The sequence below is a fragment of the Mixophyes fleayi genome, chromosome 4 (genome assembly GCF_038048845.1).
Source record: "Mixophyes fleayi isolate aMixFle1 chromosome 4, aMixFle1.hap1, whole genome shotgun sequence".
In the NCBI taxonomy this organism is placed as follows: Eukaryota; Metazoa; Chordata; class Amphibia; order Anura; family Limnodynastidae; genus Mixophyes; species Mixophyes fleayi.
In genome coordinates, this window is record NC_134405.1 from 135,436,575 (window position 1) to 135,580,753 (window position 144,179).

General features: G+C 41.9%; 4 protein-coding genes across 7 annotated transcripts; 2 read left to right on the forward strand and 2 right to left on the reverse strand.

Moving 5' to 3' along the window:
- Positions 1-325: 325 nt before the first annotated feature.
- On the forward strand, positions 326-13,275 carry IDH3A (isocitrate dehydrogenase (NAD(+)) 3 catalytic subunit alpha). Of its 2 annotated transcripts, none has more exons than XM_075208400.1 (11): positions 326-422; positions 2,258-2,320; positions 3,210-3,293; positions 5,803-5,917; positions 6,004-6,191; positions 7,943-8,076; positions 8,728-8,830; positions 8,973-9,037; positions 10,808-10,892; positions 11,821-11,973; positions 12,150-13,275. In XM_075208400.1, the coding sequence occupies exons 1-11, from the start codon at positions 390-392 to the stop codon at positions 12,231-12,233; spliced, it is 1,107 nt and encodes a 368-aa protein (XP_075064501.1). In that variant the 5' UTR covers positions 326-389; the 3' UTR covers positions 12,234-13,275. The 2 variants fall into 2 exon arrangements, with proteins under 2 accessions (XP_075064501.1, XP_075064502.1); XM_075208401.1 differs by lacking the exon at positions 326-422 and adding an exon at positions 895-1,025.
- A 7-nt stretch (positions 13,276-13,282) lies between these two features.
- ACSBG1 (acyl-CoA synthetase bubblegum family member 1) lies at positions 13,283-84,249 on the reverse strand. Of its 3 annotated transcripts, none has more exons than XM_075208399.1 (15): positions 84,077-84,249; positions 75,078-75,172; positions 59,417-59,634; positions 39,784-39,872; positions 26,842-26,962; positions 25,879-25,959; positions 25,233-25,382; positions 23,226-23,402; positions 21,012-21,193; positions 19,934-20,167; positions 17,071-17,288; positions 15,809-15,948; positions 14,542-14,788; positions 14,282-14,384; positions 13,283-13,367 (listed from the first exon to the last, which is right to left on the reverse strand). In XM_075208399.1, the coding sequence occupies exons 2-14, from the start codon at positions 75,130-75,132 to the stop codon at positions 14,308-14,310; spliced, it is 1,989 nt and encodes a 662-aa protein (XP_075064500.1). In that variant the 5' UTR covers positions 75,133-75,172; positions 84,077-84,249; the 3' UTR covers positions 13,283-13,367; positions 14,282-14,307. The 3 variants fall into 3 exon arrangements, with proteins under 3 accessions (XP_075064500.1, XP_075064498.1, XP_075064497.1); XM_075208397.1 differs by lacking the exon at positions 13,283-13,367 and adding an exon at positions 83,385-83,450 and having other exon boundaries at positions 13,765-14,384; positions 84,077-84,248; XM_075208396.1 differs by lacking the exon at positions 13,283-13,367 and having other exon boundaries at positions 13,765-14,384; positions 84,077-84,248.
- Positions 84,250-91,211: 6,962 nt separating this feature from the next.
- On the forward strand, positions 91,212-119,198 carry LOC142149969 (uncharacterized). The gene is made up of 5 exons (XM_075205245.1): positions 91,212-91,454; positions 103,696-103,828; positions 110,893-111,087; positions 115,606-115,776; positions 118,065-119,198. Exons 1-5 carry the CDS (start codon positions 91,308-91,310, stop codon positions 118,532-118,534), a joined length of 1,116 nt encoding a protein of 371 aa, XP_075061346.1. The 5' UTR covers positions 91,212-91,307; the 3' UTR covers positions 118,535-119,198.
- A 4,026-nt stretch (positions 119,199-123,224) lies between these two features.
- On the reverse strand, positions 123,225-130,305 carry LOC142152106 (uncharacterized). The gene is made up of 2 exons (XM_075208402.1): positions 128,605-130,305; positions 123,225-124,866 (listed from the first exon to the last, which is right to left on the reverse strand). The coding sequence occupies exons 1-2, from the start codon at positions 129,851-129,853 to the stop codon at positions 124,301-124,303; spliced, it is 1,815 nt and encodes a 604-aa protein (XP_075064503.1). The 5' UTR covers positions 129,854-130,305; the 3' UTR covers positions 123,225-124,300.
- Positions 130,306-144,179: the final 13,874 nt, after the last annotated feature.

Genomic DNA, 144,179 nt, shown 5'->3' on the forward strand with positions numbered 1-144,179 from the left:
CACTTGCCACTGATATGAGGGACATGAAATATACATATACATATATATATATATATATATATATATATATATACATACATACATATACATACAACAACACTGGGTAATACATAGGTAGGAGGAATCTGCAACCTTACAATATATGGGACTAGATGTATATTAATATTTTCTAACGATTACAATATGTAGTAACATATATCACACACAAAACACTGTTTAACACCCAGACTGACAAGTCCCGGTTCCGTGACACAAATTTATGAACATACAACCAGCGCCATTACGGTAACTAAGCAACGTACACGTCCGGTGCTACAGAAGGACTTCCGGCACCATGTGGGCGTGTCACAGTGCGTCACCTGCTCGCCCCTCCCTCTCACTGATCCCGCATGAACATGGCTGGCAGCGCCTGGAGGTCACTGGTGAGTGATGTCCAGGTACCGCGGAAATAAATGTGACGGTTGTGGTTATGGCCGTGTGTGTATCATGTAACCGCGTGTAATGGGGGCACGGTGCACCAGAGCCCATGGTGTGCCCAATGTAACTGGATGTGTGCGGCAGTAGAGGAACTAAGGTTATTGGGATAGATCCATAGTGGTGCCCATGGTGCTCTATAAATACATGGTGGTAACATGAGATGACACACACGATGCTGTTGCTGAAGAGGACTTTGTGGCAGTAGCTTTCCTGCAATGCCCGGTACTGAGGTGGGCGGATGCCGAGAGATAAGAGCGTTACATTCTGCAGCAACACTCAGATATACAATGTGCATTGAGCAATCGTTCAGTATGATGCCCCCAGGCTGTGGGGAGGTGCCAGAGGGAACACTGTGCCAGCCTTCTTGTTGGCATTCCAAGGTTTTCAGGAAGCGTCCTATAGCCTTTTTATAGTACAATAGGAACTACAATGTGTGAGAGAAGACCGTCTCCCTACACAGGAATCAGGTGTTTGGAATGTAGCTCAAATCTGGTTTACCCTAAATAAGTTGTGTCAAAGCAAAATACACAGTTTTAAACTCTGGAATGGTAAGTGTCCAAAGCCGGTTACTTAGCATCCTGTGTGAGCCTGAGGACCAGTAAGAAGCTACAATGTTTATGTTTGTAGTCTGTCATTCTCCCTTCCGCTCACACCACCCTCCAAAATGTCACACAGCCTCAATTGCATTAGTCTGTGTGCGCACACCACAATAGGCTGCATGCGAGAAGTTGGTGCTGTGTTACAGAAATTTAGGAGCCCAATAAAAAAAACAACTTTCAGCCTTCTTCACTTTGAATGGGCTCCACCAAAGGAAGGATCAGATCATTGAAAGTACAAGTAACTGGGAATTTAGCTTTAAATATAAATGTGTCCATTCATGAAAGGCCTCATAATCATCACCATAATTGTTAGGCTGGGTACACACTACAGAAAATTTCTCCTGATGCGATATTGTTACCAATGACTGAAAGTCCCAATCAGCATGCTGATTCATGTGTACACACTATATACACATTTTATAAGATTTACCTTCAGATCTGTGCTCTTCATCTCTCAAAGATTGTGACTCTGTAAACTCTACACAATGCAGAATTGGCACAACATTATTTAGGGAGATCTTTAGTCTGTTTATAAAATAAAATCTAACAATACAATGTGTTTTGGAATGATAAAACATGATTGTGGGAGCATACACACTAATGCGATATCGGACCTAACGATCGTTTATCGCGTTTGACACGATAATCGGGTGAACAACCTATAGTGTATACCCAGCCATACTTAAAAAAAATCTGGCATCTTGAAGGAAACAATAGCAGAAACACATCACTTACACTGTGGACAGATTTTCTAGCAATTAGAGCTTATGTGTCTGCCTCTTCATCAGTGAAGGTCTTAAGAGTCATGGATAGTAACAGGCGCAATCAAGTGAGAGTCTCTTGTGCATTGAAAGCCATTTTAGAGATTCATATCTTGGGCAGATAGCTGCAATACCTATTCAATCATGGAGATATAATGTAATCTTGAGATACAATCCCCCATTCATTTTGTGAGGAGTGCTTCTTAGCTGCTGCCCTAACCACCTGTCCAGATTATGTTTAGACTGGACCTCTAATACTGCTTTTGTTTTTATTTATTGTTTTTATTTCTGTTTGTTTCATAATGTCTCTAGTGTGTGTACTTTCTGGTCGATATGTTAAATATAAAATATAATTTAAAGACCTCTATTCCGTGTAAAAGTGTTCATTACTGAATATTTCATTATGATGTACCTGTACAGATCTGTCGCTTGACAGGAGCAGTCAATATTCCTCAAAGTGGAGTCAGACCATTTTCTAATCATGTAAGTACACATGCTAGTAAGGGATCTCATAATCAAGCTGTATTTCAGAACATGGTTTTAATGTGTTCAATACATTATATTTTTTTTATTTGTTAGCTTCTAAAGTTTATCCTTGTTATATTTTGGATAATGTGGCTACATGCACACTTTCACTGTGAAGATTAAAAGGGTTTGTCTAGTCTTGGACTTTCTCCCATGTAGCTTATAGAGAGGGTAGAGGTACACCTTTCCTGTTCCTTGGAATCTATATCATGCTGTGATCTCCCAGCGCAGGACAACTCATTGTAAAGTAAAAAAAAAAGAGTAACTTTGCACCTTGGCTTAACCATGTTGCTTTGGAGAGGAAGGTAAATTTAAAATGTGGGAACAGATTTATAATTGGGGTAGGGAATGTCCTAGATCAACTTTAAAATGTCAGTGTAAAAATAAAGCTATCAAGTATTTGTGTGCTACATGAAAAAACAGACTGTATTTTGCTTATGTGCAAAATAATAAACTAATTTGCACTCCTTACATTGTCACATGGGTTTGCCAAGGTTCAAAGTTACAAATTTTTTTTTTTGCTTTACTTTCCTCAATGAATCAGGCCCATTATGTCTAGTCCTCTTGAATAGAAGCTATGATGGGATCCTCCTATTTGCTGTATGAGGGATATGCAAGGTAGATGGGAGGGGTGTTTCAAAACAGGAATTCTCATTTAATTTAGTTGTTCAAGGCCAGTGTAGTACAGTAACTAGTAGAACTAACAATCATGGCTTTTTGAGGAAGTTGTTTTGAAAAGTAAGATCGCAACATGCAATATTTCCCTTAAGAGTTGGAAGGAGAAACTAATATCTTTGACTGCTGAGGGGCACTGGATCAGTTCTCTAACTATACTTCTTATTTTCAGGTGCAGATGGTCACACTGATACCTGGTGATGGGATAGGGCCAGAGATTTCAACTGCTGTCATGAAGATATTTGAGGCAGCCAAAGTGAGTATTAGAAGTAACAAAATGACACTGCTCTACTCTTTGCCATTAACAGTAGGAAAATGTTTATTAGAAGCGTAATGTATCTCTGTTAACATGATAATTCACTTGTTCCCACTAGTGGGATGTAGTCAGGGATAGTTTTGAAAACTGTTGCATAGGTAGTTGTGTAAAAGTGCTGAAATCCATTGCAACTGTTCAGATTTTAACTGTATTTTCTTCTACTACTGTTTGGAAATGAAAGCTAACATGCAGGTGCTGTAGGTTACAAAGCTATGGGCTACAATACATAGGCTACCAGTGCAACAATGTTCTCATGTATCCTCACTGTGTTGATATTTAAAGTGTACCCGTCAAGCTGTTTTTTGTTTTTGTTAAAAAAAGAAACTAACAGTCTTAGCAACATGAGTAAGAGCCTAATTACAATGTAGTTATAAAACTAAGCCCCCCCCCCCCTTCTCTCATGAATGTCTTAAAAATTACATAATGGGAATTACTTAAATTAGCTGTCAGTGTGGGTAGGAGTTTCCATGACACAGCTCATGTTATCATTCAGGACCAATGTACTGAAAGCAGGCAGATCATGTCACAGAGTGTCTCTTAGGTCAATTATACTGCTCAAACACACGAGATCTAAAAGCGTGTTTAGTTATATGCTATCTGCTTAATATGCAGTTAATCATACTATTTTATATTTTCCAATATACATGTGATATTTCTGGTCTATAATAACCAAAAGTGACAAGGTCTGTTTACCTTTCTTTGTCTATGTATACATGTCTGTGGTTATGCTATAAACACTGCAAATGTAATTGTATTTATACAGTTTACATTCTGTATTTCTTTAGCTCCCTTGTGTGATATACATGTACACTTTTTTAACCTAAAATTAATTTTGGAAATGTTATAATACCTTTGGTAAATTAACATTTTTTTTCATTGGGTATAAAGATCTCCATGTTGCTGGAGGCCCATTGAGTGTGAGGGTAAACTGATATTTCTTTTACTGTACTTTATCATCAATTGCAGTCCAATCACTTTGTTTTTTGTTGGATGCTTGTCTCTTACCATCTGTTCTTTGAAGATACTATAGCCGGATGATGAATGGGAAGAGGCTAGTCTAGGGGGTTCCTAACCTTTTTGGTGTTGTGACACAGCTGCTGACGCAGATTCCACCTAATTAATTGTTCTTGATTCAATTAAAATATTCTACTGAATAAAATCAGAAATAATTTGTATTAAATACGAAGTGAAATATATAATCCATGCAAATGAAACAAATATTGTTCACCTATAATCCCAGTGACATATTTTAAACTTTTCTTTACCATTTTTACTTGTTACCCAAATTTTTGTCACCAACTATGTCCTGTCCTTCAGAATGTTGCACCAATTAGAACTCATTAGCCTGTTTTTTTATTCAAATCTGTCAGTAACCATGTCCTATCAGGAAGTACATGGGTTGAAATGCATGTTTTTTTGTATGGGTCCATTTTTCCAGAAGCCAGTTTGAATGAGTCGCTTGTTACCAAAATAGGGAGAGTTATCCGTACTGTATGTTACCTGTTTTACATTTCCACATATACTCCAAGTGTGATCTGTTACAGGGACGTATTATGAACTTAGTGGGCCTCTGTACAAAAGTAGTGTAGTGCATATGTGACAAAGGGAAAATGGTGGGGTAACATATGCTCCGCCATCGTTCTCTCCTTGTCACGTGCAAATGGCTCTGGTCTTCCACGTCTGCTGTTCCATGTGGGAGGGAACTCTGTGCAGAGTACTGGTGACGCTCTGTACAACCCACCCACATCATAGAGTACTATCCTAAGCTATGTAGCAGTGCGGCACTCTGATCCCTCCTCCTCCAGACAATGTGGTAAGATTCGCTGGCATAGGCGCATTGGGAGAGCAGCTTGAAGCAGGATATACCTCCCACATGTTGTGAAGGATGGAGGCGGGCTGAAAACAGGAGGGTGAGCCATTAGGAAGGAGAACGTATCAGCCTACTGCCTCGATTGGCTATGTATCTTGTCTGTCAGCCTAGAATCCTGTCCTAGGTTGACAGACAGGTAGCTGAGCTAGTTAGGCAGGGTGGGGACTGATCCATGCCATTAGCAGCAGGATTTTTAATATGAGGGCTTGTCCTCGGGCTACAGACCAGGCCCTTTGGCTCTCCTCATGCCCATCAAGGCGCCTCCTACGGGGCCCCCTTGCCTCATGAGCCTGTGTGCACTGCACATCCTGCAGCCATGCTAGCTACACCACTGATCTGTTTGGTATGCACCATAGCTGACATGACTCAATACCATTTCGGATGAGTCCTAACTCTTGTACTGTTTTGAAACTCACTTAATATGTATAGCTTTTAAGTATATTAATATACAAATTTTGCATCTATTTTGTGTATTAATTAAATATTTCCATGTCTAGCAATATTTTGAAAGGCTATATTGAGCAAAAATGTAGTTGAATAAATTCATTGGCGTTATTACTGAGATTGCGGTTATTTCAGGCACCTATCCAATGGGAGGAAAAAAATGTCACAGCCATTAAAGGACCAGGCGGCAAGTGGATGATCCCTCCAGAAGCCAAAGAGTCCATGGATAAGAATAAGATGGGGCTAAAAGGTAAATTCTGCTCCTAAGTGACTCCCTGATGCAAGTAACTTATATAGAGTACACATAAATGATATCATGACTGCTTTATACCTCAGGGCCTTTGAAGACACCAATTGCTGCTGGACATCCATCCATGAACTTATTACTTCGAAAAACGTTTGATCTTTATGCCAACGTGCGGCCATGTGTCTCCATTGATGGTTACAAGACTCCGTACACCGATGTGGACCTGGTTACCATACGGGAGAACACTGAAGGAGAATATAGTGGTATTGAGCATGTGGTGTGTGACATTCTGTTCTTTTCTGTGGGGGATTATTAGTACTGATCATGTAGTGTGTACTCTTGCACTGATGCTTGTATTGATGCGGCTGGCTCCTCTCTTCACTACCATATACATAATGTATGTTTCCACGGCATGAAACTCCTAATTCAGTTTATATAACAATTATGTTTTAACGCATTGCATTTATATACACTTTTCAAATGGTAGGCGGATGTAGAATTCTACACCTTAACTATCAGGCATAGTCGATTCATGCTGGGCAAATGTCAGCACTTTTGCCATGTGCTGCGTAGGTGATGATAGCGCTTTCATTTGTTAGGGTATCCATGTGAATGTTATATATTTTTTTTCTCAACAAGCCTCATTATATAAAACCACTCATATACCGTAAACAGATCCATAGCTGACAAATACCCATTCCTGTAACAAAAATTGGAGGGGGGGGGCGGGTAATGTAAGCAAATAGGTCCCACACAATTCACATAATTGGTTATACAATAAGTGACGTGCCCACAGGAATACATTTTTTTAAAATAGAATGAGATCATCAAAGTATGCCTCATTGTAATTGATAATTAATGGAGGTCAAACAGGGCAATGCCTGGCGGACATTATGGTAGGTGTGTTACCACAGAACAATCAAAAATAAAACAAGTTGTGAGCAAAGTAAATATTCATGCCTTTTGGTGATAAAAATTTCTTTAAAAACTCTTTATTTTATGATTATTTAGGTAAATACTCTCATGATTATGCTCACAGATGTTTTAATGCAATGAGTGTACACACAGATTTGTCCTAAATTGCGTTCTCTTTTATCTGTGTAGTTTATTATAGTTTAGGGAAAGTTATAGTGGCTAGTAGTGAGGATTGAGATTATACCTTTTATTATCTTTTGTATAGACATAAAGGGATGCTGCCAATATAATACATTGAACATCACTTGTTCTATCTGACATTGGATACAAACAAAACATGTGTAGTAAGAGGTAATGTGAGTCTCTTCAGACCCTGCAGCTCCCACTAGTGAATGGGGACATTGGTGACTATGCTATAACCAGTGTATAACCTCTTTATCAGTTTAAGTATGAATTGTTTGCCTCTGTGTTAGTATATCACTGTTTGACACTCCAGGTAAGCCAAGGTGTTATATAGTGCTTATATCTGTCATTACCTTGTTCCCATTCATTGCTAGTGGTTTCTGTCTGCTGCTCAGATTACTTGGATCTAATTTACTTTATCTCTAAGAGTAAGACTGGGTACACACTACAGGTTTTTCACCCGATTATCAGGCCAATCACAGGATAAACAACCCTTTGGCCTGATATCACATTAGTCTGTGATGAGACTAATGATGAAGGATAGTCCTTCCAAAGCACATTGTATCGTTTCATTTGATTTTATAAACGGACTAAAAATCTTGTTCAACGATGGAACAATGTTGTTTCAAGTCTTCAGTTAATGGTTATGAAAGTTATAGAGCACAGATTTGAGGGCAAATTTTGTAAAACATGTGTAGTGTGTAGACATGAAGCTGCATCCTGATCTGGACTTTGTTGTTGCTAAAACTGATAACTATATCCCATCGGGAGAAATTTTCTGTAGTGTGTACCCAGCCTTACTTGAGCTCCCTGACCAATTATTCTCAACTTTATTATGTATATTATTGAACATGTTAAATGCCCTGTTATTGATAATAGGCTATTATTTCTTTAAGATGTGAGAAATACTAAGCTGTGGATATCTTACAGATTGTGGACGGAGTAGTACAGAGCATCAAACTGATTACAGAGCAAGCCAGCCACAGGATTGCAGAGTTTGCCTTTGAGTATGCCAGGAACAACCAGAGAAGCACAGTGACTGCAGTGCATAAAGCTAATATTATGTGAGTTTCTGTTTACAATGGAGGTAAAGAACAAAATGTATTTGCATGTCTGCTGCACATGCCATCCCTCAGCTTGTGCTCTGGGAAGGTATCTTCCATTCATATTTGAATTTGTAAATGAGTGGTGCGGCGCTGCCTTATGAAGTTAAGGTAAATGTCGTTTTTGGAAGCAGCAATATGAACAGTCTCGCACAGGAAAAAGGCACTAACTCCCCATTTTCTGAAGGGAGATATTTTTCATAACTAACTTTATAGTGATTTATTTCTGAGTAGTGGAAGGACAAGCCTGAACTCTCACTATATGTTGTGCAGTGATCACAGCCTATTCTGACCTATGTACACACATAATGAGTGTGCAAGGAATCTGTGCTGTTGACAGGAGCGCTTCTCAGTCACATTGCACAGCACCGTGCCTTTTCTTGTATGCCACATACAGCTAAACAGTTGCAGTAAGTTATACCCACATCAGGTAGAAAATGATTTAGGCTGTTTTGAAATCATAGGTCTCTATGGAAACTGGATATATGAACTGTTTTATAAGTGAGCGCTGTGTTGTGCAGTTTTCTGAAAAGTCCACTTGTGGCAGACTCCATAGAGAGGCACGTTCAGGTGTTCTGCATGGCTAATAACGTGTTTGATCTTTGCTTTCAGGAGGATGTCTGATGGGCTCTTCCTGAAGAAATGCAGAGAGGTTGCTGAAAACTACAAAGACATTAAGTTTAATGAAATGTATCTGGACACAGTGTGCCTCAACGTAAGATAATAAAAGGATTCTAAATCCTTCTGATGACAAACTGATCGGCCCAGTTCATCACTACCACTAAGTGTCCCTCTATTACACTTGGTGTGTGCCATATACAGCAGTTTTCAGTAAGTGTTTTTGTCTTTGTCTACAGATGGTGCAGGATCCCACACAGTTTGATGTGCTCGTTATGCCAAACCTGTACGGTGACATTTTGAGGTTTGTGTTTTTACGTATTTCAGGCCGTTATCCATCTGAACACTTCCTGTTTTGCATAAGTTGGTCCTGACAAGGTTTGGGAGAGTAAATCCAGTGAGATGTCAGTAACAACCGTGTAGGCCCTGGCTGTAGCTCTTTCTCTTTCTTTTTTTAAATAACATCTGACAGCTCTTTTTAAGCAGAATTAAGTGCCCCAGCATTTCTCAGTGCCTGGGGCAGAATACTTGCATTCTTAATGCTAAGGGAGTATACTGCTGACAAAGGGATCTTTTGATGTGTTTGTTCACACGAGCAGCCTGAAATCAATACTATCTGCATAATTTTCTCAAGGTCACTTCCACACTACATATTTCATAGCTGCAATCATATGAACAGGATACGAGGCATAGTAAGGGGATCAATGGATCCCTTGTTGGTGTTTAGCCAGCAGGAAGCGAGAATTCCACTAGCTGTAGCTCCTCAATGATCACTTATTTTGTGATGGGTAACTTTATCAATGTTTATATTATTGTCCTTAGCAACAGCCCCATTTTAGTGCAAACGTGTATTGTTTAATGCCAGTGGAATGGGGAGCAGCACACTGCAATTCATTTTCTTTTCCATTGCTTGCAAAGTAAATGATTTGCTTAATTGTCTAGTGTCATATATTAAATCTTGATATTGCAGTCACTTGGCTACAGTGTTGTGCTTTGTTTTTTTGTTTTTGCTTTAAATTGTTTGTTCAGCAAGTTCTAGTTCCTGGTCTTCCATAACAGCAGATTTAAGATGGGGTTGCCCCATCACACCTAAGGGGACTGTTCAGTAGCAGTTCAATGTTTCATCCCTTCCTCTTTGGTGCTTTGCTTGCCCTCCATTTGGAAGTTTGCACTGCTTCCTTGTGGTGATGCTCCTACCCTAGGTGCTATCTGATTCTTCCCCAATATATAGGTGTAAAGCAGTAATGCCTCAAACCCTTGCTTCTATTGAGAAGTCTTGACTATATCCCAGGCTTGTCATTCCCCTTTCCCACTGTGTTGTTTCTTTTCTATATTGGATATTTTTATCCTGGTTTAGTTACATTTATGTGCCTCCTGATGATGCATTTTTTGCATACAAAGTGGCCATAATGTCCTGTTCCAGATAGATCTGGGGGGAATCAAAGCACATTTTCTATTTGTGGTATTTTTACTTTTAAAGATTTCAGGTTTTGTGACCGCAACCTGCAAGTTAAAGTAGCCTGCCACTCCTTCCGGAGAGGGTTAGCCTTGAGATATTTGGAATAAAGCCTGAGCATTTGTAGATCAGATCGGGATTCATGTTTATCTGTTATATTTTTTTTTTATATATTTGGGCCTTGGGACAGGAACAGTGTTGTAGGGAAAACCTTGTACTTTATCTTCACTTTTAAAGGAGCATTTTAAGTGCATTTATTAACATATCTCAAACCTTCCCAGCAGCATTGGGTACAATGTAGGTGAGTGTTCCAATAGAACACCAGTGTATTTTAAACAATGCTTCTGGAAGCTGCAGACATCGTGTAATTGACACAAAGTGAAAGTGTTGATTATGATATTATACAGGATAATTTGCTTTTCTTATAAACTTTTTTTTTTTTATAAGTGTCAGCATGTTTAAGCTATTTAAAATGTTGCCTATGTGTAGGAGGCAATAAAGTTTAGTATTGGGCTGATATTTAGTGGTCCTACTTGTGCACGCCACCTGGGGACTTTATTAAACGGGGTTTGTGATTACACACTCACTCTCTTCTTGACTATCTTCTTTCCTTTAAAGTGATCTGTGTGCTGGTCTGATTGGAGGTCTGGGGGTCACACCAAGTGGAAATATCGGTGCTAATGGAGTGGCGATCTTTGAGTCGGTAAATAGAATTACATCAGATGCATAATAATGTGAACTTGGAAATATGCATCAATATTTGCTTAACTGCTTTTACATTTTTAGTTGGACTGTACGAATCATGTTTTAATCTAAGGCTGGGTACACACTATACAAAAAGCATGCCAACTCGTGAACACACATTTTTACACGATTTACCTTCAGATCTGGTGACTCTGCACACTCCATAGAGATCTATGGACACTGCCACTCCTGAGTGTATACACACTGCAGAATTGGAATCACATTGTTCCATCGTTTAATGACCTTTTCAGTCCAGTTTAAATATCAAATAAAATGATACCATGTGCTTTGGAACGATAATGGTTCATCGTTCCAGTGTACACACTAATGTAATATCAGGCCGAACGGTCGTTTACCGTTTGATTGGCCCAATAAATGGTTGAAAACACTGTAGTGTGTACCCAGTCTAAATGACTCTTCCTTCTGTGGGAACCATCAGGCTGTTGAAGAAATTCGTGTCTGACCCACATTTTGTGAAGATAAAGGGGAATATGTACCATACCCATCAATTTGCATTATTGCATTTGGTGAACATTTTGTTATCTTAATATCTAAAGAGAATAGTAGGAAGTTTATTAAATGTCATGATCATAATGATTGGTTTCCCATTCTGTGACTTGTTAGTCTATAGATTTGTTTATTTTTTGTCATTCTTATCTGTCTAAAGCTTGGGCTTGCTGAGAGGTGTTTAGTGCACACTAGTAATAATTTGGTCTTATGTTAGTACTTACATGACTACTGTCCTTTTGAAACCAGTAACATTTAAAAACTTTTTGGCTCTCGCCGATTAATCACAAGTATGTTGGTGAGTGAAGCAGACATTTCTACTACTACAATTTGATACACTAGGAATATAAAAAATAAAATCTGTTCTCTTCCATGTTTAGGTTCACGGCACTGCCCCAGATATTGCAGGGAAGGACTTGGCTAACCCCACTGCTTTACTGCTGAGTGCCGTCTTGATGCTGCGGCACATGGGGCTGCAGGAATACGCCCGCAAAATAGAGACAGCGTGCTTTGACACCATAAAATCTGGAAAGGTGAGGGGTGCTGATACTTTTTATGCATAGGATGATGTCTCAATTTTTAGGATGTATGTCATTTAATATTTTAAAATAAGTTTTAGTAAATTTAGTTGACTCTAAATATTTTTTATCTCCCACATTTCTGGATGTTTTCTGCCTAAACTTTCTTTTTTTCTTTTAATGTCTCAAAGGCTCTCACTAAAGACTTGGGAGGAAACTCTAAGTGCTCAGATTTTACAGATGAGATCTGCCGTAGGATACGGGACAGTGACTGATCCACTCACCGGGCTGGCCAGCTGACATCACACGCACATCCTATCATCACAACCTACTCTCGTCACTGGTGGTGAGGCATGGAATGTACAAGTATGCTGATATTTTACCCAGATGGAACGTAAATGAATTTACTGCAGCAAATCTACAAACCAGATGATGATGATAAGAATGAGAGACTTCAGCTAAATCTCGCATTCCTTGGTCATTAAATACAGATTGGGACGTCCTGTCTATTTCGCACTAATGTTGACTGTTTAACTATCATGATCTCTGAATCCTTCATCAATGTTCCTGACAAGCTGTAGGCTTTAGTGGATTCTCTGCAGTAACAGAATACATTTATTTACATAAATTAGCTCTAACACACATAATATAATTGTTAGAAGAAACAAAAAGGCAGCCAAAATGCTATTGTTAGCATAGTCCAGAAATCCATGTGACATTCATTATATTACCGTTGTAACTTTGCTCCACTCAGTTCTTTCTATAATGCCTACCTATTGTACCACTCCATATATAGGCTACATACGGTCTAATTATCTGATAGAACTTTCCGTTATATATATATTTAGAACCCTATTTCCCTTTCTCTATCATCTAATGAAGCATACAAAATACTTTTATTCTGCGTTTGTGGTTCCCACCAGAGGGTGCTGCAGCAAATTATTCCATTGTAAGATAAAGCACAGTCCAAATCAGAACCCGCCTGCCTATATGAATGTCTTGTCTTGCCTTAATCTTTTCATTTCGGAAGCTTTATTTATTATCATTTTGTAAGTGAATTCAATCTGTACTTCCTGTGAACCTTTTGCTGCTCTGTGTTCTTATTGCACTTTATTTTTATGTATATTCATTAAATGTGCAAGGTGTTCCAAAGAGCTGTCTGAATGTAGGCTGACTGCATGTGGTGAGCTGGAGAAGTGCGATTTATACATTTTCTTTACGTTTGCTGAATCTGCTTTGTGGCAATGCATTATCTATAAAATAGTATTGGATTTTGGTATAGATGTCTCGGAAGTGAATAAAATCATTTTCAGTGCAGCCAACATGTCTGAACGTTACTTTACACCAAAAGTTGTATGAAACCTACTTCTGGATTGAAAACGAAACACCAGTGACCACCATTCGGGGTCCTGTATAAACCCAAAAAAAAAGTATTAAAAGACAAATCTCATTCACCAGAGGACTGCTTCATATAATCCTGAATATTGCAAAGTGTTGTGTGTTGATATAATATAATAATAAGAGTACTTTTTTTTAAACACTAGTGTGTTTTTATGGCTTTCAGTATGCTGGAAGATACACTGGGGCATATTCAATTGTCGCCATTTTCCGCGGCGTTAAAACTACTGCCGTTATTACGGTAATAGCTGGAGCTGTGAGCTGAAATTACCGTAATAATGGTGTTTCTGCACAATATTACAATAATAACGGTAATAGTGCGCGGAGCGCATGATTTTCGGCGTTTACGCCGACAATTGAATATGCCTCTATATCATAAACTTTTGAATAATAAGTGTGTGGCTGCAGTTTTAGTTGGAGGTACAGTTTATTAAGAGATGATTTCTGTAGGCATACCCATGTTTGTAAATCTTATATACCCACAGCAGTATCACCCTCTACAGTTGGTTGCTATGGGCCATACCTCCACTTTTCCTTTTTAGAAAGTTTGAGAAATCTACCCCTAAGAATCCAAAGCAGATGTGTCATTTCATGAGACAAGACACAATGCACAAGGGTATTTCTTCCTTATATTATTTACATTTGTTTTGGGAGGAGAGGGGGGGGGGGGGTGGCTGTTAACTGATCTAGTTTACACAATTTTAATGGAGCTCTCTTGTTTTTTAATATTAAATGCCTATAGGTGCACACTTTACTCTGGGAGGGTGTACTTTTGGACATAGTCACAGTCATATTACTTTATCAGAGCTGTGGATGACTCTGATTGTTGATCTGGTTGGTAGACTGGGGGATATAGATGGTGATTCTCTTGCATTACGCTATAGACCCTTAGAGAGTAAACCCTGGAGGGATGGCAGCATTTCACCTTTCAGGGGAAGCAGTGGTTTCCTGCTATACGGAATAAAAAGCCTCCACTTCTTCTCTGTACTTTTCCAAGATGGCGTGTCTCTTTATTTTCATTGTGGGTCCTAAAGTAATTGAGAAATTCATAAGAAAACTAGAGTAATGACATTTCTGCATAATGATATATGCATTTCTGTCATCTGTGTGTCTTAAATAATGTAAAGCCCATTAATATATATGACTCCCTGAGATCTGTATAATCAAAGTGAAAAAAGTTCTCACCCATTTCACCTCCGGATATGGAGAAATCCTTGGGCAGAATTAGCCATTTCTGGATACGCTGAGCATTTGACACTGCTTCGCTGTTGACCTTGTCTACACCTTCCTGGATAGCTTTGTATACAGCCTGGTCCTTATGTCCCACAATCTCGGACACTGTCTTGGCCTTACTGTCAGCATCCTGACAAAATCGTATGGCTTCCTGGGTCAGATTATCCATTGGCTCCAAAGTGTCAAGGTCCACAGTGCTCTGGTGAGAAGAATTGTAAAGTGTACTTTATGCCATCAGTGACTTTTTTTTTTTTTTATAAACAAAGTGTTTTTTTTATTGAGATTTTTAGAGATAGCACATAAAATACATTACAAAACACAACAGACATAAACAAAAATAAGATTAGGGAGTTACAAGGTAACATCCTCTCTAACTATGTACTAAACCATGTTACTATTATCATAGTACAAAAATATATGTGGTCATCTGTTATAAGGCGAGCGTGGGAAGAATTTCCACAGATGGTGTAAATTAAAAGAGCGTCTTCAGATGGATGACCCGTCTCCAATTAGTTATTGTCGGTCTTATAGGTGTTAAAGGATCTAAACTCCAAGTCAAGTTTACCAAAGTCAATATGAAGTTGCACAGGGCTGAATCTAACTCCCCTACTGATGGCTCTCCACATTCATCAAATTATCCTGGTGAGGAGTGAACAATGAATTGACAATCATACCCGTGGTGCCAAACCTTATGATATTTGTGCATGGCCTTTCTGCTTTCATACAAGAACCTCCTATGTCTTCAGACCTCTGAGACTAAATTGCTCCAGCGAACAGCACAGGGTGCCTCTGGTGCCATCCATCCCCTAGCATAAATAACTTTAGCCAGAGAGGCCAAGGTAAATATATATTTGAAGAGCGGCTTATATAGACTCCCTTCCAATTTGATACCAAACAGACCTTGGGGCACAAAGGAGATGTGAGAGGGAAAGTGGAAGAGATACGATCCCATATTCTCCCCAAAAGGAGTGAAGTGGCCACAACCACAATAAATGTCAGAAATTTCCCACGGCGTCACTGCACCTCGGGGCATTCAGAGGAGTTGTGTCGTCCCATCCTCTGCAGCCTAGAGGGGGTTTTATACACTCTATGGACCATATTAAAATGTACCTGCTGGAACCTAAGACAAGAAGTGGCGTCTCTAGTACTCTCTATCACTAAGCTCCACTATTCATCTGAAATTAATGACAATCTTTAGCTGCTAGATGAAGTACAATACCTTGAGAGTGAGAAGCATTGACAGAAATTTCCTTCTATCTCCAATTAGTACTGCGTTGCTCACAATTGGTATATGTCTTTTTACAGAATCTTCTATGGGGATTGGTGGTACATTCTCACCACCAGCAGTAATAATCAGCTCTGTTTGGACAAAACATAATCTATGGTATTGCTAGGCAATTGTTACTCAAACATGCAACATAGAAAGCAAATAGCTATAGATGTAAAGGATTTAACACATTAAATGACACGATGACTCACATAGTTACTGTTACAGCCAGATTCACCACTGTAAACTATTTTATATTTGAGCAGCGTGGAGGTTGGCATTGATGCCTCACAGCGCTGGGGTCATGGGGTCGATGCCAACCAGGTCCTTATCTGTCTGGAGGTTGTATGATCTCCCCATGTTTGCGGGGCTTTCATTTGTGTGCACCTGTTTCAACCATTGGCTACTGATGAAGTTAACTCTGGTATGTGTCATAGGGAATATAGATTGTAAGTTGGGGCCAGGGACTGATGTGAAAGACTACATATTCATCATCAATCATAATCAACATTTATTTATATAGCGCCAGCAGATTCCGTAACGCTTTACATTTGGGAACAAACATTAATAAGACAATACTGGGTAATACATACAGACAGAGAGGTAAGAGAACCCTGCTTACAATCTATAGGACAATGGGAGTTTGAAACACAAGGGCATGTGCTACATCATATTGCACAATGGACCAGCTAGAATGCAAAGGTAAAAGTACTGAGTGGGCTGTGTGTGTGGTAATGTTGGTCAGAGGGTTGTTGTCTTGCGTTAGCTGTGTAGAGGATGGTAATAGGGTAATCTAGGGAATTAAGATGGTGGTTAAGGAATATCATAACCTTGTCTGAAGAGGTGGGTTTTCAGTGAATGCTTGAAGGTTTTGAAGACTAGAGGAAAGTCTTACTGTGCGAGGGAGGGAATTCCACAAAGTAGGTGCAGCCCAGAAAAAATCCTGTAACCGAGAATGGGAGGATGTGATGAGAGTGGAGGAGAGACGCAGATCTTGTGCAGAACGGGGGTGTCGAGTAGGGTGATATTTTGAGACAAGTGAGGAAATGTATGTCGGTGCAATTTTGTTGATTGCCTTGTATGTTAGTAGAAGAATATTCTCTGTAAAGCGCTGTGTAATATGTAGGCACTATATAAATGTTAATAAATACATAAATATCCTTAAGCAAATATTTATTCACGGAAATGTTTCTCCAAGCATTTTGAGACTTTACCTTTGATTCTACCCGTCACCTGCAGAAACCCTTCAGCATCCATCTTCCCAATGTCTCCTGAGTGTAACCAACCATCCTCATCAAAAACGTCTTTTGTTTTGTCTTCCATATTTAAGTATCCCATAAAGACTGTCCTTCCCCAGAAACAGATTTCTCCATTTCCGTCTAGGTCTTTGTTAATAAGCTTCATTTGGCATCCAGGAACAACCTTGCCACAACTGTAATAATAATTCTTTTTCAGTAGTGACCTACTTAAATACACATTGTAACACCTCTAAGCTTTACTGCAGGGTACACCAGGCTAGTGCTATACGCACACACTTCTACGTGTATCCGCCACTTATATCTAGAGTAATGTGCAACTATTGACACTCCTTTAATCCACATTAACACTGCCTCAAGGCAACTGCATACAAACCACACTTTGCTGACTGAGGCTTGCTGCACTAGCTTAGCAGGTACCCGTGGATAGAATTTAATGGTTCCTCGGGGGGAAAAAATAATATAAAATAATCTGTTCTATCTGCCTATGTTAATACTGACAATTTTGGTGCTTCCCAAAGTCTTAATAAAACACTTTGTGATATCAAAACAATCTGAAACAAAAATAGTTAACATTGGACAGCTGCTTGAAGGACTCTGGGGTATATTTACTAAACTGTGGGTTTGAAAAAGTGGAGATGTTGTCTAATGGCAACCAATCAGATTCTAGCTTTCATTTAGTGCATTCTACAAAATGAAAGCTAGAATCTGATTGGTTGCTATAGGCAACATCTCCATATTTTTTTTTCAAACCTGCAGATTAGTAAATATACCCCTCTGAGTGTTATTTATTAACATTGCTCAAAGGTGCAAATCTGCACTAAAACCATGGCAATCAATCAGGAATTGTATCTGTCTAGTGCAAGTTAAAGGATGAAAACTATTGTCTGGTTGCTTGTTATGGTATTTAGTGTAGATTTGTACCATTGAGCAATGTTTGTAAATGAAGCTGTAGCACTAGACGTGGCAATGTGAATCTTATAAAATGTAGTAAAAGCTTTAATGTATAGCAATCTAACATCTAATGCAGTTGACACCTAAGGAATGGCATGAAACAAGCACGCTGAACAAGCATAAGATCTGCTATGAAAATTGACTGTTACACTGAAGGAGACTGAAAAGAAAACTCTACAAGAATAGTTCTTATTCACAAGCCTCCATACAGTCAGAGAAATTGTTCTGCAGAACCCAAATTGCAGATGCAGACAGTAGAAGGCATCAATCTAGGAAACTTGAAAATATTAAAAGAAAAAAATTGAACTCTCAAAAACTAGAGTGCAAGACAAAAAAACATGGATTCCTCATTAGCAGCTGTATTGCTGGAGCATGAACATCTGAATTAAATGAAATCATTGTATGGTAACCCAGATACTTAGACACATATTGTATGTGAAATCCTCAGAATAAGTAGGAACATTAGTGGCCATAATAAGGTGTATGAAACAATGCAGTAACTACATGTTAACTGGTGCAAAAATCCCTGGTCACCATGTTATGAAACAGCAGACAATGATCCCTGTCCCATTGAAAAATATGAGGACTGACTGACGGGTACCTTGAGGCAGTGTGAATGACGACCAACAACATAAAATTGGAGTGTATGACATTTTCTGAAAGAAAGCAAAGGCAAACAATATACATTTGTACTGATACAAACTATGCAGTTATATTTTTAAATTTGGGGAAGTAAAGTTGGTGCAATTGTCCTCTTATTAAAATGGCCCCAGGTTAACACCTACATGAATGGCTGTGGCATGAAGAAGTGCAACAAATATGGAATACTTGCTGGCAATGGAGGCCTGTAGAGAGGTATTAGCACTCTGCCTATACTCTATATGAGCTTAACCTCTCAGACCCCACTGTACAGGGAAAGCAATAGTCAGACTGCAGTTATACCTCCCTTTTCAGTATACCAAAATTCTATTATAGCCACAGCTGGAACTTCAACTCACTGCTTTTAGGTGCAATTACAGTTGGGGCAGTAAAGTTGTGTCCAGCCAACAATGGGAGGAATAAATGGTCATGTATGTTAGCTGCAGCACAATGTGAACCCTGGGATAAGGACTAATAACCCCAAATCAGGAAGCAAATAAGAGAGAAGGTGATAAAGGAACAATCTCACAGTACAATCAGATATATGGACAGGTGGCAGGAAGTAGCTAGTGCAAGGTAAGTCTTCTGGCCTCCTGGGCCTGACTACCTTGACTCTAGTAAAATGCTATGTGTAGAGGAATACAGCAGTGAGGAGGGGAAACGACCACCTTAAATCAGACTGATGAAACATACCTTTAAAAGGAAAAAAATCTGTCTTAATGAAAATCTAGATAAACACACACAGTCCAGAGTAGTCTGTAATGTGGACTTCTGAAACTAGAGGGAGAAGAAAGTTCACCTTCTTCATGCTGTCCAGTGGTAAAGGAACAGACACCCCAGTCCTCTGCACACCTCCTAATAGTTCTGAATTTTGCTTTAACGAAGTGTGTAGAACTAAAATAATTAGTGGTGGTGATTGGCAAGTTGTGCGCATGAGCCAACCAGATCAGGTGTAGTCATTTTTTTGGCACCATTTTTCCCCTACGATGTTTGCTATACTTCTGCACTGAGCTAAGGGCATTCCACCATGCAAATAATGTGCCTGACAATGAGTTGCTTAGTTAATTTCAAATTATGTAAGTAATCTTTGAATAAGGTTCTCAAATATGCGAGGCCTTCTGTTTTCTCAGTACCACCCAATCTAACATTTGTTCACATCTCAATACTGAAAGTAATGTTTGCATTACAATATGATGATGATAATATATGATGATATAAACAGTCTTACCATTGATAGGAATGGGCTTGAGGACCGGACATAACATGAGGCCCTGATGTCTCACTCATGCCATATGCTTCATACAAAGTAATATTAAGACCCAGGAAGAATTCCAGTGTTTCCTTTGAGATAGGAGCCGCACCTGAGAAATGTTTCTGACAGCGAGAAAATCCCAGCATCTTACGCATTTTGGACAGGACCAATAAATCAGCCACAGCTGGGAGAAATAGCTTCAGTTCACCACTAAGAACACATGACAATCCCACTGATTAAAACGTTCAACAAACATTCACTAGTCAGAATTAATGTGCATGTTACTATTCATATGCAAAGTGTTTATACACTGAGTGTGGATCATTTGGAGCATCCGACTGTCATTTTATGAGGCAAAATAATCACAACCATAGTGACGAAGGCATGAAGTGCAGAACTGGGTATGGATCAAGGACATTAAAATGAACTTGACGTATGAAAAATGGTTTGAATTGTATTTTTTTTTTTAGTATATTGTACAAATACAAATGATTTAGGAGGAACACTTTTAGAAAAGTTAAGCAAATTAATTACAACTAATTTAAAATACAAGTTGAATACATCTAAGTCTGGTTTAATAGCTGGCATAAGAGCTCTCCATTAAAATTAGCTAATTTAATAAGACATTTTTGTTTGTTTTATAAATGAACTGAAATATAGTGAGGTTCGATGTCTTTGTTATGATTACATTGAGTTTCAGACATAAACCAGGATCTGATATTTAGGTGGTCACTGAGCCCTCAAAGTCTTTTTTGTGGCCCCCACTACCCTAACAACCTCCATAGACTATGCTATAATATTTAGTAGTAGAATTATCTGTACTGTAAGCACATAACATATATGTGGACTATAACATACATGTGACCCTTCATACTTATTCATCACCGCTCTAGATCTGTAGAAGTGGGATTAGTAAAAAAACTCACTTTTGTTGTTTTCCTGTTCACTTATTATGTAATTGAGAAAGCATGGGGCTATTGTTATATAGAATACACCAGGAGACAAGTCTTATATGTAATGTAAAATGTTCAGTTGTATTATATTTATTTCATACTTCCTTGATGGGCCCAGGTTCCTCTCCAAGCTCACAGACATTGCCCAGGACAGCATCTTTCTCTTGAGTACTCCAGCTTGTGCTGACACCTCTTTAATACTCTCCATAATCTTCTCCCACACTCTTGGCACCCCCATGTGCGATGTGGGCTGTGCCTCCCTCAGTGTGTCCACCAGCGTCCCCTGTTACATCATAGGACACATATTGGCAAAACAGAAAGAACGGGACCAGAAAACACTTTTTGACATATATGAGACCAATATACTTCCAAACAATTTTTATCATTAATGAGATTTAGTATGGAAATAATAAGTTGGTGGAAGCCAGGGGTCTCAAGAGGGCACCATATAGAAAAGAAATAAAGGTTTTGAGGGGTAAAACAGAAAAGGGAATGACACAATTAGTTTATTAAGGGAACAGACCGTGTGGAAGATTCACCCAGTTTAGCAAATTTTCAATAATTTGTCTAGATCTTTCCTATGTACATATCCGTTTTGATAATCCTAGTAACAATGCTGGTATAGGGATGGTTCTAAAGCAAAAAGCTTATATCAAAATCACCCGATACCTTATAAAGACAGGGAACCCATTCACTTATTTTAATTTCTCAAAGAAATCCTCATCCTGAGTCTATTTAAAAAAAAAAAAAAAAGAAAACTAATCACAACAGTAACTTTACAATATAGTCTTAGCCATAAGTCTAACATAGCCCAAGCACTTACCCGAATCTCAAACTTGGAACCTTAGATCTGTCATTAGCACAAGTATATAGTATAAAAATAAGTTCTAACAGTGAATATAGGTCATTTCAAAATTTGAAAGCTGGGGAAGAACCTGATCATACGTGGTAGGTATTTCCCATAGGTGGGTAGTTGCAAGGGAAAAGACTTGTAGATGGGAGTGAGAGATGGTTATCAGGAAGTAGTGCGATCTTAGAGGTAGCTCTAAGATGGAAGGGTGAATCTAAGAAGGCATTGGGCAGAGTATGTCAAGATGAATTTAGAGATGTATGAACAGGGTGTTGGGGGCAAATAACTTAGAACTCTGTAAAATACTAGTATGACCAATTGCAGAGAGGTGTGGGTGATGTGGAACAACAAGAGAGGAAAAATGGGTAAGAGAAATGCCAGACTGGAGGAGAGATACAGCGAATGGATAAGAGTTTTAGTTGTGTTTTAGGTAAGTCTTATTCTAGCAATATTATGAAGATGGAGGTGACAGGACTGAGAGAGGACTGAATGTAAGGAGTGAAGTGGGCCAATTCAAGGATAACACCAAGGGCTTGGGAGACTAAGGAAATTGTGGTGACAGCAGAGAGACAGAATACACAAAATAGTACAGAAGGGGAGAGCTCAGGGGAGGAAATATAGATTTTGGTGTTGTCAGTGTAGGGGTGGTACTAGATGCCTAATTAGCTAATTAGTTCACCAAGAGAACAGGTATAAAGTAAGAACAGCAGAGGGTTAAAAACAGAGCCTTGTGGGATCCCAACAGATAGCGGGAGAGGAGGTAGAGTTAGAGACAGTAAAGGAGTGTTTAGATAGGTAGGAAGTCAACCAGGAGACTGTATCACAAAGGCCAGTGGGTTAAGGGTGTGAAAGTTGGCTCATTGACAAGTCTGCCATATATGGAATCTGAATCCAAATCTTGACAAGGAGGGTAAAACCATATGGACAGCAGACTTGTCATCATTACACTGTATGTCCATTTCACCCCATAGTGGTTGCAGAATCAGTACAATAGTGCAATGCTTGATGAGCTAGAAAGTTTGCATTTTAAAATATGTTTTATTATTTCTACTGCACAAGACAAATATGTTACATATAGATGAGCTGAACATTTGATATTGCACTGAGGAAATCATTTATGTCTCATGTTATAATCAGTAATTTGAGTTACAATGTTATTTCTCTTTATTCATATACCTTAAGGCAGCCTGTCTTGTACTTGCAAAAATCAAACAGATTGAATGGTTATATGGTAATTACAGCATGTTGTAGATCTTTATACATTTACTAGATCTTTTAAAAGTTTTGTTAAAGTTCAGGAATATTACACTTTGCACCCAATATAATGTTAATTGAATCCCAGTAAAAAATGTGTTTGCCATAAGAATTGTTTAAGCATTGAACATATTGCAAGCACAAATGTGTCCTATTTATTCTATCCTTGCTGGATAAAAAGTTTTGTGGAACTTTATATTTTCTTAAATACCTTAAGCGCATCTGGATTTGCAAAGTAGACATGTTCTCCCCACTTGATGCCAGTCCACAGGTCATATATCTGGGCAGCGATGTGGCTAAGTGGCAGGTAACTGACGATAGATTCCTGTTGGATTTCCGCAGGCTGCATATCCCCAGCGCGACTGGCGTGAGCTGCTGTCCAGGTGATCTGTGTGTGAGAGTAAGCGAACTAACCAAAATGGCATTCTAGTATCCAAGCCTATACAAGTGAGAATCTATGAGTACTAACCATTGTGTCAGATAACCGCTAATAAGTGGCAAAATATACTGCGCTTATGTCAGACCCAAAAGCTAATACTCTGAGCAACACATTACAAACTAGTTTAAAGGAAGCACTCATCAGTCAGAAGTTAAATAAGTAAAAAGAGGACACTTACTAATATTTTGAAGGACAACAAACAACCAAACACAAAAGCAGGATTCATCATATATTAGCCAAAACTGACTATGTAGCCCAAATTTCCTTTGTTTAACAGAAAAGTTTAACTAGCAAAAAACATACTAATACAAAAAAAGTTATATAGTTACTTCTTCACATTTGTTGTGACATCACTAGCCATTCCCTGTGTGTAATCCACATCTATACAAAGCATTTCAGCTAACTAGGAGGCTGCAAGCTTGTCACTCAGAGTCAGGCTTTTGCACTGCAGCTGAGTGATGTAAGTTAGAGCAGATTGATGTGCCAGCATGTCTAATATAAACTCTTCTGATATGCTAGATGTGCTATTGAGTTTAGTAATTGAGAGACTTATACATGTATATATTAGTGTCTAGTACTGACTTTACTCATACTTGCCAACTTTTCCTTGTTGGTTTCAGGGAGATCCTGGGGGAGGTGGGTGTGTATCGGCGGGGCTTGATGAATAGCATAATTTTGGTCCCATCCCCTAAGTGATTGTCACAATTTCGGCCAATTACAGCAGGGGGCTAAGATGACGCAATATTTGTGTCATTAAGCCCCGTCCCCCACCACTTATCTATTGCAGGGTTGAGAACCGGGAGATTGCCCTGCTCTCCCGGGAAGTCTCCCAGAAATGCGGGAGTCTCCCAGAGAGTAGGCAACTATACGTTAAAGAAAAGCAGCTAATGAATCTCTAGAGACGGAAGTGTCTTTTACATTTCTGTATCCATTACTGAAGTCATGTTGTCTTACCTGTCAGTATTTGATTAAATCTTGGTCTCCATGAAAATGGCCACCTCCATAGGCATCAATACATGGACATAGGACACAATTTCTGAACTGTGTCATCATGCCACAGATGGTGAAGCCAACCACGTCTTGTGCTGGCTCAGCATCAGGGAGAATGCCAGACTCTTCAGGGAGTGAGGGAGATCACCACTATTTCAAAGAGTCTCCCTGATATTCAGGGAGAGTTGGCAATTATGACTTTGATTACATTTTAGCAAATGTACCAAGTTATTTCTACTAACCAGTACACTCGTGTGTATCAACGAAAGGTTACACTTATTCCTATGTGATATATGTGTTGCATAATAAGATTTTATATTGCTGTAAGCTTGATGATTGTACTGGAAAGACAGACGTTGTGCACTATATCAACAATACTTTGCTCAGTAACACAATGAGGAGTATTTTGAGCACATATTCACCATTTGGGCACAGGATTTTACATACTTCTATGATGGAATTTGGCCTTAAGTGTCTGCATGGAATTTCCTCTATCACTATTTAGTCCTCCCAGAAGTCTCTTATCATTTGTGTTTCGCCTGGACATCTCCATAATATACCTCAACCGACTATAAATCCAGGATAATGTAGAATTTACAACTGGTGTGATTTGCTACTTTGAGTAATGGCAAAGCAAAACTGAATTAGAAGGTTGCATCCCTGGACCTTAACACTTTGGCGAATTGGCCTGTTTGGTTGTAAAATCGATTCACACAAATTTAGTCCACAACTTTGCTCATCTCCACTCGCCTAAGATGATTATTATATATTGATTTAAATTTTACATACATTATCATGGCTGAGCATTACTCCTTTTGGATTCCCAGTGGTTCCAGAGGTGTAGATAAGTACGCAACATTGATTGGGCTTCTGGGAATTTATGATGTCATCTAGGTGGTCATCACTGATATCTTTCCCCAGTTCCATGAACTCCTCCCACTGAAAAGTGACAAAAAGCCGAAACATTCAGTTACATTTAAGATTCAGGGGTATATTTATCAAGCTGCGGGTTTGAAAAAGTAGAGATGTTGCCTATAGCAACCAATCAGACTCTAGTTATCATTTTTTTAGGACAATCTACAAAATGACAGCTAGAATCTGATTGGATGCTATAGGCAACATCTCCACTTTTTCAAACCACCAGTTTAATAAATACACCCCCCAGAGCCCATACACTCTCTTGTACTTGTCGTAATGTTACAGTTTCTCATCTTCCATTCTTTGCATTGTTGAATCAATGGTTTTTCCTATAACATTTTCATGTGAAAAGAAAACAGTTCGTTTATAAAGAGAAAGACTCTGGGTTAAAGGTGTCAGTAAAGATTGACTGTATTTTAATGGCAAGTTTTGTTTACTGAAATTACAGCAGACTCAATCGCTATATATATATGAGCTTGAAATGCTTACTATAAGATACATTACATCCATTACATACCGTGTATAATCCTGAGCGCTTGACCTGTAAACTGCCTTTATACTGCACAACAGCATTGAGATTAGGTAACGTCTCCCATATCTGTCAAAAAATAAGTCAATGTTACTACAATGAGCACACATTAATATGTTTTACTAACAGGCAACCATGATATTCAATTATTATCTTGAAGTCCACAATAGTCTAGTGGTCCTTGTAGATTATCCCCTATGCTTCTAATCCCTTAATGGCCAAATACTGTCTGTAAAGAATAAATTCAGTGTTATGTGTAATACTTCATTTGAGAGATAAAATAATTACAAAACTACATAAACATGGAAATGTACAGCACCGGTGATGGGGTTAACACATGTAAATAGCTGATTTTTCAATGCAAATATAGTGTTACATATGAGCATATTTGTAATTGATAGGATAATAAATTTATTTGGGTTATTTTGTAAACAGATGGCATATCCCTTATGATTCTGGGTATGTACAACTTACAATTCTTTCTTCATACTAGTGACAGATTGAGTTGGCAGTTAGGAGAGAGAGGGAAAAGACAGCTGCAAATGTCTACTGGTCCTCAATAAACACCCTCTTATTTTTAAAGAACTAACGTACTCAGTAAGTGTATTGTCTTACTGCTTCAAACTGTCACTGTATCATGCTGTTACAGTACCCATCACCTAGGCACAATGGAGAGAGCAATTTTGAGTGCTGGATCATAAGAATGCATTCATGAGAATATCAAATTATCAATGACATCACTAAGGCATGGGGAACTTTATCAATGATATCACTGGTTGCTGGTGTAGGCTGAAGTCTCATGAGTATTGGACCAATTCAAAAACTGGCTGCCTCCACTGTGTGTAGATAGTGTATATATATGAAATAATCCAGTTTTGCATGCTTGATGGAAGAAGTTGGGACCTTACGAACTGTAACAAAGAAAAATAAAAATTAATAAAGTCTATTTACCAGCAAGATTTTCTCCAACTGTTTGTGATTTTCAACCACAATAATGTTTGTTCTGCAGTCGTTGGCGACATAATAGCATGCTTCGGGTGAATTGGTTGTATAAATCCCAGTCGTAATCCCCCTAAAGTTTTATGTGAATATAAAAAATGTGTTAGGTAGTCACTACACAGCATAACTTCTTCTATAGGTTTATGAGGACGTTTTCAGCAATAGATACTCACGTCTGCAATAAAATGTAATAAAAACTTTGTGTACATTATTAAGGCAGTACAGAAATGGAAATTGCTCAATCATTTTATACTAATGATGTGCTCAGAGCCCCGTGTTTTTGTTTTGGTTCTGGTTTTGCCGGAATATCCTTTTGCGTTTTGGTTTTGGATCTGGACTTTATTAAAATTTGTGAAAAATATATAAAATCATGTGATTTTTAGTTGTTTTCATTCCTACAATTAATATTTATAGAATTTTAATTCATTTACAGTCTTTTATAGTATATTTTCTAATGATCTCTTCACAAGTGTGAAACTTTTCACCAAATTTTGGCCAAAGGCTGCAGCGAGCTGGCTGGCTAAAGTTAATGATAGAGCATCAGCACAAATACATGGCAGTTTTATATAATATATAATCCCTATGAAACATAGTAGCACAGCAGTGTGCAGAAAGAATGTACATGCGGTCGTTGAATGTCGAAAATGACATTCCTGAGTTTTTCCAACAGATTGACACCGGTAGGTTTCTTTGCCTTTGATTGCCCTGGCATTGAGTGCTTGTGCTACTATGTTGACAGAATGAGGAGGAGAAGGAGGAGGATGAACAACTCAGTTCTGTGTACAAACATGCTACAATCCCTTTGAAACATAGTGGCAGAGCACTGACTGATAGGATGGTCATTTTAGATAAATGAAGGTGGGATACACCTAGAAGAAAATTGTGAAAGACCACGCACACTATATATACATATATATATATATATATATATACACATACACACACAAGTTAACCCGTACATGATACTCATGCATTTTTTTGTCAAATAATGTCAGTATACCAAATTTCAGGTCATTCGGATGAGCCCTTTCTGAGAAAATAATTTTTTCCACAGACACACACACACACACACACACTAACACACGCCGCTACACATGCAGGGGCGGATCTAGAAAATGTTTGTTCCCCGGGGGGATGTTAGGGTGGGGCGATTTAGGCCCCACCCCCTTTCCGACTTCTGAGGCTGCCGGGGGCTGTACAGTATGTGCAGGTCCGCTCGGCAGTGACAGGCAGGGACAGTGTGCTGCCCGGCTGCTCTGATTCTGTTTAAAACACAATCAGAGCAGCCGGGCAGCACACTGTCACTGCCAAACGGACCTGCACATACTGTGCAGCCGTTGGCAGCAAACCCCTGCGATCGCACCCCCCTGGATCCGCCACTGTACACATGTGTGTTCATGAGGTAAAATTACCTCTCGAAAATGAGTTTGACCCCTCAACTCGTCAATAATGTCAGTATACCAAATTTCAGCCCTTTTTGAGGTTTTTCCCCCACACACACTAAGAATTTAGTAGGTCAGGTAACCCGTGCATGATACTCATGCATTCTAGTCAAATCAAGCTACTTAAGGTGTTAAAAACTCCCCACGGTCACCCCCGAAATATAGGTCAGTGTATACCTCTGCCCAGCAGGTGGCGCTGCAGCTTGGTTTTTTTTTTCCACACAGACAGACAGACTAACACACGCCACTAGACATTTATATTATAGATTAATATATATATATATATATATATATATATATATATATATATATATAAGACATTATAATTTTTGGTCTGCAATACACTGGATTTCCGCATGAACACAAGCGGGCAAACACAAGTGGTAATTCAAAAGTTACATATAAACATTACATCATTCTAGGATGGGGCAAATGCATATTGTACAAAGATTAGCGAATGGAACCAGCCAAGAGACGATATGCAACCTGAGTGAGGCAAACAATAATATATAGATGTAATAGTTAAGGGGGGAGAGAGAAAGAAGGAGGAAGGGGGGAAGGGAGAGATGAGACCAAACCTGGAAACCCTGTACACTATATTTTGAACATTAGTCAACAAGCCTCATGGAAAGTGAAGAGGCAGTTAGAATGAGAGGGCATTAGACAGGCAGCTGGATCAGTAGACATTAAACAAATGATGATAGACCAAGGCCATAAAGTTAAATAGAGCAAGATGGAATTATCCATGGGCCCACACACTCTCCCATATGTAAAAAAAGGACATGCATAGTCACAGGACCTTACTGTATATCTATGATAAATATGAAAGATTTTTCAGAGGTGGAGAATATCTCCTTTTGTCCTGTAGTAGCTGCGAGAATTGGAATGCTCGCTATAATTTGTATCCCGCAGACACCCAGTCACTCCCCATGTCTTTTCCTTTTGTTTCTATTGAATATTTGCATTGCTGATTGTAATGAATAACCTTGCTTGCACGTTGTATTCTATGTTGTTTATTTTCCCTTTTGACCTCATGCTGTACATATGCTCTGATTTTGAAGGGATGGATGCTTCGTCTGCAGTGCTCTGTCTGTACAGTGTTTAAGTGTTTACACATGTTAAGTGCTCCTGCGTGGGTATAGTTTTGTTATTTGCTTGTCTTAATAATAAAAAGAAATTACAAGAAAACCAATAAATGATTTTTCTTTTTTTAAAAAAGGACCTGCACTTCAGAGACAGGGGCTGCCAGTTTTGTGGCTAAAGTGTTTGGGCTCCCACAAAAGAGAACCTTTTGGTTGTTGAAGTGGAGAATAGATATAGTAGACATTTAGACAAGTAGATAGTCGAAGGTGGGCTGCACCCAGAAGAAAAATTGTGAGAGAAAGACCACGTACATTATAATTTCAAGTTAGGCAACATGCTTCATGGAAAGTTAAGGGGCAGTAAGAATAAGAGTTCATTAGACGGACAGCGGCATCAGCACACATTTTGAAAAGTAGATGGATGAAGGTGAGGCAGTAAAAACAAGAGGTCCTTAGGCAAATATATGGATTTTTCCATGCATATTTATTGTTATTATATGTAAATTGGACCTTAAAGCATCTTTACTGCAGTCAGATTGTTGTCTATATCCTGGCCATCCTGGCTTCGGATGCACCGTCAATTTTATGTAGTACGGCTTTGTTATGTCTTCAAGTACAACAAAATATGCAAAAATGAACCGATATTTCACTAAAAAAATAATAGGACTATCACAATTTCTATTAGATCTACATTGCATGCATTTATTGGTATTGCTTCGCATTGGAGTCATGCATATGACAGGGACTTTGTATGCTGCATTGAAATCTCGGTGATGTCAGATGATGTCATATACACCAGGTGGATGGTAATATGGTAATAGGATTTGTTACAGCCCTTAACTCTGAGAGAAGGTGTAGCTTTAGAAAGTAAATAAGGAAGCAGGAAAATTATCAACAAAGTGTGAGGTAGGTTCATGAAGGTAAATGACAGCTATAAAAAGAAAATACAGGGAAAAGACGAATAAAGTGGGCTTCAAAGATGAAAATGTAGAGTGGGTGGAGGTGGCAGGACTTTGCAACATTGTATTTCAGTAGAAAAAAGTGACAAGCATCCTGGTAGGTAACTATTCCAATATGCTTTGCTGAAGGAGCTCCTCTGTAAGATCAACCCAGCAGTCAGTAGTAAATAATATTATACATAGTGGAGACAGAAGGATATATACTCCTTGTTGGGTAAGGAGTGTAGCTACCATAAGTAAGGACAGCAAGAGTCTTAGGCCAAGTACACACTGATGGTTTTATCCTGCACAAGGAATCATTGATCTGTATGAAAAATACACCCCCATGCACACAACATCTTCACATAATGCAAGATAAATATACACATGAAAGAAAATTACCTGCATCCACATTAGTACATCGTCATGTGAAGATGTTATGCACAGGATGTACTTTTTTATAAGGGTCAATGGTTATTAATGTCCTGGTGTTACCCCCTGTGTCTCTCCACAATCAACCAGCGAAAAAACCCGACCCGCAGCATAGACAGATTAAAAATACCTGTGTGCACTAGCCCTAATGGTGCATGTGACAGTATATGGAATCCATTCTACACAGAGTAATAAAAACGACTGGCTAAAAGTAAACAGAGATTACAACAATTGTAAAACTACTATAGAAATACATGTAAGGATCGAATTATGTTATTTTCTGGCCTATAGAGAGATAAAACAAGTTGTCCTCCTTTATCTTACCGCACTGCATTCTTGCACAAGTCACAGACACAAGATAACTAGATACACAGCATTCCACATGTTACAGTAATCATCATGTTATTCTGTGGAAACTAACAGTGGGAAAGGTGTCAAGAAAATACATTGATCTCTGTAATCACCTTTTTTTAAATATCTCTTTATTTTTCAGTTTTAACTTAACAATACATAACATATCAAGTTACCAGCACAGTGGTAGTTACATGACTATATGTCAAGAGTGATACATACACATACAACAGAATTGATTGAAATAGTTTCAATATTGAGTAATTAGGTAAACTATTAATTTCAGGCATTTAAATAGGAAATGGCTTAATGAAAACAAGAGTGTGTGTATAAGGGAAACAGAAGGGTAAGTGAGGGTGGATAAAAAACCTGGAGTTGGAGCCACTGATGGTCTAAATGGTGCCATAAGTAATGATAAAGCAATGTCCTACAGAGAAATAACATCTATATATTACTAGTGGGAGCACTTGTATAAAGTGTTAAAACAAAAGGTCTGACTGATATTGGGCTGAAGAAAGTTGGTGGGGGGAGCTTCTCTGCTTATCTATCCAGATCCTCTATTGGGAGGCCCAGGAAAAAGAATTGTGTATTCCTAGTGATGTTATACACTTGTTCCAGAAAAACATTGGGTTTTGGCCATGACCACCATATACGGAGAAAGGTGTCTTGTTATCATATTTTAATAACAGGGCTTGAGGGCTTTTTTTATGACAAGTGTTCATAATCTGTGAAAGAGCAACTAGAAAACATTTTATTGCATTTCGTCAGCATTTTTTAAAAATTCCGTAAACAAGTTACACAAGTTTTCAATTTCTGGTAGAGCATCTAACATTTTTCCAGTAACTACTGTAATGTGATCTACTTTACCATTTCCTTAAGACTTTAACTACACATTTATTTCCAACTACATGCTTTATTTTTGTTTTCTTATTTTCTATTTTAATCATAGTCTATAACTAATGCTGGCCACTCATGAGGACAAGTGACAGGAATTCAAATTAGGCCACAAATGAGTGAGTCGACCCTATGTGCATGGTTGTTGGCTGGCAAGAAACATTGTGCCTCTTGTGATGTGGTCATTCGGCCTACTAAATGAAAGACTGGATCTGACATGATTTGTCTTATTGTTAAAAAATAAAATGAACTCTTGGCATCAACTACTGTAGCACATAGAGAGTGAATGGAAATGCTGCCGCTCTTACAGTGTTTTCAGATATTTTAGAAGAAGCCAAGGTTTTCAGTTCCACATCGCATGCATCAGCCAGCTAGCTCATATGCGCATAAACCCTGGGACTTTTCAAAGGTTATCATGTTGCTGATTGTTGCATTGATGGATGTTAGTATAAAATACTCATTTATCACTTTTAAACATCCAGATTTGGATTGTTAGTTGCATTTTAAGTGAAGTTATCCTGTTTCCTAAGGGTTTTTTGCAGAAGTTGCACACGGCATTCCAAAAAGAAGACAAAAGGAGTAATCTGCTGTGAAAATTGTGTAGGCATCTCCCAGAAGAGTAGGCATCATCCCAGACTGTGGTGGGGGTGGGGCTTAAGTATGCAAATTAGCATAATCAAGCCCCCTCCCCGCTATGCAATGCAGCGATCTTTGGCATAGCAGGGGGTGGAGTGCCCGCTTTTACTCCTGTCACATGACCTTCCCTCCGGGATCTCCTAGAGGTTTTAAAAGTTGGAAAGTATGTGTATAAACTGTGGTCCCTCTGACTTGCATGCACAATTTTCCAGCAATTTGCTCTGACACACATTTTTCACACCACACAGAGACAACTGGAGATACACATATACAAACAAAATGGAAAACCACTCTTGCAGTAGAGAACGCTCTGAGACACAGTTGTTCATGTTTGTTTAGCTCTTTCAATAAGAATTTCACACCCCAGATCACTTTTGCTATTATTAGTACAAGTTTATAAAGAGCCAACATCTTCTGCAGAGTACAATATGAGCAGATGTGGTAAGTGCTCGGGGTCCAGAGCAGTAGGGGGCCATTGACTAGTACAGCCTCATCTGCCTTTTTAATTATGCACAACCATAGACTCAATGTGAATCAAAAGGTAAAGTACTCAAATTTCCTTTACTATAGATCTATTTTCATCCAAGAAAAGTCCTTATACAATGCCCGAATAATATAAATTTTATATATATATATATATATATATATATATATATATATATATATATATATATATACATATATATATATATATATATATACATATATATATATATATATATATACACACACACACACACATATATACAGTATATGCAATGTGCCCCTCATTACTCCGTAACCCCATCATTCTGTGCCCCATATCACTCTGTCCCCCCTGATCACCCTGTCCCCTTCATCTAACATATACAGTAAATATACAGTAAATAATTTGTTGAACACATATGGTCATTGGGACTCACTTTTTTGCTGCAGGGCGGCCAGTGATGTTTCCCACTGTCTGGTGATGCCTGGGAGGAGCTGCTGTGGCTGCGCATGCGCAGCAGCTTAATTTCAGCAATGTTAGAATATACAGCAGCCGTGACGCTGTCGGATAAGTGTCAGCGGTGCTGTACATCAGGACCATGTTTAGCATGTTAATACATGCTCTTGCCCGTCCTCGTTCCAGGCAACTGGAACTCCCCCGCGAGCGCGCCTGATGTGTATATACAGTTATAGCAAACATTGATATTGAAACCAGGGAAAAATGTCTTACATGTTTTACATCCATTCATATATTGTAACACAGGCACACTTCGGGTGATGCACACACGAGCACCTTCTTCCTTTTAAACTTTGCTTTTATTATTAGGATGGCAAAGTAATTTATAACATTAAATTACACACACTTTTCTTTTGACCCTAACACTAAAGTAACAGAGACCAAGTCCTAGACACCAGCCACTGGCTGGCATTGGTCACACACACATAAATGAAAGGTTTAATTAGTTTACACTCCTCCCACAGCCCTAACTTGATAGACAGATGAGATTCCCACCTTTCCTTTAGAAGCGAGTTATTTGCAGGTGCTATGTTTTATTGTGGACACACCCTGTGAGCCTGCAGCTTGCTGTGTAAAGAATGCCTTTTAACCACTTCAAAATATGTACGTTAAATCAGACTCTTTACTATTAATTTCTCACACATATGTCCTTCACCTGTATCTCTGTAACTTGGGTGAACCACTGTACAAATGTGTAACTCAATATGCAGCCCTTCTCTGTTAAATACCTAACTTGTTTCGAAGCCTGAGGCAAACACCTCCATTTGTCAAAATATATGTATGTATAAATATATATATCTGACCTTCACAATGCTACTGTTGTGCTTGATAGATTATATATATATATATATATATATATATATATATATATATATATATATATATATATATATATATATATATATACATATATATATATATATACATATACACACACACACAGATCAGCCAGACCATTAAAACTACCTGCCTAATATTGTGTAGGTCTCCATACTGCTGTCAAAACAGCTCTGACCTGTCGACACAGCCACAAGACCTCTGCAGGTGTCCTTTGGTATCTTGCACCAAGATATTAGCAGCAGATCGTTTAAGTCCTGTAAGTTGCGAGGTGGGGTCTCCATGGCTCGGATTTGTTTTCCAGCACATCCCACAGATGCTCGATCAGATTGAAATCTGGGGAATTTGGAGGCCAAGTCAACACCTTGAACTCTTTGTTATGTTCTTCAAACCATTCCTGAACAATATACTTGAATACCGTAGCCATGAAGGGGCCTGCAACAATGTTTACGTAGAAGGTACATGGCAAAGTTACATCCACATGAATGCCAGGACCCAAGATTTCCCAGCCTCACACTGCCTCCATCGGCTTGCCTTCTTCCTATAGTGCATCCTGGTGCCATCTCTTGCCCAGGTAAACAAAGACACACCCGGCCGCCCACATGATTTTAAAGAAAATGTGATTCATCAAACTAAGCCACTTTCTTCATTGCTCCATGAACCACTTCTGGTGCTCATGTGCCCATTGTAGATGCTTTCGGCGGTGAACGGGGGTCAGCATGGGCACTCTGAATGATCTGCGACTACACAGCAAGGTGAGATGCACTGTGTGTTCTGACACCTTTATATCCTAACAACAAGAGCCCTGCACAGAGCAAATCACTAACCCCCTAACAAATCCATATATTCAATATAGAACTTGAATCCGTTTCTTTATGAAGGGTCGAGTCCCGCTTGTTCCCAGACAAGTGAGATCAACTAATAATCTTAGAAGAGCGAGGAAAATGTGTGTTTTTGAGGCACTCAATGCTTTGAATTAAAACTTCATAATTCTTTTATTGGTATACATTAAAATTAACAAAAACTATTACTTTATTATACAATTCTTGATCATTAGCAAAATATTTAAAATTAGTAATTAGAAAATGACACCATAACAAAAATCCTGCTAGTTCACATCACTGCTGTGTATTTGTTTTTTTCACTGTAATAGTTGACTAACAAAGCTCCTATTTTTTCTCTCCCCACTAATGGTCTCTTTAGTACATCGGTATATTATTGTACTATAATGTACATCATTAAATCTTTTTCATAGACCTTTTAATATGACTTAATGGTACCATCTGAATTCTTGTATTGTTCCATATCAAAGAAAGGAACCCTAAATTACATATCAATTACATTGATATGGAATATGGGATTCTACTTACCATCAGGATTGCGGATTTCATCTGGTTAATAATTAAAATATGTATACCTACCTTTCAAAGGCTGTAGCTAGCACAACACATTTGGATTGAATGGGAAGTACTGATCCTGTGTTACACTGGTTTTCTTTCACTGTCCACTGAAGGTCTGATTCATCAGGGAAATGCAAATTGAACACAGTTCGGACAGAAATTGCACGCAAGTACGCCCGAATTCAAGTACAAGAGGATCTCAAGAAATGTTCCCATTTGAATATGGGTATGCTCTGTGTATACTTAACTTGTTGTATGCAGACAACACACTGCAGGATTAGCACAATGCATATGTGCAATTTAACGTCCCATCAGAAGCTTGAACTTGAATTGCAGAAATTCTGTTTGTCAGCAACTACAGAGCAATTTCATGCAAACCAGACTTATACCCGAAGATGAATCAGGCCCTTGGTGTTCTAAGCAGGAAAACATGCATCGTATTCACAACTAGTGAATGACTTGATTGTTGCGTTTCTACCTTTTTTTGTAAATTAAAGCGCAAGCTGGTGCTTTTTATTAAAGAATTTAGTTAATAGTTTCTAAAAAAATAAAAAATAAAAATAAACAATGAAGAATTTAGACTGAAGAATTAAGCTTTCTATGCATTTTTTAATCAGTAACAGCCTGTTTTAGAGACACATTTTGCACCCAGAATGTACACGGAAATATTCAGTTGCAAAAATTGATGTTTTAGCTGTGTGTTTTGAGTTGATACATGGATCCTAACATACATCCAACACATATCACAGCAGTATTTCTGCTTCAGCAGTATGTCAGGTGTACAAATGTGTGTACTTACAAAGATAGAGTGGAGATGTGGCCTGATGGTATTAGTTATCAGTACGCAAACAGCCAATCAGAAGCAACTATTTAGTGCTACTGTTGTCACCATCATCAGCATGTATCTACATCAGGCCTCAGGTATCCAAACAAAATATGCTCACAACATTTATGTGTACATGCCAGTACTATACACAACTTACACTTGCCCACCCTGTTCTGACTCTCCAGGTTTAAGCTGACGCAAATCTAAAATATGCTCAGTACTAAATATAGATACATTTTGGTACACATGCAGATAACAGAAATTTGTATTTTTATATTTTTATGCCCCACAAATGGGCAACTCTGCAGGGCCTATTTATTAATCTGTTTTCAAGCAAAATCAGACGCATTTTAAAGTAAAGTAATTTATTAATAGGGCATCACGGCAGATGTTGTTGCCTTTTTCTTAGAATTCCAAAGCAATTTTACACTATTTAACTTAGATTTTTGAAACTTGTGCACGATGGCTAACGCCAGTGAAGCCTATGGGGAGAGCATTGCAGTAGAGGGATCTTCGAATCCCTCACCCTATCTTACTGCTCTTCCCTTCGGTCACTATCCCAAAGGTGGTCACTTTGCCATAGTGACCATACAGGACATAGGAGATGGGTCTTCGCAGGAACAGCAGTTTTTTGCAACTTTTTCCTAGTGATGATTTGTAATAAATACGATATTTCAATCCTTACAATTGCTATAAGGATTGAAATGGATCATGTGGCAGATACGATGAATAATAAATATGCCTCTACATGAGTTCCTAAGTGCAGAATTTCCATTTAAATACTTCAATACAACTCTTCTTACGTAAAACATGTTTTTAATTCCTTTTAGTTATATTGCCCTATTAGATTCTTTCAGTTAAAAATTAAAAAATTTAATTAGTTGAGACACAATCATTGTTATAGACCCTAGGTTCCCAAACTGTGCGCAGCCGCGGCGCTTTCACAGGGGTGCCGTGGACAGGAAGAAAAAAAAATAAGGAAAAAGAAAAAAAAATACTCACCAAACGGGCGGCGCCCGGTACCCAGCATCCTCCTCTCTACTTGTGGAATTCCGGGCATGCTGGGTCTCGAACACTGCAGGATTGGTCAGTTTTTCTTTTCTTTTTTTTTCTTTTCTTCTTCCTGTCCATGGCGGGATGCAGAGGGGGCAGAGTGCGGATGTAGAGGGGGCAGAGAGTGTGTGGATGCAGAGGGGGCACAGAGTGTGTGGATGCAGAGGGGGCACAGAGTGTGAGGGGGCACAGAGTGTGTGGATGCAGAGGGGGCACAGAGTGTGTTAGCTGCAAATTATTCTTTGACAGAAATATAATTGAAATATATATATATAAAAATATTATTTTCCCTTGGATTTATGTGTATTATTTTTGCATACAATTTAGTCCTGACCTAAATGCTTATTATGCTTTTTTAACTAATAAAACGGGGTTGCTCAGTAATTATTTTGAAGGGGTGCCTTGAAAAAATTATGGAGACTCTAAGCGTGCCGCGAACTGCAAAAGTTTGGGAACCACTGTTATAGACTATACAGTAGAGCACTAATAAACCATAGAAGAAACCACCCTGTTTACACTGTGTGCCCACTTCAGCACATATACTGCACCTTGAGGACTCTACTCCTTTCATTATCTAACACAGTCTGTGGCTTCCTTTCTTGCTCTCATGCCCATTCCATCATTATAACCTGTCCCGTTACATGCAGCCTGGGTCCCTGCCTTCACTAGTGTTGTCCATACATGCTGGGATTTGATGCCCAATCAGACCATTTTAGATCTACTTGGAAAACAAATGTTAGTGGGTATGTGCCTGGAAAGACTGGCAGTTTCGATCAGCATCCGATTGGAAAATATAAGTTATAGATGGGGTAGATGGTAAATACAGATGGACGATGGCCACATTTGAATGTGCATGTGGTCTTCCTCTGTCTGTACTAATGGTGCACAATCAGTTCAGTTCAAACAGCCAGATCTTGTACCCAGGCCGATAGGTAGCTGGTACGTGTATGGGCACCTTTATGTAATTATAAGAATGATCAGGTCACAACAATATCTGGTATCAGCACACTTCTTAAATACTATGTGATGCTGTTAAGATTATCATAATCTAACTACAGGTTGTTCCTGTACTGTCCACTTCAAAACTGATTACACATGGACATCTAAGGGACTAAGAAATAATACAATAGGTGATTGGACCCTTGTCAACTGCACCTAAAAATGTATAAGTCAGAATGGTTAGGATCAGCTGATGCTGTCAGGCATGGTACAGTGAGAGGGGATTAGAGACTGCTGTACTCATTTCTAGACGTGATCTGGCAGACTTCCACATTAAGCAGGAAATTCTTGATATTCTCAGTATTATGTTCTCCGGTTTAAATAATTGGGTCAGTTGAATTACCTCTCACATACTCCACTAGTTAATTCATATGCACTATGAACATGATTAAAGCATCTTCTAGTTTTATTGTAAGAATGGGGAAGAGAAGGAACAAGTAATAAATTTGCATCTTTATGATCAATTTTGCACTCACAACTAAACATAATTTTGCTTATTTAAAAGGACCACTAAACCTAAACTTACAAAGTATAGTCCCACATTTCCATAGACAGTCCCAGGTTTTATAACTTTTACTCCAATATAAATCAGTCCATGTAATTTGTCAGTATTTACCATATATGCAGTACAATTTGTTTTTATTTTTACATTTGTATGGAGTTCTCCTTTAACAGTTATGGAAGATTTGTATATAACCAAATGCAATAAACAAGGTCCACCTGGACAGTCTTCATAATGACGTGCTTATAAGCACTTGCTCAATTCAAAAGCAAAATGTTGAATTATTTCAATGTTTTGATATCATATGAAAATGCATTTTGCTGTAAATAAAGGACCTACTATTAAAATGCAACTTTGCAGCATCCACTGCCCCACTCCCAGGACATAAAAGATGTGCCTAGTCTTTCTGCTTTCCTAACAACACTCATGGTTATAAATTGTGTCTAAGTCACTGGTGATGAGTGTGTGGGGAGTAGCTTGGGAAATAGGACATAATGGAATGATCTGATGTTGTACTCACCCAGCAAACGCTGTTCCCACTGCTGATATAAACCATTCTGCTGAATTAAAGCCAAGAATTCCAACACTATAAAATCTTTTCAATCCTAGCTGCAGATGAAAAAAAACGACATATTGTAAGTAGCAGTTGTAATGGGGAACTTAGGATCACAATTTTATATTGCTGAGCTCTATACGGACAATGAATGCAATTTATTTTTATATAATTTATATGATTATTTATAATATAATTATACAATTATTGTTCTACGGCTGCAACACTATAAATTGTGTTATTTAAAAAAAATTTTTTTAGTATCAATCTGAAAACTGGAAATGTGCAACATCCTATAGCAACCAATCGGATATAACTGCTTTCCATATATAATCTGAAGAAGGTAGGTAATTGATGATTTGTTGCTGTGGGGTTCTACACACTTGCAGTAAAGAGGACAGTGTGCTCTGCGGAGAGCCAATCTTTACAGAACTAGAACTTTCTCAGTGCCTGGAAGATCACCAACATGCAACAGTTTATATCAGTGATAGACAACCTCATACAGTTTCAGGGGCTGCATGGGCGGCCCTATGAGCTTCAAAAGAGCCGCACATTACCCTTCAACTAAGTAATATGTTAAAACAATAAGCGTAGTGGAGGGCAAGCCGAGGTCGGTACACGTGTAGTATATGCAGGTAGACAGCAACAGCAACAGGAGCAGGAGCTAGATCACAGGCACAGAGCACAAAAATCAGGCACTGGAGACAGGAACTGGCCAGGATTTTATAGGAAGTCAAGGGGTGGAGCTAAGGCATGCTGGCAGATCAGGAGATCACTGGAACTGATCTAGAACACTGAATAAAGACAAGGAACTGTCCAGCAGCCAGAATAGCTCAGTCAGCAGAGCAGCAGTCCACGGAGGCAGAAGCCCTGGGTTCGAATCCTGACAGTACTCCCCTCCTTCCAGTATGTCCTCTGGACGTCTCAGGAGGTAGCTTACCAGGATGTCTCTGGTGAAACAGTCCGGTCAATCTGGAGGCATGGACATTTTCTGCGGGCTCCCATGAATTTTCTTCCGGACCATATCCCCTCCATTTTACCAAATATTGTAATTTATTTCTGTGCATTCTGGAGTCCAGGATCTCTTAAAAAATAAATTATTCTTCTCCTTCCACCATGACTGGTGGTGGTGGGGCAGAAATCCGGCCAGGGAAGGGGTTGTCTCGAAAGGGTTTGAACAGGGAAGTATTGAATACCGGATGTATTTTCATAGAGGTTGGAAGATCTAAGTGTAAGGCAACTTGACCAATTTGGGATAGAATCTTGAAAGGCCCAATAAACTTTTGACCCAATTTTGGTGAGAGTATCCGCTGTTTAAGGTTTTTAGTGGATAGCCAGACCTTGTCTCCAACATGAAAATTGGGTACAGCTCTACGGTGTCTGTTGGCAGCTTGTCTGTAATGTTCCTGGGCTTCTCTCAAATTTTCAATAAGCCTTTTTTGAACTTCTTGTAATGTTCTGATTCTATCAGTCACCGTTGGAATTGATGTGGAAACCTGGAGATTTGGAATAAACGTTGGATGGAGTCCAAAGTTGGCAAAGAAAGGTGTCTGGGAAATTGAACTGTGTTCAGAGTTATTGTAAGAAAATTCAGCAGTGGGAAGAAAATTCATCCAATCATCTTGAAGGTAACTAATAAAAAATCTCAAATATTGTTCAAGTGTCTGATTAGTCCTTTCAGTCTGTCCATTAGACTGTGGGTGGTTAGTGGAGGACAGATTAATTTTTATTCCCAAAGCAGTGCAAAAACCTTTCCAGAGCTTAGAAGTGAACTGAACACCACGATCAGAGACAATGTCATCAGGGATGCCATGAAGCCTAAATATTTCCTGAATTAGAAGCTCTGTAGTCTATTCAGCAGTGGGTACTCCTCTAGCAGGAATAAAATGAGCCATCTTAGTTAGATGTCCACTACCACCAGAATTGTTGTCATCCCTTTCGAAGGAGGTAGATCAACTATGAAATCTATCGAGATAGAGCTCCAGGGACGAGATGGAATGGGAAGAGGTTGTAGCAAACCTAGTGGTGAGGAGCGAGGAGTCTTGTTTCGGGCGCATGTCAGACACGATGAAACATATTTTTTTAACATCGCTTTTACACTTTGTCCACCAGAAGGAACGTGTCAACAATTCTTGAGTCCTGTATACTCCTAAATGTCCAGCGGGTTTGGAATCATGGACTAATTTCAGTACTTCAATTCGTATTGACTCGGGTACATAAAGGCGATGAAGCTGAGTCCAGTAGCCATTATTAAAAGTTAACTTGACATCTGAAGTAGGACTTCTGAGGATAGGATCAGTGTCATAACCTTTCTTCAAAAGAGAAAGTAAATCCGTAGGAACTGTTGCCCCTAAGAAGTTGTGCTTAGGTAGGATAGTTTTTCCAGAATCTTTTTCTAGATGCGGATCGGAGAACATTCTTAAGAGTGCATCTGCTTTGCCGTTTCTGGATCCAGGTCGATAAGAAATTATGAAGTTACAACGAGAGAAGAATAAAGTCCATCTGGCCTGTCTAGGAGACAATTGTTTAGCAGTGCGTAAAAATTCAAGATTTCTGTGATCAGTAAGGACTGTCACAGGGTGGATAGAACCCTCAAGAAGGTGTCTCCATTCTGAGAAAGCACACTTAATGGCCAGTAATTCCTTGTTCCCAATATCATAGTTTTTCTCAGCGGATGTCATCTGGCGAGAAAAATAAGAACAAGAATGCAACAACATCTTCTCGGCGACACGTTGAGAAAGAATTGCTCCTACTGCAGAATCAGAGGCATCAACTTCGACAATAAAGGGTAAATCAGGATTTGGATGTATCAGGATTGGTGCTGATGTGAAAAGAGTCTTAAGTTGGGTAAAGGCTTCTTGAGCTTCAGGTGACCATTCAAAAGGAACACCCTTCTTTGTGAGTTGCGTAATAGGAGAAACGATTCCAGAAAAGTTTCTTATGAATTTTCGGTAAAAATTGGCAAAACCAATAAACCGTTGTACTTGTTTTTCGTTCTTAGGTACAGGCCAGTTAATGACTGCATCGATCTTACTGGGATCCATGATCAGACCATCAGGGGAAATTATGTATCCTAAGAATTGAATCTTGGCTTGTTCAAATTCACACTTTTCCAATTTGATATACAATTGGTTCCTCCGAAGTCTTTCGAATACAGTACAGACATGTTTGCAATGTTCCTCCAGATTATCAGAGAATATAAGACTGTCGTTCAGATAGGCAACAACAAATTGATCTAATAAGTCTCTTAAGACATCATTGATGAAATGCTGAAAAGTTGCAAGGGCATTACATAGGCCAAAAGGCATGACCAAAGACTCAAAATGTCCATATCTTGTCCGGAAGGCGGTTTTCCACTCATCCCCGGGTCGAATACGGACAAGATTGTATGCCCCATTCAAATCAAGCTTTGTAAAGATCTTTGCCTTCTGTAGCCTCTCCAACAATTCAGGAATTAAGGGGAGTGGATAACGATTCTTGTCTGTAATCTTGTTGAATTCCCTATAATCGATACAGGGGCATAAGGTATAATCTTTCTTTTCAACAAAGAATAAGGCGGCACCAGCAGGTGAAGTAGAATGGCGAATGAAGCCTTTGTTTAAGTTTTTATCCAGAAATTCCCGAAGGAATTTTAACTCCGGTTCGGATTGAGAATAAAGTCGCCCAAAAGGTATTGATGATCCTGGTAACAGCTCAATGGGACAGTCATAAGGGCGATGAGGAGGTAATATATCTGCATTTTTTTTTATCACAGACATCTGAGAATTCACTGTATTGCGGAGGCAATTTCAAATCTTTAGAATGAAGTTCGGTGACCTGCTGGTCTACAGATACCACAGTTCTAGATAGGCAGTTTAGTTTGCAGTGCTCAGAAGGAAAGGATAATGTGCAAGTATCCCAGTTGACAGAAGGATTATGGGTAGACAGCCAGGGGATTCCCAGTATTATGGGAAATTTAGGTGAAGCAATCAAATGAAAGCTTATAGCCTTCTGATGCCCTGGTTCAATAGTCATTTGTAACTGGATTGTTTCGTGAGTCACTGGCCCAGAAGACAAAGGGGATCCATCTACAGTCTCCAGATTTACAGGAGCTTGTTTACTCTTTGATTCAATGCAGTTTTCCTGTACAAAGGTGATATCCATGAAATTGCCACCAGCACCCGAGTCAAGCATAGCCAGGCTGCAAATTAAAAGAGACCCGGATGAAAGTGTTATTGGGAGAACAAAATGTGATTGTTGCGGCAGAGGATCTCCGTTTTCATGAGCCAAGGGATTAAGTGATTGCGAGATGAAACTGGATTGACTAGACTCTTTGGAGTCCATTTGCTTGAAGTCAGTCATAGCGATGGTCTGGCAAATCTTATTTGTGCAAGTGAAGGCATAATGTCCTTGATCACCACAATATAGACAAAGATTCTCCTCCCGACGTCTCTGTTTCTCATTAAAACTGAGTGGTTTCCTAATTACATCAATTTGCATTGGTTCGGGAGAAATGCTTGGATTGTCTGATGGTGCAGCTTTGAACACTGCAGGTCTATTAAACTGATGCAAATTACTGCTCATACCGAAGGCACTTAATCTTTCATTTTTCCTCTCACTTAGCCTTTGATCAATACGAATGCACAGCTGGATAAAATCATCAAGATCATAAGGGGTGTCTACTCTGGCCAGTTCATTCTTTACTTGCTCAGAAAGGCCGCGATGGAACTGACTTTTTTTTGCAGAATCGTTCCATGTAGTGTCTGCAACCAAGCATCGGAATTCAGCAGTATACTCTGCCACAGAGCGTCTTCCTTGTCGCAGTCTATGGAGTTTAGCTTCAGCGGTGGCACATCGGTTAGGATCATCAAAGACTTGCCCCATAGCGAACTTAAACAATTCCAGATCTTTCAGAATAGCACTGTCTTGCTCAATGTAAGGAGAGACCCAGGCTAGGACTTCCCCTATCAGGAGATTGATTATGAAGAAGATCTTCATCCTATCATCTTTGAACTGTGTAGGTAGCATGTGAAAATTAAGGGTGTGCACCGGCCACTTTTGGTGTTTTGGGTTCTGATTTTTTTTTTAAAAAAAGCATAAAAAGTGCTAAAATCCATATTTCGGCTTTTTTTTTCACTCCTACACTATTATTAACCTCAATAACATTAATTTCCTCTAATTTCCAGTCTATTGTGAACACCTCACACCTCACAATATTGTTTTTAGTCCAAAAGGTTGCACCAAGGTAGCTGGATGTCTAAACTAAGCGACGCAAGTGGGCGGCACAAACACGTGGCCCATCGTAGGTGGCTGTGTAGGCTTGAATGGCTTTTTTGCTGCTCCTCCATCCTCTGCAGCATATAGAGGGTGGAGTTCAAGCGCGTCACTACCTCTTGTTTTAGTTGATGGCAGGGCAGGTTCATGCTTTTTTGATGTAGCAGGAACAGTGAACGTAGTTTAATATCTGATACTAATATTTCTGCACTGCAGGAACAGTGAACGTACTTTAATATCTGATACTAATATTTATGCACTGCAGGAACAGTGAACGTAGTTTAATATCTGATACTAATATTTCTGGACTGCCTATTGAAGTGGAATCTCGACGGGATTTGGTACCGGGGACATAATACCTTCATCAACCGTCTAAATTCCACTGCACAGATGGTGGACACCGGATGCACGTCTAACACCGACATTGCTGTTACGGCCGCAGTTATCCGCTTTGCCATAGGATGACTATATAGGAGTGGCACCGCAGTGGCAGACAGGATGGCAGTTTGAAAAACTAGGCCCCAAAGAGCACATAATGCCAAAAAAAGAGTTGCAAGATGGAATTGTCCTTGGGCCCTCCCACCCACCCTGATGTTGTTGAAATAGGACATGCGCACTTTAACAAACCAATCATTTCAGCGACAGGGCCAACAAAACTGTGGCTGAAATGATTGGTTTGTTTGGGCCCCCACACAAAAAAAGCTGTTCATCTCTCCCTGTACAAACTAAACTGGCTCAACTGAGGCAAGATGTCGTCCTCATCCTCTGATTCCTCGCCCCCTTGTCACGAGCGGCTCGCTTCCTGCCTGCCCCAGCATCCCGGCCGTCACCATGACGACCGGGACGTCACTTCCCTTCAACTCCCGACCGTTGCTGAGGCAACGGCCGGACGCCCAGCAGTGTAGCGCCGCGTCCCGGCAACAGGGGACAGACAGGCGCGTACGCAGAAGGACCTAATAGCCTGCTGGCTATTAGGCTGTAATTATTTTATTAGTCAGATCCTGGGAGTAGTTGCAGAGCTAGGCTCTGATTGGCTCACCTGTACATTTTAGGCAATGAGGTCTGCTACCTCATTGCCGGTTATAGCGTTCTGTCCTCAGTCCTGCTGCCTGCTTGTGCTATCCGTTTGGTTCTTGCTACCTTGGATTTGACTACCCGTGTTTTGACCCCTGCTTGTTCCTGGACCTGTGATCCTTCTCTTCTGACCTCGACCTTTTGCCTGGATTTCGGATTTTGCTTATCTGCCTGTGTGTCTGACCCTTCGCTTGTCTCTGGATTTTGCATCTGTGCCTGTGACCCTTTGACCTAGGATTCTGCTTAACTACAGCCCGCCTATCACTCCCCTCCTGGGTACTCCTTTAAGCCAGTATACGTTACTCGACCCTCGGTCGGCCCGCAGCCCAGTCTGTCCCCACCACTAGGGGCTCCAGCGAACACCGGGCCTTCAGAGTAGTCCCCGAGTTTCACTGTACTGGCTTATGAGTTCCTAACACCCCTTCAGTGTGTACTTCCTCATCCATTATCAATTCGTCCCCGCTGGACTTCACAACCACAGGTCCCTCTGTAGTCTATGGAGGCCAGTGCTGTTCTTGATTGAGGAATTGATAATTCATTTTTATGAACATCATTTTTTCAACGTTTTGCGGAAGCAACCTCCGTCGCCGCTCACTGACCAGGTTCCCCGCTGCACTAAAAACTCTTTCCGAGTACACACTGGAGTAGGGACAACTCAGGTAAAATATAGCCAGTTTGTACAGGGGCTTCCAAACTGCCTTTTTTTCCTGGCAGTAAAAATAAGGACTGTCTGACATGTCTACTTGGATGGTGTCAGCAAAGTAATCCTCCACCATTTTTTCAATTGTGACAGTATCCAATGCAGAGACAGTAGACATGTCTGCAATGGTTGGCAGGTCCTTCAGTCCGGACCAGATGTTCTCAGCATCCCTGCCAGCGGGTCTTTTAGGAAAACTGAGCTTTTTTCTCGCAGCCAGAGGTGTTGAAGAAAATGAAGGAGGAGCTGTTGGCATGTCCCGGTCCTCTTCTTCAGAGGACAATCTCCTGACCAGCAGGTCTTTGCACCAATGTAGACTTGTGTCCACCGGAAGCAGAGACACAACATACGTTTTAAGCCGAGGATCCAGCACGGTGGCCAGAATGTATTCCTATGACTTTAAAAGAGTGACCACCCTCGGATCCTGGCAAAGTGTACGAAGGGCTTCATCCACAAGAGGTACATGCTTGGTGGAATCGCAATGCTTTAACAGTTCCTCCCTCACTTTCTCCAGCTGCTTCTGCAACAGCCTGATCAGGGGAATCACCTGACTCAAGCTGGAGGTGTCGGAACTGACTTCTCGTGTGGCAAGTTCTAACAGCTGGAGAACCTTGCACAACACGGAAATCAGTCTCCACTGCGCTTGACTCAGGTGCATCCCCACTCCTTTTCCTATGTCGTAGGTTGCTGTTTAGGCTTGAATGGCCTTTTGCTGCTCCTCCATCCTCTGCAGCATATAGAGGGTGAAGTTCCAGCGCGTCACAACCTCTTGTTTGAGGTGATGGCAGGGCAGGTTCAGCCTTTTTTGATATTGCTCGAGTCTGCGGTAGGCACTGGCAGAATGCCGAAAGTGTCCAGCAATTTTGCCGGCCACCGCAAGCATCTCCTGCACACCCTTGTCACTCTTCAGGTAATGCTGCACCACCAAATTAACGGTGTGGGCAAAACATGGGACGTGCTGGAAATTGCCCATATGTAATGCCCGCACAATGTTACTGGCGTTGTCTGACACCACAAATCCTCAGGAGAGTCTAAGTGGGGTAAGCCACTGCAAGATTATTTCCCTCATTTTCTCTAAGAGGTTGTCAGCGTTGTGCCTCTTATTAAAACCGGTGATACACAACGTTGCCTGCCTTGGAACGAGCAGCCGTTGCGGAGATGCTGCTACTGATGCAGCTGCTGCTGTTGCTGCGGAAGGCGATGCATCTACCCAGTGGGCTGTCACAGTCATATAGTCATTCGTTTGCCCTGAACCACTTGTCCACATGTCCGTGGTTAAGTGGACAGTGGGTACAACCGCATTTTTCAGAGCACTGAGGACACTTTTTCGTACTTCTCTGTACATCCCAGGTATCGCCTGCCTAGTGAAGTGGAATCTAGACGGGATTTGGTATCGGGGACACAATACCTCCATCAACCGTCCAAATCCCACTCCACTGATGGCGGACACCGGACGCACGTCTAACACCAACATAGCTGTTACAGCCGCAGTTATCCGCTTTGCAATAGGGTGACTACTGTCGTACTTTGTGGTCATGGCAAACGACTGTTGGACGGTCAACTGTTTGGTGAAAGACGTAGCGTTCTTACGACTACCAGCAGCAACAGCAGCAGCGGCAGTAGTAGGCGTACCGCTGCAGGATTCCTCGGATGAATCCCGGATTGAAGAGGACTCAGTCTGGCTGGTGACATGACCTGCAGGACTAAATCTGATGGAGATCATGGAGGAAGTTGACGAGGAGGGTGTTGGTGGTGTGTATCCAACAGGACCAAGGGATTTAGGTGTCCCTGGACTGCTGACGGTCCTAGCCACAGGTCCTGAACTAAACACTGAATTATGAAGGTTCTTCAGGTGACGTATAAGGGAGGATGTCCCTAGGTGGCCAAGATCCTTACCCCTGCTTATTTGAGCTTCACATAAGCTACATATGGCCATACATTTGTTGTCCGGATTGGGATAAAAATAACTCCAGACCAAAGAGGTGGATTTTTTGGTATTCTGACCAGGCATGATGATGGGCTTTTTCATCCCATGGACAACAACTGTTTCCCCCCCTGGTGCCTCATTTAAGATAACCACATCAGCATCCTCCTCGTCAAGTTCCTCCTCAGCGCCAGCTACATCAATATCCTCCTCCCGGTGTACAACATTCACACCTTCATTAGCCAAATCTGTAACTGGACTGTGGGTGATCCTTCCAGCATATGCAGAGGGCGTGCTGCAAATGGTGGAAGGAGCCACCTCTTCCCGTACAGTGATGGGAAGGTCAGGCTTCGCAACCACCAACACCCTTGGTCTCGCCTTGGGGATTTGTGATGCCATCTCTTTAGAAGGCAGAGTTGTTTGCTGTGTTGTTGACTTATACTGACTTAAAGGAGAACCCAGGAGTGGAGTGATTGGCAGGCTGTAGTGAAGAGGGGATCCAAGGTCAAAGGTCACTAGCACAGGTACAAAATCCGGAATCCAGGCAAAAAGGTCAGGGTCAGCTTAAGTCTCTTAAATTTTTTAGAGGGGTGGCGAGGAGGAGGGCTTAGATCCTCGGGTGAAGCTGAACCACTAGTCATGAACATGGGCCAGGGCCTAAGCCGTTCCTTGCCACTCCGTGTCGTAAATGGCATATTGGCAAGTTTACGTTTCTCCTCAGATGATTTGAATTTTCTTTTTTTACTAATTGTAGTGAAGTTTGGCTTTTTGGATTTTACGTGCCCTCTACTAGGAGATTGGGCATCGCCCTTGGCAGACGACGTTGATGGCATTTCATCGTCTATGTCATGACTAGTGGCAGCAGCTTCAGCATAAGAAGGAAGTGGGACTTTATCCTCCAAATTTTTGTACTCCATTATATGCAGCACAAGAGAGCGTACCCCTAAACCACACACACTTTGGGACTGCAGAAACAGTGCACGTAGTAATATAGATTGCAGTACCTATTTTTTGGGACTGCAGAAACAGTGAACGTAGTAATATATATTGCAGTACCTATTTTTTGGGACTGCAGAAGCAGTGAACGTAGTAATATATATTGCAGTACCTATTTTTTGGGACTGCAGAAACAGTGAACGTAGTTGTTAGTGCTCGCGGCGGCCGAGGGCACCACCGCGACTCTCCGGGGTCTGCTGGTGACGTCCCGGCCGTTGCTACGGCAACCGGAGCGTCACGTCCGGTTGTTGTGTCCCGGTTGCCTGGGCAACAACCGGGACGCTTTGGTCTCTCTAAACACCGCGCCCGCCAGCTGTCAAACAGCCGGGCGCGTGCGCACAGGTTTAGGACAGCCCTGCATACCTGTTGGAGTCAGCCAATCAAGGCTGATTAAAGCTTTGGTCTACTGCTGGTACTCTACAGATACAATTGGCTGCAGGCTCTGCTATTATTCTAAAGCTGAGGACATATTCTGGATTGTGTGCTGATTGGGCATCTGTACTATTTAAGGCAATGAGGACTGAGCCTCATTGCTGGTTATAGCGTTCTGTCCTCAGTTTTGCTGCCTGCTTGTTCTCTCTGTTGGTTATTATTACCGTTGATTGACTACCCGTGTGTTGACCTTGGCTTGTTTCTGGACCATTGACCCTTCGCTTCTGACCCTGACCTTTTTGCCTGGATTCCGGATTTTGTACCTGTGCTAGTGACCTTTGACCTTGGATCCCCTCTTCACTACAGCCCGCCAATCACTCCACTCCTGGGTTATCCTTTAAGTCAGCATACGTTACTCGACCCTCGGTCGGCCCGCAGCCAAGTCTGTTACCACCACTAGGGGCTCCAGCGAACACCGGGCCTTCAGAGTAGTTCCCGAGTTTCACTGTACTGGCTTGGGAGTTCCTAACAGTAGTAATATAGATTGCAGTACCTATTTTTTGGGACTGCAGAAACAGTGAACGTAGTAATATATATTGCAGTACCTATTTTTTGGGACTGCAGAAGCAGTGAACGTAGTAATATAGATTGCAGTACCTATTTTTTGGGACTGCAGAAACAGTGAACGTGTTAGGGTTCTGTTCACAACCACTTCCTTAATTACAGCCATGGAGCCAGACACATGATATAAACGTTTAAACGGTTTATTGCAGTAACATAAAGTCCAGGTAAGGCAAAAATAAACAGTAACAGTTCAGGCTGAATGGAACAATGGATTTCCAGATCTTGGCAAACAAGCAGTAAATAATAAAGAAATGCAGCAGATGACTTAACTGAAACCAGTTTGTAGTAGCAGCCAGAAACATGCAGGTAATCCAGGAACAGAGAGACACATGAACAGGCTAGGAACATCACATGAACAGGCTAGGAACATCACATGAACAGGCTAGGAACATCACATGAACAGGCAAGAAAACTTCAATGACCAGCAAAGGATACAGGAATCAGCAGGCACATATAGGCCACAGACAGGTGTGGAGTGATTAACTAGCAGTGCAAGTTAACCCCTGACCGGAAAGGCTGAACAGCAGTACCCCAGGAGAATCACAGGCACTGCAGGGTAATATGCACACAGGGAAACTAGGCAAATAATAACACAGGGCAAACTGCACACAACGATACAAGGCAGATCATAACAGCAGGGCAAAATGCACACAAAGAAACAGGGCAGATCATAACATAGCCCCCCCTTTAAGGAGCGGATTCCAGACGCTCCATACATGCTCCTTTCAGGTTTTTCTCCTCTTCTTTTTCTTTTTAAAAGATCTCCCTGGAGACACAATTGGGCTCTTCTCTAATGGAGTACAGAGAAAACCCCATTCTTCAGAAGCAGAAGAATTGGCAAGTTCGTCCACTAACACTCTAGTATCCTCCAAAAATTCGCTTTCAGAGTCTGAGTCCCAGCCTAGAGTCGGAACAGGACTGTTAATTTTATGAGAAGATGGTGAAATGCCCATGAAGCCGGTAACCAAGGTTTGTTGTTTGTGATTGTTCTTTTTATTTTTTGAAGATATAGGCTGACCAATGGAAGCAACAGACATCGATGACTTGTGAATAAGCTTAGGTGCAGAAACACAGGCTGGAATGGAAACAGAAGAACTATGACCAGGAAACTCAACTGTTGATGGATAGTACTTCTTGCACACAGCGTTAACAAAGTCCATGGTATTATGGATAATGGGGTTATCGGAATTTAAAAGGGAGAAGGCCCAGGTCTGTGGCTCCCCTCTAAAATCATGATCATAAAACCCACTTGGTTAAATTGGCTGGCAAAGTAATCTGGCGAGTCTTGAAACAGTTTCATGGTAAGCTGAAGAACCGAAATAAACTGTTTGATGTCTCCATCAAAGAAGACTGGAGGAGGATCTGATGACTTGGAAGAGGCATCTGGGCATTCTGGCTCACTAGGAAACTCTGGGGAGTCTTCAACTTGAGCAGCAGTCTCTGGAGAATCCCTCACTGGGATGGCAGAGCATAAGTCCCCGACTGGGACGTCAGAGCAGGAGTCCCCCACTGGGACGGCAGAGCATGAGTCCCCCACTGGGATGGCAGAGCATGAGTCCCCCACTGGGACGGCAAGCTGGGCACATTGGAGCGGACTGGAGGGACAGGGCCCTCTCTGGAGCGGACTGGAGGGACAGGGCCCTCTCTGGAGCGGACTGGAGGGACAGGGCCCTCTCTGGAATGGACTGGAGGGACAGGGCCCTCTCTGGAGCGGACTGGAGGGACAGGGCCCTCTCTGGAGCGGACTGGAGGGACAGGGCCCTCTCTGGAGCGGACTGTAAGGGCAGCGCCCCCTCTGGAGCGGACTGGAGGGACAGGGCCCCCTCTGGAGCGGACTGTAAGGGCAGCGCCCCCTCTGGAGCGGACTGTAAGGGCAGCGCCCCCTCTGGAGCGGACTGTAAGGGCAGCGCCCCCTCTGGAGCGGACTGTAAGGGCAGCGCCCCCTCTGGAGCGGACTGTAAGGGCAGCGCCCCCTCTGGAGCGGACTGTAAGGGCAGCGCCCCCTCTGGAGCGGACTGTAGCTCAGGAACAACGACAGCAGCTTGTGACTCGGAACTGGAGGCCGCGGCTGAAGACTCGGAACCGGGCAGCACAGTGGCAGGAGACTCGGGTGCAACAGCTGCAGCAGGAGACTCAGGACCGGACACAGTGACAGCAGGCTCAGGACCGGACACAGTGGCAGCAGGCTCCAAGCTGGAGGCAGATGATGTGACCTCAGAGCTGGAGGCAGAGGCTGGCACCTGGGAACAGGAGACAGAGGCTGGCACCTGGGAACAGGAGACAGAGGCTGGCACCTGGGAACAGGAGACAGAGGCTGGCACCTCGGAACAGGAGACAGAGGCTGGCACCTGGGAACAGGAGACAGAGGCTGGCACCTCGGAACAGGAGACAGAGGCTGGCACCTCGGAACAGGAGACAGAGGCTGGCACCTCGGAACAGGAGACAGAGGCTGGCACCTCGGAGCTGGTAACTGGGGTTGGCAAATTGGGTCTCATGCCAGGGAGCAGACTAGGTGAAGTATAAACAAATCCAGAATGCAGAGAAGTAACAACAGAAGATGGTTTGGTAGGCTGTCGTGGTCTGCGGAGAGGACAGGCTTGTAAGAAGTGTATATTACTTGCACAGTAGAGACACAGTTTGTTGGTTATTCTGCGCCGTCGCTCCGGTCAGGTGGGGGCGTGGACCACCTGTGAACCGGGCATCTGTTACACTGTAGTTGTTAGTTAAATGCAAATTTGTCCTAGTACTATTAAGATGTGCTGGCAGCACAGTTTCAGCAGCAGACAGAGTTGGCTGAAGCAAATCAACAGTATTGGATTTCAGAGAAACAGATTCTGATAGTCTTCTGAGTGGGTCCAAAAGTATAGCAGAAAATTGAGCCAGCTGAGAGCGTAACAAAATTATGTCAGTTTGCAGACACTGAAGCAGAGGCTGTTCAGCCATTTGTAGAGCAGACATGTTTGCAGGGAGAAAACAAATGAAATAAATTGCAATGAGAGTTCCAGGTAAAATCTGAAGCAGGGTTTTTTCACAGGACTCCAAGGCTTTCTTTTTGGCTGGTCATTCTGTTAGGGTTCTGTTCACAACCACTTCCTTAATTACAGCAATGGAGCCAGACAGGTGAGAACATGCAGGTAATCCAGGAACAGAGAGACACATGAACAGGCTAGGAACATCACATGAACAGGCTAGGAACATCACATGAACAGGCAAGAAAACTTCAATGACCAGCAAAGGATACAGGAATCAGCAGGCACGTATAGGCCACAGACAGGTGTGGAGTGATTAACTAGCAGTGCAAGTTAACCCCTGACCGGAAAGGCTGAACAGCAGTACCCCAGGAGAATCAAAGGCACTGCAGGGTAATATGCACACAGGGAAACTAGGCAAATAATAACACAGGGCAAACTGCACACAAAGAAACAGGGCAGATCATAACAGAACGTAGTAATTTAGATTGCAGTACCTATTTTTTGCGACTGCAGAAACAGTGAACGTAGTAATTTAGATTGCAGTACCTATTTTTTGGGATTGCAGAAACAGTGAACGTAGGTTAATTTAGCAGTACTAATATTTCTGGACTGCAAGAACAGCGAACGTAGGTAAATTGAGCAGTACTAATATTTCTGGACTGCAAGAACAGTGAACGTAGGTAAATTTAGCAGTACTAATATTTCTGGACTGCAAGAACAGTGAACGTAGGGAAATTTAGCAGTACTAATATTTCTGGACTGCAAGAACAGTGAACGTAGGTAAATTTAGCAGTACTAATATTTCTGGACTGCATGAACAGTGAACGTAGGTAAATTTAGCAGCACTAATATTTCTGGACTGCAAGAACAGTGAAAATAGGTATTGCAGTACTAATATTTCTGGACTGCAAGAATGTATTGCCCTATATATTTTTTTTTATACTTTTTAAATTATTTTTTTATATTTTTATTTGAATTATTTTTGTATAATTCTTTTTTTTTTTTACATTTTTTTAAGATTTGTTAATAATTATAAAATTACTATGGACTTATCAGAACAAAGCACAGGACAAAAGCACCACTGGACTCAGCAGGACAGACACTGGCCAAAGCACCACTGGACTCAGCAGGACAGAGCACAGGACAAAAGCACCACTGGACTCAGCAGGACAGAGCACAGGACAAAAGCACCACTGGACTCAGCAGGACAAAGCACTGGCCAAAGCACCACTGGACTCAGCAGGACAGAGCACAGGACAAAAGCACCACTGGACTCAGCAGGACAGACACTGGCCAAAAGCACCACTGGACTCAGCAGGACAGAGCACAGGACAAAAGCACCACTGGACTCAGCAGGACAGAGCACAGGACAAAAGCACCACTGGACTCAGCAGGACAGAGCACAGGACAAAAGCACCACTGGACTCAGCAGGACAAAGCACTGGCCAAAGCACCACTGGACTCAGCAGGACAGAGCACAGGACAAAAGAATAAAGCACCACTGGACTGATCACACAGGAGCAGGAGCACCAATACCCTACAACCTCCCTCTACCCTGATCGCAGCCCAAATGAAAATGGGAATTTTGCAATGCGAGTCTCGCGAGATCCGACGCGAGACTTGGATGTCAGAGCCTCACTTTCATTTTTTTTGGCGCCGGAAATACCGAACAGTGCTCGGATCCCGTCGGACCCGCACTGTTCGGGTGGGCTCGGATTAGCGGAATCCGAGCCCGCTCATCCTTAGTGAAAATAAATGTTGCACTGGTTTAAGAAGCCTCTGTATAACCGACGATCGCCACAGAATTTTGTAGGCAATGGTGGACGCGAAACTTGTGCAGCAGTGGCATCATAATCTTTTAATTCTTTCTGCAATTGAGCTATTTGTTCCTGCTGAGCTTTAGCAACGGCTTCTAGTTCTCTGAGCTTGTTCTGAGAAATGCAGGCAAACTCTTGCAACTCCTTTACTTGGTTTTTCAGAGTATTTAGCGCAGCTACTCCCGCGGGATCCATTTTTGGGCCTGATTATTCTGTCACGGTCCGGAGACTGGATAGGAGCCCAGTGGCAGGGAGGAAGGCTGGCTAACAGGAGATGAGATGGAAGAAAGGTCAAACAAGCCGGGTTCGGTACACAGAGAGGCGTAGCGGTCCAAAGGTTGAGGCAGAAGCATGGTGGAGAGCAAGCCGAGGTCGGTACACGTGTAGTATATGCATGTAGACAGGAACAGCAACAGGAGCAGGAGTTAGATCACAGGCACAGAGCACAATAATCAGGCACTGGAGACAGGAACTGGCCAGGCTTTTATAGGAAGTCAAGGGGTGGAGCTAAGGCATGCTGGAAGATCAAGAGATCACTGGAACTGATCTAGAACACTGAATAAAGACAAGGAACTGTCCAGCAGCCGGAATAGCTCAGTCAGCAGAGCAGCAGTCCACAGAGGCCCTGGGTTTGAATCCTGACACCATGAGAGCTTACAATCTGGAGGGAAGGGGTAATTAGAGACAGTAGGTATAAATGGGGAATGAGTTTATTTGATAAATGGAGGAAGCAGAGGGAGTGGACATAAAGGTCTAGAAGGGGTTAGTGTAGGGAAGCACAGAGATAAGTTTTGAGTTATGGTTTGAAGGATTGAAGGTCTGGTGGAGAGTCTGGTAAGATGAAGTAATGAAATCCATAATTCTTGAAGCAATGGGGGGCCAGTGAAATTCTTTAAAAAATGAGCGAACAGATGGGGCACTATGAGAGAGGAAGATTAGTCTAGCCATGTCATTCAGGATGGATGGTAGTCGGGAGGCTGGTGAGGTGGAAACCAGTGAGGAATACAGCATGTTAGAGTGATCAGGGCAGGAAATAAAAAATGAGTAATCCAGGGTTTTAGTTATTTACTTGGTGAGGAAGGGGCGTATTTTAGCAGTGTTGCAGAGGAGGATATGACAACACTGTGAGAGGGACTGGATCTGAGGGTTAAAGCTAAAGGTGGATTCAAGGATGACATTGAGGCAGCATGTGTAAGGAACAGAGGAGAGAGTGATGTTGTATAACAAATCTGACAATAAAAGCGAGGAACAGGTAGCCGCAGAGTTTGGCAAAGTGTTCCAAACTGAGTGTGACTTTGGCTAATGAGGGCAGCTAGTTTTGCACTCACATGGGTAAAGAGATTTCATTTTGCAGGCTAAGATCATCTAAATGAAATAAAGGGATTGAGAATGTACATTTAAGATGGGAGGAGGGGGGACTATGTTATTTGTCTTTCAGGAGTGCACACAACCTTTTTCTCCTTGCAAAATAACTTTTCCACCACCTCTAAGGCCTTGTACCAAATTTTCAATAAGATGCATTTTGCACTTTCAAATTGCATTTTTGTGGGCATATTTCGAGCAATATAAAACCTTTCAAGTACAAAAGTGATGTATTAAAACCAGTCCTTCTGTCTCCTTACGTCATGTCTACATAATAAAGTACCTTGAAATGTACATGGAGGACAAATAGATGCACATGTGCAAATAATGAGGCATTATTTTGGGCCTGGAGTTTATTGAAGTTAATCATTAATATTTGAATAAGTCATGATGACATCTTAGAAACATTTTCTAAAACCAAGGACAAATTCTATTTTCCCAAATCTGAATTCTGTTCTTTGTTGCAAGATTACAGCAGACTGACTTAATGAAGTCATATCACTCAAATCTAAAATATTCTTCTAGTTTGTCTCTGGAACATTCTAAGACTGTTGCCGTAGTGATCGAGTGACTTGTCGTTAGTCCTACTAATAAGCACAATATTTCATGTATTGTTTTTGCTCTTTGCTTTGCTCAGTAACAGCCATTAGGCCTTGTACACATAGGTATTAACGTTAAGGGGCCGACTTATGAAAAAAGCTGAAATAACAATGTTGCTTAAGGTAAAAAAAATCTCTTATAGACGTTAATTTATCAAAAAAATATCTCCAATGCAGCTATGAGATACTCAGCTGCCTCAGCAATACTGGCCTAAAGCGATAAGGTTTATCTTACCACTTTGTTGGGCCAGTCTCTGCTGATATGAGCAGCAATTTTCACCGGCAATAGGACTATGTATAAATAAACTACTATGGGCCTGATTGAGAATCAGACATATGTCCATTTGAGATCACACTCGCATGCTCAGAAAGTGAACTTATGCAACTGTGGCTATTTGGACCTGCAACTTTTTACCAATTATGACACTTTACACTTGAACGGGGGAGGAAAGGGATGTAGTAAATTAGACAATGTGAGTAATTGTGTGTGGATTCATGGAAACGTAGTCAATGATATCACTGAAAAAGTGGCTTTATTTGCGGGTGGTCAAGGGCAGGTGTAAATAGATGATGATAATGATGATGATGATAAGCATCTATACTAGTGAACCGTGATTCACCCATACTTATTGAGAATTCAGTAATCGCTCGACCATAGATTAAGATTTGTCAAGCAAGTTGTACTAAATATAGAGAAAATATTTATATTTTGGAAGTGTGTCAAGAAGTTGTTCCTGCTGTATTAGCAAGTTATGCTTCATAGCGATTCTATTCATAAAACATATCAAATAAAAGTTTTTCTTGTACATGTGGACACATCTACTCATTCAGAGGTGAATGTATCTTCAACTCTGAATAAGGTGTACATACATATACACTTGTGTGTTTGTTTTTTCAATCGCAAGTTGAAATGTGCCTTTACCTACATACCCACTGGATCACTTTTATCATCAACCCTCACAGACCATTGCTACCCCTCTCTTGCTACTCTACCATGCCCATCTTTCACCAGACACAGCTATACATGTAAAATTGTAGGACTTAGACCCCATTTTTCCCTTTCCCTAACCCTTGTACCTTAACTGTTCTATGTTACCCAATTCCTCTCCCATCTTCCTTCTCCATTATCACCTCCCCTTAATATACTCACAGATTCACCCCTCTCTTCTACCCAATACCTTACTCTACTTCCAGAATTAGTAACTTCTTTATCTCTACTTGCACCCGTATTGCTACTATTTTTATATACACAAATACCGCTACTCTTATTTCCATTTCTATTTTCATCCTAAAACCCAATTGTCAGCAACTTCTCTATTTCTTACCTTTATATCCATTCTACTACCACCCTACCTCTCTGCTACCTCCTTTACAATCCTCACCAATCTATTCAACTAGCCTTTCCCCTCCTTTCTGCACTCACATGTCCCCTCCATATACCTCCAGCCACCTAAACAACCCCCATCTTACCTACACCCTCTCTTCAACCTCCTCTACCTCTCACCCCTACCCATACACACACCCAACCCACACCCTCTTCCCTGATGAAAACAAAAACTAAGTGTACTCTATTTTCCAGAGCTTGCTGCACTAAGAACAACCTCTCTCCACAGACCGGGATTAAACCACTACAACTAGACTCCACAAACAACAGTCAAGAAAATCCACATTGACAACCAACCACAGCCTGTGCTCCACGGATACAAACAGATAAGCATAGACTGGTGGGGGTGGGGGGGGGGGGTGGGGGGGGGGTATAATATATGAAAATGTATCTTCTTGATTATACTAATTCCTTTAATATAGCCAGCCTAAGATGTTCCCTAGAGCATGTTTTCTTGGGCACAACAAATATAAATGATAAAAGTTTGATTCACCATTAGTGGCTGCATATAAAATAATAATCTCACCTTTAGGAAGCCTTTGGCAGCTCTACGACAAAGCTTATAGTACTCCATAAAGCTAACATGTTCCCATACACCATCCTTTTTGCTTGAAAGGGCATCAAATGCACCATATTTATCCACACACTCCAGAAACATCTGGTGCACAGTCACAGGAGTCTGCGGACAGGAGGAGTCGATCCGTAGTTGCACTGATTCATCAGCAATTGTGGTCCATAATTTATCTGCATAGACAAATGTCACACGATGATAAGTCGTACTTATCATTTGAAAGCAATTTTTATCGGGCAATAGTTTTTGATTAAAATATATCAGTACATGTGTCTGAGCTAGTATTCTTCATGTGCCTCACATTATATATATATATATATATATATATATATATATATATATGTAGTCCCTACTATAAACTATAATGATATTAGAAGCTGGAGATGACCAGAGACCTGGGGTATATACTAAACTGCGGGTTTAAAAAAGTGGAGATTATTAAAGTAATTCTATCGTTTTCAAATAAGCATTGCCCAAGCGATTGTATTGTGTTTTCATCGCACAAAGTAATTTATTTTAGCAGATGTAACATTTAACAGTTCAATACATGATTATAATATAATACAGTACAGCCAATACCAAAAAGAGATAAATACATACCGCGCTCGCTGTGCTCCCACAGGTACCAGTGGACAGTATTTCACTCTAGAATACTGTGGTCAGAGTAGACTGAGGCAGTAGACTGAGGCTAGTGAGAGCACAGCTATGATTATATACATTCAGTGTTACAGAGAAAACAATGCAGATGATGTGGCTTGCTTCTATAGGTCCAGACTTCAGGTGGGTCCATTGTAAACAGGTCATGGGTTAGTTCAAACAACCCCCTCCAAGGCTCAACAAGGGTCAACATTCCAGATGATTCTCCCGCCCAGAAACCAGTTACAACTAGTCCATTAGCATTTTACAGTTGGTATCACTCTAAAGGTTTATTCCCTAATATCAATAACTAGAGTATGAATTGTGCGTTCTCTTCGCCGAATGAACCGGACAGCTGCTGATGAATAGGGGATTAAAATGATACCAGACATTACACATTTCCTATAATCTGAACCTTAAATAACACTGAAGTGTACATATAATCATAATATATAAACTAATAATAAAGTAAATACTATCTGCTCATAAATCACTGTATAACAGGACCAATATGAATATGAATTATATAAATAACTAAATGTTGTAATGCGAGTGTGTGCGTGCATATTTTACCGTGCGATCGCAGTATGCCACGTGTAGCGTGGCTTACTGAGTGCTATCGCACAATAAAACAATATTAACCAATATACTTTCGTTCATCCAATTATACAACTTCGACAGTTCCACCCTTTGATAGTATAATAAACTATCACCTTAAAGATTTTATATGCAGGATCTCAGTACCACGTTTCATTGCTATGTAATGCAAGTCCCCCTTGGTGTATGAACATGCTGTCTGTAGATCTAAACAAGTTATCATAAGAGAGAGTCTTATTCCTCAAAACGATTTCTTCTTTTACTATAGACCGTATACTTCTGGAGCTTGGAGGTAACCTTTTGTATGCCGTTCAAGGGTGCAATAAAACATGTAATACATTATTTGGAAGGGCACAGAGTACAATAGAACATGTATCAGTTACACAGAATACTCTACTACAGTTCTTAAAGTTTAACAGGTTCATCCGTCCAACGCATGTCTTTAAGCTCAGAATACATTTAAACATGTTCATCAATAACATCATCCTATGTCTATCAATAATGTCATATACAATCTCCTTCAGCTTGAGTTAATATACACACTTCTAATAATGTCATCAGTTCTTTTCATCAACACTTGTGGGCGGGCTATTGTCTGCTCGTTCTTCCCAGTCTCCCAATACTCGGGTTTCTTTGTACGTGAAACAGTGATCGGCTTGCAAAATATTGGGAGACTCCAGACTAAGGGACCTAGGTGTCGTACTTTTCCCCTAGTGACCTCCCACCCATAATTTGAGTACATCAGGAATATTTAGTGGAAAGAGAACTAGTCCTACTTGTTATAATCACTGAGGCACTTGAGAGCACCCCCAGCACTTGTTGGTCTACAACCTTACCCACCCAAGAATGATAATCATTCTCAAGGATGCCTGCTCAAGTCCGAATATTACTGGACTGGCATCGCTGGGTGTACCTCTCTTCAACTATGGGGTCAACATACTTACGGACGTAATGCTACTCAGACAATAGCCCCTCACACTTCCTCCAAGCTCCAGGGTTACCAGATTTTCCTTTTTCCCCTGAATTGAATAGAGTAATTGGCTGGACCGATTGTGCTACTAACTTCTCCTTCATCCCCAATTCCTCAATATCATTACCTGAACCAGCCTCTGTCACCTGTCAATAATTAAAAAAATTGACCGTCCTGAGAAGAGAATGAAATCAGAGAAGCACAAAACAGGAAAAACTACAACTTCATGCTGGACAACTGTCTTAGCTTTTGGCTCAGGTGCTACTAACTGCATTCAAGGCCTCCCAGAACAGATTCATGAGTGTACTTGGACCCTTCTCTGGGTGATGACTCCTCTGCAGTGGGTGAAATGGGCACCAGCGTGTCTCTGCTACCCTTGAAGTCATGATGCTGGTAGCCTACACCTGGTACCTGTCTGTCAAATAACCTGAGACTAGGAAATTACTGTTCCACAACTCTCCTGGTCCAACATCCTGACAGTTAGTGTAACTTTTTAGGAAACAGTGTTTTGAACATTCTCGGTTGCTGTCTCACTGTTTACCTTCCCTCTCAAGGTCTAAACTAGTCTCTCAGTTACGAACTCATCCCAAGAGGGGTCAAGAACATTTCAAAAGTCAACAGGTTAAGAGGCAGCCCAGGAGTGATCTTGATAGCGGGGAAGGACTTGTGGCCAAAGCTATCAGCCACTTCAATCAAGTTCTATTCAACTCTCATTCTATTCAATTAGTTCTACCTAGTACCGTTACTTTATGTTCGCACTGGTTTGTGGCTAATCAAAAGTATGAAATTTGTTAACACTACTCATACATTATACATTTATTATCAATAACGTGAATACCCCTATCACCTATTATAACTCTAGAGCTATCACATTGAATAACAAAAGCTTTGAGTATGACATAGTAATACATTAGACACATTTCAATACACCTTTACCTAGACATATTTTATCAGTACACCCGTGTATACTTGAGGATTCTGCAAGGTGGTAATTGGATGATGTGGATTTGTTTCACCTGGAGAAATTCTTCAGGTAACCCAAATCTTCATACATTAACTAATATGTGTATGTGTGCATGCTTGTGTGTGTGTGTGTTCACATTTTAAAACAATACAACGAAAAACAAAACAAACATAGATTTGTTAGCTGTCACATACAACCCTGCTGTCTATTTGACAGCTATGATTACCCTGGTGTGACAGCCATGTATAGTTGTGTGTGTGTAAGTGTGGACTTTACTAGCAGCTACTTCAGTTGGTAACTGTGTCACTGTATAAAGTCTTCTATGTAGTGTCCTACTCATGTGCTGGTATTGCTATAAAGGATTTTTTTTTTCAGTCACCTCAACATCGCCCCCTAGACTAGAAAAATGCTGAAGACCAATGTATATCAATCGATTTTTCCTCTGCCAACTCACATATCATTTTCAGTACCCTATATTCAGCTACTTGACTAAGTGAGAAGGGCAAACACTTTCTTCAAATATAACACTTTCTTCAAATATAACAGTATCTATTACATGTCTGTCTAACAGTGAAAAAATATAAAACACAAAAATTCTACATTTTCTAGGGTTTCACATTATGTCGTATCTTGTGGCAAAAATCCTACTCCAATGTTCTACACAGAGATGCATATCTGTATGTTTAACCTCTAGCGTTCTCTCCACCCTTTGTGCATAAATATAAAGGCACACTTTGTACAGGAGGCAAAAAGCAGATATGCAATCTAAAAAAAACAAACATGAATCATATTTCCACAACAACAAAAAAACCTTTCTGCTTAACATTAGCAGCTTCTATACACATATTACCAAACCGCTAACTGTTTCTGTAACTCATGTCAATCTAGTGTGTATATCCCTGAGTTCGTCTTATGTAAAAAAAATGTCTTAGCCCCATTAATGAGACTGTGTCTATGTCTTTTCGTATCTCTATACAAGAGAAGAGAGAGAGATACTAGCATCGATGTAAAAAAAATGAGAAATAAGAAAGCAATGAGTAGTAAGAATACAAAGATTTTGAATACAAGAATTTGAAAACAAACAGACATGCAAAAAGGGAGATTTTACAGCAAACATGACAGCTGGATTGGACACTATGGGACAATGGCTGTATTCATTCCACTAATCCCCTTAGCTATTCACCAAACTATGACCCCTCCCCATACTTGACTAGGGGGTCTTACATCTACCGTGCAATCCAGTGTCGTCTGTCATTTGTTCATTAAGAACTCGGTATCACCATAACTATATACCTTTGCAACGGACTTCCTGACTTATAACAGAGAAATGGAAAAAATTAACTCTTGGTGACTCATCTGAGATACATAAAACGATATTTTGGAGCAAAGTATGTACATACTTCATTTTTGGATAATGATTCTCAGCCAAACAAATTATCATGAGTCACTGCAGCCTAAAACAAAGAGTGTTCCAATGATCCATTGTTAATTTGTCTTTCAAGAGTAATTTTTCTATTCCTCTATTCCAGCCCCTTAAGCACTAAGTCTATATTTCTTTCGTCTACCCTTATCTGTGAGAAGAAAAGACAAGATAGTTATCTTTAAAAGAGCAAATGAAACAAACATTTTCATTCTTTACCATCGGCCAGCGATCAGAAAAGCAAACATGACAACATAAAACAAACAAGCAAAATAAACAACGTATTAATTTTAAAGCAGTTTCTTTCTAAACCTGCACACGAATACTTACCACAGATTAACATTTATCTTGCCTGGTTGTAGGACTATAGTTCTTCCTCAAAACATTTGCTGCTGTGAGGTGTGCAGGTGACTGTTGGAAAACCTCTGTGACTTGTGTGCGCCTTCTCTGTGGGTGTCTATGTATTTCCCCCTTAGGTGGCTCAAGTCTATTTGCTTCCGCTCTTGTCATTGTACAGTCCCTTGCTTGATGTTCCGTTTTATGGCATCTAAAACATTTCCTCAACTCATGTTGTTTCTGTTCCTTAAACCAGGTGTTATACTGTGGTCGTGTGTGCAGTCCCTCTGGTGCTGGGATACTTACCATCATTACCCTATCACTTAGTGTCTCTTTTTGTTTATTTACACTTCTATCATGTCCTATAGCTGACTCCCTGAGAACACTTACAGTGATTCCTCTCCAGTGTGGTAATGAAGTTTGCACCCTTGTTTTCAAGTTTTCCCTGAGGCCATCCATTAGAACCGAAACAGCAACCTCCCTGTAGTGTACATTATCTTTTATGTTTGATACCCCAGTATATTTGGCCATCACTATCAGAGCCCTGCAAAAATAGTCTGCTGCATTTTCACTATCCTTTTGTTTGATAGTAAAAATTTTACTCCAGTCCACTATTGTAGGAAAGTATATGGCCAACTGAGAAATTATGCATTTAATATTTTCATGGTTATCATCCTCTGTTGAGGATCTATCCTTCTCCAACATACAATCCTTAATAAACTTTTGTATATCAGTATTGAGAGGAAGACAGGTCTTCAATAATACTCGCCAATCATTATTAGTTGGCTCATACACATTACCATAATATCTAATAAACTGCTGACAATTGGCCAAATCTTTTCTAGGATCAGGGAAATCAGACAAAATTGAAAACATTTCAGACCTAGTCCATGTATCATGTTTTAAGGGAACTTCACCATCTTTGTCCGCCTTCCCATTGGGAACTGCTGTTGTGCGAACAGGATGTAAGCCTACCAAATCACTATGTTCTGAACCAGTTGCTGGAATTGCTGTTGCAGTACAATGAATGTCTCCCCCTTTGTTAATCTTTACATTATTCTCACCAATTTCAGCCGCTGCCCCTGCTGGTGGGATCGTTCCTTTTCTTTGTACTGAAACCTTACTTTTAACATTAATTAAAACAACATTCAAGTTACTAGTTACAGTTTTTATATTTTTGGTATTGGCTGTACTTACCGCCCCGACCACATTTGTCGGGGGCGCGCTAGTGCTTAGTTCTCCATGCTTTTCAACTGCTATTTCCGCTATGAGTGCGCTTTTCGCACACATTTACGCTGTGCATTCGCTGCTCTGCCACGTGTTGCCTTCCATTTGCCACAACTTTAAACAATCATCATGTCTACTTCTCACTTCTGTTGATCTAATCAACCACACCTTTTCTTTAACATTATTCAGTACCTCTGAATCAAAACTCCTTATTGTTGGGAAAGGCCTAACACAATCTTTGGTCATCTTGACCCACGTGTCGCAATACGCCATTGCGTATGCACCATATTTCTTACACATGAGAAATCTTGCTGAATCAATAAAGCTTTCCTTAGGCAGTACATTGGCCATCTCTAGCGTATGTTTATCACTTATTTTGAACAATACCCTTTATGCGGACCACAGATAATACCGCAGTACTCTGTCCCTTTCAGCAAACAATTTCAGCCCCTTGCTATAAACCATCTACCGCTAGAGATCTCTAATGGCCGTTGATGTATTTCCTCTAGCCGCTGTAACGGACTTACATGATCCCCGCCACTCCGTCCGGATGCCGCACTTCCGGGTTCGGCGGTCACATGACCGCAACCCAGAGGCGGGGATTTTGAATCTCCGTCAGCATAAAACCTCACTCTGACACTCGCTGAGTGCCAGAGCAACACTTACCTGTTCCTGTCTCCTGTGCTTCGTGGATTGCTGTGTCTTCCAGTCTCCTGTGTCTTCCTGTGTGCTGATCTCTGCCTGCTTGACTACTCTGGCTCTCCTATCCCTGTGTACCGACCCGGCTTGCTGACCATCCCTCTGTTCTTGTGACCCGTGTACTGAACCTGGCTTGTTGACTCCGAGTTGCCTCCTGATTCTGCCTGTCTTCATTCCTGTGTACCGAATCGGCTTGTCTGATTCCGCAACCTCCGCTCCACTCCGCTGTACTACATCTTGGGGCGAACCTGAGGACCGCGACCTGCGACTCCTGGCAGCGAAGCCACCCCGCCTTGCGGCGGTTCTTGGTGAACGCCGGGGAGATCGTTAGACTCCGCACCTCAGGTAAGCCAGCGCTAATCAAAATTAGTAGTAGAAGTATCCAGAATCTGTTACAGTTTGCTCTGACCATGGATGCCACAGCTAAAGATCTGTTGGAGCATTTAGTGGGAAGGATGGATAAGCAAGAGGCTAACCAAGAGCAACTTTTAAAATTCCTCAATAGTCTATCTACCCGGTTGGATGTTGTCCAGAACACCCTAGTAGCTGGTGGACCACCCGGGCCGGCAGTGGCCCCTGAACCTCAGGCAGTAGTAGTTGCTTCTTCCTCGCAGCTTCGGATACCTAACCCACCCAAGATCGATGGGGACCCCAAATATTGCAGAGTATTTCTAAATCAATGCTCCATACAATTCGAGCTATTACCAGGGAACTTCCCTTCTGAAAAAACGAAAGTGGCCTATGTGATTTCTTTATTGTCCGGTCAAGCCTTAGCATGGGCTTCCCCTTTATGGGAGAGGGATGATCCCATTCTATATAACTTCAGCTTCTTTTTGTCCACTTTCAAGAAAATATTTGATGAGCCTGGAAGGGTGTCCAATGCCGCTTCCGGCTTATTACGTCTTCGCCAGGGAAACCAGTCTGTGGGACAGTATGCGGTCCATTTCAGAACTATGGCCTCTGAACTTAGCTGGAACGATGAGGCCCTAGTAGCTACGTTCTGGCAGGGCCTTTCAGACCGGATCATAGATGAACTGGTATCTCAGGAACTCCCTACGTCCTTGGATGATATTATCTCCCTCTGTGTCAAGGTTGATTTACGTTTTAAGGAACGTAATTCCAAGAAGGAACAATCTCGGCGTAGTATGATTCGCTTGGCTCCCAACTTCCAAACCCCTGTTCTTCCTCCAGAAGAGCCCATGCAACTGGGGAGGACCCGCCTGTCAGCCGAAGAAAGGGAGAGGAGATTTCGGAACAAGTTGTGTTTATATTGTGGGGAGAGCGGCCATCTCCTGAGTTCTTGTTCTAAACGCCCGGGAAACGACAGGGCCTAACGAGTTCCGGAGCTGTATCGTTGGGCCTCTTCTCTGTGTCAGTCAGTTCCTGGTAGTAATGATTGCCTGTCTATTCCCATTTCCCTTCAGTTAGTACAAAAGACTTTCCCGCAGTCGGCACTTCTTGATTCCGGAGCCGCAGGAAATTTCATCTCTGCCGCAGTTGTTAAACAATTTGTTATTCCCACACAACCTTTGGAACAACCCATCTCTCTGCTGGCCATTGATGGGGGAAGAATTCCTGAGGGGTCCATTCTGATATGCACCATTCCCCTCCTGCTTCAGATAGGAGCACTTCATCGGGAGAAGATTTCTTTTCTAGTAATTCAGAGATCTACCAATCCAGTCATCCTTGGACTTCCATGGCTTCGTCTCCACTCCCCCACCTTAGACTGGAGATCAGGTCACATATTGTCCTGGGGACAGTCCTGCTTCTCTCACTGCCTTCAGAATGTGATTCCTCCGAATAGTCCCAGACGTTCCAAAGAATTTCCTGTGTCTTTTCTGCCTGAACCATATCAAACCTTCTCTGATGTTTTTTGTCAACAAGAGGCCACTAGACTTCCTCCTCACAGAATCTGGGATTGTGGCATCGATCTGATACCTGGTAAACCCATTCCCAGTGGCTGGTTTTACCCCCTTTCCCTCCCGGAGTCTAAGGCTATGGAGGAGTACGTCCAAGAAAATCTAAAAAGGGGCTTCATCCGCAAATCTGCCTCCCCAGCTGGGGCTGGCTTCTTCTTCGTAAAAAAGAAAGATGGGGGCCTCCGCCCTTGCATAGATTACAGAGGCCTGAATGCCATTACGGTTAAAAACCGGTATCCTCTGCCACTGATTTCCGAATTGTTTGACCGGATTAAGGATGCCACCATCTTCTCTAAACTTGATCTCAGAGGAGCGTATAACCTCATACGCATTAAGGAGGGGGATGAATGGAAAACGGCGTTTAACACCCGAGACGGCCACTTTGAGTACCTGGTCATGCCCTTCGGGTTATGCAATGCACCGGCCATCTTTCAGGGCTTTATGAACGAGCTTTTTCAAGACCTCTTGTATCAATCCGTAGTCATCTACTTGGACGACATCCTCATCTTTTCTCAAGATCTAGTATCTCATTGCAGTCATGTACTGGAGGTCCTCTCTCGTATCCGGGAAAATCATCTGTTTTGCAAATAAGAAAAATGCACCTTCGAGCAGAAACAAATTCCTTTCCTGGGATATATTATTTCTGGCACCGGTCTACAGATGGATCCCACGAAATTGAAAGCCATACTTGACTGGCCCCAACCTTCGGGTCTTAAGGCCACCCAACGCTTCCTAGGATTCTCCAACTATTATCGTCAATTTATCAAAGGGTACTCTTCTCTTGTGGCTCCCATCACGGAATTGACCCGTAAATCTGCTGATGCTAGTATTTGGTCCACTGAGGCTATCCAAGCCTTTATATTATTAAAGTCTCTCTTTTCATCTGCACCCATTCTTCAACAGCCGGATTGTTCACGTCCATTTGTCCTGGAGGTAGATGCCTCTTCCGTTGGCACTGGAGCCGTACTGTCACAGCGAAGCCCTTCTGGCAAACTTCATCACTGCGGATTCTTTTCCCGTCGCTTGTTACCTGCTGAGAGGGATTATGGGATTGGCGACAAAGAGCTCCTGGCCATCAAGCTGGCTCTCTCCGAATGGAGACATCTACTAGAAGGGGCGCAATTTCTAATCACCATATATACCGACCACAAGAATTTGCTTTACTTACGCATTGCCCGATGTCTGAACCCTCGGCAAGCAAGGTGGTCCTTATTCTTCTCACGCTTTGATTTCAACATCACTTTTCACTCTGGATCCAAGAATACGAAGACAGACGCCTTATCTCGCTCTTTTGATCCAGCCGACATGGAATCCTTGGAAGACAATAAATTCATTGTAGATCCCTGTCAAGTATTGGCAACTACACACCTGAACAAGGGTTGTCCTCCGGGCAAAACATTCATCTTGCCACGTCTACGCACTCGGCTCCTTAGCTGGGCTCATCACTCTCTCTTCTCTGGGCATGCCGGCATCCGCAAGACCTGGGACTTGTTGTCCCGAAGTTACTGGTGGCCTTCTTTGCTGGACGATGTGAAGAGATTTGTTTCTGCTTGTTCCAAATGTGCTCAACACAAGACCTCTAGGAAGAAGCCTTATGGATGTTTGCTCCCATTACCCATTCCTGATTACCCGTGGTCACAGATCTCAATGGATTTTATCACGGACCTTCCTCCTTCCAAGGGGTAAATGTATCAAAGTGCGAGTTTGCCAGCGTGTTTAAATCGCGGCAAATCGCGGCAATTAACGTAGCGCATTGCACATGTGCTACGCTACTTGCGTAACCTGTATTTACTGTATTACAGGTTACGCAAGTAGCGTAGCGCATGTGCAATGCGCTACGTTAATTGCGTAAGCGCTAGATACAGTATTATGTGATTTCCCCACTGGGAAAATACCATAATACAGTAGTTAGCACTTACGCAAACAGCGTAAGAGCATTGCGGAACGGACCTCCTACTAGGTAGGAGGTGTTTGCGGCGGCTCCTGGCTTTTTTTTATTTTTATCTTCAATCAAGACTCAAGATTCGGGATGTACAAATATGTGCCCCTTCTGGGCGAGGAGTTCCTGATGGCACAGATTCCCTTATGGAGGTATCAATGGCTGGGACTGGGGCAAGCCGGCAAGATGGATTTACAAATAATAAGTGACATTGGAGCAAGAAAGAAGGCATCATCGGTAAGTATTTGGGTTTTATTATTTTAATAAATACTTGTGGTTTAAAAGAGGGTGGTTAGTGTCTTTATTGTGGGTTTTATTATTTTTATTAAATGTATGTGGTTTATAAGAGGGTGTTGTGGCTTTGTAAACTTTTTTCTTTGTGGAACTACAGGGCCCAGCAAGCCAGGGATGTCAGGGCATGTTGGCACTTGTGGTTCTCCAAGTGCCAACATGCCCTGGCTGCCGTGGGTATGCTGGTGCTTGTAGTTATACAAGCACCAGCATGGCCACACTGTTTTTGGCAACCTGGCTGGCTGGGACTTGTAGTTCCACAAACAAAATTGGTGTCAGTTTGTTTTTTTAACTACTTTACACTGTATTACCCTACTACCCACAGCCCAGGGGTGGTAGGAAGAGCCCTAGTGCTATCAGCACTGGGCTGGTTCTTTCTAGGGGGGGGCCCGCTCGTTTTTTTCGGCGGACCCCACTCCCTAGGGAATCCAGCCCAGCGCTGAACAGTCTAGGGTTGGTTAGTCATTATGGCAGGTGGACCCCTGCCGCGCGTCTCCCTGCTATAGTGCCGCCAACCCTGGCTGGTTTGCCTAGTGCTGGTAAAGTGAAAATCGGGGGAACCCCACGCAAAATTTTTCCCCGATTTTCACGGGACCAGCACTAGTCAGGCAGCACTAGGGTTAAGCATAAATAGCGGGGGGACCTCACGCTTTTTTTTTTTTCAACTTTTATCTGTTCTTTAACATTTTAACACTGCCAGGGCAGTGTAACAGTGATGTGTTTGTACAACACGCTGCTATCAAGCAGCGTGTTGTATCTGGCGTGTTTTGAAGCAAACTCTCCTGAGTTTGCTAACTCACAGCTTCATACATTTGAGAGCTGTATAGCTGCAGTGGCAAATAGTCGGGAGTTTGATCACTGGCGATTTTGCAAACAGCGATTTTGACAGAAGCACAACTCTGGCGATTTTGCATGAAATCTCTGCTTCATACATCAGCTAGTTTCAACTCTCCTGAGAAAATCGCTGGAGTTGCAAACTCGCAGCTTGATACATTTACCCCCAAATCTTGTACTGTGGTGCTAGTGGTCATGAATCGCTTCTCTAAAACAGCTCACTTTATTGCTCTTAAAGGCCTTTCTTCTTCCTCCTCCTTAGCCGATATTTTTATTAAAGAAATATTTCGCCTCCATGGCTGTCCTCAACATATTGTGTCCGATCGTGGATCACAATTCATATCAAAATTTTGGCGGCCTTTTTGCAGTAAGTCCGGAATTAAACTTGACTTCTCTTCCGCATATCATCCCCAGTCCAATGGGTCTACTGAGAGAACTAACCAAGAATTAGAGAAGTTTCTAAGAATATTTATCTCAAGTAACCAAGATAACTGGGTGGATCTTCTCCCTTGGGCCGAGTTTGCCCATAACAACCATTTCCATGAGGCCATCTCTAACTCCCCCTTTTTTGTTCTTTATGGCTGCCATCCCAGACTACCCACCTTCTCTCAAATCTCATCTTCTGAAGTTCCGGCAGTGGACTCTCTGTTTCGTAACTTCTCCGCTATTTGGAAACAGACCAAAATAAATTTAAAGAAAGCAACCACTCGTTCCAAAAAATTCAACGATAAAAGGAGGAGAGTGACCCCAAGTTTTTCAGTCGGTGACAGGGTATGGCTATCCACCCAGAACATTCGTTTAAAGGTTCCCAGTAAAAAAATTTCTCCCAAGTTCATTGGCCCATTCGCTATTTCTGAAATTATTAATCCCGTAGCCTTTAGATTGAGTCTGCCTCCCTCTTTACGCATACCCAATGTTTTTCATGTCTCCTTGTTAAAACCGATGGTAACCAACAGATTCTCCACCTCATCCAGAACTTCTCCTCCTGTTGTGGATCGGGATCAAGTCAAATACGAGAATAAAACTATCCTAGATTCTCGTAAAGTTCAAGGTGGTATACAGTTCTTGGTGGATTGGAAGGGTTACGGCCCTGAGGAGCGCTCATGGGTAAGAGCCATTGATCTGCATGCTCCCCGTCTACTTAAATCCTTCCATAAAAAATTTCCTTTAAAACCCTATTAGGTGTTCGGAGTCCACCTTTATGGCAGGGGGTACTGTAACGGACTTACCTGATCCCCGCTGCTCCGTCCGGATGCCGCACTTCCGGGTTCGGCGGTCACATGACCGCAACCCAGAGGCTGGGATTTTGAATCCCCGTCAGCATAAAACCTCACTCTGACACTCGCTGAGTGTCAGAGCGACACTTACCTGTTCCTGGCTCCTGTGCTTCGTGGATTGCTGTGTCTTCCAGTCTCCTGTGTCTTCCTATGTGCTGATCTCTGCCTGCTTGACTACTCAAGCTCTCCTATCCCTGTGTACTGACCCGGCTTGCTGACCATCCCTCTGTTCTTGTGACCCGTGTACCGAACCTGGCTTGTTGACTACGAGTTCCCTCCTGATTCTGCCTGACTTCATTCCTGTGTGCCGAACCGGCTTGTCTGACTCCGCAACCTCCGCTCCACTCCGCTGTACTACATCTTGGAGCGAACCTGAGGACCGCGACCTGCGACTCCTGGCAGCGAAGCCCACCCCGCCTTGCGGCGGTTCTTGGTGAACACCGGGGAGATCGTTAGACTCCGCACCTCAGGTAAGCCAGCGCTAATCAAGATTAGTAGTAGAAGTATCCAGAATCTGTTACAGTCGCGTCCACTCGCTTCTTCTCGCACCAAGCGAGGATCCCTAACACAAAAATATCACTGTGGGCCCCATGGCAATCAGCTCCTCGATACCCTGGCTCTACTACAAAATCTGTTGAGTTTATTATCACTGGTAGCACAACACCGATACAATCAATCAGCCTTTCCAATATAATTCCTTCAAGCTGCTCTCCCAATTCACAATCACGGTTGTCCTTACCGTGCGGTTAGATCGCACCGCTTACTAATACTAATTATCAGTAAACCTTGCGATCTATTGGGGTGGCTTGGCGAAAACCTCATTCATTTTCGCCTTTGGTATACCTGCCCCGTATACCGTCCTTCAGTTGGGCAACCTGCCTCGTCAGACAGCAACTGAGCACAATCAACAAGAAAACAGTGTATCTACGTCACAAAATCACACAATATACACCTTTTCTGCGTAGAAAATCAAAGTTTCCAACAATAGTAATAATGTTTCAGAGGCCTTAACAAGTGATCATACAATGCATGTATAACAACTATCAAAACGATTGTTCAAACACGTGGCAATAATACCGGAAGCACACATACGCAAGGCAGGAAGTACACATACCCTATGCAATGCAATACACTTTAAAACGTAAAACGACAATAGAAAGAAACATTTTTCTTTCTTGTCCCTAGATTCAAGTTAGCGTTCCTTCAGATTATGCAACAACGGACTTTCAGTTTCGCAACACAAAGTGAACAACAGGTTTTGAACACATTGCGTTCTTTCCCGTATGTGATGCGTCAATCCACCCTTTGTTGAGGACCAGAAAACGGTAAGCGTTGCATACCTTCCGATAACGTTACCTCACTCCGAGCCCCCAAATTATTAAAGTAATTCTATTGTTTTCAAAAAAGCATTGCCCAAGCGACTGTATTGTGTTACCAACGCACAAAGTAATTTATTTTAGCAGATGCAACATTTAACAGTTCAATACATGATTATAATATAATACAGTACAGCCAATACCAAAAAGAGATAAATACATACCGCGCTCCCACAGGTACCAGTACACAGTATTTCACTCTAGAATACTGTGGTCACAGTAGACTGAGGCTAGTGGGAGCACAGCTATGATTATATACACTCAGTGTTACAGAGAGAACAATGCAGATGACGTGGCTTGCTTCTATAGGTCCAGACTTCAGGTGGGTCCATTGTAAACAGGTCATAGGTTAGTTCAAACAACCCCCTCCAAGGCTGAGGATCAACATTCCAGATGATTCTCCCGCCCAGAAACCAGTTACAACTAGTCTATTAGCATTTTACAGTTGGTATCACTCTATAGGTTTATTTCCTAATATCAATAACTAGAGTATGAATTGTGCGTTCTCTTCGCCGAATGAATCGGACAGCTGCTGATGAATATTGGATTAAAATGATACCAGACATTACACATTTCCTATAATCTGAACCTTAAATAACACTGAAGTGTACATATAATCATAATATATAAACTAATAATAAAGTAAATACTATCTGCTCATAAATCACTGTATAACGGGACCAATATGAATTATATAAATAACTAAATGTTGTAATGCGAGTGTGTGTGTGCGTATTTTACAGTGTGATCGCAGTATGCCACGTGTAGCGTGGCTTACTGAGTGCAATCGCACAATAAAACAATATTAACCAATATACTTTCGTTCATCCAATTATACGACTTCGACAAGATGTTGCCTATAGCAACCAATCAGAAGTGTAATTTCCGTTCAAAGATAAATTGCAATTACTTGCGTTCACTGGTGAATAGTCTGTTTCTGGGCATGGACGGAGCAATTTCATGCAAAATATGGCATGAAACATGACTTATGTCCCTTAATGAATCAGGCCCCTAATGCCAGACACAGTACTTTCCATTAGATATAAGTCTTTCAATAACACCATGTCACACCAGAAAATTACATTTTTACTAGTGTGACATAAAATGCATCAGTGTACAAGCTATATTCACCTGTGTACTTAATGCTGGGAGCTTCCAGTGTTGGTTTAGCAACAGGAGTGTCCATGTACTTTGTGTCACAATCTGTGGATTCCTTTGTTCCTTGCCTGAGAGGGTAAAAATACATTGCATTACATGGGAACAAACAATAAAATATTACATTTTTTTTTATAGAAAACTTTATCCATGTTTATATAGGACAAGTAAATTGATATGATGATATATTTGATGAATTCATATAAAAATCTCATTTAAGACACAATAATAAAAAATGACGCGGCCGCATCCCGTGTAATGAGATGCGGCCGCCTGTGTGTCCCCCAACTGAAGTCTCCCAGCCCGCGCCTGCTCAGCAGTCACTAGAATGCTAAATACTAGTCAAATGGGCTGGTAGATGTTAATATTTGACTACAAATGTTCATTTATTTTATTGTATATATATATATATATATATATAATATGCCTGTGCTAGGGGGTAATTTTATCTGGTCATACTGGAGTGTTGTGTTTGAACTAAAGAGCTAAATAATCCACGGTTTTTTAACATTTGGCATTATAATACAATTTTTACAACAGGACCCCAACTTTCTAGAAGGGGGTTATGCATGTATTAGCCTAGGTCGGCCTTTAATCAGGCCCTGTCAGAAGAACTTACAATTTACAACGGCCAACATCCCTATGCAATTTCTCTAATATTTGTGCCAAACTTGCATCATGCAATATGGCAAAGAGGAAGTATGTCCTAAAATTTTGTACTCTGCCTCTTCACACGTTGCTTTTAAAACGAAGAGGAGCCTAATTGCAAAAGTCTTGGTTTGTATGCTTCAGGCCAACTGTGTAGAATAGTTCTACATATAATAATACTTGACAAGGGATTCCTTTCTCAAGGAGTCACATTTTCCATATGTTTTAGCCCTGTGACCAGTCATTTACATGTATATTTACAAGTAGATTTCATTGATTAGAAATGTACTGTATAAATGATCTACATTATTAAGCATATAAATACCAATTAATTTGAATGTGCGCACGCTTTATTTACCATTATACAGAGGAGCTGTTCCAGTATATAGCCCTGTCCTTTGTTTTTTTGGATTACACCAGTGCACACTAGAGTTATATAAAGTGACTGTTCATTACTCATACTTGCCAACTTTTAATTTTTGAGCTTCGGGAGATCCCAGAGGGGGTAGTGGGAGAGCAGAAGGGGGTGGGGCGTGACCAACTGCATAATTTTGGCCCCAATCTCCGCAACAAAATTGGTGTTTTGTCGTGGGGGACGGGGCCAAAATGATGCAGTTCACTGTAAATTGCGCCTTTGAGGTCCCCATTCTTCCAAGTTTACTAGAAAGTGGGCAGGATGCGGGAAAATTGCCTGCTCTCCCAGGAGTCCGGGTGACATACCCGGAATTCTGGAGTCTCCTGGACATTCCAGGAGAGTGGGCAAGTTTTGCATTACTGAGTATACCACTTATAGCACTCGTTGAAGCTGTACTTTAGTTTCATTGCTAGCTCTCTTCTATAAAACAAGAGTGATAGGCAATGATCTTCCTCTCTCTTGCTAATACCGCTCTACAGAATGAAAAACTTCAGATTGACAAATACACTATTATTCAAGGGATTCCTTTCAGACTCATACACCCAGTGATCTCTATCCAAGGTCATAATTTCGTTATGTGTTAGCCCATGATCAGACATTTGCAGGACTTTCTCCATGACAGCTTTATACAAATTTTGCAAATTTACAATTCTACAAGCTCATTATAACACTAGAGGTAAGCACACAACATGAGACTGGAATATAATTGTAGGTAGTTACAACCTACAATTAGTCAAACCTTGTTTCTTAAGGCTTTCCATGTGAAATTAGCCATAAATAACCCCAAGTTCCCAACATGGTTCATAAAGTTCTATTCCAGCCCATGTGACCAATCCCACCTGGCTACTGCTCTTCTCACTTACCTTCTAATTTCAATTACTCTGGCTGAATTAATTACATTATAAAGGACAAATATGTTTAATGTCCAATAATCCAGGTTACTATAAATAGGATTCAATTAAAATGGAAGCAGTCTATTGGGTACATGGTGAAGCCAGTCATGAATGGCAGTAAGTTAATAGAGAAGAGTCATAAGGGGGAAAATATGAGGAATAGGACTCATAATGAAACATAGTGAAGCAGTTTATTCTTTGCCATATATGACCATAGCAAGAAAAGTTTGATGCCTCTTTAATTGTATTTTTTCTCAAGTCCAAGATGCAGGGGGGGGCTGGTAAACTTCAGCCCAGAGGACAAGACTCGACTCAGCAGCCTATTTGGAACATTTTAAAGGGAAAAAATGCAGGTGGTCCAGTGACCCAGCCCAAGATAGTCCTCTATGGGTCTGGCCCGTGGGGCAGATGCCCTTCTGCCCCCCAGCCCAGCCTGCCACTGCCAAGATGGCAATACACAACTTGCCGGGTACCAAGGGGCACAATTACCACTACACCTGTGGATTGATGAAGTGAACTCTTCACACAGGAACGTCACACAATCTGCAAAATGATCTTTACCATCATGAAAGTGGATTTGCACAAAAAAAATCATAGCTGTAACTTTCTTACAGGAAGAGATGGTCCTTGGCTCATTATTAGTTGCTCACTCTTAATACCTTTTCATAAGAGCTTATTATCAACACAAAGGATTGTCCACAATGAAAGCTATAACAACCTACCAACCAATCTCGGGCTGTCAGTCATAGCTCAACCCCTCTTGCAATACATCACATCTAACTTGTACTGTTCACTCTAAACTTCCTTTTAAGTAAACCTTAAATACAAATCTGAAATGAAAATCTAGATTGAATATGAATATGTAAGTCTGTTACCTTTACCAGTATGTGGTAAGAAACCTAAAGATTTGATCTTAATTTCTGTTCCATTGATCAGTGGAAAAAAGACACCTATGTAACCATCAGTCTGTTAGAGCTACACAATTTGTAATACAGGCAAATGACATTTAGAACGGTAACATCAGTCGATCCCACAATTGCTATAAATGAAACTTTGTCCATTTAGAATTTGCTGCAACATACACACATTGCTGTTGCCAGAGAAGTTTTCTATGCTAGTGAATAACACACATCAGTGTCCGCTAATGCATCAGACATCACAACTACAGCTGAATACTGAAGCTGTGCTAGTGCAGGGTGAACCCTGAGACAGTTCACCGAGGCGACTTCTATAGTTTATATGAAACCAGTCATTACCAGATAGCCCACTGTGTCTATGTAACTCTTCTTCACTAACCAGTACATTCAAATTGTATAATTTGCTCAATCAGTGACTGGGGTCAAGGCCAATTAAACATTTCCCTTTCACACACAATTTTTAATTTTAATAAAATAGTCAATAACTTATTACTCTAGGTTATTAACTTTAAATTGTAATACCTTGTCAAAATGGTGTATATTTTGCTATACAACAATAATAGTTATATCTTGTTCAATACCACTCATCACATATGTAAAATCAATTTAATTGCAGGTGTCAGAAGGAGCTTTGCATGTATGTTGTGAGAAAAGTTTTCTATGTTATTTTACATCAGTGTCAGTTAAGACATTGGAAATCTCAGCTAGAACTGAAGCTGTCCTAATCTTGTATGAGCCCTATTACCTGGTCATCTTAGAAACTGTTCACAGTGGTGACTGCCACAGTTTACATGTAACTAGTCCTTACCATATTCCCTTGTGTCCTTTTTTTCAATAAACAGTAAATCCTGTACCGTGTTTTTAAGAATTCTTAGCTAAGTACTTACATTATTATTTCAGCAAATTCTTCTGAGACAAACTTTCTTTTACAGCAAGTGTTATATCCACTGATGTTACAAATCATTTACTAAAGATCGGATGACTTTCGTGACTTTTGAAATATACAGGTCACTGTTATACAAATGTGTGTTTTGGCAGTTCTGCGCTGATTACAGAGAGGCCTGAGAAATGGAGATGAATCTTATGAATGCACAGTATATGTAGTTTTTCCACTACACCGATCAGATTTCCATTTTAAATATGATCAATTTCTATTGTTTTCTCTAGTCTTAGTGTATTGTAAGTGCCTGGATATCCAAAAGGCTGACTAGGCTGCAGCCTATTATTATTATTATTATTATCATTTATTTGTTGGGCGCCACAAGGTTTCCACAGCGCCGTACACAGTACAAACAGTAGACCAAACAGGGTGACATAGATCAGAACAATAATCACAAAGTACCAATGCTTCAGGAACTCCAGGGAGACATATGGAGTAAAGACAGAGCAGAAGAACTGGTATGGAGACAGGAGGGGAGGGGGGCCCTGCTCATACGAGCTTACATCCTAAGGGAGGGGTGAAACAAAAACAGGCACGAAAGGGAGCCAGTGAAGCAGGGGGAGAGAAGAGAGGGGCCAGGGGAGAGAGGGAGAATGAGAAGAGTGGATGAGGGTTAGGTGAATGGTTGGTAGGCTTTAAGGAACAGATGGGTTTTAAGTGCCCGCTTGAAGGAGCACAGGTTGGGAGAGAGACGGATGGAGCGAGGGAGGTCATTCCAGTGCAGGGGGGCAGCTCAGGAGAAGTCCTGAATTCTAGAGTGAAGCCTAGAGTGCAAGGCTTTAGGGGACATAAATATTTATGGGGTGCACATTTGTGACAGGGAGAGTTATAAACTGAAATCCATTTTAAAGAGTATATTTGTTCTCCAAAGTAAATAGAAAACATGAAAGAAAAATGTAGTAAGGTTTTAATCTTGATGTATTCCCATTCCCAAGGCTGAAGATAATGAGTCATCCTTGAGTTGACGTCTGAGGATGAGTGAGTAGGAGAGACAAGTATGGCGACAGGCGCAGGCGTAACAGCCCCCTTCCACTTCACATCTTTACTCTCAGCACTCGTTCATGACTTCATGCTGCTATACAGCTCTGATTTTAAAGAAAATTAAATGAATGACAAAGATTGCTGTGACCCATTTAAAAGCCAATCAGAGCTGAGTTTCGAAAACCTGAGCATAATAATTGGGAAGGGGGGGAGGGGTGATGAAGGAGGCTGGTTTTTAAATTAAGGATGAGTTCATTTTTACCTACCGTGTATTAGCCTGGCATGGAAGGCAAGGGGGCATTACAAGCGTATTGTCCTATGGCGGCCTGAACCCTTAATCATGCCCTGCATATTGTACATTTATTTGTATTATTAGTAGTTGGCGGTGCTGTCTCCAGTTAGCCAAAGTCAAGGGATTTATTTACTAAGTGGTGAAGAACCAAAATGCCAGCGTATATGCCGGTAAAAGGTTCTTTCTCCACTGTTTCTTATTTAACAAATGGCTAATGCTGGATAAATCAGAGATTTTCTTGTACTTAACCTATTTACCAGGGACAGCAGTATTGGGCAGTTTATTAGGCAGGTTATTAGGCAGTTTATTTATTTTTTAAGTTGGTGTTCCTTGACTTTAACATGGGATCCAACTGAAGCCTCTCTGGATTTGTTAGATCCCTCATTGGACAAAGTGAATGGTCATGCTCCAACATAAACAGTGCATGTTCCTTTCACCGCCAGTGTTAGGCTGCCAGTAAATAGAAAATAATTATTGTTGCAGAAATGGACTTTGCCAGGGCTCCCAGCACAGCCCCGACATGGTAAATAGGGATGGTAATTCTTTATGTATTGTTGCGATTTGCAGCAATAGATAATAATAGTTGTTGCCTACCAATGATAAGAAAAACCCCAAATTTAATTTACAATTGCCAAAGAGGGATTAACGGTTAACTTGTGCACTTTATTACTTATTTAAAATTGCAATTTATATTAATTTCTATTAAAACCATGTTATGCACGTCTAATTGCTATTCAATAACGATTGTCGATTGCCAATGTGTAATTTAATAGCCAAAAGTAGCAGAATAACAAATCAGAATAAAATAAGTACAGCCGTTACTTATCGCAGGCGCCTTGGATGCAGTGTACAGTCATTCAGGTCTGAAGGCTGTGGTCAAGTAGACTGTCCATTAGGTCCAGAGTCCCTGCTTATATACAGTCAGTGAATACAGTAAAGCAATGCAGATGATGTGGCTTGCTTCTATTGGTCCAGGCTTCAGGAAGGTCCATTGTACTGCAGGTCATAGGCCAGTTCAAACCAAAATATCCAAAGGTGGGGGTTATCTTTCCAGTGGATGTGCTCCGATTTTCTCGCCAAGAATCCAGTTTAAACTAGTCTATTTACATTATACAGTCAGTATCACTTTAAACATTTATTCCCTAACATCGCTAACTAGAGTATGCAATATGTGGTTCCTTCGGAGAATGATCCGGACAACTGCGGATGAATAGGGGATTAAAATGATACTAAACATGACACATTTCATGCAACCTGAACCTTTGATTTCACTAACATGTATATAACTTATATTATTAAACATAAATACTGCTATATTTTGACATTATTAACTATGTGTTGCAACTACAATTAATGTGTGCTAATTACAAATGTGTATGCTTGTGTAAATGTATGTAAAAGTGTAAAACCTGTTACTGCCACGTGTCGCGGCTGGATACGCTTCTCCACGCCATAGCATGCTCTACGCATAATTTCAGACAATGACAAGCAAGTTCGCTCGATATTGATTGAAATGACTTTATCCAATTTGCTGACTTCGACAACCGTTTCCCTCACCAGATGTTAGATTTATTTAAGAACAATAGCAAAATAACATAAACTTTTGAGGTGTACAGTTAGAAATTGTGTACTTATTTAGAATCATCTAGTAGCGATTGAATATGTGTGGGTAACAAGTGACGCATAAGTTGATTGAAACTATTTTCACAACTGCAATTGCGGAAGACCCTACTTGTATGTGACAATGTAAAATATATGATGAATATCCAAGCTCAGTAAGACTTTAGCAAAAACACAGTGAGTGTTCTACACATATAGTAGCCCTACTCTCTGATATAACAGCACATTGTAACAAAATCAATAGGATCGACAGTGCAACTAACGTGCAATACAATAGTACTAATAAGGGCAATAGTCCTAAATATATTGTTCACGCACCCTAGTTAACTGTTTGATACCACAATATATCTAAAGAAAAGGGAACTAAGAGAAATAATGCATAATTTTTGAGAATTATTCTGAAATAAACTATAAGGACATTTTTGTAAAATTGCTATCTTTCTTATTATATCTGCATGAACAAAGGTTATTCATGCAGAATTGGCATAAATGAACTGTGAAATAATGACAGTAAGCCACCAGGAAATTAACTAATAATAGGATAGGAAGTGTAAAACAGAGAATCACACACTAAAGAAAGAGTCTTTAAAGGAAAAGAATATTGACAGTCAGTACTGTATTTCCAGATGTCTATGCAAAAAAAAATTAATACACAATTTCTAACTTAACACTTCTGAAGTTTATTTTATTTCACTGTTGTTCTTAAATTGCATTCTAACTGGTCCAATGTGCAATATGATGTAGCACATGCTCTTGTGTTTCCAACTCCCATTGTCCCATAGATAGTAAGCTTGCGAGCAGGGCCCTCTTACCTCTCTGTCTGTCTGTATTACCCAGTATTGTTTTATTAATGTCGCTACAGAATTTGCTGGCGCTATATAAATAAATGTTGATGACGATGATAATGAAATCGCCTAGTGGTTGATATTTACTTTCACTTTTACCTGTGTGCAATTACCAAGAGTTATCTTACCTAATAAAGACACATGACACTTGTTTGGCAAATGAAAAGTCACAAATTTTATTGAACGTGGTGGCAACTAAAAGCAGGACCAATCAGCTATTAGCCACTCCAAGAGCCAGAATTGTGGCAACCCAATGTATTCAGACACTTCTAGGCGGTGGGCCCAGGCTCTACCCTGGTTCGACTTAATAGCTAGGGGCAGTCCCATAACTAAATGAACCTCCCTGCTAAGGGAGAATGCCTAACCGCCACCCGAATGTGTCATTATGGCCCCCAAGACCCTTCAGGAAGAAAAATGCAGAGCAAACAAACAATGCAATGAACACAATAAAATCAGGGCCAGGGCATGTGGGGAATTTTCCAATGGCAAGAGAATGAAATGAAATTAATCCCAACCTTATAAGCCTTTCCCAGCTCAGGCCATCCCCAGGCCTACTTGCTGATTGGCTGTTAAATCATAATAAAAAATCCTATATTCTTCCATGCTCAATTTCTCTTTATCTCTTTATCTGACTCTAACATTTGGTGAGGGAAATGGTTTTAATGCATACCAATAAAAATAAAAGTTTTAAATAAGTAATAAAGTGCAACGCAGGAAAAGTTAACCACTCACTTGTCCCTCTTTGGCTGTTTGCAAAGTATCAGGAGTATTTGTAAAATTCCAACATATACCAAAGAACTGTATCATAGAAGGACAAACACAATATTAAAAATACTGATAGACAATAAAACTCATCATCTCCAGGTATTTATTAAAATCTATAAAAAAATATGAAAACATTGCTAATTACTAGTGAATCGATCAGACCTCAATAATATCTAATGCAAATAAACAAAATCTAATTTCAGAAGGATATATTTAAAATCAAAATATATATATATAAAAATAAATGTAATAATAAATGCGGTATAAAGTTGATTGAATATAGAATATATTTCCAGTTGGCAGAAACATAGAAGATATTACTAAATATAGGAGCATCTAAAAAGTTAATGTCATTTATGTGGCTTATGTGCCTACAGGGAGGTGGAATTTGGAAACTTTTCGCAATGTGTGTTCATTATAATGTGACAGATATCATCTAATGCAGAATTTCCAGTTTACAAGAAAGTCTAATAAATAGCTGCCCTAAAACATGTAAACATGCATCGCCTTTTTACAGCTCTTCAAAAGTCTAAGCAGGTTTGTTAAAACATGTTTTAAAGTTCTGAATATAATATATCATTTCTACAATGCTTTATTCTCATAATGTATCACATAGAATGTAACAAAAAGAGATGTGTGCCAAAAGACAGTATATTTACCTGTGAGGGCAATGTGAGCTCTTTGCTGAAATCTTTTAGACTTGCAGGGCAATCTTCGTCTTAAATAATGCTTAAACATTGATTTTTAGTCCATAAAACAGAAGACACAAGCGGCAGTGCTCTTTCTTGTAGAGGAGCTTGGTGGATGTCAAAAATATGTTTTAATGTCTAAAGTGTTCTTGTTTTCAACCTATTTTGGACATGTGAGGAATTTCAATGAGGTTTAACTTCTTTTACATGCAAATCCGACAATTCTCTGCATTCTGGCCAATAAGAGGTCTTTTCCAAGTTGTGGAAATCTGTGCCTCTCTATAGGTCATTGTGTGGAAGGATAAAAGAGACACAGTGGAATTAGGATGTGATTTAGAGCGCTGAACAAGCAGATCTTTGTGTAACTGTGAGACTTACAATCTTTTCCCAGTAGCATTCATTGATTTGCAGCCAATAGTTCCGAAAATTAATGTGCCCATTATTAAAATGGCAGATATTTAAATATAGGACTTATTTATTAGAGTGAAAAATAGGTTTATTATCTTTCTTTGGTACTCGAAGGGAAAGGGACACTTTATGTTCTGAGGTGTTAACACTTTGGTGGCAATTATCAAAACCGAAGGTGCCAGGATAAAAAAATAACTCTTGTACTATGTGTTCTGTGGTTGTGCTACTTCTGTGCTGGATAATAAATCAGATGTACTGAAAGTAGAGATGCTCACTGACCCCCCGTGTTTTGGTTTTGGTTTTGGATTTGGATTACCTTCGTGTTTTGGTTTTGGTTTTGCAAAACCACCCTTGCGTGTTTTGGTTTTGATTTTGTTTGGTTTTGTTTTGGTATTTTTGAAAAAAATAAAAAAAAAATGGTCTAAAATAACCTAATTTAGTGCTCCACCAGTTTCTTAGATAAGTGAGGTAATTCTAAAGCTAATAAATTATGAAAAAAACAGTTTAATCCCTGGTAGGCTGTCCTAAATTCGAACACTTGTCTGCAAATTATACAGACAAACCTGGTTGGCTACCTCCTCCATCTTTGATTATTGGCAATGTAGCCATCATCTTTGGGTGTATATTACACCCTCCACTTGTAGCTGAATATAAAAAAAAGCAGTCTGCACAGACTGTGGAATTAGAAAGTAAAATTAAATGGACCACGGTAGTTTGGTGGCTATCTATGCCCCCCTTCCTCCCCACCCTCCACTTGTAGTTGAATATAAAAAAAGCATCCTGCATAGACTGTAAAATTAGAAATTCGAATATACAAAGAAATGGACAAAGGCAGTTTGGTATCTGTCTGCATCAGACCCCCCCCCTCCCCCCATCCACTTGTAGTAAAATAGAAAAAAAAGCAGCCTGCATAGACAGTAGAACTAGAAATTCGAATATACAAAGAAATGGACAAAGGCAGTTTGGTATCTGTCTGCATCAGACCCTCCCCTCCCCCCAATCCACTTGTAGTAAAATAGAAAAAAAAGCAGCCTGCATAGACTGTAGAACTAGAAATTCGAATATACAAAGAAATGGACAAAGGCAGTTTGGTATCTGTCTGCATCAGATCCCCTCTCCACTAGGAGTAAAATAGAAAACTATTCAGCCGTTATATAATCTAGAATATAAATAGAAATTGAGAAAGGCAATTTGGTATCTGTCTGCATCATAATTATCAACATCCTCATTAGCGCCCTCGTCACCTTCACAAATCTCCCCCTCATTCTCTTCTATTTCCAAAGTGGCATCCTCAATTTGTGTATCACCGACTACACTCGGGCTGTTCAGGTACACATCAGCAGAACTGCTGAAAGGGCCCTTCTTATGGGTACACTAACAGAATGCTCACGATTAGACATACCACTGTTGGATGGACTCTCCACAGGGATTGGTGTAATTTCTGATTCAGAGCAAACATTATCCTCCAATGCCTTACTGTTATCTTGCAACTCGGCTTTGACGCGTAACAGTAGTTGTGCACCACTTGTAGGCTCGGTAACATTTTTGGATCTGCCACTAATAGAGAAAGGCGAAGGCCTCATTCTCTCTTTGCCACTGCGTGTGTAGAATGGCATGTTGGCAAAAAAAAAATTATCGGCACTTAACTTTTCCTCAGTTAGACTTTTTTTCGCTTCAACACAGTAAAAAAATTTTGGGTGTGTGTTTTTTTGGATGATTTCAAAAGACGGATTGTTTGACATCGCCTTTCCCAGATGACGTACTGGGAACACTACCATCAGGACTGGTGACAGAACTTATTTGCTCAATTTGCTCATATATGGACTGCTTTGAATCCATTCTGAGCCCAAAGCACTTGTAGTGCTAAAAATTATTTGGTAGATACTGCTGACAGATAGTAATTTTGACAGCCAGAAATATTTATGCACAATTATGGGGGCCACCCCAAAAGCACTGGGGAGTGCTAACAATTACTTGGTAGATACTGCTGACAGATAGTAATTTTGACAGCCAGAAATATTTATGCACAATTATGGGGGACACCCCAAAAGCACTGGGGAGTGCTAAAAATAATTTGGTAGATACTGCTGACAGATAGTAATTTTGACAGCCAGAAATATTTAGGCAAAATAATGGGGGACACCCAAAAAGCACTTTGAGTGCCAAATATTGAAAAAAAAAAAAAAACCCCTCTATCCTCCTCTCTTCTCTAGCGAATTTTGTTAGCACAATTGGAATCAGGATATTGTATTCTCTGTCCCTGTTCTAATCAGCCTGTGACTACACCCTGCTCTCTCCCTCTGTCAAATGGTGATGGATTGCTGTGGAGGCGTGTATTTATAATCTTCAAGTATCGCGAGAACCGAGCCCCGAGATTCGACGACGTCACGATGACGTTCGGCCTTGATTTGGATTCCGAGCGGGCGGGAGAGTACCGAGCCTGCTCGGCTCGGTACTCGGATAGCCAAAGTTCAGGTGGGTTCGGTTCTCGGGGAACCGAGCCCGCCCATCTCTAACTGAAAGTCACCCTGCAGCTTTTATTATTCTTCAAAACAATGAGAGAGCCCAGTACCTAAACTGGGGTTTATAAACCTTTTTTTTTTCAATAACAACCCAGATTATATCTGGGAATTAATTTGTGACTCATATACATATTGGCTTACTAAGTAATGATGTGTTTTGTTTTTAATCAAAAAATCATTCTAAGTAATCTGAATCCATCCAACCAGATATGAGCAATCAGAGTATAAAATCTACATGGGTGCAACATGGCATTTCCAGCCCCCTGAATGCTCAGAAGAGGCCCCCATCTGTATGTGCAGTGAAGCCCTAAATGATCACCACAGGGGCCAGTAGCAACTGCACCCCCTGCAGTAGGTAGCTCTGCCACTGCCTATATAAAAGCATCCCTTACTCTTCATACCACAAGAGTGAAATCTTCATTATCACCCTGTTGTCCAGTTTGAAAGCATAACAATCGCATAAATTTCCCCTTGTTAGACATTGCCTACGCGTACATTTCACTACATAATGATATATTTAGACATCAACATATATATAATGTACACTATTTATCAGGGCATGATTATCCAACAGGCTGACTAGGCTGCAGCCTAGGGCACAAAATTTAGAGGGGTGCAAAATTGTGACAAGGAGAGCTATGAACTGAAATGTATTTTAAAAATAAGAGAATAGTTGTTCCCCAAAGTAAAAAAAAAAAAAACATGAAGGAAAAATGTATTAAGAATTTTTTGTTTGTTTTTTAAAGGTTTGTTTATTAAAGGTCATGAAGCCAGAAAAAATTGCAATTACAGAGAAATAGCTGGGGAAGTAGCAAAAAAAACAAAAACCGAAACCAAACAACATACACATAGCTTTCTGCTGTACAAGGAGATGAGGTAGAACCAGTTAAATATAGCGTAGTTTTTAAAGTGTTGGTAAGAGAAAAGAGATAAGAAGAAATGGGGGTGAAAAATGAGGCGCTGTTGTAGGGAGAGAAAGAGAGATAAGAGTAGTAAGGAAAGGGCAGGGAAGAAGATAGAGCATGGTGGGAGAAGGGTAGGAGGCAGTGTGGCTGAGACCGCAGAGGGGGGGGTGGGTTAGGTATGTTTAGAAGACTATAGCACTCACTATATTAGTGGAGGAGAGAACTGTACTGAGAGAGGGATAACCAAGGCTCCACTCTTCAAGTGCTAGTGTAACCATCAAGAGCTCGCTGTCTCCAATAGTATAATTATTTCCTGCTATTCCCTATTCCAAACCCTGAGGCATCTACCTCCAAGAAGAAAGGATGAGATATATCTGGTTGATGGGGAATGAGTGCAGACGTGATTGCTTATTTGAGTATGTGAAAGGCTTCAGTGGCCTTGGATGACCATATCTTAGGGTTAGCAGTTTTCAGAGTCAAAGCAGTAATGGATGCTACTACCGAGGAATAACCTTTAATGAATTGGTGATAGTAGTTGGCAAACCCTAAGATGCATTGCATGGCCTTAAGATCTGTTGGTTGTGGCCATTTCAGGATAGCCTCTACCTTCTCGGAATTGATCTGGAGACCACAACCGGAAACAATGTACCCTAGGATAGAGATGATGAGCGTGAAATCAGGCAAATACTTTTGCCACATGTTTCCAATGAGTCTTGATATCTTGGGAGAAGATTAAGATGCCATCGAGATATATTTTGACAAACTGATATAAAACATCTTGGAAGATTTTGTTTACAAAATTTTGAAAGAGCATTAGCATAACCCAACTGGCATCACAAGATATTCATAATGCCCATCTCTGGTATTGAATACAGTCTTCCACTCCTGTCCTTTTTTAATGCAAAGGAGAGTGTAGGCACTTCTAAGATATAACTTAGGAAAAATGGAAGCACCTTTGATGCGGCCTACTAACTCCAAAATAATCCAGGTTTTCTTGGATGTAATCAGACATGGCTTTAGTTTCTGGTAAGGACAGAGGGTACACATAGTCCGAGAAGGAGTCTGCCCAAGTAATAAATTGCACAGTCCCACTACTGGTTGGAAGGTAATTCCTCTGCTTTGTGTTTGCAGAAAACCTCAGCAAAAAATGTGTACTCAAGAGGTATACAAAGAGGTATACAAAGTTCCATGAATGTAGAAGACATTGGCACACGAGACAGAGGTTGAACCCTCTGTAAATACTGTGAATGACAGCGAGGACCCCAGGCTAAAACCTGTGCAGAATGTCAAACTTGGCAGGAGAATGTAATCACAACCAGGAAAGACCCAGGACCATGGGATTGATGGCCAAAGGAATGAGATATAAAGAGATACTCTCTTTGTACAGAGCTCGCACACTGGTGGAGCAGTGTGCTGATCAATTGTGCCTAGTGCAATCTTTCTGCTGTCAATAAGAGTGGAGGTTTCAGAGAGTGAGTGGGAAAGGCCAGCTTATTGACTAGGGAAGCCGAAATGAAATTGCCAGCTGCACCGGAGTCCAGAAGGGCAGACAATGCAAATGACTCCATGGGATAATACAAAGTCACCGGAGTGTAAAAACAGGGACTGGGATAAGAAGAGGGAGAGTTTACAGATGTAGCTAAAATGTCCTCCCCGGTACCGGTTAGACTCTGAAGTTTCCCAAACACTTGTGGCAGGATCCAAGTAGGTGTCCAGGCTCTGCACAATATAGGCAAAGGTTATTTTTTAACCTTCCCTCTCGTTCTTTTGGGGTAAGACGAGATCACCCTTTCTGCATAGGTTCTACAGTGGGTGCCAAGTTGACCACCAAACGGTGAGAGGATTCCTTCTCTTGAATGTGTTGGCTAAAGGGGATGACCACTCAATTGCAGAGTGTAATAAGGTCATCCAGGAAAGACAAGAGCTCTCGATAAACCAGTTAGACTTTAACACGGTCAGAAAGCCCTTACCAGAAAGTTGCCATTAGAGCTGTATTATTCCACTGTAGTTTAGATGCTAGAGTCCAGAACTGAAGCGTATACTGGCCCACTGTGTCAGAACTTTGACGCAGCAGAAGAATTCCCAAGACAGCTGAAGAGACACTACCATGTTTATCAATTAATCTTCTAAAAAAAATTAAAAAAGTAATTGTGCAGAAGTGGACTATTGCTCTCCCATATGGGAATAGGGATATAATGTAGGCTAATTTCATTTTTTTCAGAAGGGTTCAGAAAGCCTCTGCAGGCCTTTAGATTTCCAACCTATTTAGGTGGTGCAGGGATGCAAAATTGGGAGGGTGCCACCATAACAGTAAGTGTCTGTGCAGGAGTAGCTGAAGGCGCCTGAGTGCCCTGGGTAATCTGAAATGTGTCCAGGCAGCAGGAAAGACCATGTAGAAATTGCATCAGCTGGTCCTGATTAGCTTCTTGCTTTTCCACCCTGCTGACAATGTTTTGCAGCAAGTTCCGAGAAGAGGAATTACAAGCGGAATCCATGGGCAGAGTATACTCCCATTGTGACAGTAGGCAACTATGGACTAGGCCTCTAGAGATGGACCTACTCAAGCAAAAGGCTTCCATTGCAGAGGGGAGATGAGGAGTCAGCTGTTGCTATTATAGAGTTGTAGGGAGTAGTAAAATACAGTTGTTGGTAATCCAAAGAGATCCTAGAGCTCAGAGAACTCAGGGAAGAAATTCAGGAACACTATGTTGTGGAAGAATTTGTTGTTATGTTCTGTCCAGTGCAAAAAAGTGTTAGGATCTAGAAAATTCTGGACTGTTCCAAATTGGAGCCATCTTGCGGGGATTATCTTCAAGGTCAAAGGTGCAATACAGTCATTAAAGTGGACATTCATTTTAGCTAATTTATAGCAGTTTTACAATTAAGTATATTATTGTTAATAAAAATAAAAGAAAGAAAGCTTTTTAGTATACCATTTGTAAAAAGAAGAGTATAGCCCATAGATTGTAAGCTTGCGAGCAGGGTACCCTTACCTCTCTGTCTGTATGTATTACCCAGTATTGTTTTATTAATGTTTGTTCCCAATTGTAAAGTGCTACGGAATTTGCTGGCGCTATATAAATAAATGATGATGATGATGATAGCTCTCCATGTTTTGGGTCCTTGTTTAAAGTTCTTGTTGCCAAGCTTCTTTTTGCTATCCTCTAGGATATAAACTGGTGAACTCCAAAGGTAAACAATCATTTACGTGGCTGTCATCTGGAAAGAAAGGGTTATTCATGTGACAAGAACTGCTCCACCTAGGTGTTTTTTACCTTTGTGATTTATTTACTTTCAGACTTCCTGCTAACATTCTTTCGCAGTTTGTCCTGAGCTCACAAGGAGACTCAGACTGAGGTTAGAAAGATGGATCCTGCCGAGGTGAAATGGTCAGCAACGGAGTATTCTCTTCAGGACTATGTTACCACCTTTAAAAATTGTTTTCCCAACATCATCAAAATCACTGAGGGATTCCTAGGGAAGCAGGAGATAGACAGCGTCAGTTCCAGCACGGTGAGAACGGAATACATGTGTGTTTTATCTCCTGTAATTGCAGATCCAGTGTATCTGTGTTTGAGTCTGGTTGTTTTCCCCCAGTGCTTATTTTAGTAAGCTTTTCCCTAGTGCCACTACTTTATGGACTGTTGACAGCTTATTGAGCATGTTTTTAATATGATTTCAAAGCATGTGTAAATGTAATATAGAAATAAAACAGACATCCTACCAGTTTTCCTGTGCTGCGTTTCTAAACACTGCTTGCAGATTTGAGTACTGGACATTTTTTTTATTGATAACAGGAAAAAATTATAAAAGCAACAAACTGATATATATAATATATTCATGCGCCTTTTTATCTATGGTAGTATCGTCAATTTTTTACTGGTACCTAAAATCAGGGGGTATAATGAAAGGAGAGAGAACTGAAGGAGGGTAGAAAGAGTCTGATTGACACCAGCAGCTGTAATTTAGGGGCTGCTACACCACTATAAACAAAAGGACAAACAAAAAACAAGAAATATACAGCACTAGGGAGTCAAAAGTAATAAACAAAATCACTATTAAAAACCTTTAAATAGTGTGTGAATTATTAGTAAGATTGCAAATATATCAAACTATTTTCTATTTTATTACTTCCCCTCCGGGAGGTCAAGTGGCAAATTTGGGAGGGGGCATGGTGATGTGATCGCATCACTGTGGCCCCACCTCTTCTGTGCAATGCCGCGATTCATGGCACAACACAGCGGGCGGTGGGCATGATTGCATCATTAAGTTCTGTCCTGCCAATGATCCAGGAGGATGTCTGGTCTTCTCCAAATTTGGGAGCCTTAAGGACATTCTGAGATAGTATGCAAATATGTCTATCAGTGGAGGCAGAAGTTAGTGAGAAACTGAGCGAATATAATCATTCATTGAATATGTATTAAAAGCAGACAGCTTGATGATGTCACTTGATTTTTCTCACTGCCTACTTCGACAGCAATCTCATTTTACAATGATTATAGCATAAATGGCGCTGTATTATTTATGAAGCTGATTGTAATTTTATGTTGTTACAGAGCAATATAAATTAAGAAAAGAGTGCATTGTGTAGGGATTTTTTTATGAAGTTTTTCATATATATTTTCTGATTGCTTGCCTTTGAAAAAGTACAATGCAACAGAATAAGTACAATCCAACGGTGAAAGGAAAACTTATCAATATAAGAGTCATCTCAGCAGCCGTGTAGTGAAAAGCATAACAGACAAATTAACTTTTGACATCACAACTTACTGATTTCAAAGTTACTTTTCACAGACACTTATAGGTATATTGCACCACATATTAATAATATAGGCTTTCATATTATACACAGAGTGGCCATTGAAGAACAAAGTCTCATATGTGGACTTTGCACACAAAAAAAGTACATAATCTTGGAAATCTTGGAAATGTGAACTTGTAAAACAGGTTTTGACAGGCAAGTTAGGCTGTTTAGTTCCTCGGGTGGTGTAGTCAGATCACTTACAACTTCATTGCAGCCTGTTAATGTAGTTGCAAGATTACTGCTCACACAGGGCAATAGGGGGTATCAGCAGTTGCATTTCCTGCAATGCCTGATGATGATGATGATGATGATCAGAGATCGCTGTAACTTTGGACCCATATATGCTGCGATATTGGACCAATTGCCCAATACAGGCTACAATATCTCAGTGTGTATGGGCACCTTAACTTATTTATAAAAATGTAATTAATACTAGTAGCCCTTTGACAAACTGGGTCTCTCTTGTTCAGGGTAGATACACATGGTAGATACACCCCACTTTGAATAGAGCGACAAATCAGCTTAAAATATGTATCCCGTGCTATGTAGAACAAAGTTCATAAAACTGGATTTACACACAGGTACATACATGATGCTTGGATTACTTTTCTTACATTTATTATTCCTGTTGAGTTCCCTCAATCCTATCCTATTGTAATCACCATTTCTGCTCAGTTTGTGGAACTCAGCAGACTGTAATCGCCCTTGTATATATAGGTGAAGTGACATTATTATCTATGCACTCTTTGAAGCACAAAGGTGTATCTACAATTACATATCATTAAATAGACTCTGATCAGATAGAGCTGATAATGAGAACAAGGAGCCAACTCATTCCTGGATCAGTTACAAAACGTCCTAATCATTGCAAATGTTTAAATTTCAGTTCCAACTCCTTACCAAATGTAGGTTAGAAACCTGGCATGATGTACACATGATGGTTGAATTTCATGTTTTCTTTTTTTTTTTTACTAGTCCCCGAGTTTCTACATAAATACAGAGTTGCCTATGAGTCTTCCTGGGTAATGTTTCACTGAAATGCACTATAGACTGACAATAAACAACTTATGAGAGAAATAGAACATTATACCCAGAGCAGGGCTGGGAGCTTGTAGTATGGAGGCAAGTACAAATAAGAGGCCCTTTGAGCAACAGCCAAATCTATCTAACCACAGCACACATTAACAGCCCATGCAGTCTTCTGGAAAATGCCAGAAGGGCCGACGGTCAGATGGGCCAGTCCCGAGCAGTCGGTGCACGGACACTTCCTGGTGGCTGGCTCCTCCCCAGGAACCAGCCACATGGCTGAATGTGTCGCCACATTCAAATCTGCACAGGTCCTGCAAGGCAGCTGTCAAAGAGCGGGCAGAAGACATAAACAGACAGATATAAAAGAAGATGAGAAGGTAAGTACACCATTGGGGGAGGAAGGATGCCACACAGAAAACGAGGGGGGGGGGGGAGAAAGGGTGCCACACAGAAAATGGGGGAGAAGAGAGGATGCCACACAGAAAACGGGGGGATAATATGATTTGGGCCACTACTGTGTGGCATAATGTGATTTGGGGGCACTATTGTGGCATAATATCAACTGGGGGCACTATTGTGGCATAATTTCAACTTGGGGCACTACTGTGTGGCATAATATGATTTTGGGGCATTATTGTGGCATAATATCAACTGGGGGTACTATTGTGGCATAATATGATTTGGGGGCACTATTGTGGCATAATATGATTTTGGGGCACTACTGTGTGGCATATGATTTTGGGGCACTACTCTGTGCCATAATATGATTTTGGGGCACTACTGTGTGGCATAATATGATTTTGGGGCACTACTGTGTGGCATAATATGATTTTGGGGACACTACTGTGTGGCATAATATGATTTTTGGGGCACTACTGTGTGGCATATTATGATATTGGGGGCACTACTGTGTGGCTTAATATGATTTTGGGGCACTACTGTGTGGCTTAATATGATTTTGGGGCACTACTGTGTGGCATAATATGATTTGGGGGCACTATTGTGGCATAATATCAACTGGGGGCACTATTGTGGCATAATATGATTTGGGGACACTATTGTGGCATAATATCGACTGGGGGCACTACTGTGTGGCATGATATGATTTTGGGGAACTATTGTGGCATAATATCAACTGGGGGCACTATTGTGGCATAATATGATTTGGGGACACTATTGTGGCATAATATCGACTGGGGGCACTACTGTGTGGCATGATATGATTTTGGGGAACTATTGTGGCATAATATCAACTGGGGGCACTATTGTGGCATAATATGATTTGGGGCACTATTGTGGCTTTATGATTTTGGGGCACCGTTGTGGCATAATATGATTTTGGGGCACTACTGTGTGACATAATATGATTTTGGGGCACTACTGTGTGGCATAATAGAATTATGGCGCACTACTGTATGGCATAATATCGATTGGGGGCATGTACTCAAGCATGAGGGAAGAAGAATGTTAATATAATGTGGGAGGTAGGTTATTAATTTAATGCTGGAGTTTTAGGTGGGGGCTAATTATTTAATTGGCGCTATTTTATTTGTGGAGTGATGTGGGTCAATTTAATTTAATATTGGGGCCTAGCAATTTAAGAGTGATTGGTGCTGGGGTGGTTTGGGGGCTTTTAATTGAAAGTGGGGAAAGGTGTTTGGGAAAAAAATGTCTATTTATTAAATGTGAATATGAATTATTTAATGGCAGTGATGGTTGCGGGAAATAGGTATATTTATTAAACGTAAATGCTATTTAATTTATTGCTGGGGTTGTTTGGAGGGAGGGAAATAGGTTTATTTTTCATCATCAGCAGCTATTTATATTAAATGTGAATACTAGTATTTTAATGTTGGGGCTGGAGGGAGGCCTAATTATATAACAGGGGTTGTATTGATTTAAACACCAGGACTGGTTGGAGGTTTCTAAATTACATATACCCACTTTTTTTCAAATAGGGCCTCCAACATTCCAGTATCCAGACAAGCAGCAACTGAACTGAAGACACCAGCAGCCACAGGCTGAAAGACAGGTAGGAGAGAGCAGGACAGTCTGCCAACTGTCCTGAATCTGGTGGGGAAGTCCCAAATTTTGGTGGCTGTCTTGTTTAGTGAGATATGGTCCGACTACAAGGACAGTTTGGAGGTTTTTCCCGCTTCACACTGTACTGCTTGTGAAGACAGAGCTGCGTGCAACTAACAGTACTGCACATAGTATTGCTTATGTATTTGTCTAACATTTGTCTAAAATGATAACCATGTTACACAATAGGGGCTCCCTGTCTTAAATACCCCGGGCCCCCTGAGCGGTAATCCAGCTCTGGTTAGCAGACTGATAACTGATGTACAGAAAGTACATTGTATTCTTTTATTGTTGAAAGATGATGCCTTGGCATGGGCTTCTCCTTTGATAGAAGCAAAAAGTCCCATATTACAAGATCTTTCTAATTTTATGGATGCAATGAACCAGATATTTGATGATCCAAATCGAAGTGCTACTGCTGAGTCAGTTTTATTAAAAATGAGTCAGGGAAGACGTTCAGTGGCTGAATACACCTCTGATTTCCGAAGATGGATCTTGGACACTGATTGGAATTCGGCAGCTAAGCTGTCTGTTTATCGAAAGGAGTTATCTGAGTTCATTAAAGATGAATTATCTAGAGCTGATGCACCCACTGAATTTGAAGCCTTTGTTAAACATTGTATTAGTATTGATGCTCGTCAAATGGAGAGGAAACAAGATAGATGCGGTTCCATGTGGACTCATCCTAATTATCCAGAACCAGCAATATCAAATTACTCTGGAACTCCTGCAACACAACAAATTGAGGAGTCTGAGCCAATGCAAATAGATACCATTCGCAAACAGATTTCTATTGAAAGAAGAGATCATTGCCGACAAGAAAATCTCTGTTTGTATTGTGGTAAATCTGGACATTATGTTTCTAATTGTTCTCAACGACCTCGCAAGACAGTTGCTACATTGATGGAACCTAAAGACTCTGACCAGGAATCTATTATTTCATGCTGCTCACATCAACTGAATGCTATTATTCCTCAAATTTCTTCACTGTCTACATTTGAGAGAGAGAACAGAAGAATAAAGAATCATTTTTCAATACCAATACAACTTGAGATAAACTCTCAACTTATTTCAACCATGGCAATGCTGGATTCAGGAGCCAATGGTAATTTCATGGATATAGATTTTGCTAAACAAAACCATATAGTATTTCAAGAAAGAAAGACCCCTGTATTGATGGAGACAGTTGATGGGTCCCCTCTAAATTCTGGTCCCATCACACATGAGACAGAACTTATGTCCCTGATGATTGAACCCAATCATAAGGAGGAACTCACTTTTTTTCTCATCTCTTCTCCAAATTTCCCATATTTTGGGTCTCCCTTGGTTCACTAACAATAACCCAGCCATTAACTGGGAGTCTCAAACCCTAACGTTTCAAGATCCTATCAGTGTGGTCCCGCTCGCACAAGAAGAGAATCAGATCTCAGTATCCCCCTCTTCTGTGGAGGAACAATTGCCTGTTCAATATCAGGATTTTGCAGATATCTGTAACAAACAAAATGCTGACAAATTACCACCCCATCGACCATATGATTGTCCCATTGATCTATTACCTGGGGCTGCTATTCCTTTTGATTGGATTTATTCATTAGCTGATCCTGAATTAAAGACACTAAAGACTTACCTGGAGGAAAATGAAACTAAAGGTTTTATACGTCCTTCAAAATCTCCAGCAGGGGCTCCTATTTTTTTTGTAAAAAATAAAGATGGATCTTTGCGGCCATGCATTGATTATAGAGAATTAAATAAAGTTACTATAAAGAACAGACATCCACTTCCTCTCATCCCAAAATTATTGGAAAGACTGCAGACAGCAAGTATTTTCACAAAGCTCGATTTAAGAGGAGCGTACAACCTAATATGCATTCGACCAGGTGATGAATGGAAAACGGCTTTTCGAACAAAATATGGACATTATGAGTACCTCGTGATGCCGTTCGGGTTATGTAATGCCCCTGCTACTTTCCAACATTTTATAAATGATGTCTTTTGAGATTTGCTTGATCTGTTCATTATTGTATATCTTGATGATATCCTTATCTTTTCTAATTCTTTACCAGAACATCAAGAACATGTTCGAATTATTTTACAACGGCTACGTATAAACCAATTATACATCAAATTGGAGAAATGCGAATTCCATCGTACTCAAATAAAATTTTTGGGTTACATTATATCCCCTCAAGGACTGTGTATGGATCCCTGTAAAGTGCATGCTGTGGTAGATTGGCCCATACCTAAAAACGTCAAAGATGTGCAACGATTTATGGACTTTGCTAATTTCTATCAACGTTTTATAAAGGACTTTTCTGGAATTGCTGCCCCCATTACTCAGCTCACAAAAAAGATTTCCTCCTTTCAGTGGTCACCAGAAGCTGATAAAGCTTTTTCCATTTTGAAAACGAAGTTCATGTCAGCTCCTATATTAATTCATCCTGATCCTACACTCCCATTTGTTTTGGAAACTGATGCATCGGATTCAGCTATAGGAGCAGTAATTTCACAAAGGGTAGGAGAAAAATTTTTACTTCACCCCTGTGCTTTTTATTCAAGGCAAATGACTGCTCCTGAAAGAAACAATGATGTGGGAAATAAAGAACTTCTTGCCATTATAGCTGCTTTTTCAGAATGGAGACATCTTTTAGAAGGTGAAAAGCATCAAGTGATAGTCCTCACCGATCACCGGAATTTGGAATTCCTTAAATCAGTAAAAAGATTATCTCCCCGACAAGCTCGATGGGCTCTCTTTTTAAGCCGTTTTGATTACCTAATTTCCTATAGACCTGGATCGAAGAATGGAAAAGCTGACGCCCTCTCAAGAGCCTATGTGGAGAATCCTCAACAGGTAAAGCCTGTTCAAACAATAATTCCTGATTCAAATTTTTTGGGGGTTATTTGTACAACGGAGTTATTAACAGAGATCAAGAATGGATATGATATGGATTCTACCCTCATGAATCCTCCAAAAAATGTTAAATTATCTTATGACAACAGAGTCTGGCATATGGCACATCAACTATACGTTCCAGAAAAAGCACGGTTAAAGGTCATGCAACTATTCCATGACTCTAAATTAGCAGGCCATAAAGGACTTCAGAAAACTCAAGAACTGTTAAGCCATTCATTCTGGTGGCCCAACTATAAGGAAGATGTAGCAAAATATGTATCCTCTTGTACAACGTGTGCCAGATTTAAGACTCCTCGTGCTTCTCCTTTTGGACTACTACAACCTTTGCCAATACCTACACATCCATGGGATTCCATTTCCATGGACTTTATTGTAGAACTTCTGAGATCTAAGAATATGACCACTATCTTTGTGGTTATTGACAGACTGACAAAGATGGCTCACTTTATACCCTGCCAGGGTACTCCTACAGCAAAAGAAACAGCCGACTTACTTATAAAAGAAGTTTTTCGTTTGCATGGCATTCCTAATCATGTGGTGTCAGACCGAGTCGTTCAATTCACATCATGATTTTGGAAACAGTTTTGCAAATCCCTTGGCATTGTGGTGAACTTGTCCACTGCATTTCATCCACAGTCAAATGGACAAATGGAGCGAACAAACCAAACACTTGAGCAATAACTCAGATGTTATATTTGTCACCTACAGGATGATTGGGTTGATATCCTCTCCATGGCTGAGTTTGCATACAATAATTAACAACATTCATCTACAAGATTTAGCCCTTTCTATGCTAATCTAGGATATCATCCAAATATTTGTCCCAATCTACCTTGTGACTCTCCAATTCCTGCTGTGGAAGATAGACTGATTATTATGCAAAGTAATCTTGAATTATTAAAAGAGACTTTGAAAACTGCTCAAGAAAGATATAAACTTGATGCTGACAGATCACGAAGGGCTGCTCCAACTTTTAGTATTGGTGATGAAGTATGGTTGTCAACTAGACATTTAAGAATGAAGGTACCATCTGCTAAGTTGGGAAGTAAGTTTATTGGTCCATATAAGATCATTGCACAGATTAGTTCAGTGGCTTTTCGATTGGATCTTCCTGATTCCATGAAGGTACATCCTGTTTTTCATGTATCATTACTAAAACCTTCAGTTAAGAATCCATTTCCTGGTCGCTCTTTGCCTCCTCCTGAGCCAATTCAAGTTGATGAGCATGAGGAATTTATAGTCGAAAAGATCCGGGACTCTCGTATGTTTCGAAACCAATTACAGTATCTGCTACGTTGGCAGGGATATGGGCCAGAAGATGACTCTTGGCAATCTGCAAAGGATGTTCATGCCCCACTTTTGGTAAAAGCATTTCATCGACAGCATCCTGGGAAGCCTGGTCCTAAGTCGTCCAGAGGATGTCGTTGAGAAGGGGGCATCCTGTTATGTACTTGCCCTTAGTTTTGCCCTCATTCAAGATGGCCGTGATTGCCTCATGAAGTTTCCATCTTGGATCTCTGTTATGAACTTGCCCTTACAATAGCCCTTATCCAAGATGGCCGGGACTGTCTCATGAAGATTCCATCTTGGATCCCATTTCCTGTTTGGGCCTAGAAAAGGCACTTCCTGTTATGAAGCCTTTGCACGAGTATTGTGTTTGTATCTGAACCAGATGCTTCCACAGAACCTTGACTCCTTGTGATTTGGACTACAAGTACTTGATACTTCCACCAGACATTTATACTCTTGTGACTTTGGACTTTATTTGTTGGACACTGGAGATTTATTTATATACCAAAATAAATCCTGTTGAATTAAGAAATACCTGGCTATTGGGTTCCGTTTGTGATACCAGAAGTGTGACAGTCGCTTAGCATCCAGCCAGGTCGCTGCAGTATTTGTCCGAAAGTGTATGAAAATAATAATGTGACCTGTGAGGTGGTCAAAATTGACTGCACTGCAAATTAGTGTTATTGAGGTTAATAATAATGTAGGATAAAAAGAGCAAAATTAGGTGATTGTAGCATATTTTAAACATTTTCCCTCCAAAAAAATACAGATCAAAAACCAAAACCAAAACCAAAACACACAAGGGCGATTTTGCTGAAACCAAAACCAAAACATGAAGCTAATCCAGATCCAAAACCAAAACCACTTCACCTCAGCTTCTAATTGGTCTCTATTATTCAACAAGAGCCTGAATGCCGGCAGCCCAGATGGCGTTCAAAGATGAAGGCACTAAGGTAACACTAATCACACATGAGAATTCACCAATAAGTTTGCAGTAGCATTTCATATACTACCAGTATAAATACCAGCATGGTAGTTTGAAAAAAGCACAGATAGTATTTGTGTTGTTTGTACAAGTGATCCATTCTCATCTTAAGCTGTGAGGACTGGGGGAGGGACTCCTTCGGAATGGAGGCTGGCCAATAGGGGAATTAACCTGTGCACATAAGCTGGTTTACCATCATGTGTTGAGTTTATGTAATTAATTGGAAATTAAGTTTCTGCCAGAGACTATTATTCATCTGTAAATCCTCAGGTGTACATAAGGTGTCATATTTTATATATCACTAAAAGATCTGAATCTGAATTGTTTGTAATTTTCTGATCAACTCAAAATGACGTTGACCATTCTATCATATGGGGAGAGCATCGCAGAGAGCGATCTTTGGATCCCTCTATGGCAGGCTCCATGTTCTTCCCCTCCTGTGAGCATGTGTAGTCTCATGTGCAGTGCAAAGACCAGGTCAGCAACTTGAAAGTAAACTGATCTTGATTGAGATCACTTTGCTATAAACTATTCGCTGCGACAGGCACCTATCTGAGCTTCTGTTCTGCATGAAGAATTTGAAGAAATTGATACATTAAATCATTTCTTATCATTGAGATAAGGACTGATAATTTGTGTGAAAAAAATGTGATCTGCCATAACCCCCATTTATATAGTACCCCCAAGTACTATATAAATGTTTACGGTTAGGCTTGCTATATTTACCAATCCATTTTTTTGTTTTCAATCTTTGCTAAGCTGATTTCCTTTTTACAGATTTTCCTACATTCCATGTACTTCCACAATTAGTTTTCAGTCTCTTCTAGTTTTAACAATTTAAATTATTACTTTTTTTCTCTTACCGTATTCATTACTTCCTTAATTAAAAACATTGGCTGCTTTTTTTCCCTAGAATTGTTATTGTCATATGGTATATTTACTTTCAACAGTATTTATTTAAAATACTTTTACAAATCCTATATTGCCTTTACTTTAGACTACCCTTTCCTTGTCTATAAATTCAAGCTGATTCTGAGCCGATTAAACTTTGCCCTTCTGTAACTCATAGTTTTTCTTCCTCTACATTACAAAACCTTGTATTGAAACTAAAGTCAAATATTACCAGGTTGCAATCCTTATTCCGTTAATGCCCCCTCAATTTATAAATTAAATATAATCTCTGTTCAATTAGATATTACCAAGTTCAACAAAGCTCACCTTCTAGTTGGTTCTTCTACCCATTGTGAAAGGTAGTTGTCTTTTAAAATAGATACATATTGGTTCCCTTTGCTACAACCACAAGTTTCACTATTCCCATTTATAGCTGAATAGATAAAATCACCCATTTTTCTAAGCGGTCAATTCAAATTGTAATAATATCTGAATTTCAATACAGTAGTTGTACTAGGAGGATGATAACAAATCCCAGTTAGTATTTTACTGATGTCTTGTTCTACATGTATATCTACCCATAGTTAAATATTCTACACAGCTATAATTTTCACAGCTATTCACATGCTGGGGAGATTTTAAATAGGTTTTTACATATGCATAAACCTTTTCATCGTTCCTATATTTCATATTTCCTATATTTGATATCCTTCCTAAAATGTGATATCATTCCTAATGAACTGCCCAGTCATGACTTTCATTCAGCCAAGTCTGTTATATATTTATTAGAGATGAGCGGTTCAGATTCAGAGAAATCTGACAGATCTGAGATTTTGGGTTCTGAGTAGATACAAAACACGACTCAATGCTTTGCGCCAAAATTGGATCTGAAAATGAGGAGAAATGTTATTTGCAGGAAAATATGGATCCAAAACGCTTGTTGTTATACAAGAAGTGCATCATTGCACTTCTGGTTAATTCGTTCCAAGCTGGGATACATACTGCCTGAGTGTGCATTTGATAGTGGAGGTGCGTTATTGCACCTCCTTGGTGCATGTATTAGGTACTCATGGGGAGTACACACCTGCTAGGCAGGTATCTGAGTGACTCACCTATTAATCACTGTGTTTGGTTGTTATAGTGAAAACCCATTTGTGTACTTCCATTTTTGGCACTTCCAGTTTATGTGTTCCAGGGTGGAATGCATATTGTTTGGAGTGCCTCATAGAGAATACAGTTGAGCCATAGCCTCATATAATTTGCAATGATATGCAGACAATCACCGTTTGATGACACCAACTTCTCAACCACTTAATTACACCCCTAGACTCGCACTGTAGGACGGCACATGAAATCTATTTGTTTCTCCTTAGAGTTAGAGGTAAATGTATCAAGCTGCGAGTTTCAGGCGGGTTTGAAAAGTGGAGATGTTGCCTATAGCAACCAATCAGATTATAGCTATCATTTTGTAATATGTACTAAATAAATGTTAACTAAAATCTGATTGTTTGCTATAGGCAACATCTCCACTTTCAAACCTGCTGGACACTCTCAGCTTGATACATCTACCCTTTTTTTTTTTACTTTGTTAGCATTAATGTTTTTAATTCAATTTGTTTTTATGTTTGGCTTTTGATTGATTGATTTATGGATACATAAACTTAAGTGAATTTTTTGCTTTTACATAAATTTATTTATAAACAATTTATTTCAAGTTTTATTTGTAGCACAAAATGTAATCAAATAATATCTGATTTTGCAGATTATCAGAGTCAACAGTCTGTACAACCAGCAGAGAGTAGCTGCTTTAACCAAAAGTGGGAGACTATTTTCTTTGCCCACTAAACTGACAACAGTGAAATTCTTGGTGGCACAGAATGATGGTCCTGCTAAAAGTAAGTGGAACTTTACGCATGTTTTATAAGAACCATATCTAATTAAAAGCTACTTTCTGTCAAACTTTAATTATGAGAGATTGCTTTGTGTCTAGTTAAATTGATTGTCTGATGACTGAGAAACTTTCTCTCCCTCTGCACCAATAAATTAACCCCCCTTCTTTTTTAAATACTGTTTTATTAGAAACATCTTATACAGAATAAGCATTACAAAATCCTGAGAGGTACACCAGTAATATTGTAAACATTATAGACATACTGACATGCAAAATTCTTTTGCAGCTGGAAGAAGACTGAGTATCTATCTGGTGCTAAGTAGATGTTATTTTAATATTTTAAACTGTAAGGTAAGAGGGTATAAGGTATTGGAAAGGAAGGGAGGAGGGGACAAGGGGAAGAGTGGGGGATTGGGGATTCACGCATCAAGCAAAAGAAAGTTTAACTTGTTTAATGACTCCATTCGACTTCTATCAGAACTTAAGTAAGGGTTGATTATGATATGAGGCCCACGAGGACCAGACTTATATAAAGTCACAGAGGAGCCCCTCAGGACGCTGGTAATGTGCAAGGACAAGGACCGCTGTCCAGTATGGGCGCATTTTGGGACAGTCCCACCAGATATGTATATATGTTCCCGTTTGACCACAGTTTCTCCAACAAGCAGCACTTGTCTGCGGATATATAGCTTGCAATCTGGAAGGAACATAGTGCTATGAAGCAGTTTGTTAGCATTTTCTTTGATGCGGACATTAATAGAGCAGCAAGCTGTCCAATAATAAACATCCGACCATTCATCCTGGTCTAGTGTAATCCCCAAGTCCGCCTCCCACTGCACCTGGAAGCGATCCCTAACATCCAAGGAAGTAGAAAGTAGGATATTATATAATATGGAAATAAGGCCTTTTGAAGCTGATCCTGAGAAACATAAATTCTAAAATGCAGTAGGTGGCCTAGAGGACAGCTGGGCTTTGACCGTTTGATGGTAATGTCTAACCTGCAGATACTGGTGGAACTGTCCCATCGCAAACCCACACCAGTCCATCAGATCTGAAAATTGTGGGAATATTGCTGTTTTAGTGATGTGATTAAGTAATAGTAGTTTGCCCTCTCCTACCCACTTTGCCTACATAGAGAGCAATAATCCAGGTGTGAAAGCCGAGTTGGACCATAGGGGTATCAGAATCGAAGGAGTAGGAGAAAGGGACACTAATCTATTGCACCGGGACCAGATCAAGAGCGAGAGGGACACCATCGGGTGGGTTCGAGCAGGGGTAGGACGCTGAGCGAATGGCAGCCAGAGGACAGAGCAAACCGGTGAGCAACCCAATAAATCTGATTCTATGTCCACCCATATCCTAGTTTCATAAGGGGAGTGCCATTGTACACACTGGGCCAACCATGCAGCGTAATAGTAATTGCGCAGGTTGGGGATGCCAAGACCACCTGCCGTGGGAAGGCGCTGTAAGATGCGGGCAGCGACCCTAGGTCTCCTATTCGACCAAATTAATTGCATAATAGAGGTTTGTAACATTTTTAGAGCTGAGGGGGGGACTCTAATCGGGAGGGTGTGAAAGAGATATAGTAACCGAGGCAGCAAATTCATTTTCACTGATGTGATCCGTCCAACCCAAGATATCATAAGCTTATCCCATGACGCCAAGTCTTTTTTTATACAAGCTATGAGTGGAGGGTAGTTAACCTGATACTTTCCACCTTTTTAGTGAGAGCTATTCCCAGATATCTTATATGGTCCGAATTCCAGTGAAACGGGAAATTCAATTCTAAGAGTTGTTTCAACTTAGGGGAAATTTAAAAATCTAGGATATCCGTCCTCGCTGTATTTATTTGAAAGTTTGATATTGCAGAAAAAATGTCAAGTTCTTGAAAAAGATTGAGGAGCGTGGTTAAAGTGCAGGTAAGTGTAAGGAGAATATCGTCTGCATAGAGAGCTATCTTATGAGTGTTGGAGGGTAACTGTATGCCGTGATATTAGTGTTCAGGCGTATTCTCATAGCCAGGGGTTCTATAATCAAAGCAAATAGGAGGGGGGACAAGGGGACACCCCTGTTGGGTCCCGTTTCAGATAGAGAAAGATGGAGAGGAACATCCATTCACCTGAACAGAGGCAGTCGGGTTGTGATATAGAGCTGATATCCCTTTAGGGAAACGATCCTGAAAGCCATAAGCCAATAAGATTTGCATCATGATGGGCCAGCCTATGCGGTCAAAAGCCTTCTCGGCATCTAGAGATAGGAGGAGAGAAGGCTGCTCATTATCGTTAATGTGTTTTATAAGGTCTATGATCCACCTAGAATTATCGGCAGCCTGACGGCCCGGAATAAATCCAACTTGATCTGGGTGTACCAATCTAGGAAGCACTAAGTTTACTCTATTCGAGAGGATCTTGGCATATATCTTAAGATCAATGTTTAGCAGTGAGATGGGACGATAGCTACTACAAAGAGAAGGATCTTTGCCCTCTTTTGGAATTACCGAGATCCGGGCACGGGTAGTCGCCGGATCAAAGGGGGCTCCGTCAAGGATTGAATTAAACCAGGAGGTAAGCTTTGGGCTAAGGACATCTGCAAATGTTTTGTAATACTTGGCTGGGAAGCCATCTGGACCTGGGGCGGAAGCCGCCTTCATGCTACGCAAAGCTGTAATAGTATCATCCCATGTTATGTCCGAGCAAAGGAATTGAATTTCTGCTTAAGAAAGTTGCAGTAGATGGCAGGAGTGCAAATAGGCATTTATTCTTTCCTCCAAGTCCAGAGGCGGCGGAACCGAAGCGTCTAGGTTGTACAGTGATGAGTAATAAGCTTGAAATTATTTTATTATCAAGCTCGGGTTATATGTAATTTTCCCTTGCGGATTTTTAATAAATGAAATTGCATTACGTGTACGCCTCTGCCGCAGCCTCCGGGCCAGGAGGGAATCCGCCTTATCACTCTTTTCATAGAAAAGTTGTTGGGAACACTTAGGATTACGAGCTTTTTTTTGGACAACACCGCGTTGAGCTGACCCCTCACTACCGTTAGTTCCTGTAGATGTGATGGGTCTAGTGAGCCCTGATGTTGAGTAAGAAGAGAAATGAGTTTGCTTTCTAACATGATAATCTGCTCTCTTTCCTCCCTGCGCCGAGCGACAGCTATACTAATAAGACGTCCCCGAATTGTAACTTTATGTGCCTCCCAGACTGTGGATGATGATAAATCAGGGGTCTCATTTAGAGCAAAGAAATCGGTTGAAGCCTCTGTTAGCTCTAGGCATGTCGTAGGGTTGAGCAATAGGGTATCATCCAACCTCCACGACAAACTACTCTTGGGTAGATATGCTACATCTAACTGGAGAGATACACCCATATGATCAGTCCAGGCTAATGGATGAAGCCCTGCACTAAGAAGTTTGGTTGCTAATTGCGTATCAATTAAGAAGTAGTCTATTCGGGTGTATATTTAATGGGGGTGTGAGTAGAATGTATAGCCCCTATCGGTGCCATTAATCACCTCCATGCATCTAAAAGAGAGTGTTCTCTGAGTAATTGAGCGAATTGCCTGGCTAGACGGGCAGAATGTGTTGGGGTAGTGGGAAGCTGTGGTCGTTGGAGACCTATCTATGTTAGGACCCAATATGATATTAAAGTCGCCTCCCATCAGCAGGTGGCCCTCGGCTTGTTTATTGACGAGGCTAAGTAATTTTTGAAGGAAGGAAATCTGGCCATTGTTTGGGGCATAGCAACAAACTAGTGTAACTGGAAGTTGGCCCAGAGTGCCCACTAAGATGAGAAACCGGCAATCTGGGTCAGCCGTCGAATGGTGTACCACTAGCGGCACAGAAGGCCGTACAAGGATTGCCACTCCTCGATGTTTTGATGTAGCTGAGGCAAAAAACGTTTGAGAAAAAAGCTTTCCTTGGAATGTCGTATGGGGTTGGGCGAAATGGGTTTCCTGAAGGAAAACCATGTCGGCCTGTGACTTTTTTAATGCGGCCATAAGTGTGGAATGCTTTTGGGGGGTACCCTCCACCCTTCACTTTACCCTTAATTTTAAGAATATAAATGAAAACAGCCCCAAAACATGTTCAGCACCCCACATCACTCATTCGACATCCCCATCTGCTCCAAAATTGCACCACATGCCACGCAGACCTGTCACTTGCTCCAAAATAGCCCTACATGCTATCAGACACAAAATGCCCTCACATGCCCCTTAAACTCCCCCACATTTTATGGGGGGTTTCCATGTGACGCCACCACAGTGGGCATGAACATCATGCATGGGGCGTGACTATCATTTTAGAAAGCACTAGGCTGCTCTTCAACCCCAATCACCTTCAAATATAAAGACAATGGTGCATGCACTACTGTTCGGTGCATGCAATCCCCCCTTCACGAACAGAGCAGTGCAAAGTGGACATACCTCCCTACTATCAATGCAGTTGGACCAAAGTCCTGACTAAGCGGAACAGTCATCCAAAATCAGACTGCCCAGAATTGGCAGATTGTCTTGCTCCCTTCTTGTTCCTCTGTTTTTGTAGATTTTGCTATCTGCCGCTGCTGGTGTCTTAAGTTCAGTTGCTGCTTGTCTGGATCCTGGAATGTTGGGGCTCTATTTGGAAAACAGCATAGGTACATGAAATATAGACAGCCTAGCAATGAGTAAGCACTCTAGGTCCCCCCAACCAGCCCTCATGTTAAAACAATAGCATATATGCTAATAGGCCTCCCCACCTGCAACCAGACCCAGCATTAAATTATTAGCATTCAGAAGTAATAAATAGACCTATTCCCCCAACATGCTCTGACATTAAATGACTAGTAATCTCATTTAATAAAATGCACCAATTTCTCCCCCAAACAGCCCCGGCATTAAATAATTATAATTCACATTTAATAAATAAACCTATTTCCCTTCAAAATTGCTCAGACATTAAATAATTGTTATTCACATTTAATAAATAGACCTCATTCTCCCTAAACTCAGCCCCACTTTCAGTTAATAGCCACCAAATCACCCTTGCATTAAATAGACATCATCCCACTTTAAATTAATAGCCCCTACCATGACCCCACTATTAGTTAAATAGTCCCCACCATCAAATAAATTGCTCTTCAATAAATTAATATCTCCCACTCACTCTTAAATTAATAGCCCATCCTCCATCTACACTTATTAAAAACCTCCCTCCTCCCACACTTTCCTTCTTCCATCCAGCACTCTGCAATGAAGAGGCAGCAACTTCTGCCTACCTCTTTTATAAACTGCTTATGTGGTATGGTGCGCAAGTCACATGTGACAAAAGGCTGGCCTCTATTGGGGGTCTAGCGGTGGCAATAATGGTGGTCTTCAGCTCATCCGCCCATTCTGGACCCATCTGAGAAGTATTGTGTGTGGGCAATAGCAAAGACTTTTTCCAAGGCTACATGCGCAGCCTAGGGTGGGGGGCCCCCCTGGTAGCTCTTGACAGCCTTTGCTAAATCTAAATCGTTATAAGTCATATGAACATTTAGATTATTCTATCTTTCTGAACTGCAAGCAAAATAGGTATAACTTCAAGGAAGGAAAAGAGGCATTACATTACCTAACACACTGCAAGCACAGCAGAAAGGTGGTATTACTATCATTATCATTATTATTATTAGCGTTTATTTATAAGGTGTCATAAAGTTCTGCAGCATTGTGCATGGCGGTAGTACAAACAAGGTAGACAGGTTATATAAAATGTACATAGCACCAGTAGAATTGGATAGTATGGTTAACAAATACAAGTGTAATACAAAAAGGGTATCATAAATCAAATATTTTACAAAGGGCAGATACAAAGATGGCAAGGGTAGCTGAAGGTTACAAGTGAAGGATAAGAAACAAGTGGGGAAGAGGTGGGAGGTAGGAAACAAAAGGAAGGAGGGCCCTGTTTATGTATTGTTACAAGCAAGTTAGCAAACAAAGGAGATGGGTTGACACATAGAGGGGAAGAAGGAAGGGGACGTTAGAGTGAGGTTAGGCAGTGGTGTTGCAAGCTTTGGTAAACAGGTGAGTTTTGAGGAAGCGTTTGAAGCACTGGAGGTTGGGTGAGAGTCTGACAGAGTGAGGAGTGTGGAGCAGCATGGGAAAGTCTTGGAGGTGGAGGGAATGAGAGATGGTAATTATAGGGCTGGAGAGGCGCTGGACATTGACTGAGCGAAGAGCGCGGTGGGGAGTGTGGAGTGATATGAGGTGGGAGATATGGGTGGGCAAGATCTTTGCAGGTGAGGGGATTGAATTGGATTCTAAAGGGGTTGGGGAGAGTTTGGCAGAGGGGGGAGGCAGAAACAGAGCAGCATGAGAGAAAGAACAATCTTAAAGAGGGGAGAGGTGGTTGAGGCCAGATAGGAGAACTTTGCAATAGTCAAGGTGAGAGATGATGATAGAGTGGATTAATGTTTTGGTGGCATCAACTGAGATCGTGGTGTTGTCAACAGGAAGGAGAAGTAATGAGAAGTGGTGACATGTGAAGGATGGAAGACAATGAGCTTGGTTTTCGCCATAATTTGCTTGCAAAAGCATTGTGACAACCAGGAGGAGATGGAGGAGAGAGAAATCTGAATGAGGAGTGAGGGGGAGAGGTCAGGGGAGGACAGGTAGAGCTGGGTATCATTGCCATAGAGGTTGTAGATCGAGATATATTAGGTAAACCAAGAGATGACAGTGCCGTGAAGCTCAAAGGAGTGAAGGGTGTGCAGTAGAAGAGGGTGTCTACTGGGTCAAAAGCTGCCGAGAGGTCTAGAGTATCTAAACACAAGTGACACGTAATATAAAAGCTTATACAAATATAGAATTTTATGGCAATAACCACATGGCCCATCTAGTCTTCCCATTTTATTACTAAAAGCCTCAGACTTTATTTAATCAATAGCTTTATATATGCTATATTAATCAGTTAGTTAAGTAGCAGCACATAATATGTTTATAAGAGACCCATGTTTTGAGTCTCGACCCACAGAATTATTGAGCACTACAGCTGCTGAAGAGAAAAAAAGTATGACTGCACTTATGTACCTTTCCAAATGTTTGTTTCTTCTACAGATCCAAAATTACAGTTGCCAGTGAACCTGGAAAGCATATTGTCTAAACATAACCTGCCGATCACTATCCATTCATCCAAGGCTTTATCTTATAAGCAAAAAGGCGATATGAAATCTCAAGATGAAATACTTTCTGAGCTGACATTGCAAGAAACATATGAGGAACCTTTTCTATTCGGACACCCCATTGATAAGGGTAAGTGGAAATAAAGACATCTAGTAGTATGGTTTTGCTAATCATATGGAGTGTGTGTTCAAAAGTCAACACGTACATTAAACAATATTTCCTTATAACAGGTTGGACATATAACTGGTGAATTATACATATATGCAATTGCTCCTATTGGTGAATTTCAGAAGGGGTCACTCCTTTAAGGATGAAGTTTGCAGCAAAAATTACTAGTTTTGAGCACTGTGGGCCTGATTCATCAAGGCATGCATACTGAGCACAACGTTCGTTTGTTTTAAAACACGAGTAAATCAGCACAAGACAGTGCATGATACGACCAATACCTATGTGGATTATAAATTTGCAAAAGAACATGCAGAAATATATATATATATATAGAATTAATGTCACCAGTTAATAATAGAGGCATTAATTGATAAAACAGTAAAAAAATATTTTTTTTAAAAAAAAAATATGTTTTTTCCTTGACTACTGAACATAAAAAAAACAACATTTTAACAGTTGCTCCTGATTGCAGACACATGTTATAACATGCATACAAGACTGTCATCACTACTGCTCAGGACTTAGACTAGTCCTGTAGCTAGAGAAAGAGATATGGCAGAAAAACAAGTAACTTTGCGATGCCCAGAACTTGATTATTATTATTATTATTATTAATCTTTATTTATAAGGTGCCACAAGGCATCCGCAGCGCCGTACAGAGACAAACAAATTACAATACAATGGGAGACAGCACAGTACAGTAAACAGTAAGCACAGCAACTCAGTAAGCTCAATGCATAGCTAGAGAGGGTGGGGAAGGGGGATGGAGGATCCGCAAATGACGGGGCCCAAGAAGGAGGGCGCGGAAGACAGGGAGACCCCCAGGGGGGAGGAGGGAGCGAGAATGGACATGGGGTGGAGGACCCTCGAGGAGGAGGGCTAAGTAGCTGGAGAGCAGAGTTAGAAGTGGTGGAAACAGGAGGAGAGATGGCCCTGCTCAGAGGAGCGTACAATCTAAGGGGAGGGGTGGACAGACAGAAAGACGCAGGGGAGAGAGGGAGAGTATGGGGACGGAGGTAGAAGATAAGGTAGGAAGTTAAGTGGAAGACAGAAAGGCTTTAAGAAAAAGGTGGGTTTTTAGGGCCCGTTTGAAACTGGAAAGATTAGGGGAAGTTCTGATGGAGGGAGGGAGCATGTTCCAGCGCATGGGAGGAGGTTATAAGGGGGGAAGAGAGGCGACGGTCAGAGGCAGAATGGAGAGGGCGGGATGGAGCATGAATAGAGAGGAGGGTGTAGATGTAGGGCGCAGTGGAGTTGGCGAGGGCCTTGTAGGTGAGTGTGAGGAGCTTAAAGAGGATTCTGAAGGGGAATGGGAGCCAGTGAAGGGCTAGGTAGAGGGGGGAGACAGAAGAGGAGCTGCGAGAATGGAAAATAAGCCTAGCGGCAGCGTTAAGAACAGATCGAAGGGGATCGAGATGAGAGTGGGGGAGGCCAGTGAGGAGGAGGTTGCAGTAGTCCAGGCGGGAGATGATCAGAGAGTGGATAAGGCATTTGGTGGCATCTTGGGAGAGGAAGGGCCGGATCCGAGCAATGTTACGCAGCTGGAAGCGGCAGGATTTAGCAAGAGAGAGGATGTGGGGGCCAAAGGAGAGAGAGGAGTCGAGGATGACACCAAGGCAGCGAAATTGGGGGACAGGGGAGATAGAGGTGTTGTCGACAGTGATGGAGAGGTCAGAAGGGGATGAGGTATGAGAGGGAGGAAAAACTATGAGCTCAGTTTTGGCAAGGTTAAGTTTTAAGGAATCGAGAGGACATCCAGGAGGAGATGGCAGAGTGGCAGGCGGACACCCTAGAGAGGAGGGAGGGAGAGAGATCAGGAGAGGAGAGGTATAGTTGAGTGTCGTCAGCGTAAAGGTGGTAGCTGAAGCCGAAGGAGCTGATGAGTTCACCCAGGGAGGAGGTGTAAAGAGAGAAGAGTAAGGGTCCCAGAACAGAGCCCTGAGGGACCCAGACTGGAAGGGTAGACGGGGGGGAGAGAGTCCCAGAGGTGGTGACAGAGAAGGATCGGTGAGTAAGATAAGAGGGGAACCAGGACAGGACTGGGCCGGAGAGGCCGAAAGACTGGAGGGTGTGAAGGAGGAGGGGGTGGTCAACGGTGTCGAAGGCTGCAGAGAGGTCAAGGAGGATGAGAAGGGAGAAGTGGCCCCTGGCTTTAGCAGAGAGGAGGTCATTGGTGACTTTAGCCAGGGCAGTTTCAGTGGAGTGGAGGGGGCGGAAACCAGACTGGAGAGGATCAAGGAGGGAGTGTTCAGAAAGATAGGAGGTGAAACGGCTGCAGACGAGCCTCTCAAGAATTTTGGAGGCAAAAGGGAGAAGAGATATGGGGCGATAGTTTGAGAGAGAAGTGGGGTCGAGATTAGGTTTCTTAAGAATGGGGGATACGAGAGCATGTTTGAATGAGGAGGGGAAGATGCCAGTGGAGAGGGAGAGATTAAAGAGGTGAGCGAGGTGGGAGCAGGTGGTGGGTAAAGGGAGCGAAGAAGGTGGGAGGGGATGGGATCCAGGGGACAGGTAGTGGGGGGGGATGAAATGAGAGAGTGGACTTCCTCGCCGGTGGTGGGACGGAAGGAGTGGAGGGGAAGGTGGTTGGGGGGGAGGACGGAAGAGTGGGAGGGGTGGAAGAGAGAGTGGAGGAGGAAATTTCAAGTCGAATGGCCTCGATTTTAGAGGAGAAGAAGGAGGCGAAATCGGAGGCAGTCAGGGAGGAGGGAGGGGGGGGAGGGGAGGGGGTCAGGAGAGTGCTGAAGGTGGCGAAGAGGCGGCGGGGGTTAGAGGACTGGGAAGAGATGAGGGATCTAAAGAAAGATTGTTTAGCGAGTGAGAGGGCAGAGCTGTAGGATGAAAGGATGAATTTAAAGTGGAGGAAGTCAGCCAGGGAGCGGGATTTTCTCCAGTGACGTTCGGCGGTACGGGAGCATTTTTGGAGGAAACGGGTAAATTTGGAGTGCCAGGGTTGGGGTTTGGAGCAGCGGGGGTGGACAGAGTGGGCAGGGGCGACGGCATCCAGAGCGGTGGTGAGGGTGTGATTGTAGAGGGAGATCGCCTGGTTGGGGCAGGCCTGGGAGGAAAAGGGAGAAAGGAGGGTATCGAGAGAGGAGGACAGAGATGCAGGGTCAAGACCGTCGAGGTTGCGTATGGACAGAGTAGGTAGGGGCAGGGGGAGGGGAGCAGGAGAAGAGGAGAGAGAGAAGGAGAGGAGATGGTGGTCGGATAGAGGAAAGGGAGAGATGGAGAAGTCGGAGAGACTACATAGGTAGGAGAAGACAAGATCAAGGGAGTGACCAAGGCAGTGGGTAGAGGAGGAGGTCCATTGGGTGAGACCAAGGGAGGAAGAGAGGATGAGCAGTTTCCTGGAAGCAGGGTAGGTGGGGTTGTCAATGGGGATGTTAAAGTCACCGAGAATGATCGAGGGGAGATCGGAGGAGAGGTGGTGAGGAAGCCAGCTAGCAAAGTTGTCAAGGAAGAGGGAGGTGGGACCAGGGGGGCGGTAGATGACAGTGACGCGGAGGTGGATGGGGTAGAAGAGGCGGATGGAGTGAGCTTCAAAGGAGGAGAAGGAGAGGGAGGGTTCAGGGGGAATGACACGAAAAGTACAGGTGGAGGAGAGGAGGAGGCCAACTCCACCGCCTGGTCGGGCACCAGGCCTGGCGGAGTGGGTGAATGAGAGGCCACCATAGGAGAGGGCAGCGGGGGAAGTAGTATCAGAATCGGAGAGCCAGGTTTCAGTAACGGCAAGAAGGTTAAGGGCGTTGGATAGAAAGAGGTCGTGGATAGCAGTCAGCTTGTTGCGGACAGATCTGGCATTCCAGAGGGCACAGAAGAAAGGGGGAGAGGAGAGGGGGGGAATGGGGATGAGGTTAGCAAGATGAGCAGCGCTGATTAGGACGTGGTTGCGTGTGCTTGAGCTTGGCACGCCCTTACTGTAAATTGACTACTGTCAAATGCCCCTTTCCCACCCTGTTCACTGCCCGATAACATGGGCTGTAGTAAGTGTACTTTGCCATCAAAGGCGGAGTGAACAAACCTGCGTTTACAGGCGTATAGTCTGGTTCTGTGCATGCACAGAGAGATTTTGCGCATGATACGTTTAAAATTGGCATATATGTGCCTTGAGGAATCAGGTCCTGTGTTTTGATGATTGTGTGTCCAGGATCTGAATCAAATGTCTGCAGAGCACACTGCTGGAATTGGATGTAGCCAATAATAGCCAGATTCCAGGCTGTCAGGAGAGGCAGAAAGCCCACTTAGTCAAGTGTATGTAGATCTGCCCTGGTATGCAAAGTCCCTTTGAAACAGGATGTAGATGTACTATGGGTGGCCACTAAGGGGTTAAATAAAATAAATATCTGAATTTAATCTGAATTTTTTTATTCTATGCCGGACATATTTAAGGAGAAAAGGGGTTGGAATATGCCATGTTAATATTTTTCGCTTAAGCCATATCATAATATAATTCTTGTTTGTGTTATTATTACAAAGGGAAATTATTTATCGAAGAACCAATAACTGTTCCAATGTACATGGCGGAGCTGAAATTGGTGGTGGCTGTGGGATTTAAAGATGGAAACACAGGAAGATGGAAAGAGATATGTGACTTGTTGACTAAACAAGTGAAAAATCAAGGTAGCCATGCAAACATCGTTCTTGATGGTAAGACCTTTGTTGAAATATTTTAACAAAATGAAGATTATAGTAAGAAAGATGATACCTGATAATGTCCCATTATCTAAATACAGCATGACATTCATTGTGAAACAAAACTGTGATATGTGTAGAACTTACATGAAAATTGACTAAATGCTTTCTAGGAAAGTAGTTGAACAGTAATTACAACAATAAGACCTTTGAGTAACAAGATACTATTGACTTGGTTTGTTAATGTACAATCTTCGCATACTGACCTATGGCAGCATGCGTTATATTGGTGTCCTCCAGTGGGCTACATCATGTTGACTGGAGAGAAGAGAGATAAACTTAGGGAGCATTTCAAACCATATCAATTAGAAACCAAACATGGTGTATGTAATATTCACCCTGAATTGGAAAGTTGCCAAAGTAGGTGTAAATGTAAAATTTAATTTGGTCATTGGTTAAAAAAATTTTTTTTTTCAGAGTTAAAATAAAACATGATATAGTAACAGTTATGACTATAATGTCTTCAATGCCAACAATCATGTGCATTGATAAGAGAAAAAATGGCAGCAATGCAAATCTAATTTTACCATCAGAATATCTGCTTCCATATTGGATTCATTTCTAGGCATCTGTCTACAAGAAAAACAGTGAGCCGTCTTATAAATAAAGTGAATGGCAGGGTTTAGTTATAATGAAACACTAAACAAATTAGGTTTCTTTACTTTGGAAAAGGGCACCTAAAGCAAATTTTTATTTATTTTACTGGTTATGATCAAACAGCTGCATTTTTGTATTATCCCATTAACATGGATGTAAGGCTTAGATGTTAGAATCTGATGCACTTTTTTATTTGAGGGAGCATTAAGATATTTACATTGCATATATGCATAATGTAGGACAGTTGTAGGATCGTTAGACTTTAACCAAATCCTTAATTTGTACATGAATAAGTGTAACTCCTATGCATACTGCAACAGGACAAGCAGTGTGCAGGAGAGAGTGGGGCCAGCCCACAGAAGGGGCATCAGTTCCAATTAGCAAGTGCTTGTCCTCCTTCAGCGCCCTCCATTCTCTATTGTAGTGCCATGTGCACCACTGTTTATTACTGCTCTGCATTGACTGATATTCAGTGCAGAAAACATTCTTCGACATCTATACAATACAAAGAGCACTCTAGTGATCTCTATTATATATAGAGCAGCTTTACCTCATTTGCTCTCCACCTTCTTATATTTCTTGTTCAATATCTCCCTCATTTGTCCTCTCTCATTCTCTACTTGTATTATGTCTGTCAGAGTTCTGCTGTGCTACACTTCCTCACTTTCTCATGTATCCTGTAGCCCAGGTCTATTTGTTTGTCTTCCACTGCTCTGGTCTTCCCATTGGTTATGCCTGTCTCTGCCTTTGTGTCTCCCATGTCTGATATGCTCTTATATCTCCCTTTCACATCTCAACTCACCTGATCTCTCCCTCTTATCTCCCCAGTCCTACTTACCTAACTGGTGCACCAAGCTGCAGCCTGGCATCTACCTGTACTCTACTTGTACCACGGCACATGGTTCATCATTGAGTTAGAGATGTGACATGTTATTCTCTCTCTCTTCTCTGACATGCGCTGTGCATTAAAGCGTTCCTGGATGCTGTTACAATCCAGCCCTGCGATGAAAACATCATTAGAGGGAGTAATGAGAAACAATAGGAGCTAGTGGGACATTGAGATTTGCAGTCCAGGCAGGTCATACAGGAGATGGAGGCTACCCAATCAAGGTGACAGGAGGGTGGAGTGGAGGTTTTCTTTTTAACTATAAGGGCATTCCGGTTGTGGAATTCCTTAGAAACGGAGGGAGTGATGAAACATTCATTAATGGATTTGAAAATGAATTGAATGCCTTTGTTACAGGAAAGGGTATTTGGGGGGTATAATTAATGAATTGTAGAGTTGGTAGTCAATCTGAAATGTTAGATGTCAGGAAGGATTTTATTCCAGTGTGAGGCTGAATTGGCAGCTGCATTTCTGGGGCCTTTGGTTTGCCTTCCTCTGGAAAACATAGGTAGAAATTAGATAAGCTTGAACTAAAAGAACTAGTTCCTTTTCACTATTACTATCTAGTCAACTATTCTTTTTTTCTGCAAACAATGTTGAATAATATCATACCAGTTTGGCACAGGCAGAACTTGCCTCTTGAAAAGAAAAATGTGTCAATAGGTGAACTTTTGAACTGGTCTACTTCATATATTGTAGATAATGATGTTAACTAAAAGCTGCGAATTATATATTGTTATCTTTCTCTCTCCATGCACAGAAATATTTATGTTAGATAAAAAGAATCTGTCTCCACAAGACCACATGTACAACATCATTGAGCCAATATATATCGACATCAGTGAAATCAACACTTACAAGAACAAACCTCTAGCAAACAAAACAAGGTGTAATGTGTATGAAATGCAACCTATACAAGTGCCAGAACAGATTAATAAGTACCAGGCACAACCAGCAGTGAAGACTGAGGATCTAAAATTAAAAACCTTCTCAACACTCAATGAAATTCCAACCAATCTGCGCAATCTGACTGTGCAGCAGGTGTGTGAGTGTCTGAAATGTCTCAATATGAACCAGTATGTGGAAGCCTTTCAAATGGCGCAGGTGGATGGTCAACTGGTATATGACCTTAGCCCAGAGATGATGAAGAGCTGTTTGGGCATGAATGGACTTAATGTGGTAAAATTCTTGAAGTTTCGGGATGGGTGGAGACCCAATTTGGAGGGATAGAAATAGAACTATTCAAATATATTTTGGTAAACAATGTTCAACACATCAGACAAATTGTGTGTATCAGACAAATTGTGCAGTGTATTTACTCAGAATGACGGTGAAAATGTAGAATGGGAATCTTTATTGCATCCTGTTTATACAGGAACCTATCCACACTGTCCACACTGTAAATAAAACAAACATACTTGACATCTCTGGTAATGGGAGAAAGAGATAATATGGGGATTTGGAGGTTATAGTACTTGAGTGAAAGTAATGAAAAGGTGTAAATTGTTTCCTATTTTTGTCTTTTTAATTATACTCAACTCAATAAAATTAAACTTATCTGAGCTTTATAAGTAAATAATACAGAAGTACCTGTGAAAATGTTAGAATGACTTTCAGTTGACAAGGGTTATATTAGACTTAATAGATATATTTATACATGACTGGGAAAAATGTATGAAGACTGAAATGAGGTAACATGCATTACTGCCTGTTTATCAGGAGATGGCGATCAAGACTTTCCATTTTATGAAGAGAAACATTTTTCAGACTAATATGTCCACTGACATAAGTATACATATATTCTATAACTTCTGTGAGCAAGATAACATTTGATATAGAAAATCATACGTGCAAAGAAATATATGCAAAAATAAAAACAATATTTCAATGTCTATACCAGTGAACAAATTATTTATTGCCTACATAACTTGTGAGCCATAGAAATAATTAAACATGATTTAGGATTGAAGAAAGTGGAAACAATTTGGGAGACTTTAATCTGTTTTCTAGTAGAAACATGCAAATAAAAATCACCCTTGTCATTTTGGAGACCACCTTTTACACACAGACCCTTTAGTTTTGAGACAAACTCACACCTACAGACAGCCTGTTTAGCCATGTTTGCAGCTTGTCAGTGTAGCATAGAGCGTTTGTGAAGAATATTTGCAGATATGGCAGCTCCCGGAATATACACTATATGGACAAAAGTATTTGGACGCTTGACCATTACACCAATAGGGACGGTAAAGACCTTATATTCAAATACATATACTTTAATATGGAGTTGGTCCCCGTTTTGCAGCGAAAACAGCTTCCACTCTTCTTGGAAGGCTTTCCACAAGATGTTGGAGTGTTTCTGTGGGAATTTGTGTGCATTCATTCTGTAGACCATTTATGAGGTCAGGCCCTGATGTTGGACGAGATGGCCTAGCTCACAATCTCCTTTCCAGTTCATCCCAAAGGTGTTCGATGGGGTTGAGGTCAGGGCTCTGTAAGGGCCATTCAAGTTCTTCCACACCGAACTTATCAAACAATGTCTTTGTAGTCCTTGCTTTGTGCACTGGGGCAAAGTCATGTTGGAATAGAAAAGGGCCTTCCCCAAATTGTTGCATAGCATTGTTCAAAATGACTTGGTATGCTGAAGCATTAAGATTGGCCTTCACTGGAGATAAGGGCCTAACCCAAATCCTGAAAAACAGCCCAATACCATTATCGCTCCTCCACCAAACTTCACAGTTTGCATTATGCAATCAGGCAGGTAATGTTCTCCCGGCAACTGCAAACCCTCACTCGCCCATCTGGCTGCCAAACAGAAGCGTGATTCATCACTCCACAGAACACGTTTTCACTGCTCCACAGTCCAGTGTCTGTGTGCTTTACACCTCTCCATCCGACACTTGGCATTGGTTTTGGTGATTTGAGGCTTGCATGCAGCTGCTCGGCCATGGAAACCCTTTCCATTAAGCTCCCGCTGCACAGTTTTTGTGCTTACATTAATGCCAGTGCAAGTTTGGCACTCTTCAGCTATGGAATCAGCAGAGCATTGGCGACTATTACGCACCATGATCCAAGGCAGTCATTGACCTCGCTATGTGATTTTACGTGGTCTTCCGCGTCGTAGCTGAGTTGCTGTTGTTCCCAAATGCTTCCACTTTCAGCAGGGATGAAATTTCACAAACAGTCTTATTGCAAATGTGGCATCCTATCACAGTACCACGCTTGAAGTCACTGAGCTCTTCAGAACGACCAATTTTGTATCACAAATGTTTCCAAATAAAGACTGCATGGCTAGGTGTTTGATTTTATACACCTCTGGCAACGGGTCTGATTGAAACACCTAAATTCAATAATTAACAGGTGTGTCTGAATACTAATACTTTTGTCTATATAGTGTAGATGTTATTTTCAGAGGATTGTAGTTTCGAAGACCGCTCAGCCATTTATGAGACTGCTACTGAATGGCTGCCTGGCTATTAAGTAGATTGGTTAACTATAGATTAACTCATTTCATTGGGTGCTCCTCATGAGCTGTCCATTCCGCACAAGTGTTTTTATTGTTTTTTTTTACTCTTATATGGATTATCCATCTTGACTTTGGATTATGTTGGACCAAGAAAAGAAGATTTTAGCTATTTAGTAGGGCGACAGCATTTTTTTTTCACAATTATGTGGCCAATATTCTTTGTTTTTATTAATGAGGCCATGTTAATTTATTATTCAATACTGGGGGCACTACTTAGAATTTTATTTTTACAAGGCTCTATTTATAATTTTATTCCTACAGGGCACTACTCATTATTTTATTTGTACGAGGGCACTACTCATTACTTTATTGCTACAGGGGCTCTATTTGTTTTTTTCTAATAATGGGGGCAGTAATATTTATATCATTATTACTGGGGGCACGGGTACTTAATTACCCTAGTGTGCACTGGCAAGGGGTACCAGGAGGGGACACTCTAGGAGCAGGAAGGACATGAATGTAGGTGCAGCTTCTTCCTCACACTGGGTTTCTGGTGCACCCCCCCATCTAGACACGTTTCATAACATTCTGGCCGAGCATAACAACTGAAACACACATTCTTGAAAGATTATCTTCTTCCGAAAGTCCAGGTACCGGGCTTCCTGAGCTAGTCTTTTAAACACTCAGGTCCTGGAAACCACTCTAACTATTCCTCCATGGTGTAAAACTTGCTCATGTGTCACAGGGACGTTACTCTTTCTTACTAACCCTCAGGGGGAAGTTACACATACACCTTGTCTTTTCTTTTTTGTTGTGGGGTGAACTCAAAAACCCTGCATGGATGTTTATATAGGAAAAGAGTGTCCGGCAGCTCCTATTTTATTGATTCAAGCACTATGGCGCATATTTAACAAATCACGGTAGTGCACTATTGTCCACTTACCGTGGAATTAAAGTCCCGATGTGCCCTCCGCAAATTTATTAAAGGTGCATCGCAGCAGATAAAATGTTTTTTTTCGGGAACTTGTCTTGATAATGTACGCCAGCTGAAGCTGGCGTACATCATCCGAATTGGAGAAATCCACTGCTGTCAGCTCTGCTCCGACGAGCATAGCTGGACAGCGCATGTGTGGAGGGATCACATGATCCCTCCCTGTCACTCAGCGCGCTCTCTCTGCAACGATAGTTGCAGAAACAGAATGGGGACTTTGTGCGCATGTGCACTGCACATGCGCAATTGAAGGAGGAAGAGGAGATCCCGAGACAGCACGTCCGAAGAGGGGGGTACGTGTGATTTTTTCTATCACAGATACAGCAGTTTTTCGGAACTGCTTTCTCTGTGTTCCCTTTTTAATAAATGTGAGAAATAGTTCAATCCTTATCCTTGCGATAAGGATTGATAACTATTTCTCACTTTTGCCGAATAATGATAAATGTGCCCCTATGTTTCTTGAAATATCATCCAGGACCGCCAGTTACTGTGAGACTCTTCACTATGCGGTAAGGGTTAGGACTTTTTCTTACTTATCCACTGTTTTATGAGAGGTAGGCAGCTTTATTCCACATAAGAGCTGAGACACCAGGCTTCATTTAAGAATTGGCTTAGCAGAGTGTTTATAGTCTCTGGCATTGTAATCATTGTGGTAAGAAAAGATGTTGGTCCTGGGCAGGTGAAACAAGTGTGATACATATGGATCTAGTGACTTCAATTTGTCTAGTTTTTACTTGTAGTGCCAGAATATACAGAATATATGATAGAGGTCGACACCCCTAAGAGGCACAAGCAACGCTACAAAGAATTTGTTGAAAAAAAATGGTGAAATTCAAGCAGTGTCAGACTTGTATTACTTTATCAATCTTCTAATCTAACCTGTAAGGGCACTGAAAGGCAAGTCATGAGTAAATGCAGGACTTTGCAAGATAGGCTGCAATGGAGAGGAGGGAGGGAAGCATCCCGTTCAGAAACAGGGGAACATTTGTAAGATTAAGCTAATGAGCCACCTACGACAGGTAATGTGCTGACTTATAAGACATGCCAGGCACACAAAAGCTTTAATATTTAATTGTATTAGGTCATTTGTTCAAAAGTGCAAGTGACTCTTGTGCATATTAAATAAAACTTATTAGTTAATGTTATTGCTGTATAAATCTGCTCTGTTAACCTATTAAACATGCTGCTGTCATTAGGTCACTTTGCTCTTTTGCGGGACAGATGAGGATCAATGTGTTTCTGCTTCAAAGCTTCAGGATCAAAGCTTCATGACTTGCCGAGGCTGGCGGAAGATCTGATCCCGTCTGCTCCTCTATTCTCTCTGAACTCCGGGATGTGCTGTCTGACCTGAATAGTCAACAGACACAGCTTACATTTATAAAGGGCTCACTGTGTATGTTCCCACAAACTTCACATCAACCTTAAACTTTACACATTGCATGCAAATAAAGACGCGTAGACCTGGATAAGTTATTAAAAAATGGCAGGAATTTTATTGTAAGGATTCTATTTTAACTAAAACCTATGGTGGCGGAGAAAGAGCACTGCGTAACAGCTCACGAGCTGATAGCACAAGATCACTTAGTGGACTGGCGCAAACCGCCGTGAGTCCTCAAATCACGGGGAACAAATCCCTACATACTTAGCGCTGAGTTGACGTCAGAGTGACTGCCCCTTACAACTCACACTGCCCTCCCTCACCGAGCCGAACAGGGACCCTCCTCACCGAAGGACCAAAAGGAGTTACTGATGCTTCAAAGGGGGCAGTGACCTACGACCAACTACCCGTGCGCCCATTAATCAGCCGCTGAACGCAGTGCCTTCCTACCCCACTTCAAAAGACCCCACTAAAATTGAGGGATGGGAGGGTGGGATCTCGTGCTGCAAGTGAACACAAGCAGGAAGTGCAGCCTGCTATATTCTACCAAGGTCCCTCCCAGGTGAGCAACCATTGGCTGGAACCCACCCCATGACATACTACACCAGGTAATTACTCAGCTTGTTACAAACCCTGTCGCCCTTTAAGTGCGTTCGTCCTAAAAGCCTCACTTGTCATAAAGGGCTCACTGTGTATGTTCCCACAAACTTCACATCAACCTTAAACTTTACACATTGCATGCAAATAAAGACGCGTAGACCTGGATAAGTTATTAAAAAATGGCAGGAATTTTATTGTAAGGATTCTATTTTAACTAAAACCTATGGTGGCGGAGAAAGAGCACTGCGTAACAGCTCACGAGCTGATAGCACAAGATCACTTAGTGGACTGGCGCAAACCGCCGTGAGTCCTCAAATCACGGGGAACAAATCCCTACATACTTAGCGCTGAGTTGACGTCAGAGTGACTGCCCCTTACAACTCACACTGCCCTCCCTCACCGAGCCGAACAGGGACCCTCCTCACCGAAGGACCAAAAGGAGTTACTGATGCTTCAAAGGGGGCAGTGACCTACGACCAACTACCCGTGCGCCCATTAATCAGCCGCTGAACGCAGTGCCTTCCTACCCCGCTGCGCCCTACAGACGCCGCAGCCCGCCACCAACTAACCGAAACACGCCGCCACTCCCCCGCAGATCCTATCTATGAAGAGCCTCATACCCTCTTCGTTAAGGTGAACGCCGTCCCGTCTAAAAAGGTGTGGTGACTCCACCCCCAACCCCGGATGGTCGATGACTATACCTCCCAAGGACCGAACTACCTTCCGGATGGCGCTATTTAACTTCCTAACCATAACCGTCATTTTCTTTAAGGGAATGGTCGTTCTCCATGCTAATCGGGGAATTAAAGCCGACCAACCAATAATGATATCAGGCCACGCCTCGTGTATACGTCGCAGGTCCTCCCGAATTACTATGATGAGATCTAAGGACTTTCCTTTTCCCAAATCATTACCTCCTGCATGTACTACCAGTACGTCTGGTGGGCCTTGTTGTCTAATGAGCCTTGTCAACCACGGAATAATATCCGGCCAGCCTAAACCTCTTTTCCCCCACCATCTTATAACCGTACTGCCATGATTCGGAATAACCTTAGACCCAGGGTGGCCAGCGGCCCAAAATATAAATGAATGACCGATGATCCACACCACCTTAGCTGGAACACCATCACCTGAAATCAGAAAAACCGTGTTAACAAACATACCTTGAAGTTGGGAAGACAGCCAGGTTTGGTATAGGAAGGTATGAGAAGAATAGTACGCGGAAAATTCAATCACAAGGGGGGGGGGGGGGAGGGGAGGACACACATATGGGGGGCAGACCACCCAGGCGAAGGTAAACAACACCCGGAAAAACCCCGGCAGCCACCACTAATCAGGACTTACGCCCAGGGAAACCCGGGTGAAAATCCCTTCGCGCCCCCACGTTAAAGCGGCGAGCGGAAAAGCCCAGGGTAGCCCACCAAATGGAGGGAGAAGATGGGATGGGTAGGGGAAATGGGATGGGACGGTTGAAGACTCAGGAGAGAAGTAGAGGTAGAAAAGAAAAAAAAAAAACTGTAAAAAAAACCAAATTGATTAAACATTACAACATCAGTCAACAACCTTGTCAATTCTAACATATGACTTAAAAGCCGCAGATTTCCATCGCCCCAGTGCTTTTATAGCTTCGCTAGAAGAACCTGCCAAGGCAGCGGATGTAGCTGCACCGATCCTAAATGAGTGTGTCCCGTATAATGTACTGTTTAAATTAATAGACTGCAAGGTACGTTTTAAAATGGTCGCGAATTGATATTTTGTCAACGGTATACCATTAGCGTGACACAGAAACAAATTAGCATGAGGTCTTTTACTCATAAACAATGATGCTAACCTGACCGGGCAAATAAGACATGGCTGCTGGGAGGTTAACTGGACCCATGATCCCCTGCCGCTTTGGTCAGTCTTTGATTTAACTATTTTGCAGGCTAAGATCCCTTCGCCCAGACTGACATGCTCAACTCTCAAACCTGACTCCTGATGTCCCCTGGACCTGGCTACCAACTCTGAGATGCGAAAGGCTCCAAAATAAGCCATGGAAAAGGCCAAACTAAATAAAAGTTTCTCGTAACTATCTAAGGTAACCAACCCCACATTCCCTATCAGATCTTCCAAAATGTTAGAGGTAATCGGTAAACGGGTATCGGCATGAGAGGGACGGACTCTCCCCCATCCCCTCAGGGCCTTATTAATCAAAAATCCTTTTGTGACGTCAGGGTAACCGTGCAGCTTAGCCATAAATGATATCCCGGCCAGGGTGGATGCCATAGTAGTCCTTGAATCTCCCTCCGAGTACCTATCCCACATAAAGGCTAGCATGGCATCTTGCTGACCTGCCTCTGATTGGTCCTTTTGTCTGCTGAAAAGCAACCACCGTCTCCACGCCGACTGATATGTTTTCAGGGTGGAGGGAGCTATTGCTTGTTCCGCGAGCCCTCTTATGCCGGCTTGATGATCTGCCAAACACAAGGAGGACACGGGGTACCAACATCGTCCGCTTGAGGAGCCAGGTTGCGAAACCTGCTCCAATGGAAACGAGATAACGCGTCAGCTAGGCAATTCTGCACCCCCGGGACATGTTCCGCCCTGAACGAGATGTCATACTGTAGACAGCGCAGAACTAGGTGACGCAGCAGCGAAATTGCATGTTGGGCCGAAGCGCTCTGCTTATTGATGGACTGGACCACCCCCATATTGTCACACCAAAAGACTATGTGCTTACCCCGCAAAGCGGGAGCCCACAGTTCGATTGCTACCACAATCGGGAACAGTTCGAGAACCAACAAGTTCTTAGTGATACCGTCCCTATGCCACTCCTCGGGCCATTCCTCCGCACACCAGTGTCCGTCGAGATAAGCCCCAAAACCGGAAGCCCCTGCAGCGTCCGTGAACAAATTGATTTCAGAGTTTGTTACCGGAGGTGACGGCCAGATACGCTTGCCATTGAAACCCCTAAGGAAAATGAGCCATATCTGCAGATCCTCCCTAACCACTTTGGATAGACTTATGATTGCGTGTGGCCTACTCCTACCTGCCGTGGCTCTTTGTAGCTTCCTACAGAAAACCCTCCCCATGGGGATCACCCGGCAAGCAAAGTTGAACCGCCCCAACAAGGACTGTATCTGCCTCAGGGGACTAGCGTTTGCCTCTAACACTTCCGCAATGGCCTCGTACATCTTAGTAACCTTATCCTCTGGGAGCCTACAGAACCCTGCCTTCGTGTCGATCTCGATCCCGAGGAATGATAGGCACGTAGTAGGGCCCTCTGTCTTGTCTGCTGCGATGGGAACGCCTAACACCCTAAACAACGCCTCCGTGGAAAAAAGGGTATCACGACAACTCGTGGAGTCAGGAGGCCCGATCACCAAAAAGTCATCCAAATAGTGCGCAATCGACCGACACCCCGTCCCCGCCTGAATGCACCAGTGCAAGAAACCGCTGAATTTCTCGAATAGTGCACATGAAATCGAACAACCCATGGGAAGACAGCGATCGATATAGTATCCCCCACGATGCCGAAAACCCATGAATTGATACGACTCGGGGTGAAGGGGTAACAATCTAAAGGCCGATTCGATATCCACTTTGGCCAGCAATGAGCCCCTGCCGCATTCCTGCACCAGGGCTAGAGCCGATTCAAATGACTGGTAACTGACTGAACTGAGATTAACGTCAATAGCATCGTTAACCGACTGACCAGCGGGATGAGACAGGTGCTGGATCAGTCTAAACTTTCCCTCTGTTTTCTTGGGAACTACGCCTACCGGGGACAAAATGAGGTTGGGAATAGGAGGGAGTCGGAACGGGCCGATCATGCGCCCCAAACCAACCTCCTTGCCTATTTTCTCGTCTAGCACCTCCGGGAAAGCGAGCGCAGATTTTAGATTCACCGGAGCTGCTGTGGAAATGCTACCCTGAACCGGAAGTTTGAAGCCAAAATGGAAGCCGTCGTGGAGTAGGGCCGCGGTCTCCCTATCATCAAACCACGACAGCCACTTGTCCAGCTCGGTCAGATCAATTGGCGATGGCCCCTTGACTCGGCAGAGTCGAACCAGCGCCTCTTCCCCTTCCTCCACTTCCCCGAGCCTTGGCACAATCGGTGGCTGGATGATGGCCGCCGCAGGCTGTACAAGTGTGCCTGAATCTGCAGAGTGAACCTCTTTGACAGGCCCCTGCATTAAAATCATAACACCTTCCTTTCGGGGGGAGGGCGTTTTGCGCCCTCCCCGGCCCTTGAAACCGTCTACCTGCGCTACCCTCTGCAGTCTGATTGCTAGGCCTCATTAGCTCCAACCATGTGTCAATGTCCTTATATCCGAGCGGAAGCTTCTCTCGCCCGCTCATCCGCTTCCTGAAAAGCTCGTCATATGCTCTCCAGATTACCGGGCCGTCCTTTATGAACATCCCGCTAATCAAGTGCATATATCTCCACACCTCCGCTTGCTCGCTGGGCCTGGACTCTAGATATATTGTGGCGAAAATGGAAAATGCATTCGCCCATCTAGAGAAGGATCTGTACTTCTCCTCCCCCATGCCCGATTTTTCACAGGCTGCTGCCAGCGCCTTCTTATCCTCACCGGTTAACGAGTACATATCCACGTACTTGCCCCTTCTGATTCTATCCCGCACACTGGGCCTAATACCGTGAGTGATCTCAAGGGATTCTACCTGCCCCAACTCGCTACGGACCGCTGGTAGATCTGTGTCTCCTGACTGGGATGCGTGCTTACCCCGCTTACCTAGCAATTCAGTCTCCAACAACTTAATTAGTTTCCTGGGTCTATCACCCGAGCCAGAGGACTCACTATCTGTGGAGAGGACGGGTGAATCCAACAAGTGTGACTTATGTATAGTAGCGGAACTGGACTCACCAGCAGGAGCAGGATTCCCATCACCGACAGATGTCTGCCCTAGCGACACCGCTGTGGCCTGTCCTCCTGACGTGTCCTGGATCACTTCCTCCCTTCGTTCTGCCGTCGTCTGATCCTGAGCCTCAGCACACGGACGGTCGCGACTGCCGACCCTCGTCTCCGGATGCATAACAGTAGGTTCTGAAACGGAAAGGGGGACAGTTATCTGATGTCTGGGTAAATAGTCCAAGCGCCGCCGCGCCGTGTTACTATCCCTATCTTCGTTAGAGAGGTTAGGGGCTGACCCGCGGGCCGTACTGGGGGACGCTGAAAATGACTCCCGCCTCCGCTCTAAGCGGCTATCCCCAAGGAGGGGAGGGGGCCCTGAACCGAAATTACCGCCGCTGGAATGGTGATAATCGACTACGAAATTGTCGGACCTACCCCCCTGACCCCCGTAATAAGGCCCCCCCGCCCCGTACCCCGGGGAAGAGGCCCAATGAGACGTGTATAGGCGAGACGCTGGAGGGGATATACGCTGTCGTTGAAAATAGGGCCACACCGGCGCCTGGGTGTTGTCTCCAAAAACTCTTGTGTGTCTGGCGGGAAGTGTGCCCCCCCCTAGTTGGTGACGGTGGTCCCCGTGAGGTGGGGTACGGGCCTGGGACATGTTGGGACCCTGATGATCCCTACCTGGATTAGACCCCCATGCAGATGCCCCACTACTATGGGGGAGAAATGGGCTGGGAGGGAAAGACAATTGATGGGGGGCAGGAGGGTTGTGCTCCTGATACCTAGCCCTCATTGCTGGTTCAGGGGGGGTGATGGGGCATAGGGTGTCTAGGGCCTGGCCCCTGCTCCTGACAGGACTGGGGGCATATCCGCCTGCCGGGGGAGGGGGGGTGCCTGCCTGCCACTGCTGGGGCTGACCGCTGCTGTCACTGACAGGGCCGCTGGCTGACCCTGCAGCCAGCCATGCCGAGGAGTCTGCGTGGCGGGACCCGGCCGGGCGCGATGGGGCGCGCGTTCTGCGCATGCGCGAACCGGCCGGGAGAAGAGAGGGGGTGGCGCGGCCGCGCCGTGCGGCTGTAACAGCGGGAGGATGACCTGCAAGGGGGGCCAGAAGCGGGGCACCGCTAGAGGTGATGGCTGGATGGAAGGAGGATGATGGAAGCGAGGGGGGAGAGGGGGCAAGATGGCGGCGGGAGCGAGGGGGGGAGGGGGACCTGAGGCGCGCCGGGCGTGGGGCATTTCTCCTAGGACGGGGCATGTTGGCAGGACAGAGGAGGACAGCGGGGTGAGCAGGGAAAGCGGAGAAGAGAGGGAGAGGAATAAGAGGAGAAAAAAGCAAGATTTGGGAGAAAGGAAAAAAGGCAGAAAAAAAAAAAGAGGTTGAAAACGAGGAGAGAGAAGGGAATAATAGAGAGGGGCAAAATATAAAGTGAAAGACGAGGGCAGATAGGAATAAAGATAATAGGCAATGAATAAATCCACAAGTGGTACTTATCCGTTTCTCTTGCTGCTGGGTCTCCTACAGGAATCTCGTGCTGCAAGTGAACACAAGCAGGAAGTGCAGCCTGCTATATTCTACCAAGGTCCCTCCCAGGTGAGCAACCATTGGCTGGAACCCACCCCATGACATACTACACCAGGTAATTACTCAGCTTGTTACAAACCCTGTCGCCCTTTAAGTGCGTTCGTCCTAAAAGCCTCACTTGTCATTTTGTGCTAGGGACAATGTCAAGTGACAAGTTCAGTCCCTGCGGACAGCAGGAGAGACAATGGCTAGACACAGTCCTAGATGGAAACATGTAAACGTATTTTCATGTCATTTTATCAGACTTATCATCGTATTTTAAACACATAAACAATATAAACTTATTTCAGCAAAAATTGTAAAACTTGCTATAGAGACGACACATTTTCACATATTTAACCACTTAATCACCAGGAATATTTGATACCCTCTAGACCAAAACAAATTTCACATATTTGCTATGGGTCTTTTAAATGGAGGATATCAAACTACTTTATGTAACTAAATAAATTTGACATCATTCTGTCTAGAACAGGTAGGTGATTTATTTGGTAATATAATTGAACAATGTTTTTTTCTTGTTTTTGTTTTTGCATTATACAGATGAACATCTAACTTTTGACCTGTCTTTATTTAGTTTTGGATATTTAGTGAAAAGCCAGAAATACACACCTTAATACTTTCAAAATCAACTAACATTTCTTAAGATAGGACGTATGTGTTGTCTAATAGACTGTTAGGTTTAAGTCTATATTTTAAACTTTCCTTTCTGTTTTGTTGTTTATATTTTAATATGTGTTTATTTTTTTTTATTATTTTTTTTAAATTTATTCTTCTGTTTTATTTTTTCTTTCCCAATACATTTTTTTTCCATTTACCAGGAAAGACATTTTTTATTATTAATACACAGGCACAGGAAAAAGAGTTTGTCATCAGAATGCCCAGGGAGTCTTGGTATCTTACTATTTTCATCTGCTTTTCTAACTCTCCACCAGCGTGGTGGGGCTCTGGGTATCAGTCTCCCCACTCCTGTGGACGCACCAATTTACCCAGAACCTAGTTAGTATCTTCTGATGACAGATCCCAAGATTGAGCAACAGCCTGCTTCCCCAGGTACAGGTCAGCTGGTAGAGACCAAAAACTGAACACAAGTCATCCCAACACCTTCCAGAAATCAATCCTCAAAATGAATACCCCTTCCCCCCTGGAGTGGCTCCTTATATCCATGGTCAAATTTCCATGGTATTTTCCCCTCCCCGGGCAAACCCTTGGGTCTCTCCTTCTTAAACATTGGTGGGTGCTGGGCCAGGGGGTTGGAGTGGGATTGGAGATGAGCTGGCTTTCCACAGTGGCTCCCCTGTTGTGTCCCTGCCACAATGTCTGGGCCAGTCCTGTGGAAGACAATGAGTAATACTTATTTTTCCCCACCCCCACACAGTCCCTCCTGAAATTAACCTCTTCCACTTTTTTATTACGTGTCAGATCTTCCATCTGTCCCTCACTTCCTGTCCCTTCTTTCTTACTCCCCCTTGTGTCTGTACAACGTTCTCCTTCCGCCCATCAGACACAATTTAAGAACTGGTCCATGTATTCCCTGCCAGAAGGAGATGTTATCTTGGCAGTGTGGCCTGGACCCGTGACACACCTCCCCCTTCTTAATCGAGGAATTTCATGGGGCCGGACCCCTGGAGGTCTTCTCGGCCCGGTGGCCCCTTTCGTGGGGTATCCTCATCCTCCCTCCTGGAGAGCCCATCTGCAATGACATGGTCCTTCCCCTTTTTATAAGAGATGATAAAGTTATACCCTTCAATGCCAGACTACAGCGCAACATCCGCCCATTCTCCTCCAATGATTTTTGCAACCAGTAATGGAGGTTATTGTGTGTGAGGGCAGTGAACTTCTTGCCATATAGGTAGGGTTGCAACTTCTTTTGAGCCCACACAATAGTCAGGCATTCTTTTTCTATAGATACATAGGCCATTTGTCTCTCAACCAGTTTTCGTGGTAGGTATATAACTGGATGTTCTTGCCCATCCTCCCCCACTCGACTGAGGACAGCACACAACCTGCTCCCTGAGGCATCAATCTGCACCAGAAACCTTCTTCTAAATTCTGAGGCTGCTAAGACTGGGTCAAAGCTGTTTTTAAAGTCGCCAGGGCTTCTTCGCAAGTGTGGGTCCACTCAATCTGCTTACTGTACTTCTTACTAGTTTTGTCAGATAGGGGTTTGGCAATGGTACTATACTGGGGCACACATTTCGAGGCCATTGAGCTATGGATTCAACTTTGTCCAGTTCCGGGTTAATAGAGCCCCTCCAATTCAGTGTAACAGATATTGGACCTCCGCCATCCCCATGTAACATTTGTCAGGGCATATGGTCAGCCCTGTCTGTCTGATTCTTTTCAGGAACTCTGCTACTTCTACGATTTTGCTCCACTAATGTTCGAATAAAAATGACTATGTCATCTAGGTAGGCCTGAGCATGTGATTGTAACCCACTTTTGCTCAGGGTACATTACCTGTACCTGTAAGTCTCCACAGACACCTTGAATTTGACCCACAGTGCTTTCTTCATTGACTCATAGTCCCTGCAGTCTTGGAGGCTTAACGCTTGGTAGACATTCAGCGCTTTTACCTGGACCATTTCTCCTTCTCAATCTCATGGACACACATCAGGCTCTCAAAGGCCTGTAGATGGGTGTCAATCTCCATCTGGCTTTCACAAAAGGTTGGGACCCCACTATATCCTAGTTGGGGCCATCTCCGGGTCAACTAATGACTCATCACCTGTGGTCACCTGGGCACTCTGATTGAGAACCCCTAGCACAACCTGTTGGATTCCTGCTCTTTCTTGTGAGGTCTCTCCTTTCCCCAGCGCTCCCAACCAATCCTGTAGTACTACTGGTGTGGCTTTGGGCACTCTGGGTGTAGTGACTGGTTTTTGCCCCTGTGGGGGTGCCAGAGATTCCTCCTCATCACCCAACTCTTCCATCCCCTCTGGGTGGGCTCTCTCGCACTCCATTAATTGGGGCCACCAGTTCCTCTCAGATTTCAAAGTCCTCATAGGTGATCCCATACCTTCTGCAAAGTCCTTGCAGGCATTGTTTTTTTCCCTCTGATAAGTTTTCTCCCTTTCAGCGAGCCTGATCATGTCCATAGTCATCTCTTCAGCATCCCCTAGTAGTTCCCTTATTGAAACTGGTGCTGACCCTCTGTTGCCTCTCGTACTTGCAGAGCTTGATCGTATTTGAATATGAAACCCTGCGCTCTACCCAACGTCGGGATTGTTTGATCCCACTGTCCGCCACCATATGTGAGGATACCAGGTTTTTAGAACCAAAGTTCACTAGGTTACCCAGCCCCCCTTAGGTTCAGAAATTACACAGGCGGAGAATGAAAGATACAACGCTATATTTACTTTTCTTATAGTAAAACAACAGAATATAAAACTGCACACTTTAAACAATAGGTCAGCGGATCACCATGGTCAATAGGCGTCCCAGCAAGGTTCCCCACCCAACTTAGCCACGCAAAAGTTCCACAGGCAAAATAGTCTGTCAGAGAAAGTCTAGGGAATCTTGGTATCTTGCTGTTCCCGGCCGTTTGGTAAACGCTTCACCAGCGGTTCCCCACTCCTGTGGGCACACCAATTTACCCAGAATCTGCGTCCCATCCTCAAGCTATTCCCTTTCCAGGGATCTCAGTGCATCTGTCAGGATTCGAATCCAGGGCTTCTGCCTCTGTGGACTGCTGCTCTACTGACTGAGCTATTCTGGTTCCTGGACAGTTCCTTGCCTGTATTCTGTGATCAGTTCCAATGATCTCCTGATGTCCCAGCATGCCTTAGCTCCACCCCCTTGACTTTCTATAAAAGCCTGGCCAGTTCCTGTCTCCAGTGCCTGATTATTGTGCTCTGTGCCTGTGATCTAGCTCCTGTTGCTGTTCCTGATTACCAGCATCTACTACTCGTGTATCGACCTTGGCTTGCCCTCCACTTCGCTTCTGCCTCAACCTTTGGACCTCTTCGCCTCTCTGTGTACCAAACCCGGCTTGTTTGACCTTTCTTACCATCTCACCTCCTGTTAGCCAGCCTTCCTCCCTGCCACTGGGCTCCTATCCAGTCTCCGGACCGTGACAGCATCAGTTCTCTGCAGTTCACCATCTCCCAGTTGGCATCCTGTGTACCCGTTCCACAATCAAGACCTGTATTATTATTGCAAGAACCTTGTGCCTCATCACCTGTCCCGTCCTCAAGCTACTCGCTTTCCAGGGATCTCAGTGAATCAGTTCTCTGAAGTTTACCACCTCTCAGTATCCTGTGTTACCTGTTCCATGATCAAGACCTGTGGTATTATGTGCAAGAACTTCGTACCTCATCATCGATCCTGTTATTAAAGTAATTTTATCATTTTCCAATAAGCATTGTCTAAGCGATTTATTGTGTTTCCAAAGCACAAACAATTTATTTAGCAGATGCAAAAGTTTAGTAGTTCAATATCTAATTATAATACAGTACAGCCGATACCAAAAACATACATACCTCCGCGCCCGCGGTGCACTCTCCTGGATCCAGCTAGAACAGTACTTCAATCCAGAACACTGTGGTCAAAGATGACTGGGCTAGCTGGTCCCAGGGAGCTTGTATATATACACTCAGTGCTACAGAGAAAACAATACAGATGATGTGGCTTGCTTCTATAGGTCCAGGCTTCAGGAGGGTCCAGTGTAATGCAGGTCATAGGCCAGTTCAAACAACACCTTCCAAGGGTGGGGTCTGCTCTCCAGATGATTCTCCCGCCCAAAAACCAGTTTAAGCTAGTCTATTTGCATTATACAGTCAGTATCACTTTAAACATTTATTCCCTAACATCGCTAACTAGAGTATGCAATGTGCGATCTCTTCGGCGAATGAACTGGACAACTGCTGATGAATAGGGGATTAGAATAATACTAAACATAGTTCCTGCAACCTGAACCTTAAATATCACTAGAGTGTACATATAACCTTAATATATATATAAATATATATATATATATATATATATATAAAACTATAAACTAAATACCATCTGCTCATAAATCACTGTGAAATGGAACACTTATAATTATGAAATTTATAAATAAATGAATGCGAGACTGCGAGTGTGTGCGTGTGCATTTTATCGTGCAATCGCGCCGTGCCACGTGTTATGTGCGTACTGATCGCAATTGCACGGTAAAACAATATTAACCAATATACTTTCGTTCATACAATTATACAACTTCGACACCATTCTCAAGCTATTCGTTTTCCAGGGATCTCAGTGCATCAGTTCTCTGCAGTTCACCACTTCTCAGTTGGTATCCTGTGTTACTTGTACCACGATCATGACCTGCGGTATTGTTGCAGGAATCTCGTGCCTCATTATCAGTCCTGTTCTCAGCTATTCGCTTTCTAGAGACCTCAATGCTTCAGTTCACTGCGTTCACCTGAACCTCTGCATTTATCTTCCATCAGGCCTGGTCTACTCCATGTTTCCATCTCACCCTCACCCTGCTATAATCCCCCTTAGAGGACCACGACCTGTGGCTAGAGAGCAGCTAAGTCCATATTCCCTTGCAGGGATCCCTGGTAAATACCCCTCTACCTGTTAGACTCCAGGGCCGTAACTAGGGCTGTGCGATAGGGACGACCGCCCAGGGCGCAATGCTGAAGGGGGGCGCAGTTTAGGAATATTTTAGGTTCATTTGGTTAAACAACCACTAGGCTGATCAGGCTGCAGCCTTGGGCACTGGGTCCCGGGGGGGGCGCGGCTCTGCCGGTATTTATTTAATTTTTTTTAAAAAGTCATTCACTTTTTTTGGAGTGGGCGGGGGGAGGGGACATCGCCGTGGGGGGAGGTGGCGACGATCAAAGGCATGGGTAGTCGGTGGTCAGCAACAGGCAGCCAATCGCTAGGCTGCCTGTTGCTGTATGGGCACCCACAATACTGTGCAGCAGACAAGAAGTCTTCACTTCCTGTCTGCTGATCTGTGGAACTGGCCAGCACAACTACAGGTAAGTGTGGGAGGTGCTGCCATGTAACTCTATAGGGAGGAAGAGGGGGGGGGATCTGCCATACAAATCTATAGGAAGGGAGGGGGGGCTACCATGCAAATCTGTAGGGAGGGAGGGGGGCTACCATGCAAATCTGTAGGGAGGGTGAGGGAGGCTACCATGCAAATCTGTAGGGAGGGTGAGGGGGGCTGTCATACAAATCTATAGGGTGGGAGGGGGATGGGCTGCCATGCAAATCTATAGGGAGGGAGAGAGGTTGATATGTGTGAAGGAGGGCAGAGGAGGGGGGCCGATATATGTGGCTGGGTGGGTTTTGATGTGACTGGGGGGTAATAGCTACAGGGTGGAGGTAAGGAAAATGGCTGCAGAGGTGAGAGGTGAGGAAAATAGCTGCAGGGGGGAGGTAAGGAAAATGGCTGCGGGGGATGGATGCAGGGTGGGAGGTAAGGAAAATGGCTGCAGGGGGGGGGGTTAAAGAAAATGGCTGCAGGGGGGAATGGATGCAGTGTGGAAGGTAATGAAAATGGCTACAGGGGGCAATGGCTGTAGGAGGGGGTAAGGAAAATGGCTGCAGGGGTATTTAAAAAAATAGAGCAGCTTTGGGGGGCATAATCTCATGATTGTGTGGCGTTTACTTGGATGCTCTCTGCGGTCTCAGCAATCACTAGAATACTAAATATTAGTGAGATGGGGCTGGTAGAGGTTTGTATTTGATTGACCACAAATGTTCAGATATTGCTTATATATGCCTGTACAATGGGGTACTTTTAGCTGGCCATAATGGAGTGTTTTGTTTTAACTAAAGGGCCTTATCATTCAGGGTTTGTTAACATTTTGCATTATAATAAATTTTTGCATTTTCAAAACAGGACACCAACTTTCCATAAGCCAGTGAGAGGATAACAAAGTTGCAAGAGAGAAGAGCAAGAACAGGTAAGAGACAATGGCAAAATCTGTCTAAATTTGAATGCTGGAGAATACACCTCAACATTCATATTCAAAAGTATTTCTATACACCTATATATTCGGGGTGGGGGGGGTTGCTGCGGCCGTATTAGCCTAGGGCGGCCAGAACCCTTAATCAGGCCCTGCTCCCTGCTATCACACAAAGGTTTTTCTGTGACAGCTGCCATGCACTCACCCCTATCATCATCAGCTAATTATATAGCACGACCAATTCCGATAATAATAATAAGGATATGGCTTGTGTATTTGTCCTGCGTGGAAGAAGAGCATAATTGGGAACTAGGTCTAGTGTTATAGAGCTATTGACTGTTAAGCAAACATTAGTGACTGTCAAGCGAGCATTTTAGATCACATCTGGTTGGTTATGGCAGACTGCCAGGTCAAACAATGGCCACTCATCATTACATGAGTGTTGGACCTATGTTTTAATTTTGATCCACCGGTATAGCCCAAAAACAAAATTACATGTGCGGGTAACATTAGAGATCATAAGGAAACAACTAAAATTATTAAAATTTATTTGTATCACTTCAGCAGGTCCTTACACACCAATATATACCTTGTAAAAGCATGGTAGACTTGTGTCTCTTACTGTACTGAATTTACACATGAAGGTCCTTGAGCCATCAGTTCAAGATATAAGACAGGCTCAACTCAAATACAGGTGTAAGTCGTACAAATTTTACACAAGTTGCATTTTTACAAGGTACAAATGATCTAACTGTAAATCAGTCCCTGAATGTGCAGTAAAGTCAGATATAATTAGAGCTGTATGTATTGGTAGACTGAAATTTAAACTGCACTGATATTAATTTGCAGAGCAAATCATGTTTTTACTGTAGAGCCAGAACAGATGTCAAAATAAGAAATAGAGAACATATTCTGTGTGATCCTCAATATCCTGTATTTTCGCATAAATTCAGTAGATGTTATATATTTTTCTCTTGGGTACATCTCAGGACTAGGCATTCCTTCTCTGACAATCTGCAGACAGTGTGTTCACCATGCAAAACCACAATCTTTTGATCTATTTATAGAGTATTAATGGAAAAGATATGTGGTAAATACAGTATGGGCTAGACCAGCATTAATATTAATCATATACTGTGCTCTGTACTAATAAATCAATTCAGACCAATGCGGTATAGGTTGGGGCTATGTCCCATTATGACAGGGTGACCCCACGCAGTGGGTTTCTGTTATAGTGTGACCATCCCAGCCTGTTATAGTCTGGTGTTGGTCGCATAGTTTGCCCTCTCTGCATTGGTGCTAAACAGTCCAGACTGGTAACTGGTTTACTTTGGGTGGGGTGAGGGGTACTCTTCATTGATGATATATGATATGTACTCCAGTGGTTAAGCATCCGCAAGAGATACACATTGTGACAGGTGTGCACCTCTGTGTTGGTGTTATGTGAACACTCCTCCTATTACCATACTTGGCCTACACTTGCCCACCCTGTCCATCCATTGTTCCACCTCTCCAGGCGTAAGGAAACACAGGTCAAGGATAAGCAAAAAAACTAGTTACAGACGTATGTGTACACATTTTTGGTGCACATGTGCAGCACAAAAAAAAGTATTTTATGCAAAAAACAGATTTCAGTCCAACTCTAATTGAGTCCCTTGTATGTTTATCTGGCCAACTGGGTCAGTCAGATACATACAGCGCTATCGCTGATTGGCCGCATGTTACTGCCCCCTTCGAGGTAACAGTGGCTCTTGATCCTTTCAGGTGGAGGACACCTTGACCTGCACCAGCTATGCAATAAGGGATTATATCCTTGATTAAGTGGATTCAGGGCCAATTGGCCATCCACACGTTTGGTTTGGTAATCAGTTATTTAGCTGTCCCACAGTGCACTTTCTCCACCACCAATTTTTAATTATTAATAAATTGTGACCTATTTTACCATCTTACAATGTGTTTGAGTCGTTATTTATTAGGATTACTCTAGAAGTTAATTGTAAAGGGGAAGAGGGGCATACACAATATGCAGTTTATAAAGTTAAATAATGCTCAAAACATTAACAACTTAAGTAATTTACAAAGTGCACTTGATGCACTTGCTTTGCTTTAGCACTCATTCATCTACATCATTCATTCATCACTATAGGTGTGCACAGGGGCGAATTGGACATGGGCCTTACCGGTAAGTTTCTGCCCGGACGCCACTTGTATCACTTTTTAATTTGTTTTATTTTTATTATTATTATTCTTTTTTCCACCCGGCGCGGGGAAAGGAAATAATAATCAAAGGCATTGATGGTTAGTGGAAAGCAATAGGCAGCGAATCGGGAGGCTGCCTGTTGCTGAATGGGGTCCCATAATACTGTGCGCTCATACAGGAAGTATTCACTTCACTTCCTGTCTGTCTGATCTGAGGAGCGATGCTGCAGAACAGTCACAACTAAAGATAATTGAGGGGATTGCACATGAACAGGGGGTGGCTGCACATGAAAGGGGGCTCTGCAGATGAAAGGCAGGTGCTGTGCATGAAAGGGGCGGAGCAGATAAAAGGGCGGCCTACAGATGAAAGGGAGGGGGCTGCAGATGAAAGGTGGGGGCTGCAGATGAAGGACGGTGCTGCAGACAAAGGGGTTGGGCTGCACATGAAAGGAGGGGGCTGCAGATAGAAAACTAATGGGAGGATGCTGTCATACAAAACTATAGGGAGAGGGCTGGCATACAAAACTATAAAGAGGGGGCTGCAGATGAAAGGGGGGACTGCACATGAAAGGAGGGGGCTGTAGATAGAAAACTAATGGGAGAGTGCTTTTATACAAAACTACAGGAAGAGGGCTGCACATAGAAAACCATAGAGAGGAGGCTGCACATAGAAAACTATAGGGAGGTGGCGACTACACAAAACTATAGAGGGAGGGCTGCAATGAGAGATAAACGGCAGCAATGAGAGACATGGAGGGGGCAAAGGGAGAGAGCAGGACAGTCTGTCAATTGTCCTAAATCTGGTGGGGCAGTCCTGAATTTGGGTGACTGTCTTGGTCAGGATTTGGTTCGACTACAAGGACAGTTGGGAGGTATGTCCCGCCTCACACTGTACTGCTTATGAAGGCAGAGCTGCATGCACCTAACAGTAGTGCACACAGTTTTGCCTGTGTATTTGTCTAAAATTATAACCCCCTGTCTTAAGTGCACAAGGCCCTCCAGCACCCCCTTTGCAGCGCTACATGGCATTAGGTGGGTCCCAGTCTTTGATTTCCCCGATGGGCCCTTCATGCCCCAGTCCGACACTGGGTAGATGTTTTATGTATCACTAATGGCATTCTAAATTATGAGACCCCCTTAAACCCTGCCTTATGGCTCATTAACTTGTTTAAAATTCCTATAAATTTAAGTAGTCACTATTAAGCCATCTAAGCAATGCAGCTAAGACTGTGATCCTTACCCGGTGGAAATGTTCCAATCCTCCAACATTCAAAGACTGGTATTCCCAGATAGACTAATATATGTTAAAGCAGTGGTTCCCAAACTGGGTGCCGTGGCTCCCTGGGGTGCCGCGCCGATCTCACAGGGGTGCCGCGGCCAAGGCCGGTGGTAAGCAAAGCAGGGGACTGCTTGGTAACTATTTTGGCTTAGGGGTGCCTTGAAAAAATTATGGAGACCCTAAGGGTGCCTCGAACTGAAAAAGTTTGGGATCCACTGTGTTAAAGGATGATTTACTCTCCTCTACCACTGACAAAACTTTGGAGTTTAATGCCACCTAAATATCCTGGTTGGAGTTCAAAGCTACTGACTGCTATATAGACTATGGGGTAAATTTATCAGGCTGCGGGTTTGAAAAAGTGGAGATGTTGCCTATAGCAACCAATGAGATTTTAGTTATCATTTATTTAGTACATTTTACAAAATGACAGCTAGAATCTGTTTGGCTGCTATAGGTAACATGTCCACTTTTTAACTATGAATAAGCCCCCCCCCCCCTCCCCCCCCCCTCTGCCCTCATTCCTCTCCTTTCATTTTCTGATAATTCTTCTACTTTTCCTTTCTCTTTCTATTTCTTTACTATTAAATATGAAAATGGAAAGCTTTGAAATGTATCTTGTTATTTATTGAATCTGAACTTATTTATTTTTATTTTGCTAAAAGCTTTCAATAAACAGAGTTTGAACTAAAGAAGACTCTTGCTGACTTTTTGTCATAGAACCTGATTTGTTGTTCTTAGCAGAAACAGTATTATAAAGTTGTAGAAATGGTGTAAGTTGGTATTTATTGTACTACTACCCCTTTCAAAACCACAGTTAGATGTCTGTTGCGTGGCATGGTAATAAAATATTTTTTAGGCATTGAAAACAGTTCTCTCAGTTGTTGTCTATTAATCTCTCCTGATAAATTATTTATTTTCCACATTAATTATACCAGGTTTCTGTTACAAATGCTGCCCTCTGCTACACCATAGCAGAACGAAATATGGTGCATCTGGTCAGAATGTAGAAGCTGCCAGGGTCATTTGTTGCCATGGTGGCTAATGAAGAAGAAGGAGGGGGAGCAGACTCTATATGGAATGCACATCAAAATACATTAACTTAATGTCTTTTTTGTAAATGTAGGAGTTTGAGGAATGGACAAGCTTCATTAGTTTAGTTTCATTAGGAAGCCAGCACTTCTCACGTATTAACCATTAATCTGCCTAGGTACTTTCTCCAATATATTGTCCGCAGCAAGCACAGATTACACACATGAAGGGTTAGTTGTAGCACTGGTACAAAAACTTGGCCGCCAACCCTCACCAGAAAATGTAAGTTTCAGGATCGTTAATTTGCAAAAAGCACTCATCCATTGATTGATTCATCTGTAGTAATGTAGTAAAGTGTAATGCATGAGTTTAAAAAAAACAGTGCAATGAAGGAACTTGGAGGCACACTATTGCTATAAAATTACATGCTGCATTGCAGTGCTATGATTACTGGGTTAAGTGTGCCATTACTTAAAAAAAACATGCTGTACATTGACATTTCTGTAGTAATTCTGCAGCTTGTGACTTGAGTCCCCCTCACACAGCTCAGAGATGTACCTTGAACACATAATTGAATATTTTACCACTGTGTGCATTTGCCAGTTGGTCTAGTGGGGGCTTCTGTAGCAACATAGAGGGGATCCGATGTTGTCAGGCTGCAAGCTACTCTTAGGCGCACCTCAAGGTTTCTTATGAATCTGGAAGGAATATTTGCTAATGCACAGTACAGCTTAGTGATCTCTGGCTGACAATTATATCATGATATATGCCCAGAGTCTGGTTGCAAAGATTCTGCACCCTAACCTTTGGTTTCTAAGCCCTGAAAATAAGTTTGGGTGGGAAATCTAAACATTAGATCTTACAGCTCAGACAAAGAGGCCTATTTAAGAATGGGAGAAAACACCAGTAAAAAAGGTTTTTTGTTATCACAGTTAAGGCTTCTGTCAAAGGGTTACCACCAGAGAACGTTGGGTAGATGAGAAGGTCGATAGTGAGGTAGAAGATACCCTGAGAGCAGCAGATGAGGCCCTAGAGGAGGTACCTGGCAGTAGCCATGTTCAAGGAGCCACCCAAGCAACACCCAGAGCTAGATCTCCCCGAGTTTAAAGCCCTATTGGGTTATCTCTATTGCTGGAACTACAATCGCAGGCTCCATTTTGCCCCTAAAGAGAACTGTGCTTGTTGTCCAGATGTGATGCCACTCAATGAACAGGTACCAATTGCTGGAGTACCTACATTTTCTCGATTTTGAAAACAGTATTAGGGGCATTGATGGCCACTCTAATCAATTTTGGTTGACCCACAGCCTCCATGATTTGCCAAGTAGGCACTCTACACTCCACACTGTAGGGAAATGCACTGGAGGCCTATCATGGAGTGGCACATGGCCACTGAGGAATCTACGGTTACAACCCAGAGACCAAGTACTAGACTGCAGAGTACTACAGAATGTTTGCCTCTGACAGACCTCAATAATTTTAGACAAGCCCCTGACAGACCTCACTAGGAAACTGGAATCAGAACAAAGTATAATAACTAGAGATGGGCGGGTCCGGTTCTCCGAGAACCGAACCCACCCGAACTTTGGGTATCCGAGTACCGAGCTGAGCAGCTCGGTACTCTCCCGCCCATTCCGAATCCAAATCGAGGCCGAACGTCATTGTGACGTCGTCGGATCTCGGGACTCGGTTCTCGCGATACTTCAACTTTATAAATACACGCCTCCACAGCAATCCATCGCCATTTGACAGAGGGAGAGAGCAGGGTGTAGTCATAGGCTAATTAGAGCAGGGACAGAGAATACCATATTGTTCTTGCAATTGCTCTAACCAAAATCGCTAGTGCAGAGAGGAGGATAGAGGTTTATTATTTTTTCTTCATATTTGGCACTCCCCAGCGCTTTTGGGGTGTCCCCCATAATTGTGCATTAATATTTCTGGCTGTCAAAAGTCATATCTGTCAGCAGTATCTACTCAATAATTTGTAGCACACCTCAGTGTTTTTGGGGTGTCCCCCATAATTGTGCATTAATATTTCTGGCTGTCAAAAGTCATATCTGTCAGCAGTATCTACTCAATAATTTTTAGCACTCCTCAGTGTTTTTGGGGTGTCCTCCCTAATTGTGCATTAATATTTCTGGCTGTCAAAAGTCATATCTGTCAGCAGTATCTACTCAATAATTTGTAGCACACCTCAGTGTTTTTGGGGTGTCCCCCATAATTGTGCATTAATATTTCTGGCTGTCAAAAGTCATATCTGTCAGCAGTATCTACTCAATAATTTTTAGCACTCCTCAGTGTTTTTGGGGTGTCCTCCCTAATTGTGCATTAATATTTCTGGCTGTCAAAAGTCATATCTGTCAGCAGTATCTACTCAATAATTTTTAGCACTCCTCAGTGTTTTTGGGGTGTCCTCCCTAATTGTGCATTAATATTTCTGGCTGTCAAAAGTCATATCTGTCAGCAGTATCTACTCAATAATTTTTAGCACTCCTCAGTGTTTTTGGGGTGTCCTCCCTAATTGTGCATTAATATTTCTGGCTGTCAAAAGTCATATCTGTCAGCAGTATCTACTCAAT

Bases quoted from the DNA above. Each gene is read 5' to 3' on its own strand.
- IDH3A (XM_075208400.1), top strand. From the start codon at position 390: ATGAACATGGCTGGCAGCGCCTGGAGGTCACTG. The intron at 9,038-10,807 runs GTTTGTGTTTTT...TTTCCTTTAAAG, and splicing joins CTGTACGGTGACATTTTGAG to TGATCTGTGTGCTGGTCTGA. The intron at 11,974-12,149 runs GTGAGGGGTGCT...AATGTCTCAAAG, and splicing joins ACACCATAAAATCTGGAAAG to GCTCTCACTAAAGACTTGGG.
- ACSBG1 (XM_075208399.1), bottom strand. From the start codon at position 75,132: ATGGACACTCCTGTTGCTAAACCAACACTGGAAGCTCCCAGCATTAAG. The intron at 26,963-39,783 runs GTGAGTACAACA...ATAAAACTTTAG, and splicing joins GTGGGAACAGCGTTTGCTGG to GGGGATTACGACTGGGATTT. The intron at 14,789-15,808 runs GTATTGTACTTC...TCTTCTCACCAG, and splicing joins CAATGCTTCTCACTCTCAAG to AGCACTGTGGACCTTGACAC.
- LOC142149969 (XM_075205245.1), top strand. From the start codon at position 91,308: ATGGATCCTGCCGAGGTGAAATGGTCAGCAACGGAGTATTCTCTTCAG. The intron at 103,829-110,892 runs GTAAGTGGAACT...TTTCTTCTACAG, and splicing joins GAATGATGGTCCTGCTAAAA to ATCCAAAATTACAGTTGCCA. The intron at 115,777-118,064 runs GTAAGACCTTTG...CTCCATGCACAG, and splicing joins TGCAAACATCGTTCTTGATG to AAATATTTATGTTAGATAAA.
- LOC142152106 (XM_075208402.1), bottom strand. From the start codon at position 129,853: ATGCCCCGTCCTAGGAGAAATGCCCCACGCCCGGCGCGCCTCAGGTCC. The intron at 124,867-128,604 runs GTGAGTCCAGTT...TTCTGATTTCAG, and splicing joins TGGGAATCCTGCTCCTGCTG to GTGATGGTGTTCCAGCTAAG.